Here is a 144179-nt window from a genome sequence, read left to right as displayed (position 1 = left end):
TGTGCAGCATTTAAGGCTGACCAGAAAACAAGACAGAAGTTTTGCCAAAACATATAGATTTCTAGACTTGGTTTTGTTCCACACTTGGCCAAAACCAGAGTTTAAAAAAGCAGCGGAATGGGAATGTGAAAATAGATTTTCCGGGTCCCTGCGCCACAAGCACCAGCCTGCAAAGTCAGTCTCCTAAAATATTGTGTGGGAACTGGTTTGTCTCATATTAAGAACTGACTGATCATTAAATGAGCTTGGAAACAGAGATGTAACCATAATCTCGTAGCAGTTAAAACACTCACCTGCTTTAGTTGCCTGATGGGAAAAAGATTTAATTTGTGATTCCTCTACCTCCTAGATGAGCACTCTTATAGGAGTATCTGACAGAGTCTTTTCCCCCCACAGTAAAATTATTTTTATAGAAGAATTGCAGACTAGTTTTAGTTTAACTACTGGTAAAAATTATTTTTTTCAGTGATTGCAGCAAGGAATTGACACAATGTCAGGCAGCAAAGAATTCATTTTCACTGTGATATGTGGAAGTATTACCATGTATTTCCTATAAAGTAGGAATACATTAAATCCTTCCTCTTTTCCCCCCACCTCCAACCTGCAAGCTTGGCTTGTGAAAAACTTTCAAGGGATTTCATTGAAAGTTACTTAATCAGGTATCGCTAATTCTATTATATAATTACCTTTTCAACAGAATTTCAAAGTGCATGGAAAGCTACAGCACTGGTACAAACTTACAGGATTATGTCCAAACTAAGCTCCTGAAAAAAATCTCTGTTTAGTGAGCCTAGCAGGGAAAGCTATGTTTACACAAAATGTTGTGAAACACAAGTGGCAAAAGGTGTCTTCCAGACTGAAATTGCAGCTTCTTGAAAATCAGTGGGACTCTGCTGAATGACAAGGTTTATACTGTTGGTCTTTCTGCAAACAAAGCCTTTGAGAGAATCTGCTGCTGTGACTACAAAGTAGATTAAATGATTCTTAAAACTCTTGAATTCTAAAGATATTATTTGGCACAAATAGAGTTTTATTTATTTCTGGCAGTATCAAATTTTCAATGTTATCTTCTTCTAAGAAATACTGTCTTGACTTATCTCATGCTGAAAATCTGTTTTTTATTAATCAGAAATTTCTTGTTTTGAGACACTCCAGAAGTGACAGAACTGATGTGATAACACAATCCCACAAAACCTAGCTATGCGAGTATTGGAAAGAATTATTTTAAAAATTTAAAAGAAAATATATTACCAATTAATACTAAGAGGGAGAAATCTAGCAAATTGGCTGTATAATCATTACTGACCTATCATTTGCTTCTTTTTATTTCTAACATTTGTAGGAATGTGGAGCAACTATTTGCTGCTAAGTTCTTTCATTTTCTCAAAATCTAAAAATATATGAAAAGCTATTTTTGCCCACCAATTCCTGATTTGTGAATTATGAAAAAGCTGGAAAAGGAGCATTTTCCCTAGAGCTCACTGGATTAAGCCCTTCTCAGTATAAATATTCTTTGGCTTTTTGCCATTTACTGGCTTTATCAATCATTTGCCCTTATAGAGCATTTTGCAAACACTATTAAAGTTATGTCTTGCCTCATTTCTGTGTGAAAGGTAAACATCATGCCATATTCATTAGAAATTGTGGATGGATTTATGTAGGCAATAAAGAGTGTACAGCTAACCAGTAAGTTTTCGTATCCATATTTGTCTGTGTTTTTTACCTCATTTTATACTTTCACTGAGAACAGGATTGCCTTACCACTTGGAAGATATGCTTATGCATACAGCTCAAAGCCCTTCTGAATTCACTAGAATATAGTTACAGCATGATGACGCTAGATTTCTGTTGGTTTAACTTCAAGTTAAAATTTGGTAGACAATGTTCCTCATCTTTTGTCTTGGTAATAGTTAGCACTTGTACAGTAACTTTCCCAGCTATCCTAATCACCAGTGTGTGACACTACCACAGGAACAAATGAATGGGGGCATTAAGACAAGGCAAAAACCTGGATTAGAATTTATAGCTTCCTTCCTTTTATTGGCATCTCTTGGACAATGTCACAACTGCCCAGTGTTAATTTATTTTAAATATACATTAGCATGTGTATGATGCTTAGAGAGAGTGAGAGACAGCATGCTACAGATACATAAACAAATCTATGTGTGTATATAATGGAATATATGCAGTATATTCAGCTTTATACTTCTTCTTGTGTATACTAAACGCTTTCTACTGAGAAAGTAAATTCTGAAATCTTACAAAAACAAGATTTATTTATCCATATATATTCTTAGCAAATTATATGAATTACCGAAGAACCTTCCCACCCTGCCCCAAGTTAATTTATAGGTGATATTAAAAGTAGTATCAGAGAAACATCCCAGCTGAAGGGATGCTAAGGTGGTAAGGAGGGAAATGGGAGCACATAATTAAGCTGTCTACATACTATATGCCCTGACCCTGCCCAGTGCACTGGAGCAGCCTTTTCCCTCCCATGTGCAGACTGCCAGCCCCTGTGCTTGCTCCCAGCAGCCCCACCATTCCTAGGCTGCATGAGGGTTTCTTCCACTGAAAAAGGAGAGGGAAATATGGTCTAAGTATCAGGGGAGACAAGGCAGTCACCTCGACATGCAGGGTACAAACAAGCTTTGTTGAAGGCCAGCCTCCCCAGATGTTCTCTTTGCTACATCTTTCTCCTGTTTGGGAAGGCTGAAGAGGCTCCGTGGAGGGCAGTCATCTTTTAGCTTCTTAGTTTGCTGTGGATTTCTCTCATTTTGTAAGCATGTTTGCTGGATCCTCTTTATTGTCAAGAGCTTTAAAGAATAAGTAAGGGAGTAAAAGAAGATGAAACATCTTATGCTAGCACCAAAATATTTTTGATACTATTCTGACTTAATTTGACCTGCTAAATTGAATACTGGTGCTGGATAGATTGGAAGTCCTGTTTTGTGCTTCTGGCCTCTGATTTATAAGAAATAATGGTAAGCTTCTCAGTCAAATTCACAATAGGAATGGCATTAAGTTAAGGATCAAGACATCTTTTCTCTAACCTACTAGCAGTTTGTCTTGAACTAACTGGCAATTACTACCCAAGATTTGAAAAACATTTCTTATGATTTTTTTTTCCCCCTTGGCATTTAAAATTTGTTTTCTATCTTTTTCCCCAGCAAGCTTTTAGTAATATATACTTTTATTACTGATATTATTATATATACAAGAGAAGGCTATCGGCTTACTACTATCTTAAGACAGGATTAAAAGACAGGGCTAACTGGACCTAACATTATTTAAGATAATTTCTCTGTTTCAGCTGTAGTGCATAATTTATAGACAATTAATATGTAACAGACATTAATTTCACCAAGCATGACACATCTCTTTTCATGAGGAAAAACAAGATATTTTATTTTTGATTGAGTTGAGCATTAGTTTTATTTTTCAGTTCTGCCAGCACATCCCAAAGCTCTTATTCATAAAGTTCTTGTAGAGAGCATCCGGACTTTGCTCCAGCATCTGATTTTCTTGCATATTTCTTGCAATATAATAAACTCTACTCTTCTCAGACAGTAAGTTCTCTTCCTCACTCCCAGTTGCAAAAAAGATATTTATGATTCAGGCTATTGTTGTTCATATACTACACATATAGTGTTGGAATTCTTATTTTTTTCTTAGCTAGCCACCCACTACACAGTGACTTCACAGAATAGACAATAAAAATCCTACAATGTATTTGTTTTCTGTAAGTTCCTTTCTCTTGTTCAAACAGTGGACCAATATACTTACATAGCACTAACGTATGATTTTTACATTCTTTTTAAAAGCAGTTTCAATGACCTTCTCCTTTGTTATTTTAAGATGTTTCAGGGGACATTTTCATCTGATTGGTAAGGAAATAGTGCCAGTAAGATTGTATCATCTGTCCACCCTGCAAGTGACTGGAGAGAGAAGATAGGCCTAAAGCAATGCCCCGCCAGAGGAAAAAGCAAGCTGAACTCACCCCTTAGCTACTGCAGGTGAAAGGAACTGCTTGGCATATGTGTCATGGTGATTGGCACCTACCAGTCCATACTTGCACAGCTCTGGTCACCTATCAAAGAGGTAGGTCTCATGAGACAAAGCTGGTAGTAAAAGCTGGAGGAAAGAGTTCATGAAAGAGAAGTAAAAGTCTTGTGGAGAGGAACAGAAAATATGGCTGAGGAGGCTGGAGGTAGGGAAGGCTGGAAGTATCGCTGTGGTAAGGACAGGTGGCATAAAAATTCAAACTTCATGAGTTCAGCTGCTTACCAGATCCAACTAGAGAAAGGTAATTATTCCATATGTCAGAATCTGTGATTAAGTATACTAATATCTTCATCAGTTGGTGTGAAAAAATTGATTTTTCTTCAGTTTGGTATATATATGAAAGATAAGTGAGGATGTACAATAAGATAGTAATTCCAAAAAGAAAGCACAGTTGCCAAGGTAGGAGTGCTTGCAGGTGACAGATGGACAATTTATCCATCAGGAATAAAATGAAATACACTTTTATCTTCAGTCATTTTTCAGATTCTCCTTGTGTACCTGCTCGATGCTACTTTCTTATATACTCCTGGTGGAACATTACATTCATTATTTTTCCTACCAATTTATTGCCATGGGTAGCATGCACTATTGCTTAGTCACCAATTAGTCACAGCACTCTGATGGGATTTGCAGCTGCTTAGTCCATGGTAAATTTGGCCTGCACCATCTGCACAGCTGGACTTGGATAAATTAGGCATAAACTTATTTTGTATAGGTATAATACAGCATATTTAATCTTGAGACTGGTTATGAATAGAAAATAATTATCCCCCAAATACTTTATTAAAGCTTAAAGGATAAATTTGCAAAGTGTGTGAGGAGTTCCATAAGCAAATCTTATTATTGTTAACAGGATTTGTATATTTATCTCCCCATACAGCACTAAAAACACTCAAGTACTACTACTAAATACACAATGGCATACAAAGTGTAAAAAAGAAAAATTTGAAGTTTGAAAAAGTATCTTCTCATTTGCTTTCAGCTTTGGATTTCTGGAGAATGGATCATTTGCAATATTTTACAAACTCAAATAATAGGCTATGGTATATATTTATTCTGTGTCCATTGATAACTTTTATCCTGCTGTGTAACTTTGGAACAGTTCTATTATGCAGCATAATTCCCATGATATCACTTAGGCCCTGATCTTGAAATCACATTTGCACAGATGGACTCCTGTATCCAGATAGAACCCACATATGTCTGAGAGGCTTCACACAATGAAGGCATTGGCTCATGGAAATCCAATTGCAAGATCAAGACCTTAATTCCCTTTAGTTTTGTCTCTTCCTAATGAGAGCTGTCAATTACTTATAGTAATTAGATGGGCAATGGATGTTAATGGGACGAGATTTTAAATATGCTACTTCAAAATTATATGAATAAATCATACAGATTTCTTTGCCTGTCTTTTACCATATGCCCTCCTTCAAATCCATATGATACATGCTATATCTGTTAAAAAAAAAAAAAAAAGAAAAGGCACGTACTATATAGGACTTTGAAGTGCTCTAAAGGTAATGCACCAACTTTTCAATAACTGTCATAAATAAGATCTTTTAGCTAACATTGCAATTGATGAATTTGAAAATAAAATAGTAGATTTGCTAATAGAAATGCTCCATTCTGTTTTCTTTTCTTTTTTTTTTAAGATACATATATTGCCAGTATTCATTTCTGTAACAAAACTTTCCATACTAAATTGCTCTTAATTTGTACCTCAATAGGAATGAGGTTATATTTTTTATTTTGGTTGTGGGGGTATGATTCACCCTTACATTCCTTAAGTTTAATATTGGTGTCATTTATTAACATCAGTGTGATTCTTGGAGAAACCTGATGGGGTATTCTTTACCTCCTTGTGAAACATTTCATACGGATACTCACGGTTAAAATGCAGACTGAAATCTATCTTCCTGAATTTAATACAACCATATACATCTTAGTATGCCAGAAACTGGCTTTCCTCTGCAGAGAAAACAAACTTAAGTTAAGTAGATATGTCTTTTTACTGCACAGTGTTCGGTACTTGGATCAGGTCAGTGTTGGACAATTACAGGTTTCAACAGTTTAAACAGAGTCTTTGCACAGAGCACCATTAAATAACTGCACAAATCTATTCATTTTCCAAACAGAGGCAATAATTGGTAACTGTTGGCATTACGTACAAACACTGTGTTCCTCCAAGAATAGCCCAGTGTGATTAGCTCTTAGTAGATTGGCTGTTCTTTCATGAACTCTCTTGAGTGGCTTTTCGTCTATATGCATTTACAGATAAAGCCACTGTAACTGAGCACAGCTGATGAGTCATCTCACTGAGTTCTGTACATCTGTTCCAAAACAGTTCATTGTTTTGTTGAAAAAAGAACAAACTTCTATTTTTAAGAGAGTCTGGGTTCACAACATTGTTATTAAGAAAAAGCTCTGGCAGACATCTTATAATCTTAGGCTGTGACATGAAGAACACTCCTGCTTCAGTCTAACAGTAATACTTAGTCTAAAAATGCCTTTTTGACATTGTTTTTCTATCTATTGACTTTTCTCTGTCTTACCTAAAAGCAGAATTCAAACTGTGTTTTCCTCCCTAAATCACATTTTAGTTCCAGGGATTAGGGATGACTCAAAAGTAATTGAAAGCAGAATGCAGTTGGAGAGCTCATCTAGTTCATATATAATAAGGACTCTTACCAATTCTGACCATTCTTGGTCTTTTGAAATGCAATATTCCAGCAGGCTGTTCAGTTCACACTTCTTCAAACAGTTGCGAGTACATACAGCTGAAAGGCCAGGAGTTTAATCTTTCACTTAAAAATAGACAACAATATATTTTTGCACTACTGGAGAGTGTAGAAAGATATTAAAAATGTATACTTGAACTAAATCATATACTATATCTTAAAATTATTAATTATAATGGATAGTTTTAGATCTGTGGCCACTGCTGTTTATCTGAGCCTGACTTGCAACTTGTTTAATATTGATTTAGCAATCATCAGAAGAGCTTTAATGCTTACAAATGAAATCATTTGTTTAAATATTTGTTTAATTCTTAAGCACTAATGTCAACTTGAAGATTGTTATCTCTGAAGTTGTAAAGGATCAAAATATGGGAACTGAGGATATGAAGCTCGTCTTCTGTAGCAAAACTGAAGTTTGATTTCTCCTACCTTTGATTTGGGAAATGCACTTAATTTCACAAAATTCCTCATACACTTCTGCAAAGATCAGACTCTCAAACACCTATCAGAACACTTTGGCAAGCAGTAGGGTTTTAATTTTCACAATGAATAAATTTTGAATTTACCGAGGCTTTTAGGATGGTGACTGGAGATCAGCTTGCTTTGTAAAATGAGGAAACTGAGCGTACAGACAGATGCATTGGAAAATAATGACATTCTTTGGAATAATAATTAAAGGCAACTACTGTAGCGGATGTTTTCTAAAAGATCAAATCAGGTGAAAGGGAAGTCCTTACAGTGGAATGGAGCAACCACTCTGAGGAATGGAATGGAATATCTCTTGAGGGACATTGTTAATTGTTTGCAGCATAGAATTACAGTCACAGTGAGGAGAAGACTTTTTTTTTTTCTTTCCTCTTGGAAGCTTGCAATAGAAAATAATATTTTATTCACAGGAATGTGACAGAAATCTGACAATTTTTCTGTATGAAGATGTACCTTGGATTGTTAATTGTGCCTTTGACCCACTGTAGTTCAATGCCAGTAACACAAGATGCCATGAGATTACCCAGGAACACAACCCTGCTGAATACCACCTATACTTTAACATCCAGGCCCCGTCTCAAGAAAGGATGTCATAAAACATCATAAACAGATCAAGTTACAAGTAAAAGATGGCCTTTTAAAATCACTGGCCATATAGGAAGCCTATTGAGAATCTCAGCATTCTTACGGTTGGGAAACAGCGAGATTAATTTTATTTGTGGTCAGAATGTCCTTGTGTTGACATCGTCCTTTAGCTTATATAGCTGTTCATCTTTCTTGATACAGTTGTATGCTGCAACCGTGTTCCTGCTCAGTATTCATTCTGTTAGGCTAACAACTGAAACTTTTATCTTTATCTTTATTATCTTGTTCACCTTTATCCCCTCCCCTCCCCTCCCCTCCCCTCCCCTCCCCTCCCCTCCCCTCCCCTCCCCTCCCCTCCCCTCTCCTCTCCTCTCCTCTCCTCTCCTCTCCTCTCCTCTCCTCTCCTCTCCTCTCCTCTCCTCTCCTCTCCTCTCCTCTCCTCTCTTCTCTTCTCTTCTCTTCTCTTCTCTTCTCTTCTCTTCTCTTCTCTTCTCTTCTCTTCTCTTCTCTTCTCTTCTCTTCTCTCTTCTCTTCTCTTCTCTTCTCTTCTCTTCTCTCTTCTCTTCTCTTCTCTTCTCTTCTCTTCTCTTCTCTTCTCTTCTCTTCTCTTCTCTTCTCTTCTCTTCTCTTCTCTTTCTCATGACACTTTTCTGATGTCTCTTCCAATCTTCATCTTTCTTCTGAGAATGGAGTACACTACTTCAGCTGGAGTCTCTGCAACACCTCTCAGACAAAATTCAGTGATTTCCTGAGATCCTTTGGAAGCTGGAGTTGGTGAATGCTGGGATCATGTTGTTGAGAGAGAGAATGGCTGGTTATTTGTCTCTGAAAGCATTGCTAGTTTTTGTTTTTACATTATAAAGTAATTATAGTAATTATATTACTTCAGCAATTTGGTACTGTTTTGAGACATAACACCCTGTCTGGTCTGACACTCCCACAGTTTTGCACAGCTGAGGAAATGAGGTTGAAGTTTGCTTAGTAAAAATGGGAAGTTACCAGCACTTCTGTGTTTGCTAAGGAGTCTTGAACTTTGGAATTTATTACCTTCCTTGATTTTCTTTCACCCATCAGAGCCTAGATTTATAGCCTTCTAAGCATGCTGCAAAGTTTGTATTTTTATCTATCCAGTCTTAGGGGAAAAGCTTGTTGACAGGTACAGAAACTATAAAGCCCAACTGGGAAAATATCCATTTATTATTTTATTCTGGTTTCACAGGAAGCTAGGCTTACATGGTTGTGCTGCTTGTGTGGCTACATGGAAGTACATACACACATCAAAGCTGTCTGTCTATGTGTCCCCTACACCTACAGAATAACTTGAATTAGTTTCCTGATTCCAACCAAATCTGGTGGAGGGTAATGTTCATACCAATTGCTAAGTTCCTGTAGGATTTTGTGAAAGTAGCTGGGAGGGTAAAAGATGATATCAATTCCCCTCCAACTGTGGGAAAAGCTGCACTGTGAATTCAACCTTTAATAGTCACCAACAACTCCATGCTCAGGAGAAATACTTTATAAGTGCTCAGCCAGGGGAAAGTTTCAGGAAAGGTTATATCCTCTTAGACTTTGAAATTCATTGGAAGCATAGTTTCCCTTCATCCTAGAGCTTGGGGAGTCGCTTTGTTTATAAACTGCATTAGAATTAAACAAAGCTGTATATATTGAATATTTGACTAAGTAGTCTGCTCTCACACAGGGTAGGGATATCTCTCTTGAGTTCTTCTGAACTCTCGCTGTTTGTTAGGCTGAGTAATCAATCACTGTGTGTCTAATACTTATAGAAAATCACAACTTCCCCATCTGGCTGCTTGCCTATGCACCTGATGATTTCTCTGGAGAAACTGCATAAGTTAAAGACAGAAAAGTAGAGAGTCTTGTAGAAGTAAAAGCAACACAAATGTACTTAAAAATACTTACAGTTCAGAAGAAAAAATGTATGGTCTCTACACCTGGGATTTAACTGGGGATTAATTTAAAGAGCCAGAAGAGAGCTGACAATAGTGTAAAGGAACAGTAAAAAAGAATCACTATTGTACAGTATGAACAGAGAAGTAAGAATGAATAAAACCATCTGTCAAACTCGTGAGTTTTTATGCCTCTGGAGAAGACTGTGGCTATGTGTCTTCCCCCACAGTATGGTCATTAGCAAACTTTTTACTTGTGAAACAATAAAAAAAAAAAAAAGACTGTATGGAGGCTGTAGTAAAGGGCAAGCCACAGAGTGAGGGATGTAACACTTTTAGATAGCTAGAGAGCATGCACATTGCTCTGTGTGCTAGACTTTTTTTTTTTTTTTTTTTTTTAAGTCTGAACTGTCATTACTGAGAACCTTCTCCTGTCAGAGAGTTTTTGTATCTCTGATCCTTCTCACACATTGTGTGCTTTTGTTAGAGAAAGGAAACAAAGTTCAGATAAATAAACAGCTCCTCCTATGATATTTTAGATGTGTTGATGTTAATTGGGCAGGGATTTTGTTTTTTGCTCACTGGTTGTAACTCTCAGTGTCTCCTGTGTATTTGTTTTTCTTATTTTTTATTATTACACTTTCCTTTTGACTGGAACTCAGGCACTGGGAATTTTGAAATACCATTTATGGCTGCATTGTGCAGAGGGAAGTGAGGACTGAGCTTCTAATGCTTCTAAGAGAAACCATTTCAATAAGGTTATAGAAGAATATATATTATTTATTTACAGGGTATATATGGATATATACATATATAGAATTATCCCTCTACATACATATTCTGAGGTATTTCTCTTTCTTGTACAGCCTCTATCATGAGAATATATTTTGTCCAGTTTTGTTTAGTTAACTTTTTCAGCTAAGATAGCCTGGAATTCAAAGAAGAAAAACATGAAACGAGAAACAGGATGGACACATACAAACTTGAACATTGTTTAGTAATTTAGAGTGAAATCATCTTTTATATATACATACATATATGTATGCATGTATGTATGTATATCTCCTAGGAATGCTTATTGGTCCCAAAAGGAGAATAGAACCAAATGTCATTAACAGAAGCTTGCTTGATTTATTTATGTTGTTGAAACAGGGGGATCTACTATGGTGCCAGTATAATACCTTCTGCAGGAATTGTTCTTCCGGCTGCAGGAGTGAAGCAGGGAGAGGAGCTTCCTGTTTTGTATGTTCTTGCCCTCATGTGGAAAAGAAAGCCACTCACCTCTATAAAGTGCTGCCCAGTCTAAAAGTAGTTGGGATGGGGAAGCAAAAGAGTGCTTCATTTTCTTCATTCTTGCATGGGTGAACCATTGCCTGTCCCATATTTATTTAATAGTCATACCTTTACATGATTAGCTTCTATTCTTCAGTTTTATCTCTAGTAATGTTATTTCACTTCATGAATTAAATCACCAGATGTCAGTTTAAGATGATAAAAAAATGGCTTTTAAAAAAATTGTTCTTTCTCCTCTCAGTTTTGAAGAATTTGTCTTCAAAACTGAGCCTTACCTGTCATATTCAGGATATCACTATTGTGTCCTTTGTCTGAGATTCTGACACCAAAGCATTTGTTACCTGCTTGAATATAAAGAGAAAACTCTTCTCCAGCCTCTAATCCAGCTATCTCTTTTTATGATGTTTTTGTCTGTGTTTTTGTGATCAGCTACAAGCAAACCTTTGTGCCTTCTCAAAGCCTATGCAGAACCCACTGGAACTCTGTACTGGACTCCACTGCAAGACAGAGACTTTATAACTTGACTATGCTTCTGTTGAGGATCCTTAGGCTATTTTAGCCCAATCAGTAACTATTAATATTTAGATTATGAAAACTCCAGATGTTGAAGTGTTGTCTGCTATGGAAAATAGCAGTGATTCTTATGGCTTTATTCTCAAAACTCAATGTTTATGAATGCTGCAGTGCATTTTAATTGGAAGAAATGCACACTATTGTTACTCTTTATTGGACACAGTCTAGGTGGATACAGAGTTTCACAAATATTCTTTCCAGTGAGGTGCTCTCATAGATCCTTGAGCTTTTGGAGAGATAAACCATGTTGAGATTTGTTCTGCTTCCAACTGGAGAAGCTCTGTTTGCACTCAGAGGTCACTTCAGAGAGGTCTGCACAAACAGCCTGTATCAATAGGCAGGCATTTATAGAAATTCCTTGTTTCCTTTACTGATCGAGACTGGAGTGGAGCAGAACAATCTGTCAATTCTGTTTGAACTTTGACCTTCAGTTCTTCAGGCTTCACTGAAAATACATTTTCTACTATGGGAACAAAATGAGTCATCTTAACATCTCCTGGGGTGTGGAAAGCATGGTTACAGTCTGAGGCTTGAACAACCTATTTTACTGCTTGTAGCCAGTGGATACTCTACTCTTTTATAAATCTGGACTTATAAACTATCAGTGTTTGGCTAATGGCTTGGCATTGTGGAGAAAATCACATCTGATTAGAAACTTGATATAGACTGCGATGGGAAGTTCAGTCATTCCTTCTAAAACAAATTACTGCACAAGACTCAAACTTCTTTTAACATTTAAAATATTGTGGGGAAAAACATTCTGACCCTGCGACTCCTTGTCAAATGTGACTTAAGAGTATCAATACTATTGAAATTCCACAGAATTTATTCTTATATAAGTCAATATTTTTAAGTGTCTAAATGACCTGGAAGACTATTGCTCATTTTAAAACCCTTAAACCCCTTAAATCCCCAAATCTGCTCTTGATTTAAAGATTTAAAACATGTAAAAAATGCACATCGACTTCAATTGTCATTTTTTTAATTTTCTTTGACTATCCACGTAGAGATGGGTATAACAAAAAGGGTTACAGTTCCTCAAATATCCTACTTCTGTCACAACTCAGGCTGCTATAATTTCCATATCTGATTGTTCATTCCCCAATAATTATTTCTTCTGCGGTCTCCTTTGCTCCCTATCCCATCTCAACTTCAGGCCCTGTCTCAGGGCCTTTTCTCAGTCCCATTTCCACATTAGCTCTGACCCATCTGCAGCTTTGCTACTCTTTTGGGTGTCTTCTTCACCCCATTAGATGCTTGCCATGCCATTGTATCAGCTCTTTTTATCCTCTCCTCCAACTTGAGATAAATCACTGCAGAAATTGCTTCCCAATCCTTTACCTGTTTCCTGGCTGGGATCCAACAGGGATTCTGGAGGAGGAACAGCATGGCCTGGTCTCGCGGGATCCTCCTGGTTCTTTCTGTGCTACAGTTGCTCGTTTCTCCAGGAGACAAGATTTAGCTCCCATCACACTCTTGTCAAATTGCCCCACAGCTCTAAAAAAAAATGAGGGCTGGCAGCACTGTAAGTGAAGTATTTAGGTGTTTTGGAAAATTTTGCAATAATTCTTCACAGTTGTAGTAAGGACTTATTTATGATGAATACTTCATTGTTCTTAAGCTTTGGAAAAGTTTCATGTTGAGTTGTCAGCGTTTTACTAACCTAATAATGCCTTGACCACATATGTACAATTTAATGAGACAACTCACATTGCATAGAAAGGAAAGGAATGATGGTAAGGGCAAGTGACATGTGGGGTCATCCTGCAACCCAAAAATAGGAGAGGGAATATTTCTTCCCAGCCATGTTTCCTCCCAAAGAAGAGTGTCCATACAAAGAATGCATACAGTGTGTTCCTTATCCAGCTTTAGCTACTGTGCTGTACGTTCGTGCCCTCCTTTAACAGCAGTGAGTTCCAGCTCTTCATTAAAACAAATAAGATCTTTAGAACTTTTTTAATATATACAAACCCAGCAATAGCATTAATGGTAATACTGAGATTTAAATAGCCAGCCGTACAACAATCAAACATAGATTAAACACACTTAGCTCTGCAGGAACATTTAGATCTTTAGATCAAAATGAGATACTTCACAATAAATCTGTTGTAGCTCTTATTTTGATCTCAGGAAGACCTTGGAATGAATAAGAAGCTTACTCTTATTTCTGGCTACTATAGAAATTTTGACTTTTTTATTGGTGATAATTGAAAGGGTGTTAGCAGGAATCTGAAAGTCATGGACCAACAGTCTTTTTTCTTTAATATCTTAAAGAAAACCATGCTGGTGTTCTAATTTGTTTGTTCTCTTTTTCTTTAAAGGAAATATTAACTACTGTATGATGTTCCTTAATGTTTAGCAAGTATGTGTTTTGATTCCATTTATTCAGGTTTTATAGTTTAACACATACATTTACACATATTGGTTTGAAAACAGCAGGAGGGAAATATTTTTTTATTTTACTCTTCTTAAGTTTTTACTTTTATTTTCCTCTCTTCCCACTGTGCTAAGATCCTCAGAAACATTAACATTTTTGATCCTGTAATATTAATGAATCACATCAGCATTGTGTGTAAGTCAGTATTCCTCTTCTTCCACCTCCACAGTATCCCGGCTCCCTCCCAACCCTATTAACTTAACTTGCACCCCCAGAGCTGCATTGCTTCTAGCAGTACTACTTAAATGTGCTACTGTTACTGAGGGGTTAAGCAGGTAGGATGATTGCACTAATAAAAATTGATAAGTAGTCAGGTTATCCTTCCTAATTTATTACCATGGCAACCGACAGCACATGTGGCTTGTTGCTGAAGAACAGAATGCTAATAATCAAATGTGTCTTACCCAAATGAATATATAACACAGCTTACTAATACAGTGTCTTGACATTGTATACATTACTGAACAGCAGCATGCATTAATTCTGCATCTACGTTACTTGACGCATATGCTCTGGAGAACAGGAAAAATGAAAAAGGACGTCTGATTCATCAAAGCTGTTCATTAAAGTAATGTATTTTAAATAGTATATACGGTGAAAGATTTAATTCTCCAACACTTACCTTGTTTATTTCAGTAGGTGGCTGGTATACTAGGAAAATGCAGTAATGCATAGTCATTGTGAAATGGCATAAAAATAACCGCCACAGCACAGGAGTTCAATTAAGCAATAATCTCCAGGAAAAAAATGGTCATTACTAGCAGTTAATGGCTGGTTTGTTAGTTAATGGCCCAAGGCAAAGCTGAGAGCAGTTAAGCCTTTAACAAACTGGTTGTGAATTATGGCAACAACAGTTTTGTTGGGGATTTTCCCCCTATTATATATTGCATCTAATAGCTTATGGTAGAAATAATGTATTTTTAAAGGCAGTAGTTGTAGCACATGACCTTACTGGAAACATCAGGTGTTTCAAGGAAACAAATTGATTCAAACAAAAAATCAAACAATTGATTTTCTACCAACAAGGATGAAACTATGTGCTGTTTAAATATATACACACAAATATATATACATAGTATATATATTATATATGTGTAATGTTATATATGTTTAGTATATTTTACACATAATAGCACTGTGTAAGTTATGTACTAGATGCTATATGAAATTTATCTATATATTAGAGAATATATGATATAAAATGATATATCATATATTATATAATGTAAATATTATACAGAATTTATATATATGTACATACACACACACACACACATATTTTCTTGTATTTTTCTTGTATATTTACTTGTAAAATATGGCTTGAGAGTTTCAATATCATTGAATGTCCACAGAGTATATATTTACATATATATACACAAATATGGATATATAATAATATACACACACAAAGTATATATATTCACATATATCTATATATATGAAAATATATATGTATATATGTATTTAAAAATAAGGCTTTTACCTAATGTTCTCTGTCCATGCTTCAGTGAATTAGAAATGAGGAGAAAGGACACTAGAAAATCTGTACCATTCATATTGTCTAGTTCATGCTGAAGAAATCAGCTCATCCCAATGTTTTACAAACTTAGAGCCTTTGCATCATCTGAAATGAGCAATAACATAATTAAAATTTTTAACCTGTGATCTTGTGCCATATTGTTTCTTTGGCACCATAATCTGAGAATTAACTGCCTTATCAATCATTCTTTCTATTAAAGGCTGCAGGACTGGCTGTAAGATCATAAAAAGCTAGAAGCAGAACAAGCTATGGACCCAAAACCATAAGATGAAGCTTGAAACAGTAATGCTGGGGGAATGCAATGTTATGTCTTGTTTAACTCAAAGCTTTGTTCCACAGAGGCGAATATTTTGCCTGAACAAAATTGCTTGGATGCAAGTGCAGCATACTTCACAGAAAGTAAAAGGATGATGGGGTTTTAATCAACTTCCTGGAGATTTAGAAGTATCTTGATAAACTGAAATGGTTGGTGAAAATTTCCATGATGTTATAGTAAAACAGCTTTACAATGAATCTGAAGTGAAGCAATTTCAGATAAGACAGGGAATCATAAAACTGTCACGAATATAAAGCAAACTGTATTTACAGTATGAGAGCTATATATTCATTCTGAAAATTTTCTGGAGTATAATTCAGTGTTAGACCACAAAGTACGCATTTACTTAGATGCAGGTATAGGTAGGTTGCTAGTTATAGGAATGGTGAATTTGGGCTAGGTTAACCTAGGTTCTGAGCTCTTTTCATAGCAGTAAAAGAATTTTAAGTTAGATATGGAAAAAGAGAAGTCCTTCTCCAAGAATTTGCTAAGAGTGGAATTTTATTATTTGATGCCCAAAGGGCAGGAATTAGTACATGCAGAACTTCAGAACTATTTTTCAATTCTGAAAATTATCCTCAAGCATTACCTATATATTTACATACAAATGTATGTTTATATATATGTGTGTGTGTATATGTATGCACATCCATAAATGCACAGCTTTACATACAAAATAAAAAGATGTTAATTTTTGAGTTCTAGATGTTAACAATCTCAAAAAATGCATGGGCAGCCTTCAATTTTGTATATGTATTGTTGTGGTTTTAAATATATACTTGCATTCTTTTTCTGTTCTTTTTCTTCAAGTCTTTCTAACACCATACACCAAAATAAAGAACCACTGCACTACATAGGCTCTTTGTAGCCTTCAGGCGTTTCAGAAAACTGACAGTATTGTGTCCCTCCTGTAATAAGCTGTTCAGCAGAGCTTTCAACTTGGGTTTTATGATGCATTTTCTCCTTTCTTACAAGGTGTTTGGGCCTTACTGGTGAGACCTCCTTTGCTGAATAGGCATTACAGGGATTGCAGAGGAAGTTGCAGTTGTATAGGATCTCTGGTGAGTCTGAAAACCAAAGTGAAAGAACTATGATACAGGGGAAAGAGAAGGAAAGATCCTTTCTTTAAGCTACTGAATGCCCTTATAACAACTTGTAACAAAGAATTAATTCAAATTTCCTAAGGGATGAACAGCACGTTAGATAAATCAAGCTTGACTTGATGTGTCATGGGGAAAAATGGCAGGACCATTGGGCTGAATCACAAAGCTGAGTAGGTGGATAGAGGATAGAGCCGTGGATAGAGGATAGAGCCTTGGAGAGACTTTGTCCAACATTTCCTGTAAGAATCCTTTGGACCAGTACATTACATTGGCCCCAAATGTCAGGCACTGTAATTAGATAATTATTTGAAAAAAATTTACAGAGGAAATTTTGCATACAAGACCAGAAGGCCTATCTTCTTTGACAGTTTCTGTACTGAAAACGCCCCTCACCAAAAAGTGGTATCGTTCTTTTTAAATCACTGATATTAGATCTCACCCACTGATAATATTTCCATCTTACTTTTTCTGTAAGAGTATTACTAGCTCTCATCTCTCTAAGTCATTAAAAAGGATAGAAAATATTTTGTCTTAGTGAAATAGTTGATGACACATGCAGATGGATCAGCAAAATATGACCTATTAGATCACTGTCTTCCCCAGCAGAGCATCTTAGGGAAGATCTCCTTGAATCTTCCCAGGGTTGTTGATGTGGGAAATTGATAAAGTAAATGCTACAGAATTAGATCTTACTCACTGTTTTCTGATAGTGGACTTCCAAATCATCAGAGCCAAAACCTGTGATTATAAAATGACTACTAGCTACCAAAGGGCTGGCTAACTTAACAGGATGCGGCAGACTGAGATGCTTAATTAGCTGTTAATAACCTCTGGTAAGCCTAAAATTATCTCTTATCTGGAAACCATTTCCTCTGAAACACTAAAGGAAACGTGGCTCTTTTTCAGACAATGGATGTTTGTCAAATGAAACTTAGATTATGTAGAATGATCTGAACCTTCTCTAAGTGAACTAAGCACCAGATTCTGCTGCTAGAACTTTGAGTCTTTTTTTTTTTTTTTTTCCTGCTTACAGTAATCCTAGTGGTCAAGGGCTTAATCCAAAGGGAACTAGACACTATGAGGACTGATGCCTAAAATACTCTGTGATCCTGAAATGGCTCTGCAGGTTTTGTACAATGCATGGGAAGAGTTCAGTATTTAGATGGGGGAATGCAGAAAGTCAATGGTGTGAGGTTGACAGTACTGAAGCTAGTCAGCAGGAAATGCTGAGAAAAATTTGGGGTATTGCAAGAAGTCCAATACGGGCCTGTAAATTGAAAAGACAGCCTCCATCTTCAGCTGAGTGTGTAAAACTGTTCCTGATATAAGGAAACTAAGCTGTAACAGTCATTTTTTTCATGTAAAACAGCATACAAGAAAATCTAACACAGTAGCTAGGAGTATTCTTATAAATTTTTAGAAGACCCAGGTGTAGTTTCTTCTTTGGAACTGGCTTCCTTCCCTACTGGATTAGTTATATTAATGCTCTCATTACACTGTCTTCTAGATATCAGAGCTCAGGAATCAAATCAGCTAGATCTTTCACAGTCCAAATAAGCGTGCTAACTATTGAATTATTACCTAAAGGCAGACAGTGGGTCTCATATTTGTCTTAGTTCTCCTCTGTGGAAGACTCAAAAACAACTGCCAGTTCTAGCTTTGCTGGAAAAAATGGAAGTGGAAGAAATCTAGGTAACAACATCCCCAGGAACATAGATTTCAAGGAACTTTATGGACTTGGACACCTAACCTATCAGGTAGAGAACTAAGCCCTTTTCTGTATACAGCCCCAGGGCCTTGCTGTCCAAACTTAAAATACAAGGGCAGTCCTTCACTCTATCTTGATATATATATAGTATTCTTTCTAGTTCTACTTTTCTATGTATAAAATGATAGAGGGAGTCTATGGCAATATTTAAACACTAATTAGATGGATTTTCAGTTTCAGAAGTATTTAGCAGTCACAAAAAAACAGCTGAAGTTAGTGTGAGCAATGAGTACATAGGATGTCTGAAAAATCACTCCCTTAGTGTTTGTAAAACATTTTCATGGCTAAAAATGTTGCCTAAATGTTTGGCATTATTAGTGCTATGTGTACATTATGTTGCCTCAGTTGATTCAGATCATGTCTAATCAGGATTTTTCAAATAATTCCCCTCTGTGTCTGGAGAGGAAATTAAATCAGCAAGTCTTCTGTACATCTGAAAGTGTTTTGTGTTAGAGTTTGAGAGAAGGTAGAATCAGACATGAGGAGAGGGTGGAGAGGGGGGAGTTTTATTTGTCAGGAGACAGCAGCCTTAGGCAGTGAACTGTTTGTTCAAACAACAGTGAGAAACAGGAGAAAAAAGTGAGAGCCATATGTACAGAAAGTATCAAAATAGGGGCAAGAGGCAGAAACAAAGTGAGGCAGAAACATGTTTCTGTAAATAGTAGGGCTAGATAAGGAAAAGGAAGTGGAGTAAACTGAATACTGGAATCTGAAAGAGGGAAAAGGGTCTTTAAACGAGGAATGGGATAGGACCTGAGTGGAAACTAAGAGAAACAATCAGAAATCATTACAGAGCCGCCTGCATGACCTTAATTTTGTCCTCTTGTGCATGCACATTGTGATACTGTCTTTTGTTATATAATGTCATGCTATTTTTTCCACGGGATCATTGCTATGTTCAGGGCGCAGGACGGGCTGTGTTCTGGGAAAGAGGCAGAGCTGTGTAACGAAAGAAACAGCTGTCCCTTGGAGCAGGGCTGAGTGGAGAGCCACCATTCTCAGGCAGTTCTTGAGCTGCTAAAATGGGTTTTAATTGAAATAAAACATCACCTTTTGAATGTAATCATGGAAATTGAATTGATGAGATTTTCAGACTGAATCCTGTGCATTCTGTCTCAGAATATACTTTTCTGGAATGTAAGAGTTATGGGGTAAAGACTTTGGTCTTCTTAATTGAAAACAATCATTTTCCTCCCAGACCACTCTGAATTTCACAGATCAGGGACTTGTATGTGTATTGTAACCTCAGCCATTGACCTAAATTATTGTTTTCTACTTTCAGAAGTTGCTCAACAAAATCAATATCTCTCTATTAAGTATGTGGGCCTCAAAAATATAGTATATTCTGTTGAAAAAATCATTTTATAAAGAAAAAATTGACCACCTGTATCTAGGATTTCTAACTCATTGGGGAAGTAGGAAGGGATGAATGAAGCAGGAACATGCCAGAAGAGAAATAATTTTGTCTCATAGTTCAGTGAGCTGTCCCCACTGAGAACTGGATTCTACCCTTGTCTTGGCCACAGAGTTCTTGTGAGATGCTAAGTTACTTAAACCAACATATTTTAGATCATTAACTATGGACATCCTCTATGTTCTGATATCTCACAATGGCTTTGTGAAGTGTCTGAATCACAGTGAACTGTCCCCTGAACTGAGAAAATCAAACTACTAGCAAAACAAAATGAACATCTAGATTTTGTATTACCTTTTGACATGTGTGTTTATGCATGTTTCCCTAGCTGCAGAGTGAAAATAATAGTACTTTCTGTGTTCTCCTAGAGTTGCTGAGAAGATAAATTCCATGAAGCAATCAGGTACTATCCTAATGAGTGCCAGAGGAAATTTCATGAGAAATTTAATCCTCTTATTATTCAGAGCTGAGTTTCAGTAGCTTACAGTGTTATTTTAATGCACAGTGTTATTTTAGTGCATTAAAATAACACTTAGCATTACACATCAGCAGAAGAGGACAGACACAAATACTGAATAGCTATCTTTTCAGTATATATAATGTGCCTACAGTATACAGGGCTATAGTCAATTATTTCTTAAATGTTTTAGTAAACTAGAGGGTAAGCACTGATTCCAGGTGTAATATGGAGGGGTAGGAAGAGAAAGGTGACACAACTTCTCCCTCATCATGTGGATATGCTCTTTATCAGGTGGTAGTAATAAGGGAAATAGCTCCTTTGTTCTGCTATGTTCCCTTAGGAAGGTGTAAAAACTTGTTAATTGTCTGAGTTCTTTAAGCACTTTAGAGACAACATTACTGAAAATGAATGGGTGAGGAAATGTGAGAGGAAAACTGGTTGGGTAGAGAGGGTTGGGAACTGGAGAGACAAAAGGCAGAAGGTGGAAAGGGGAAACAGACAAATCATTTAACATGAAAAATATATGAAAATATGCAGACTTAAAGAGCCACAGATTCTGAGTTGGGAACCCTCCATCCTGCTCTTTACTGATCCTTCAGTAACTGATATGTCAGCTGCACATCTCAGCTGCTCTACACAGACCACTGTCTGCATAGTACAAGAAGGACTTCTCAAGGTTCAGAGCTGATTTCAGTGACATCCATCCTTCCTGTATCTCTCACCTCTCTGTCTCAGTCTGCTATTAGGGCTCCCCGTCCAATTCTTTATCCCTCAAACTTTTTTTCTCTCAAATTATGCATAATCATCCTGCTTTTCTTGTCTTAATTTTCATGCTTTGTTGCCATAATCAGACCCTTATTTTCCTGAATTCCAGCAGAGATCTTCCCACTTCTTTTCCACTGCTCAGGAGCTGGTGGAACAGTATTGTGCAACAAACACAAGAGAGAGATGTTCTTGACCCTTCTCTTCAAGGAAATAGTAAAAAGGAGGCCAAAGTTGGCAAAAATAGGAGGGCCAAAAACTGCAAGGGAAGTCCTGCTTCGCTTCTAATGCCTGAATCACCAGGTACACAGTTTAGGTGAAATTGTCAAATAATTTATCTGCCAAAATTGAAACAACCTCTGTTGACTCTCTGTTAATTAAAATTTAAGTACATTGCTTGGTGGATTTGAGAAAAAAAGTAAAAATATGGACAGTATCACAACACTGATAAAAAGATCACTTCCTGCTAATTTTTACTTCCCTGCTCCAAAACCTAGATTTGTTAGAGCTTATCTGTGTGTATGTGTATGTGTGTTCGTGCGTATGAGTACATGTATAGTTTTAGAAAGTGGTCAAAATACTCAATCGTCTGAGAAAAATAAACTCATCCTTAGGAAGATATCTGCATGGAACTCTTCAGCTGCTATTGTTAAAACTTAGAAAAGTTATAAAGAATTGAAGAAAATGTCTTATAGTGGAAGTGTCAGGCAATTTTAACTATAGGTGGTGGTAACTATGCCACCTATAATTACAAAGTCACATAGCAAAGAGTCCAGGTAGCCTCACTGACGAACATCATAGAAGCATCTACAGTATATGGGAAGATAGAAGCAGACACGCATATAGCAGGAGAGTTAATAGTTAGTTTCTCCTAAAAATGAACTGAGAATATTACTCAAAAAATTTGAGATATTTTGACAATTTTTTATGATGCATATTTTTTAACTAGGAAAAAAATCACATTCACTTTTTAAGATGTAAAATGTTTAAGGCTAAGCTGTACTAATGTACATTAATTCCTTTTGTAGTGGGAATCATGCTCCAAAATCAAAACTGCAAGTTGGGACTGGGTAGAGGGTGGGACTTAGCAAGAGCAAGAGAACTAAAATAGCTAGGATAAGTCTTAAATTTGTAGTCAAGGATGTTAGATAAGGGGATATAAAAAAATAATGAATCCTGATGACCAACTGGAACCAGCTGGCACTTGCTGGGAAAGATTTGGCCTTGGGAGACTATTTAGATGAGAAATTGAAACTGGAATATGGGAGGGAGTCCTGGAGGAGCAGAAGGCCAGGGATGCAAAGTGTGAGGCAGATTTGCTAAGAGGAATATGGCAAGCTGTAAATGCTCCTTTAAAATAGTGTTAAAGTAGCAAAGTCACACTGTGAAGACTTAGAAACTACAAAGTAGATTTCTTGTGGAGCTAACTCCAAGGGAGCTTTGCTGAGTGCAGAAGGCCTGCAGGACTCTGAGTGGGAGCTCTAGGGAAATTATAGTTTTTGAGACTGGGTCATCTAATAGCCTGTTCTCCTTGTGGCTGGAGCAATGTGTCTATATGGCCATTTATTTCTTATCTTCTTCTGAGCAGACTCCAGTCCTTTGAAGGGGCCATGAGGCTATACCAGTCTCATACACAAGAGAAGGAAATCAGCAAAACCCCTACTTGCCCAACTTTAGAGGATGATGTGTATTAGTCTTTGTGCTTATATTATTGCCATGTCAATTCTCTTGCAGCTTATACTTGCAGCTGTGGCCTATCTCTGCAAGGAAAATCCCTGTTCAATTATCAGCCTCTGCTGAAATACTTCAGATGATCTCGGTAGAGAAGTGAGAGCACAGCTGGGTGAGAATTTCTTTAACAGATGCTGAAAAATGTTGAAGGAACTAGTGATGGTCTAAAAGTTTTGATATGTTCAGTGTTTATTCAGAAGTGTAGTACAGTGGTTGTATAGGGTGGAGGGTGGGTGTGTACGCCTGTACTGCCTTTTGAAGCTGTCTTCAATCCATATTTGCAGATTGCATAGATAGAGAATGGTGGATGAGAAGTGCCCCCAGAGTATGTGGGATGCTAAGAAGGCTAACACACTGGCTCAGGTGTGGTGTACAGAAATTCTCTGTAACACAACAAGTGAAAAGGAGGGGGTGGATGGTGGCATCCTATGCATACAGCACTTGTGCAGCTGCCTCTCCAAGGCATACATATAAAGAAAAATATATGTGTATATACATATATATATATACACACACATATATATGTGTATATATAGCCAGATTACAATAGCTGTAGCCTGGGCTGGAGAAACAAGATACCGTTTGTGTATAGTGCAATTAAATCATTGCTATATAGAAATTATCTTTAAAATATCTCAATTTCTTGAAGGCTAGAAAAGTGACTTAGCCATGTAATTCTGGAGAAAGCTGGCAACTGTATTTTAGACTGACCTATCCTTCCCCATTAGTTTACTTTGGATGTAGAGATAGTTGAGCTAAATAATTAGGAAGGATTTCCTAGAATTGCATAGTGAGTCTCATTAGCAAATCAATCTTTATGTCAAATTACTTTTTATAAATAAGTGATCTATCAAAACTAGAACCTATGAAGATAAGAACTGTTACATTTGACTGGAAAAAATGTGAATGGTCTTGCAACACAGCATAATGAAGCAAAACTAACTTCCAAAATGCAGTTAGCTTCAAAATTAAATGGAAGAGGGAAAATTCTTAGGAAAAGTAAGCCAAAGGAAAATTTTATTGAAGGGGAAGTGGACTGTTGTTTTTAACCCTTTAGCTTGCTGAATTATTAATTCTCTTATTGGTGGAGCTTCATAAATGAGAAGGAAATCTAGACTCGTCTGGCAGACTTGCTCACTATACTGTGTAAAACTTGGTGGGGTGGAGATAGGGAAGGAAAGGAAGGATGGAAGGGAGGAAAAGGGAGAGAGAGAGGAAGGAAGGAAGGAAGGAAAGAAGACAAAGAAAGAGAATGAAAAGGGGAAGGAAGGAAAGAAGAGAGAAAGAGAATTCTCAGAAGAAATACAGCCTTGTATAAAGGTGTGCTAAGCAGCTCTGTTGTTTGCTCTTTGATTTTTCTGAGGGGGAACTCATCTTCTGGAAGGCAAATAAATCTTCAAAAGGGAATTTTTCCTTTGGAATGCAAATTATATAGTGATACTTTCCACACCACTGAAGGAATATGGTAATAATACTGGGTACTGAAATAGCTATTTCCATTTACAGCTATCAAATACTCAAAAGATTTAACTTCATGACCCCATGTGAAACAGATTGGAGTTTAGTAGTAGGAATTTTACTCCTGGAGAAACAGAGTTACTGTTCAGCATACATGATCCTACAGTCACTGGTGAATGTGCTCAGCTTCTGCAAAAACTTTCTCTTTACCTGTTAGGAAACTGCTTGTAGATGTTAGCGCTTGCATATGTGGGATCAGTACCTACTTGAACTAAAGATGTGTGTGTACTGTCATGCATACACTTGTCCTGAAGAACAGATCTGGTAACCATCCACATTGCTATCAACCGCATGCACTTGAACGGGCTCCCAGGCATTGATATTCCCTACAGTCAGTAGCACTCTAGAGGGACAGAGCTTAAAATACTTTTAGCACATCTCTAGACTTCTGTTTTGGAGCCTTCCTCATCTACTCAAGCCGCTGAGATCTGCTTTCCCTGAGCACACACACACACATTCTAGCAATGTGGGTCCAAAGAACAGGGATCCCACATTTAATATGCTCAGATCTGAGCCTGAACTCTCTATTTATCAGTACAAACACAATCTGATAGTATTGGGACTAAGTCATGAATTTCCCCATCTCCTAACTCCCAGTACTCTGCCTTTGCAACAAGAATTTATCATCTTTCTTTCTGCTGAACTTTTGGAGGGACCATCCCTGTGGGGACAACTTTTCTCTGTGAGTTTTATTCATCTATATGCAGAGGTTTGAGTCACTATTTCCAATGATAAATTTCTTTTGTCTGAAGTGAAAAGATACAGGAGTATCTGCTGAGACATACATACCTGTTGTGTGAAGTGACTGCTATAGAACTGTTTTATATGTCACATTTGTGCCTGTAGTTTAAATTAGGCAGTGTGCCAATTTAGCCAATGCTTTTCATCATTTTTTTGTGCAATGTGAGAGGAATTCAGACTTTGTTAGAGAAGTTCGTTACTCAATAGAAGTGCCAATCTCCTGACACTTAAATCTTATTTACAACTAAAACTGAGCTATTGTATCTTTCTCAAACTAGAAGCCATTCTGACCTAAGAAAGAGCAATGTAACAATGTTGGCTGCAGATTTAGCTATTGAAGTAAACTGTTTTGTTAAACCTGAAAGTAGGAGAAGAGAAAACTTCATGCTTTATTGATTCATTGTTCATTCTATTTTCAACTTGGTGGTTTGATACCAACCCTCTATGTAGAGATTGATTATTTAGCAAGACAAGAAACAAAAAAGGTGCAGGGCAGTCACAGATGTGACTGCTCGAAGAAGTTAAAATATCCCCTGAGAAAGTCTAAAAAGCACTCTTTGAATAATTTCAATGGAAAGACCAAGAATATGATTGATTTGACATGTTTACAATGTGTGGATGAGAATTTATAAGAAAGGGAAGATCTAACGGCAAACAGAGATATAAACTGTAAGCAGAATACGTCTCAGTCTAAAAGAAACAGAAAAGTATACTAAATATTTTTAAATATGTTGTGTTATTTAAAAGGGTGCCAAAACCTGAAGATCATTATCAACCTTTAGCAATTTTTTCTCTCTTTTTTCAGCTGTCTAGTCTTTAACTGTATTGTCTGAATAGCAGCTAAGTTAATGAGTTTTTTTAGGGCTAACCTTCAGATTTTCACAATACTTCTAATATCACAGAGGTTAATCACAAAAGATTTCATTTTTTTGTCTAATTTTATTAAAAAATAGAGTAAGTCAACAAATAATGAATCTGTAGAATTCAATGCTGCAAGATGCCGCTGGGCTCAGTGGGATTCAAAGAGTGATTATCCATTTAAATAGATAATGAGAACTTCCATAGTTTCACTAGCTCATTAAAATGATTGTGTGGTCACACTTTCTTTTTTCTTAAAAAATGAAACATGACCCCTGAGCTTCAGAGCAGAGACCTGGTTTGCATTGTGAAGAGAATGTGTGGAAAATAAACCTTCTCTTAATTCCTCATATTTTTCTTTGAAACATTAGATTGCATACTGGATTTGATATATCAGCAGTGTGATATAACTGTGAAAATTCTTACATTGCTATGGTATTACTGTGCATTCTTTGTTTCCTCCTTGGTCTTGCTAGTACTGTTTCTAATAGACTTTCATAGTGACTTGTATTGAATACTAATGTCATCAATGAATCTGAAATCCTGTAACTCCAAATTCAATGCTCCAGTCTATACTCATTTTTATAGCTGAATCATTCACACTGATCTTTTATGAATTACATTATAGCACTTTATGAAAAATTCATGATGAAAAATATCAGGGCATATGTATACCATAGCATCAATGAAGAATCTGGTCCAGTACCCAATATGCAGATCCAGTGGTAAAATCCAAGATTCCCCAACGAATTTGGTCTGTTTTTCCCTTCTGTTTAGCTTTTATTGATGGAGATTTGTATGTGTGGGGTAAGACATCACGTGTGGATTCACATTACAGTACTCTGTAAAAGCTTATTTGGAGAAAAATAAGGAGGATGGCTGAACTCTTATGGGATATAGTAGTAACCAACAATAACTTTAGGAAGAAAGTTCTCTCGTCAGTGTAGAAGTGCAACAGTCATTTTTTAATTTCTATTGACAGTATTTTATTTGCAGGCTATATGATTTGTCTTTCCCTCCATGCAATTGGATGTACAATGAAATGACTGCTGTCATTCTTTTATTTGGTAGAACAAATATCCTCTACAGTAGTCCGAACTCAGTGTTGTAATTTTTCTCTTTGATAAAACATCTCCATTCTCCATCCTATTTCTTTATTTAATGTGTGCAGCAGTTTCCTTTACTTCTTCCCCAGTGAGAGCTTTTTCCCATGTGATTTTGTCATCACCAGAAGAGAAACTCCTCCCTACGTAATATCCTTAAAGCTATTATGAAATCACCCAGAAAAATCAACATTAACATGTTTTCCTTGATGACAGTTGTCACTATAAACACAGGTGAGCCTTCGAGGCTCAGTACAGCCTGTGAAGCTACGGCTATGCCAGGGAAAGGTGCTGTGAAGAGCTACGGGTAGAGGATGTTCCATTGCACCGTTCTCAAGCTGGGGTGCATCATTCTCACTTCTTTGCAGCTAGTCTATCATTTTCTTTCTGTTTTGCACTCATGAGATGTATACAAAAAGTAGCCTATTGAAGAGAGGGGCTGTGCATATAGTCCTTTCACCTTCTCTCCTCCTGCCCACTCAGGGAGTTAGCTGCTCCTATGGATTGGCTCACTGGCTTGCTCATGGTTACCTAGAACAGACAGGCTCCTTGTGGTCATATACTGATGAGGAAGGAATGTTTATGCAGCTAATGCTGAATTAAACAAGTTCCAGTCATTGAAAATCAGTATTTTTCTCAACCTGCCATTTGCAGGTGTTTAGCTGCAGACCACTGATGCACTAGCTGAGTGTGATGTATGAGATGTTGAGACACTGCTGGGAATTAATTGATGTTTTAATTAGAACAAAAAATTAGCAGACAGAGCAAAGTCCTAGAAACAAGTCTATCCATGTGGTATTTTCACTGTTGCAGTTTTCCGTTAGGCTGTTGGGCTCATGATGTCAATCTATGAGTACAATGTAAGAAAGTTCAGAGCAAGTGGCCATCAACTATGAAATAACTGGCAGCATTTTATGTAAGCATAGAATACTGGCATAACCTAATCTTTGGTTTATATAGCACGAGCCATTTTCAGGCATACTGAAAAACATTAACAATTACTTACAGTGAGGAAGTGGATGGTTCTATGAAGTACAAGCACCTATAAATTGACTTTGTAAATTCCCTTGCATCTAGTTTACATTTCCTGTAGAAGAGAAGAGGAAAACTATATATATTATGGTGCTGGTTAATTCTGAAAGCTAAGAGAAAACTATGGTGGAGAGCATAAGCCAAGCAAGGAGAAGGGGCTATAACAGAGCTAAGGATCATATCAAAAGCACTGTACCAATATATTGGTAATAACTATTTCAAGAAAGCGGCCAACTAACACACTATAAGTATGCAGAGCAGTATGAGTCCCAACAGCTATTCCAAGTTCAGCAAGGTAGTACACTTAAATATATACATATGTATGTGTATACGTATGTGTGTGTGTGTATATGTATATATATAGAGAGAGAGTAATAACTATACTATCTGGGGGAGATGTTCCCTGGAATGATAAGCAATTCATCCAGAGCAATGGCAGAATCAAAGAGCTGTAATTATCATGTTAGTAAAGATCACACTTCAGTGTCAGCACTGTTAGAGAAGATTTTAGAGAGGCAGAAAATGGGTAAGGGGTAAGAAAGTTGAAAATCTAAAAGATTATTTGGCATTGTGAAGAAATTCTCAGCACAGTGTCCAAAGATCTCTTTGCCTTCATACCTAAAAAGACAGTGTCTCCAAGCTGCTCTCTGTCATTTGATCGACAGATAATGCTTTTCCTTGGGGAATGTACCCTAGCTCCCTCAAATCCAAAAACAAGAAAGAGAACCTTAGGCTTCTTTATAAGAGGGGGAAAAGCAACTATTTCTCAGCAAAGAATGCCCTAAAGTACGTAAAGACTCCAAACTCCCTTAGCTCTATGAGTAAGTACACCCACACTCTGGAACAGGCCAACAGTTACCAACTCCTGTGGAGGAAGGTTGAACAACCAGGCATGGCAGCAAGACCCTTTGTAGGACAGGTACTTGGAGAAGAGACATTCTGCTGTCTTTTTGAATTGATTCAGAAAAGCATTAGGCACATAAGTCTAAAATTAGTTCCTCAAAAACCTACCTTTGGCTAGTCCTATCAGCACTGACGTTTCCCCAGAAAAGTTTCTAAATAAGACTAGATTTTTGTTGCTGAACATGTGCAGAAACAGTGCACTGAGTCAGTAGAAGAATCTCTTTTCCAGTGGCACAAATTGCTCTCACTCATAAATGATGTTATGGTCAGCTTCAAAGAATTTGGCTAAATAGTGATCCTTTCTATTTTTATCTTCAGACAATCCATGCATTCACTATACTTTGTGGTATTATTGAATAATGACCTGGTTTCACCATGACTTTATTCTGAGCTGCCATTGAGAGCAATTTATCTCTGTCACTTTGTAGGTATGTTAGAAGCTGTTCAGGGATCCCTCAGGGCTCATCCTTCCCTACCACATCTGGCAGAGGCAGCTGAATGTTGTCCCCAAACACATTTGCTCTTTTAGCATCCCAACAGTTCTCATGATAGTCTCAGACAAAAATCAGATCCCAGTACAGCAGTCCTAGAAATATTGGGCACAATAACAAACGCCCATCTAAACACAGAGATCCCATCCTGGGAGGGAGCTGTATTTTTTTTTTTTTTTATTGTCTGCAGTGGCTGACAATTCATAAACAGCAACTTAACCCTTGCAATACCCATTTTATTTCTGCTCAGTAATGGCTATTTTTTCATACTCAGTCAGAGTCTGAGTCTGATTGCTAATTTTTGAGGCTCCCAGATACCAAGATTATGTATACAACAATGTGAGTGTACTCAAGTACAGCAACCTCCGTCAATGACATACTTCCAATTTGGAACTGCTACCTATAGCTCAGCCAAAAGCATTGCTTAGGAAGAGTAGAGACTGTGACATCTCACTATGGACTTGTCTGTAATCCAATTCATCTAGCTTGTACATGATCTGTCCTGAACTGCAGGGCAGGACATTTTGAATAACCATTGTAACATCTGGGGGAACCTGGAACACATAAAAGATTTGAATTCATGCTGAACCGCTTGCATAGGAGCACTTGTAACAGGACCTAGGCAGTTCCTCCGATAAGCCATAGCCTAAAAACAGCTGAGAGGAACTGTACTATACCAACCAGTTATTGCGCTCTTTATGTGATTTCCCTGAGTCTGGGTAATTCATTTCCACGAGACTTTCCCTTTATATAATGCAGATGTCATCCACCATACAGGCTCTTTGACAAACATCTCCTTCCTGACCCAAAAGACTCCTGAGAATAGCTTGCACTTAAGCTCCTCCAGATTATTAGCTACAGCTGTCATACTGTGATCATCTTGAATCTGGGAAGTTAACAACTGGTTAAAAGGAAAGACTAATTCCTTTTTGAGATTGGTGTACAGTTTCCTTTAGAAGCATATTGTCTTCCTCATAACTCACTGCTGGGTACAAGATTTTTTTGTATTGCTAGTATCATAGTCAATGAAGTAGACATTACTTTACTTGAACTGTTTTCTGGTCTAAGCAATGCAGTCGGTCCACCATTAAATAGTCTCCTCAATACATGCCAATAACAGTATGAGAATGCTCTTTTTTGCTTCCTTCTAACCTGCCTTCACGTTTCAAAAGAACGTCCTCTCCCATAGCGACTATACAAGTATTGACATAACTACATTTCAAATACAGAGGTGAAAAGAACAATTTAAGAGTTATTTCTCTCATATATTTTGTATTTGAATCAATAACCACTTTTGACTTCTGATGAGAGAAAATTTTTCATTTCCGAACACAATATAGAGACATTTTAAATTTATTATTCTGTTCTTCATTCTCTTTTTCACCTGTCTCATTAAAAAAAAAAAAAAGGAAAGACACCATCAGCTCTTTTCCTTTCACCTTCTTTTTATTAGTCAACAAATTCATGTTATATCTATATCTATATATTTTCTTTAATCAAATCGGTCAGGAGATAAGGGGCAACATTTCAGTGACAATGGAAAATAGGATGTGATGTCACAAACTGGATTACAAAATACAGTTAGCAAAACAAGAAAACTCTAACAATTCTATCTACAACAACTGTTAGTATATTGTTTACAAAATAAATGTAGGAAAAACACGTTAAAAGTCTGCTACTCTAAATTTCCAATCTAGTAACCTAGTTTATTTGACCATGTCTGTCTGTAAAATGGATTTTCACAATGTGCTAAGTGACAGAAAACAACCTGGCAAAACCTGAGCCTGCCAGTTATATCTTATAAAACGATTAAATAAAAATAGCATTATGGGGTTCTATATTCATTTTCCTACTGATTTCCAGCTCAATTTTGTTCTGCTTGTCAGCTAAAGAAAAAAAAAAGTTGTTGTTTTTTTTTCCCCATAGTAGCCAGGCCTATAAGCACCCCTTGGATCTGGGAATTAAGCCATTTTTTTGGTTTTGTTTTTGGTTTAGGTATTGCATTCAACATTATTAGAAATGTAGGTGCTGCTGGCAAGATCAGGCTGTCAGGACACCTGTACAGCCCGTCATATTTTTATTATGCTCTTAGTAACGCCTCTACAAGTACATAAACCCCTGTGGTTTGCATGCATTTCATAAGGGTGTAATCTGAAGACTGTGGTCTTGTGCGAATGTAGCCAGTGATTTCATTCAGACATCTCTATTAAGGTGTGTAAAGCATATGATAAAATGAACCAACTCTGACCACTAGAATTCAGGGTCTGTTTGTAAAGGAAAAAGAAATGAAAATCTATTTACCTTGAAAAGATAACTTATCAGAGCTGAAATAATAATAAGAAAAACTCTTGTCTTTTTTTTTATCATCTGTACTTGTCAGGTAGAAATACAATTCATATGAGTGTGAAGAGATTATTTCTTAGAAGCAACATTTGCTGCATATAGTCTTTTTCATTCTATGTATAACTGGTGATTTTACTTTTTCATTTCTATATGTTAACTGAAAAGTTTTCTTAGAATCATATCTGAGATTATACGATACTTTAATATTGTCTACTTTTCTGATTAGCAATTCTCAATCTCAATAAATTTTGAAAAATTATACTCAGCTGAACCAACTACATTTGTTTGGGGCTCTGGTCAGATTTCTAAGCCATATTATAGGTTTGGTCTCTGGCTGGAAAATTGAAACATCAAAGGATCTGATCCTATGTTATGTGTGTATGTTATGTGAACATGCATAACTTTTTAATCTTCCATTGGATGGAACAAGATTTCTCCTGTGAATAACCTTAAATAATTCTTAAATGTTGACAGGATGGGAAATATTTAGTCAAACGCTAAAGTCGTGTAGACAAATTATTAGCTGATAATTTTGCTACATTGCATTGATATTACATTTAAAATAAAATGTGAAGATACACACAAGTGGTAAATACTTCAGTCACTCAAGGTGGTAATTCTCTCTTATTTGCCACTATAAACTAAAACTCCTCAAACTGCAAAATTTCTGCAAAACTTTTTTTGTAATTATTCAAATAATTCTGCTTAAGATCACTAAGTCAAGATAATCTCGTAACTGGCCACGCATCATATACATTTAAATATAAATATTTCTGAGTTTTGACTTGCTCAAATGCAGAAGATATTACCACATATCTCTGAGTATTTTCTGAATAAGAGACTCTTAATTCAAAAGATTGTTGACAGAACTGACATGAGTAGACCACATCAAGCACAGTATTTCGTTCCTTCTTTGGAATTGTACATATTGTTTTTCTTCCTTTGTGAATGTTTATTTGAAGGATGAATAGGTCACTCTTAGCAGGAGAGCTCATCACATGACTGCCAGATACAGAAGACAGATGAGTCCGTTCCATACAGACTACAAATTATGCATGTGGGATAAAACTATATTCATACATGCATTTGACCTAAACTTCAACTTTCAAAAATAGGTTTAACAGAAATTATTCTGAAATTCAGAAATTGTTTTGCAGAAAGGAAACTGTTTAAGCCACACAGCTGAAAAACAAAGTGCCTGCTAGTAGAAAAGAGCACATTGAGAATGAAATACTGTATGTCAGTCTGCATGAGCTCAAGCCTGTATTTAATATACACTTTGAAATGTGTTTATCTGATGCATGATTGATTGATACTGCTGCAATGTTCAGATCTCAGCCACTGTCCAGTCATTGCTTGTCACTGTAAAATATGACTTACTATCGAAAATTACACCATTTTTTTGTGATGAGTGCAGTACAAAAACTCTGTCTTCCCAATGCTACTCCTGCATATGGCCAAATAAATTATTGTTTTCTTTCTTTCTTTCTTTTTTCTTTCCTTTTTTTTTTGTTTGTTTGTTTCTTTCTTTTTTTTTTTACCTGCATGATCTAGGACTGCCTGCCTTTTTCAATGTGTACAAATGAACACAAGGTGGGAAAGTCACACAGCTCCTTACAGGAACTGCAGCAAAGTCTAAAAAAAGAAAGCTGCAGTGACCAAGAGCACAATGCTGAATACGACACTCATATTTGTATTCTCTCTTCACTGTCTTAAGAAATGGGAGCAGCTGGACATGTGACCCAAAATGTCTCTGTTCAGGGCTGCTGCTTCACTATAATAGAGGCATTATATTATTTGCAATATGCTCTCAGACTTCAGAGGCATAACAGACGAAGAATAGTATAGCAAATAAAGACTGTGAAAATAGGCGAGGCATGTTTGCAGCAGAGATGCAGGGTGATGGAGATTCTAATGTGCACATGCTAACCAATTAAAGTGGAGCCACATGTACTAGCAATCTCAGGAGAAAGGCTAGTGATTTTGTAAATAGCATCATGAAATAAAAATGTGTGCTTGAATGTTGGGGGGGGGAGTGTCTGGGGGAAGGGGGGAAAGTATCACTCAGCCTATGAGGGCAGCTAATTATACCCATTCTTATCCATTTAAACGTAATTTGGAATGGGAATGTGGGTCTCCTGAATGACCTACATTAGCAGCAGATTTCTATATTCCTCCTGGGCAGTGAGCATTTTAACAACTGCAGAAGTCCAGACAGTGCTGTGTCTTCATTAGGTCCAGAGCTTTGGTGGGACATGCTCCTAGCAGACTGGCAGTGACAATAACCGCACATAAGCATGCAAGGATCCTATTTTCTGATCAAATTGCTTAGCAAGATCAGCATCCTTCATCAGCATACCACACAATTGCTGCCAGCTTGCTGTGCCAGCTGCTAATGACCCCAGAATATTAGGGAGATGATGTGACCTTCTGGTCAGTGGCAATTAGGTGCAACTTTGAGATGCTAGAACATTCAGAAGAAAACATTTAGACTGGCATCATGAGATTTTTTTTTTTGAGTTGCTAATAAAGCTAATTCATTCCTTTAAAAGAATGAGTTTGATCTGATGTAGCAAGTGCAATCTTTGTTCAGTGCAGGATGAGAACAGAAGCTGCTAATTTTAGCTGTAGCTTTGGGGAATTAATAATCTCTGACCCTTTTTGCAAGCAGTAGTGGGGCTAGCTACCATTCCAGAAAGCAACTTTTAAATCAGAGAAACACTCTCAATGGGATCTTTGGAAGGAGGAGGGTGGGTGAGAAAAGGCAAATGAGAAGTGAAATGGGTTTAAAAGGATTCATTTTTGAATTGATGGCGGTGCAAGAGCAAGAAATCCTTCCTGAAGCCCAAACCTCTAATCTCCTTCTCCCCCTGTTTCTGAACAAATGAAAAGCTTGAGGATTATGGTTGTCCAGAAGATCATATAAGACTTCTCTTACAAATTGTGTTAGTTAAGCTGCTGTACAAAGCAGAGTTTGGATGCACTGACTATACCAACATCAGCAGCCTCTATAATGCATGCTGTTTTGGCTGTTTCATCCTTTTTCCTTCATTCACCAATATGTCCCTAGAGTGGTCTCATCTCTGGACATATCATTTGGTTGTAAGCAGTGATCATCTCTGCGCTGGCGACTGTGTATCCTGAGGATGTTCATCACCACCCCAGTTACATTGGTGAATGCATCACTTAATAGAAAAACTTAACCTACTAGTAAGGTTTCTCTTCTCCCTTTATTTCATACTTTTTCTCAACTGAATAACTTAGACTCTATTTTGTGTTCTAATTTTAAGCACATATGGGAATGACAGCTTTTTAATGAAAATCTCAGTGCCTGAATACCTGACACTTTCATACAACATCCCATAGAGAAGAAACAGACCTTAACATATGTAAAAGCTGTGTAATCCAAAGAGTAAGTGTGAAGACATTTTAAGTGACACATCTCTCTTTTCCACTGCCATAAACAAGCTGGGTGTAATTTTAAAGTAAAACACTTCTACTTCCTGCTTGTTCTTTACCTCTCTTACTAGTGAGACTACAGTACAAGATCAGTGATTGCAAAGAAGACTTCTTTTTCCAATAATCTGTTTATGACACCAGTTATTTCAAGAATTTTCAGGAAAAGATTAAGAATGAAGCAAACTTATTTTTTTGCACTGTGAGGAGTAAGGGTATAATTTAGCTTATGGGCTAGGAGCTTATGCCCTTCAGGTTAATATTTCTATAGTTTTTAATCTATCAAAAGCTACCAGATGTAACCTAATAACACTGAGTTCCACAGACCATGAGGTACGTAACAAATATCTTTAACTTTTCAATTCTGTACCTTTTTATTCCTTGGAAAATTCTCTTTGATTCAGTGTTATGAGACAATACCAGCAGCTCCTCTTTTATATTCTCTTTAACTTTTTCTTTCCTATATCTCTGTCCGACCCTTTTTTTGACTTCATCTAGCATTTTCAGTTTCTGTTCATGTACAAACCTTTCTACATTTTCAGCTCTCTTTGCTGTCTGGCTCTAAACATTAATTATTTTTGCTAGCCTGTGTTTGTCTAACTGTTTGGTTTTGCAGTTGCTCTTGAAACAGTAGGAAAAACATTTCCTTAAATTTCTGTTTGTAAGAAGAATTGAAATATCTGCTAAACTTGAATGTCTGGCTAAATGTGTTTAGTAGCAGAGACATTTGAAGTGATTCATCTACAGGACTGACTGGTGTACAGGTTCATAGGTCATTTCTACCAAACAGTCCATAATTACCTCCAGGTAACTGCAGAACCCTTTAGCGTGGAAATATGATTACCTTAACAATGATAAAAAAGTTTTATTTGGAAAAAATTACTATGACACCCTAATAACACAGAACACAATAAGCCAATAGGAGAACAAGCCTCATAGTGCCCTTTTTTCCTAATTTTACGTTACAGTAGTGTTCTGAGGCACAATGAGGAGTAGAGGATGCCTGTGTCTGAATCAGTAATGATTTTTACGTTTGTGCTGAAGGCACAGTGCACATAGCATGGAACAATGTGATTTGGGGCTGCTTAAGTGGCTGAAACGATCTTTGTGTAATAAGTTTAGTTTCAAGGGCATTCACTTGCATATAGCCTCCTATGAATGGTCCACAGTCTCTGGGAAGGTTTCTCTACCTCATCTTCCTGTGAAAATCTGGTGTGAAAATCAGTTTAATAAGGCTATTTAAAGAAATCTTATACTGATAATATGGAGATAATTTTCCTTAAGTTTCTTATGACACATGCTAGATCCTTTACTAGATCTACATTTACTAATAGATTTCCAGAGTATTTGGAGTCTTCCCTCTCTTTTAACCACAAAGCTGTCTCCTCTATGTTTGTCATCACTGGACATTGTCTGTAACACTTCTACCAGGCTAACCTGGCAGACAAATATACATTGGTAGAGACTCATTCAACAACACAAAACACTTGGAATAAGCCTCTACTCTAATTTTATGTCTAGGCTCACATTAAAGTAGGAACAAAGCTTAAACTATTTAGCAAGAAAATGTATCTGTGGTAAACAAGTCACTCAAACTGTTTAAGCTGACTGCTGTTTGCTCAATAGTCTGGTTTATTTTTTTAGGCTCATGACAGCTAGTGAGCCAAAAATCAAACAAATAAATAAAATATTACTCCCTAAACAAATAGTAAACTCCCATAAATTGCTGCTGGCTGACTTGTTCACTATCTAAAGAAATATTAGTTATGAGATCAATGAACTAGATAATACTTGCAGTGCAGCCCTAATTTTTAAAGCTTTGTATCAAGTTTTTCAATTTTCCAGGCTTCAGGACATCTAGAAATACCACCGTTTTATTTTGTACCTCCTGTGGTGAATTTGCATTGAAATGCAGCATCATGGTGTGATGATGTGCATCAGAATGTGACCACATGATGCAAAAATGCAAGGTCATCACTTGATGAGACGCTATGGGGCATGCATACAAATATTATGATATAGCAATGCAGAGCTACAGTGCTTTTTCCTCTCCTCCATAAGATAAATCCAAAAGGTATCACTCATGTTTCATGCTGAGCAGGTTGCCTGGAGGATGATGTGATGACTGTAACAGAGAATGGAGTTAAGAAATGAACAGAGGCCCCAGCACAGGTGGCTGATGGGTGTACAAATGTGTGTCGAAATGGCTCGCAAGAGTGCTGGATGAAGAAGAACATATTCAAAAGAGATGAGGTACCATTTTCGAAAATGATGAAATAACTATGCCCCCTTTCCAGCAGGTGCTTAATCTGAGAATGTCTAGCCTGCAGTTGCTGCTGCCAGCAGGCTGTACTTATGCTGCTGAAGTGCAAAGTAGATACTTGTGTGTATTGTCTACCTAGAGCCTTAGGGCCTATTGCTAGCCTGAGAGTATCAACCAAGCTCATTTAAAGCTAGTTCAGATACAGCGGTATTAACAAAATATTACTACTACTTTGTAGACAAACCTGGGTGCATAGACTTGTCACTAATTTCAGCCATTTGGGCAAACAGGACTACAGTTAGGTGGTAAAATGCATTGGTAAAATGTTCTCTAAGCTCAATATTCCTAATGATGTTGTGTGAAGTGACATGCAGCACTCTTCAAATTAAATAAAATAGATCTGATGGAAATGTTTTGTATAAATCTTACTATCTTCTCTCAAAGTTAAGAAAATAAAAGTTTGTGAAATATAAATGTTTATACATTTTCTGAATGCTATTAAAATAAAAAGGGAATTGCCTTTCCAATATATAATCAAATGTATATTTGCAAAATTGCAAACGTGAGTTCTCAGATAAGCTTACTTTCTAATTTTTAATGCTAGTCAATTTGGAGAATATTTTATTTCTCTCAAAGAAATCTGTCTATTCAGTTGAGTTTTTCCAAGGTCACCAGTTTTAATTAACATACAGTTTTCATAGTTGGTTGATATAACTGTGACTCATTAAAGCCTAAAAATGGGTAATATCATTCTTGATAGCACATGCCGTTTCATATACTGCAGGAATGTCTCTTTCCCTTCCTCCTGCTGGAAAAAATAGGTAGTAAGATCATAGTGGGGAAAATGGATACCTGTGGGTATTTTTTTTTCCTCTGTCACCTTTGCCAAGCTGCTGTATATGACTGTTTTTTTTTTTTCCATTTGAAATTAACATTCTTAACTAGCTCCATATTCCAGTCAAGCTCATGGCATATCAGATACCACCTAAGTTCATAGGGAAAATCACAGCTTTTACCCCCTAAAAGTTCATTGTTGGTTAAACATGATATCTATCCACATTCAGTAGACTATATCATTTAAACAGATAAATCAACTGGAACAAATTTATACTTGGTTCCATTTTTCCTGTATCATCTGCGGCCATAAGGAATTAGGCTGCTCAGACCAGCTGTCTAACTGTCTTATCTTTTGTCTTGTCCTTTATTTGTTTCTTCTTTTTTCCCCTTTCCAGTGTTTTCTAGAGGAAATGACATATTAAATGGGTTACAATAAGTACTGTAGAGAATAAATAATTTTTTTTTTCTGATTCAGAATCGTGCGTCATATGTGCTGAAGTATAGGAAAGGCATTTTCAATTTTCAGTCATAATGTTGGTCAAGAGTGCCTGCTGATTCATTTTAAGCAGAGTGAGTCAGAGGAGCTAAAATGGGTTTTTACTCTGAATCATCCTCTATAGGAGACTACCTCACTCCTCTGACTATAGACAGAGCCTAAAGAGATTATCTACACTAGGCTAAATTACACTTTGTCAGTAGCTGCTTCCTAACTGTCCTGTCTTGAAGCTCATTCTATTTTGAACCCAGAGAGTTGATAAATGAGAATGTGTAAACTGACTGTTGTCATTTTTTGAATATTCTTCAAAAGGTAGAATTTATACATGCCTTGAAGTATCCTCCTCCCATATTTTTGGTAAGGTAAGACATCTACTTTTCCAGTGGAAGCATGAACACTACTGTCTTGAAGCAGTGGTATGGATAGGAAAAAAACAAGTATACATATATCAGATTCAAAAATGTTGTAAAATCCACTGAGAATTTTTCAAAGTATGCAATTAAATCTGTAACTTTTCATGTTTATTTTTCAAAAAAAAAAAAAAAAAAAAAAAAGATAAAACTAGATAGCAAGCTAGATTTTTAAAGTGGAGTTAAATAAAAAGAGCTATCCCCAAAATATGAATGCAAAATTCCTAACAAAGCAGATAAACATTCCCTCTGACTCAGGTAATAATGGCTCTGATATTCACAGAAGTTATCTTTGGTTATTTTTGTTGATTGTGTAGTCTGGATGCTGATAAATGGCAGAAACTGATAGCACTGCAGGTGTACTACAGGTATTCATTAAAACACAGAACAAACATTTCATGATGACTGTCTGTATAGCTCCCCTACAACTGCACCATTTTTTACACTCCATCTAGAAGAGTATGTATATATATGTATATTTATATTTTTGTCTTAAGTTGAATTTTCATATGGTTAGCAAAAGCTAAAATTAAACTATTTTACCACTCCAAGCCAAGAATGTATTTTTACTTTACTGGGAAAAAACATAACATGCCTCACCTTTTCCAAATAATGCATTTCTTTATTTTCCTAGGCCAGATTGGAGCTTTAAAATTGTTGGAACACCCCTTTTAAAAAATTTTCCTTAATGCTTTTAAGGTAAGCAGTACCTTTTCATTCTAGTTTGGGGAAGCCCAATGGGTTCTTTTGTCCAATTCTCAGAAATAGTAACAAAAGAACAGGACAGGTTTATAGAAAGAACTAACCACTAGCCCTGGCACTATGGAGCATACTTTGAGTTGTATGTACTGACTGTGCCACGCTTCAGCCTCCTTTCTTCCAAATGCCATTGTAGCTGCATCCAGCCTTGATAGCTTCTATATAATACTATGGGTTTGATGTGTGGCACAGTTCTTACAACTTCTTTCAGTTGCTTTGATCTCATGGCCTTTCTATCCCCAGAGAGTTCAAATGTAAGTGAAAATACAGGGCAAACATTTTTTTTTCAGATGACTGATATAGAATATATATTCACAACTATATTCCTGCCTTTCCAAAATTATATTGTGTGTAACAAAGATAGCAAACAAATAACATCTTTCACTGCAGAACACATGAGGGAGGGCTTAGAAAGGCTAATCTGTGTCTGTTCCATTTGATATTAGTAGTTAGAGGATTTTGATTCGTGCCATTGACAACAACTGTTCATTTTAATCTGGCTAATGCACTCAAACTTCACAGTGATGATGTGTTATAAATGCAACAGAAAAAACATTAATGATTGCATTATTCATGTTGCAAAGTCAGCATTTAAAAGTTAGGAACTACTAGAATCAAAGGTGCCTGCACATCCTTAAAGTGGTCCTTGTCTGGAAGGATTTAGTATAACCCAATGCAATTTGGAAGAAGATGAGACTTGCATGCTCACAGCATTGTTGCCCCACAGCAGAACTGATCTCAATGGAACTCCACCTGGAAAGCATCTCCGAGGTGTTATATTCCTATAAATTTCATGAAGACAGGCTGTTTGACGAAATGAGGAAAAGACTGAAGTGCAACTTGGATTAAGCGCTTGAGATCCAGACTCATAAAAAAAAAGAGTTTTCACCCATCTCGTAATTGTTTCTACAGGAATCACTTCCTCATTACCTGCGCTAGATCTCTTCTGGAGATGCAAGCAGGTTCTCATTTTGATTTCTTCCATCCCTTGCTTTCATCCAGCGTGGGTAAGCTTTTTCTCAGAGGGCCTGAATCCTTGAATCATGCGCCAGCTTTGGTTCTACGAGGCCTTTTGGATTTGCTTTTCCTGATCTATGATTTCTCCCATTTTTCCTGGTTTGGGTTCTTCCAGGAGAAGTACTTCTAACTGGAAGGAAAAAAGTCTCTGTGCACTCTCCTGCCAGCTAGCCCTCTGCAGCTGTGAGCTGCAGTTACAGCCAATGACTGGTTGCACATCAGTAGCTCATTGCTACAGGAGGCCTGGCTGGTTGCTCTGTGAGTGTAAGGCTATACAATCTTAACAACACCAGCAGCTTGATAATATTAAGGGAGGATAACTTCCTCAGAGGTTTATAGCTGTTAAAATTGAAGAAGCCTTCACTAAGCATGTGTAAAACTGCAATTTACCGAGAAGTTAGGAACTGACCAGGTCTGCATGGGTTTTAAGGGAATGGCAGAAAGCTCTTAAAAGACCTTGAGTCAAAATCACCCTTTTAAACATCCTCTACATTATCAGGGCATCTAAACCTGAACAAAAGACAATTACTAGAATGTTTAATGAGGAGAAAAACAATGCATTCCCCATCATAATTTTCAAACAAAATGATTCAGCTGGTTCTTGAGCATACCTCCAATAAGTTAGCCTGGATAGATATCTAAAGAGTGATTTAAGTACATATAGATAAGCAAAATTAGAAGAAACAAAGCTGTGGCACTGAAAGTGTTGGGCAGCTTTTGTAATATGCAGGGCCAATTGCACTGCTTGTATAAATGACAATATATCATCTACAGTATCCAATTATTATAGGTGATACCTTCCACAAATCATTTTAAAGGTGCTTGCTACAGTACAGATGCATGAATTTTGTATCGCGGTGTAGCTACCGAAGACAGATGTCATTACTTCTGTTTTACAGCAATGTGAGTAGTAAAAGAGGTAGTAAGGTTTCTGGAGTGCAGTAATCTAAAAATAGTCAGTATGAATATTCTACATTTACTCTACTATCTTTTATTTATAAATGTATGTTTTATATTTATTGAACTGAGCAAGTGTAGGTGAAGGTAATGATCTTGCCTCAAGTGTCTTAAAATTAGGTAAAGTAGAAATACAGAAAGGAAAAATTAGTGTGGAAGAACATAAGAAATACAAGCATTTACCATATGTTTTGTATCTCTTACTTATTGCTTTGTTCTTAGCTCTTAAAAATCTGTCTGATTTGCTTACTCTAAGAAAATAATTAGTGTTAATAAGCTTTTGAAATGGGTAATTCTTCTGATGAGACTCAGGTTTGTGGAGAGCAGATCACAATGCCTCCAAGTTAAGAAATTCAAAGAAAGACTCTTGGCTCTCGTTAAACAAAGCATTGTCATCAATGTTTCTTACTGTGAAAATGATATAGAATATAAATATATGAGGAAATTGGGGACCATGGTGACTTTTTTTTTCCTCTACTGTAAAGCCATAAAAATGATAGTGTCAAGAAATGTAGCCAATGTAAACAGAAAATTTAATTGCATTTAATTGTAACTGTTCAGTGGTGGAACACTTAAACCCAGAAGAGGACCTATAATTGTTTCAGTTGCATTGACTGACTTTAATTAACATCGAGTTATACTGTAAATGTATAAACCTATCAATGAAAATGACTGGGCTTTTTTAAGGTAAATGCACTGCACACAACTACAGTAGTGGAACAGAAGAGCTTTAATGCTGTGAAAATTCATGAAAAAATAAAACCTTGCCTTTTTAGGTTAATTCAAGCAGTTAGAATATAAGCTTTACAAGCACTTTTTATTTACTTTCCCATAGCAGCGATGAATGACTTTTTAAAGGATGTATGCTGCTGAGTTTAGTCTTTATAAGCAATGACTTTTAATTTGGAAATGCATGCCAAATACTTGTGCTTTCTTATCTGTCTGAATTTAGAGTGAAATTTGAAATCCACTAAGTCAACTGAAAAAAAATCACAGTGAGTTTAATAGATAAGGACTTGGGCCCCTATAGTGCAGTTGTTCCTAGAGTCTCTGATTCTGCAACTGACTCCATGTGAGAGTCAATTGAAATCAATGAGGCTTCAAGAGGGCAGTGCAATCTGTCTATGCAAAGTCATTTGCAGGACTCGTTCCTTTATAACTAAGCACTATGTTTGCATCAAAAATGCATTGAACTGCTCTATGAAGAACACAGGAGGGGCCTCTACTCTCAGCATAGTACTTCTTCTCTCCTGGCATGTTTCTTTTCTTTTCTTTTTCTTTTTTTTTTTTTTTTTTTTTTTTTTTTTTGTGTTATTTGTCTATATACATGCCCTGTTTTTGTTTTCAACAGTAAGTGAGTTACTGCCCTCATTTTTTATTGATACTTTGAAGATATTGTGCCTGTTATTCTAGGCCTTTTTAAAGGAAAGTGATGATGAAAAGTAGATCAGTAAATATATTATTACCACACAAGAAATATGAATATAATAAATACCTCTGCCAAAAATTATTCTAAACATTAATTGTTTAAAAGGTAAGTTCTCAGCATTTTGGATAGTAGGTTGTAGTAGCTTCAGGTGATAGAAATGAAAGAGAACTTTGTTGTATTTTCAAGATGTTCTCTCTTCCAGGTAAGAGGAGAAGAAATTAGCAAATCAGACTTTGTTTCTTTATCTGTACAGTGGAGAAATGTATGCTTATCTAAAACTTTAAAAGAGGCTATGAGGACTATTGAGGTTTATTTATACAGTAACATTGGACAAACTCTCTTTGGTGAGTTGTTTCTAGAGCAGTCTGGCTTCAAACCTCAAGAGTCAGATTTTTTTTTATATATTTCCTCTTTCTGATTTGTCTAACAAAGGTGAGACACTTCCCCAAGACGACAAAAAACAAGGTTCAAGTTCTTCCATGGCCTGAAGAAGTTTAAAAAAGAACTGACACTAGTTGTTTGTAAGACAATATTGTGAAGAAGGAGAAGAGAAAGAGAAATCCCTCTGACTTAAGTTTACTGTACTGAACAGATGTTCATAAATAATGAACATTATTAAGGTTGTTTTGAGCCCTGCTCTTAATCCAACAATGAGCTACAAAAGGCTTTCAGAAGAAGTGGTCAGGAGCTGAAGAAATTAGGTGGAGGTGTACAGACTGTATGAAAAAACCACTTTTGCTAAGACTCAATCTACTAATTTTTGACTGCCTTATTAGCCCCTTGGTAACATTGAATAGTTAAGCATTATCTCCCCCCACTCCAGGTTCCATGAAGGTGTGCATTAGGCTAGGCATAAGTAGGGTATAAAGAGAAAGAAGGCTGGAAGAAAGCTGTAGTTATGATGGGTATGTTTAAGTTTGAATAGGCTTCCAAAAGTTTTCTTGATTATCTAAAGAGCAGCTTAGGTAGTATTATTAATAAACTCCATTTACCATTTTAGTCCTTTGGATGCATTTGGTGTCAAATGCATTTATTTTGGCAATGTTTTGACTGCAACTAAAATGTATTTTAATTAGTATGAGGAAATATCAGTAAAAACCTTTGAAGCAGCAAATAATAAAGCATTGATTCTTTCTCGAGCTTCATAATATAGCCATTAATAATGACTTCTGATTGCCAGCCACAAGCAGAATGCAGCTTCCCACCTGACAGGCACAGACATACCGTACTGGCTGTACAACAGTGGACTGGGGAGAAAACATTCTTTTCGGTGAGATCTGAAACTCTGGAGTTGGGATAATGTGCAAAAGAAGCATTTCACAAATCTTGTCACAGAATCTGTGAGGAAGCTATAGAGGAGGAATGAGATGGCAACAGCTGACACTAATAACAGAGAAAGTTCAGCTTCACTTGTTGGATGTGAACTGGTGGGACCCATTGACTTTCTAAACATTGTTTTGCAGATGTTCAAAAAGCCTGCATTTATGGTTTGAATCTGGCTTATCCTAAAATATATGTTGAACGATATTTGCATGTTAAATTGAATGTCTGGGTACTGAATCTTCCAGTTTGTGTGCAGCTTTAGGTACCCATCTGTGTTTGTATAACTGTGCAGTTGTGAGCAGATGAAGGTCTGCAGTATTTTTTAAACAGCCCATAGGTCTTTATTAGATATCATATGACCATGTTTTGAAATGGTTGCTCATAAATGGGAAAACTAAATCATCAGCTTAGTAATTATGAATCTACCATAATATGAGGTAAATTGTGTTCAATTTTAAGATTTTTATATCTAGTGGTTATAAAAATTTCAGTGAGGAATATTAGAGATCTAGGGATTTTTTTGGTAACATTATTACAAACTCCTTCAAAATTTCCAGATATTTTCTGGATAATCTAGAATTTTTCTTTTTGTTACTGGTGAATAACAGACCCCATTTGGCTATCCAGTACAAGCTTTTGAAACCAGACTGTGGGATTTCTATGATAGAAGACCTGTACATTGTGGCTGGGGTACTTGGTTGGGGATGGTGTCTCTGTGCCCTGGCATTTAGATTTGTTGTGTGCTTAGTTGACAAGTCCGTCAATATTATGCATTTATCACGAGATCTCTGTGAATTCCAACCAAGTGAGGATAAAACCCCCTGAAAATATTTATCTGAGGATCCAAAATAGACTACATAATTTTAGGTTTATATAAAACCCTAAAATAAAAAAAAGTTCAAAAAAGAACTTCATATGTAAAGAAATAAAACCACATCTCCTTTACCAAGGGACATCATATTACAATTAACTGATGTTATAATAAAAGGTAATCAAGCCCTGGGAGGAGAGAAAGTTTTTTGGAGATTGTCTTTTCAAATGTCTTGAATGTTGTAAGAAGCATTTCATCTTGCTTGATATGCCTAGCTTTGATTAGTCTTGATGGGAACTGAGTGGTGATGTTTACCCCTTGTGATGTTTGACTGTGGTATTTCTCCATCCTTTTCAGACCCATATCTATGCATAGGTACATAATTTTCACACTTTTGCTCTCTGAATTTGCACTGTGGATGGACCTGTCTGTGTTTAACACACAGTCTTCAGTCACATGCTGTAGATTTTTCTTGTCACTGGAGTCAGTCTGGAGTGTTATCTTTTTCAATCTTCCTTCTGGCCAGAAAGGTTAATCAATTCTGTCTACTGCTCTCTTAAATTTGTTCATTTTTAAAATCAGATTTGTATGGCAGGGGACAGGACTACCTGCAGCATGGCTCAGCGTAGGGATGGGTGCCCTGGCCTGAGCTTGAATGCACCTGCTGGGCCATGGGCAGAGGGTGCCTGGGTGGGAGTCCAGCTGGGGCTGGCCAGGGCAAGGACACCTATGGGTATACTCAAACTTTTGCAGCAGTCATAGCTGTTTTCTTTTCTGAGATATCTTATCTTCTAACGGGGAACAGAAAAGACAACCTTTCTGCCAGACTCTCCTGCTTTCTGGTCATTGGATTTCTGTGACAGGGACTGCTTGGAGGGGGAGCTCCCTAACTAATTCTACTTTCTCCTTAAATTTAGTCTCTGCAGTTCACCGTCCATCACTAGGTTATCATTCTCTTTCCTTCTGCTTGATTATCACTTGCTATACAACCTTCAGATGAACTCTCCAAACTACAACAGCAGCTAGACAAAGCACTAAACAATACCATTATTCAATTCTTTCTGTGGAGCAAAGACTGATTCCTTCTTTATTTAAGACAACTCTTTCACAATCTCTTGCTTCAATGCTGTATTCTATCCCTCAGGTTGCTTGTATGTTAATAAAGAAACTTCCTTATGAAGAATTTTGGCAATTGTCAGTTCCTTTCCTAGTGTCTTTCATGAAGAGTCAGCATTAACAAATAGAGCAAAAAGTAGAGACATCTAATAATTGTCCATGCTTCTCATTCAAATTCTGCTCCAGTCACTAGCGTGGCAATGGTCTTTTTTGAGTTGAGAAGAATTTGCTTTGGATATTTCAGTGGGTATCTGCAGTTTTCTTTGTGCGTAGCTGTCAGCTGTCCTTTGGTAGGCCGAAGATATAAGTCCTATAAGGCTAGGAGATAACCTGATCACATCAACATTGTAAAAGCAACAGAGAAAGAAATTTCTACTATTACTAGCTCAGTGAGGCACCTTGCATACCTGCAATATAGCCTCTGATGTGACATAGCTGCTTTTAGATGGAAGCGTGTTTTTTCAAAATTCACATGGGTGAAATTACAGGAAATTGTCTGTCATATTTCACAGTCCAATTGAACTAGCATGAATGGATTTTTTTAATGCTCTGGATAACCTAGCCTGGCTAGGTTAGAGCAGAGGAGAACAACACTTTGTCTACTTTCAAACAGTTGAGGAATGTCTGCTGGGATACAAAGTGCAGGAATAGTAGGGCACTGGGTATGCTCAGATACAGGATCTGAATACTTGTGGATTCATTTCTGAATCGACATTGATTTTGGCTTTGAGAACAGCCACTGGATGGTGTGAAAGACAGTACTGCCTTATTCACTGAGATCCAAGACATTATTCCTTTCATGCCTTCCTGAATAGGGGAAACAAGTGGAAGAGAAATAGTCAAGAGCACCAGGAGGTGTATCCATGGGCATATCAATGTCCTGGTATCTTCACAGAAGAGCAACCAAAAACCAACAATGAACAACCCACTTCCAGCGTCATCTAATGACTCAACAGTGAATTGTCAGTACATAAATCCTATTTCTTTTCCCAAATAGCATCTAACCTGCAGCATGAAGAGTCCAAGTCAGTTTGCCTTTTGATACTTCCATTCCAAAAGATTGCTTTACTTAACGGAGAACTCTGGACTTGTTGCTTTACTAAGTTTTTCATCATGTGACATCCAACAGTAAATAACAGAAGAATCTAGATGTGATATCAGTGCATCTGTTCCACAAACATACTCTTTCTTTGTTATCTCTTACTGACTTCTTCTCCCCTTATTGGAAACACTATTTTATTTTTTCTTGGTGTTTCTTGTGTTGATTTATTCCTAATAAAACCTGTTTTATTTTAAGGACTGTTAAAAGGATATCTCAGCTTGCTACCTGGTAGAGAACAAAACCTTTCCTTATTTACAGACTCTATAATCAGATTTGTTTCGTTGTATAAGCACATCCTTTCCTTAAAGACATTACTAGCCTGTGCTGTTTCCCCTTTATTTATCATTGATTGACTTGGTTATTTAGTGACAAATATCATATGATGATACTGAGGTTTATGAAGCTGAAAAGGAGTAGTCAATTTTTTTACTGCCTTAGGAAAATGCTTTATTTTAATTTCACTCTCTACACAGCGTTCTTGGTAAACTTTTTAAAAAAGAGAAAAAGAAAACAGCAGGAAATCATTAGTGGTACTGACAGGTCAGTGCAGTGAGAGACTCAAGACTTCCCGTGTGCTTAAAGACAAAAGGTAAGATAATTGCATGTTTTTTCATGGTATTACTGTCTAAGTAGAAAGTATGTATATAAATATGGTAATTTATTGCTGAATGTTGCTGCAAGTGTTCTCAGAAATTGTAGCAGTGGGCATATTTAGATACTGGTTTTAAGGATACGTACATATGTTTTCCAGAAATTGGCAACTGACCCACTATCCTGCTACTAAGTCAATATGGCCCTCTATACGTTTTTATTTCAGCTCAATTTTCAGATTGCTAAAGTATCTGCCAACAAGACACCTCTCTCCAGCAGGTGGAAAAATATTCTCTGAATAAAGTGACATTGTGCTGTGCCTCGCATGACATCCTTTGACTATGAGAAGAAGCTGTAATATTGTCACTAAACATGTTCCCACAATTCGGCAGCTGATTTACCAATTTTCACTTAATTTTCTGGAACTGTGGCTGTACTGAAAACTATATTTGAATTACAAAGAGCTGCCAAACATCTTAAGACATACAATGGTGGTGTTTGGGTGCCGAGATTAGTTTTTCGTTTTGGAATGAACATTTTTGAGAAATTGTAATGTTTGCGAATGAAAAATATGCCTTTTGTTGCTTCCTTGTATGCAGTCTAAGAGAGTACTTTTTTAAAAAGGTAAGTTTTACTAGAGACTTTGGATTAGGCCTTTCACTTGTGAATGTAATGTACATTTGCAGATGATAAACATTTTATTTGACCTATCATTTGGCTGCAGATTGTCCTATGCAAAACCACTGCAGAACAAATCTGCTATTGGAAGCAGTGATGTTGTAGCATTTCTTCTAAACAGAAGCATGTTTAATGGTCAATAAAATGAGCTCTTGGCAGACATTCAATTTGATGATTAAAGAATTCCTGCCTTTACAATAATAATGTTAGAGTAAAAAATAGCATTAGGAAACCGGCTGCGCTGATTGGTTTGCAGTGAGTCATAGCTGTGCAGTTATGGCTCTGTAATTGCCCAAGCATGACATCATAAAGCAAACTGGCCCAATGCAAACTGAAAAATTATTTTAAAAATATGACGGTTGGCTATTTTCGCAAAGGTCGGTAACCTGTGAGTATCCTGCGTGCTGCGTGTCTGTTACGTGGTTAGACCTATGTATCGACAGGGTGAGGTTTCCACCGTAAGACTTTGTCAGTCCTTTTTGCCAAAATAGCCTTTGCTAAGGTTAAATATATATATATATACACACATATATATATATATATGTAAATATATGTATGTATATATATATATATATAAAAATATATGTGTGTGTGTGTGTGTGTATGTATATGTACACACACACACACACACATATATACATATATATCAATGGATGGGAGACCTGTGTGATCTGTTTTGAGGGCAGAACGTTTTCTGCAGACCTAGCTTTTCATCAAAGGCCATGAAAGTCTAAAGTATGTGGCTGGCTATAGCTGACTGCTTTTGCCATTGCTCTGTATGCTGATAGCTCAGAGCACTGACAGAGCTAATGTCTGGGGGTATCTTCCAATATACTTCTGAATTCCTATGCGAGGCTTCTAATTGCCAAACCAAGATGCTCAGAATTTCTACCCTCCTGACTGATGCATGCTGCACCATCCTTCTCATGTTTACTTGTTTTCTGAATATGCCCTGTGACATTATAAATAAGCAAAGAGTTACTTTGCTCAAAACTGAGCAAAGAACTATATCAGAATAAAGGAAAATACCATTATCTCTTAACTCCTCTTTCCATCTTCACTGCAGAACTTTTGCTTGACCTTCTTCAGTCTGCTGCCTGCCTGTCTTCTTGTTTTAAGAAAATTTTATGGATAGGTTCACACTCTTGATCTAATGTATTTCATGTGGATATAGATACCCGCATCAGAGCACTCTTTCTTCATTCTTGTTTTTTTAGCATATTCTGAGTGGTTTCATCTTCTTTTCTGTAGTCAGTCCCTGAAGTTTTTGTTATGTGTATCTTATAGTCATTTTATGTAGTCTGCACTAGCCAATGACAAATTGAAGGAATATGAATAACCAAATAAAGGCAACAAACACAAATAGCTAAGATTTACCCATCCTCTCTCTCTACTGCCATTGTTCAAGGAAAAATGTCAGTACTTCCTTTTTTTTTTTTTTTTTTTTTTTTTTTTTTTTTTTTTTTACCATGGAATGAACTAAAAGTCAAAGGGAAACAACTTTCAAATCCAAGGCATAGTCTTGAGATTTTGAGCAGAATAAAAGGTTTTCAGTTTAGTCTAAGCATGGAAGTGAACCTGCTGAAGCTTTTCATAAAAAAAGTGAGAGACAGACCATGGTCAAAATCTTGATACTCTGAGGATAAGATATACTGATAACACGAATGAATTTCTTAACTGCCCGACTATGGAGTCTGCATCTCTTTTTGATCTGTTAATCCAATTCTATAATAAGCTGCTCACAAGCTGGGGCAGAGTTTGTGCTATTCACATGTTCTCTAGTTTTGTCTCTATCTACAAAAAACCTTTCCAACAAAATGTTCATCAAAACCTGATACACTTCGGTAGAATGGCTCAGCTTTGACAAACTGATTTCTGATAGGAGAAGAATGCAACTTGGAAAAATCTCTGCCATCCATAATCAGCAACTTTTTCAATGCCTGTCTCTAGCATCCAAAATGACCCCTTTCTTGTTCAATCAAACTGTACTGGTTTATTTATCCTTCTTGGATCCAAAAGAGTCTGAGATAAAAGGTTGCTGTGGACTTTCTGTAACAAAAAGATAGGACAGTAAAAGAAATCAGTTGTTTTTGCTCCATTTCTTTCTTTCTTTTTTTTTTTTTTTTTTATTTTTGGAAAAAAAAAAAAAAAAAAAAAAAAAAAAGAGGCACTCCATAAAACAGGATAAAGCCTTACTCCCTGCCTGGAATTGAGAAAAGCAAATGTGAAGCCTTGAGACCAGCAAACACATATCCTTTCATATGGTGCCTCTGTCTCAGACAGTGAGAGGAAGCAATGGCAGAAGGAAGGCACTATATCACACTGCTGAGGTGGACTTCATAAGGCTAGTGAGGTATGGAGCCCTCAATTTCTCACTTACAGTCCTAATTAGTAGACTGGCCTTCTGACTTTTGTCTTTTTTTCTCTAAAAGTTGTAACTCTGATATTAAATTCCTTACGAAAGATTTCATGGGTTTGCCTGAAGGCCTGTAGTTAAATCTCACTTATCTACAGATAAAGAGATCTCAATATATGTTTATACTATTTAGATTACCATGCATTTTCTAGTAGGATCAGCATATCACCACAGAGCACGCTGTGCTTTGTCAGTACATTTTTCCTTCCTCATTTTTATGGTTAGTGAGGTGTCTGCTCTGGAGCATGAAAGTTCATCCCTGATCCACCTGGATGATATTTTTATCACAGCCCTCTAAGTAACCTATCCCTTTTTTATGCTCTAGCCTTGGTTCATTAACTTTTCACCTGGGGAATGTAGTAAACAGAAAAAAATCAATTCTGACTCAATCCAGCTCTCTAAACTTTCTGGAGTTCTTGTTCAACACTGAAACCATGACCCTGGAGACTCCTCTTTCATAGAGAATATATATTAACTTTGTCAGTCAGTCTGATTAAATCTCCCTCTCTCTCTCTCTCTCTCTGTCTCTCCTTCTCATGTCTTCTAGGCTCTTTTTAGCCCCTTTTTATGCCAGTCATTACTGAAATGATATACAACAGAATCATACCAGTTTTACCCTTAGGAGATGGCTGCAGATATTACTTGATTGATGGCTGCTTTATTTTCCTTTTGAATTTGTTTTTACTCTCTTCACTTTCTCTTCTTTCCCTGAAACCTGTGTTATGCCCAAGTAGAAAAAAGGAGACAGTGAGTACGTCCCATTAAAAATTCCCATTGTGCTCCTTTGCAGCAGTAAGAACTACAATATCCCTTATTCTGAGGTAGAAACTACCTGAGGCAGTGAGCGCTATGATTTTAAAGTCTGAATAAGACAATATATAGGAGCTGCAAGACCAGAGGTAATTAAAGCTTCTTCCAGGTACAGTGCATCAGAATGGAATTTCTAAAACCTTCAAAGCAAAGGAATAACCTTTTTCTGCATTGCTTTGTATTCTATTCTACATAAAAGAGACAAAAGACAAAAAAAAAAAAAAAAGAAAAAGAAAAAGTCAACAAAATACTGGTGGCAAAGCTTCTTCAGCAAATAATTTAAATTTGTTAAAACTTGTAGGCAAGAAAGTATTGAAATATTAATCTCATGTACAGAATGAAATTATCTTCTAAATGACAGCAGCCCTGAGAAGAGGAATGACATTTTACATTTTGTTAGAAACCAGTTTTTATTCTAGTTCTAGTCCATTTGCTCCACATTGTTCCACATGACAGGCAAAATTTGAAGACAGTTATATGGATGTCAATATAGCATAGCCAGGTTAACTAGCCCTTTTAAAGTTGCACAATAACCGTCCTTCGCTGCTTCTAGTATGAGAACTGACTTGGAGGTTTGTATATGGCCATGTATTGTCCTGTTTAGACAAACTCCTAACATACAGATGTTTGAAAATGTCTATATTTATTACACAGCAAAGATTCTGGGAGGTTCATCCAAAACTGATCTAAACAACATTGTTTGCTGACATGGATATAGAAAATGGGCCAACTTTACAGACTATTTCTGAATTCTCTATGATAAGTCCAATTCATGGGTAAATAGAGACTAAACTGCAGCTTTAAAATTAGAAAATCCTTTGTAAAAATTGAAACAGTTAAGTTTCAGAATGTCTTTGGCTCTTGTAAGAGAAGTTCTGTGTTACAAATGTCCTTAATCTGAATGTAGCTCTTTGAGAGCGGGGGATGTCTTCTCCATAAACATTTATTTAACACACCCGTGACCTAACAATCCCCCGCTTCCTTCCAAATTAGTTTTTATTCTTAGGTTGTTAATTTCTTAAAATATCAAAATATGCCAACATGGAAAACATAAAATTGTAGGGCCAAAACTTCTGAGTTTGTCTGATAGAAGTGGACAGGTCTAGAAACACTGTGGGAGACCAGATGAATATTGCTGCATTCTCTTTGATCTGATGGAGATAACATTGGGAATGCACAAGAGGAGAGTTTTCCACCATCGGCAAACCTGCATTAGAGGGCAAGGGAATGGAAATTTTCCTAGGGAGATGGTACTTTTGCATCCTATAACTCATTCTATAAGTACAGACACAGAGTGATTGCTACAGAAGAAGAGGCCAATAGGTCTATTTGGTTGACCTTATCTCTACCAGGAGACAATGCCAGAAGCTTTGGAGGAAGTAATAAACCCTACATTATATACCTAATTGTACAATAATATACTACAGGGAGAAACTTCCCCCTGGCTCCAGCTGGTGATCAACTTATGTTCTGAATCCATGCATGTTAATACATTCTACATTTTGGTTCTTACAGACAATATCAAATTATTAGAAAGCAAACACACCCACTAATGTTAAATGCACCTCTGAAACACCATGCAGCCTGTCTTGGATTTTTTTTTTTATTACTATTATTTTTATTATATTATAACAGATGGCCATAGTGTAGAATTTTCACACCTTAAAAACTGTTTTAATAAAAATCTGATGCCAAAGGCAGCACTGGAACAAGCAAGTATAGCTTTGTATTTGCTTTTTCTGTATTTTAATCATGATTATGAGCCAGAGATAAGAAACATTGTTTATAATACTGTGAAGGAGGAAAGACAAAACCCTGTGAGGTACAGTTGATAATCCTGTATTTAGAATATAATACAAATTATTTATTCTCTTCTCACAGGATGGAAGTGTTAATATTAAGATGTGCTGTATATTAATAGAATTGATGTTTTCTAATGAAGGCATTACTGTAATGTATTATCAGTGCGGCTTATCTCGTGTTCTCAGTAAATAACTTAAGTCACCCTTGCATTTATTAGTCTCATGACCTAGCACTTCTTTCCACTGTAACTTTTCTTCAATCATTTCCTTAAGTGATCAAAATAGATGATGGTTCAAAGAATGATTCATTAAGAAACTGGAAGTTTAGAGATACTTTAAGACTACGGTTATCTCCTGGAAGTAACCGTAAGTGTAAATTTTATTGAAAACTTTAACTCTAAAATCCTCCTTTTTCTTCCCTTTTCCCCTCATTTCTCATATAGAACATCTACTCATAAGGAAAGTGGAATGTATTTATGCAAGACATTACAAGATGACAATACAGAATACGTTTTCCAGGGTTGTGTATTTATTAGCAGTTGCTTCCAAGAAGGATCTACAAAACCAAAAGGACTTGGAAGACAGACATAAAGAAGGAAAATTTGGAAAAAGAACCAATGAATCCGTCTATATGCTCAGAACTACAAAGATAGCAACAGCTGCAATGTGTTTGTTGGTGAGTTTACATTCTCCTTCTCTTTACGAAGACACCACTTCCTGGAGTCTTTCCATGTTATTTATTCAGTATGTTAAATAAAATCTGGTGCTAATGGACAGTCTGGTGACTCTCACATCAGAGAAGAGAGAATGGTTAATAGGGAAGTTTGACTGAGTCTCAGAATAGTGCAAGTGGATGTGTGATGAGACATTTGTTTCTAGGCCTAGATAAAGATTTCAGGGCTGAAAATGAACTGTAAGCCTGAGAAAATGGAGGCAAAGTTTTCATTTTACCTTTATAAGAAGTCAGTGAAGAAATAAAACAGATAATTTTTGCAAAAACACTGCAACAATTGAGAAACCTATTTTGATTAATTTGACTTAGAACAGGAAGTTCATTAACAACTTGATTTTAAGGTAAGACAAAGAAGGGGGAACAGTTGTTTGTGCTATTGAACTGAGTAATTTGCCATTAGCCTATAACTTAGAATATGGCAAAATACACCTTTTCATCTGCAGACATCTAACCAGAGGGATATTTAATCAGAGAAATATATTTAATCACAAGAAAATGCTTGTAGTTAGCAAAAGTAGGTATTCTGTTCAGGCTAGAGGACAAACGTCCCCCACAAGAGTGCAGAATGAAATTTGTTAACAATGGGATATGTGAAATAGAAAATGGCATCAACTCCTGTGCTAATGCTGTTGCTGTCTTACAGTGGCAGCACATGAAGTTTTCACATCTTCATTGAAGAATAAATCTTCATGAACTGAACGGATAGATTGAATACGGTTGTGCCTCATAAGAGGCTGACAGTTATCATATTTACAACTGTGCATCAGTTTCATGCATATAGATGAAATATTTTATTTCACCTGGTCTGGGGAGAAGGCAACCCTAGCAATAGTAATGACCCTTTTAGACCAGAGAAATATTTACAAAATTCTGACCATTTACAGTAAGAGTTTAAGACTAGATATTGTGGGCAAACATTGACTAACAGGAGATTTAAAAAGCAAGAAATTTTCTTCAGAGTTTATAGTACAACAATCAAGAGAACAATATGAACCATTAGCAGTAGTGCATGATAATACGTATTGTTAGCTGGAGAGTGGGAGGAGAACAAGCACTGCAGGCCCCACACTATTCTGTAACCAAAGGAGAATTTATGACAGGGAAATAGTCTAATGTTCACTTAGCACTCTGACCCATTTGTTGTGATAAGGCTTATGCAAAAGAACTAGTAAATCCACACAAAATCCTGCTGTGAAATCAGCACACCTTAGAAGGGATAAAAAAAATCTTTCAGCTGATATGAAAATATGTGTAATCGCCTGGATACAGGATTCAGACAACTAGTGATTGAAAAGACTAGCACCGAAACAGCGAGGCTACAAGGAAAGTGTCCTTTTTTAACAACGTATGACTACCTGACTTAGTAGAGTGGAAACTTTTATTTTTTCTGTAGTAGTATCTGACTAAAGGTTAAGGGAGAATCAATCCAGGACCAAGAAGATCAAGATGCCAGTTTGTGACAGTTTTTAAGTAAGTGGTTGGGACTACAACATTAGATGGAACACAAACTAAAACTGTGAGGAATGAAAGTCCCTTGTATCAGATGCTTACTGACTAATGCTGATCTCTGAGAAAGAGTCTTTAAAGATATACCAAAATCTTTAAATATTTGGGAAGTTTGTTAATGTCTAATGACAGCCATCTATCATGCCAAATTCAGATCTGCCAAAAGTCTGTAAATGGAGCTGGTCAGGGATTTTTCAACAAATAGTTTTTTATTAGAAAATGCCAATTCATTGCAGTCAAAGCTTTCCTTGGAAACATGGGCTATAACCAGGTCTGCCCTACCTGCCTCACTTGCATACTATGGGATGAGGCTCATGTTGGTGAGGCAGCTACAACTACCTGTCATGTTATCATGTGGGTCTCCCAGCTACCTGTCTCTGAGGGAGCAGCTAGCCCTCGCTGATCCCTGACAGTTAGTTCTAACAGGGGCCAAAGCAGGAACCTCAGCTTAAAAGCAGTTCCCAAAGGAAGGACAGACCTTGCTGAGACTTCCTCTAGATTTCTTCCCACCAGCCATCCCCATGGTCTCCTGCTGCACCTTCTCTGAGTCGGCCCTGAGCCCAGACAACCAAACCTCAGGGGGGCTGGAAGAAAAGATGTGCGCAGAGCTATGGCACATGTTCAGCTGGGCACAGAGAAGGCACAATCTTAAGTGGAGCATAGGCTTGAATCTAGATTTTCTTTAAGAACTCTCCTAATCACTAGAATTTTGGTAATTATGATATTATAGTTTATCCTTTTGATCTACAATTTTATGAAGGTCTACAATCAGACACCATACTAGAATAAAATGCCCCTTATAGGGCATCTGACTCTTTAATGAATACTGTCTTCTACTCAGCCATAACTGAACCCTGAGAGAGTTAATGCACAAGACATACTAGCAAACTGATGATCAAATCAGAATCTGTCATTTGAAAGAATGAAGAATATGGAATACCTTCAGGCAATAGAGGAACTATCATCAGGCTGCGATGCTTCAGAAAGAAACCCAAGAACTGTAAAGCTGTAAATCCAGCAGATCATTTGGTATATAGACCTAACAGAAAAGAAAGCTGTACAAGCTTAGCTAGAAGCCACTTTTTGATTTTCCACAAAACTTCAAAATACATTGACACTCTGGGGATGAGATACAAAAATGAGAAAAAAAAAAACTTTTCTGGAAAGACACTGCAGAAAGCAGATACACTTAGTGGAGCACACCTTTTAGAGCACAACACTGATGTTTCCCAAGGATTGGGAAAAGAGTTCATCAGCATGACACAATTCCTTCACATTTCTGAAAAGAGGTTCAGTGCAATCCCGTAATAGAAGAAGCAGGGCTCAGTGTATGCAAGAAGAGGTTGGTGTTGTAAGGTTGGTCAGGTTGCAAGAAACAAGTGCTGCAAAAGTCAGTACTTTCCATTACTGGAGGGTATGGACTCTGTCTGCAATTGGAAGGTATGCAAAAATCATGGTCAGAAAGCAAGTCAAGTCTGTTCACTTTTAATAACAGAATGGTCACAATCACTTGTTACTGTTATTTCTGGGAAGACAATCTGACAAAGAATGTGGTCAGGAAATTGAAGGCATGCTCTATTCAGACAATGAGCCGCAGTATACTTCAGGAGAATTCAGGCAAATGACTGCCAAATAATAAGAGCGTAGGCCCAGCAGTGAAGAAACAAGGAGACTGATGGAAAAAGTGAAATAAGCAGGGAAGCAAGGATAGTGTCACCTGACAGTGTTTAACCATTGCAACCTTAATTCCCATGCTCCTGAGCATGGAAATTCAGAGCAAAGGTTGAGGAGTTGGAGGACGAAATTCTACTTTTCATACTTTTTGCTGCTCTTCTGCAAATGAATAATAGGCAGTAGAAGCAGCTGAGGGAACGCAGCAGTAAAAAGACTGCCTACTGCAACAAAAGAGCTAACTATCCAGGATTAGGATTTACAAGTTAGCAGGTCTAAGCACAATCAAAAACAACTGTAAAAGCATTTTCAAAAGGCAAGACTTCACACTGTTTGATCACTGACCATAGTAGATATCTTCAGGCCACTGTAGCTCAGAAGGTTTTGGACAATCATATGGAAGCTATACATATCCAGCATGTCCACATAAAATGGCAAACAGCCTATGACTTAGAGGACACACACACACACATTGTCTCAGCTACCACTGTCTTTACTCACATAACAGAGTCCAAAACCATGTGATCAACAGTTTTTCACACAAGGCTGCAAGGCCACAAAAATGAAAGAAAGTCCCTTAACAATGACATAAACCAAAATGGGGATTCTGGCTTGACTACCATCATGTTTGAAGGATATGAATCCCAGAAGACATCAAGAGAGTTACAACAGATATCACAGCCCAGATTTGAATGTTGCTTTACCTACTTCTGTACTGTTTAATTCACAAAGGAGCTACAATTTCATGACTAGAAGTGCCTGAAAGCAAGAAGAACTAAAAATCTCAATGCTGAGGTTACTTTAAAACTCAGGCCTTAGTTCTTATGTCAGCTATGTATTTAAATCTCTAAAACTCCTTCAATTTGAGACTATCCTCCTAAAGTAACCACAGGGCCCACCAAAGTTGAAAACTGCTCATGAAAAAGATGCAACAGCAACAAAAATACCTAAAGTGAAAAGGCACAGTTGGAGAGTGGCCAGGACATCCGCACAGGGCTGGCAGGTGTGACACAAAACTGAAAGATGACCTGCAACTCCCTAGAGCCACAGCTGGAGGCTGAGCTGTGATATCTAAGGGAATCCTGTACCCGTACATTTAAGCGGCTGAATTGTTCTCCAAATTCCATTGTCTGTGTTGACCACATTGCTGTTCACTGTAGTGAGACTTCAGGTATCTAAATGCACCTCTTTAATCTTCAGCTAAACCCCTTTAACCTTCTTCTGTTGATGACATCTTTTGACCTGCAGAGAGTCTCAGTAGCTTGTTGGACTGTGCCACCCTTTGGAGAGGGGAGGGTTTAGGAGGTTCTGTGCCATTGTAGAGTGTCTTGAAGTGCAAAACAAAAACCAAAAACCTGACAACACAAATGTGATCCTGATTACTGATAATCAAGGCAACCTATTACAAAGCAGTATTAACACGATGGCCCTAAACTGTTTTTTAAACTTCAGGTATGTCTCTGTAGTGAGAAGATGGATGTGTAAGTTGCCAGAAAATCTTTCAAAGCATGACTTTGATGCCATGTTTTCTCTTTTTACCTACTTTTGTCAGTGTTGCTAGAAATTTTTCATTGCAAAAATAGAGTAGAAAGCATACTTTTTGAAATCTCTAGAGTGAAACTTCTACTGTTTTTTTTTCTTCTGTTTTATTAATGGTCTTAAATGCAGCTAATAATTACTGTTAATTTGGAGAGATTAAGTCCTTTGGAGGAACAATGAATGCAGTGAATTTCACATTGTGGAAAAGCATATGATAATATAGGCAAGAGATGGTTGCTATTGTGTTTCTTATTTTCTTTAACAATCTTATGAACCTTTTACAACATTTCCAAGTTTACTGTTTTTACTGCTTTTGTTTCTTATACAATGCATTGACATTTATAGATTATTTTTTCTCAGTGCAAAAGGGAAGTTGTGATTGCTGCCCAAGTTGCCAAGTATTTGCTCATTAAATTGTTTTCCACTTTACAGATATGTAAGTAGCAAAGTAACAGATTTATTCATATACTTCTGACTAATTGACTAAATATAATAACAGAAATATTGCCAGAATTACTTCTCCCTGAAAATAGGAAACATTTGTAGTATTATTACCATTATCCAGTAACATGAAGGAAGAAGGTCCATATTCTGTTATTGTAGCAGTCACGGAAGAGATGAGTTAGTGAAAGAGCTATTTTCATTTCAGGGCTGTGCTAAGAAAATGTGGAGCTGTAAGCAGAATATTATGTGAGTATCCCTACTAGCTTCATATATAGAGCCCTGCCTTTACTTTCTGTCACCTAAGGGACCCATCAATCTATCTCAGAAAAACCTCAGCAGCTGGCATGTGTGTGCATGGCTGGGTAGCCCAGACTGTCAGCATGTCTTTGCAATGCAAAGGAAGGTCCATTTTGAGTTGATGCCAGAAAAAGTCCATCATCCTGAGTCTTCAAAAAAAGGTGTTGTCCTTCACTGTGCATAGCACAATTCATACATTCTCCACTAGAGCTTCTGGCAGAATATGGTACATTTTTCTAGTAGAGAACACTTTGAGCACACAAGCATCTCCAAAGTTTAATTTGGAGGTAAAAAAAATCAAAATTGTTCATCAAAAATCAAAATATTCACTTCAGAAATTCTGTCTCCTCTGTGTTTCCTCTCACTCTGGTATAAATTAAATGCCTCTTAACCCTACTCTCTTCAATGGACGAGATATCATGCCAACTTACTTGTCCTATGAATCATTGTGTTGATCCCTTCTTACAGAATCATGGCTATTGAAATAGAAAATATTCTATTTTTCTCTGTTGTTGAATGCACCATGCTTAGTTTATGGTTTCAATCAGTTCATGTTTTTTCTACTCTAGGCCTGTGTTTTTTCCACTTGCTATGATTGATAAAAAATGCTTCTTTTCCTAAATGAAAACTTAAATTGGTGACATCTGTAATTCTATAAAATAGAGTTCCAGTTTGAGCTGTGTGTGTGTATATATATATATGTATATATATATATATATATGTAAATATTTAGCTATACATAAAGCATTGACAGATTTTTAACAGTTGAATTTCCTTTGGTCTGAGGTTGTAGGAAAAATGACAACTTCCAAAAGAAAAAAAATGGTTTCATGCACCATTCTGGCTGATTTTGAGCAAGTTTTGTTTTGTGAGAGAGTACAGGTTGATCTGTGGCTGACTAGAAGAGAAAGGAGCTATGAGTTGGCTGTCTTGTGCATCATAAGACTTGATTTTTTTTTTTTTTTTTTTTTTTTTTAGTTCATGCAGGCCAATGCTCAAAGGAGAATTCATGTTAATATTGAAGTGGACACATGGAAAATGTGCCTTGTAGAACCCATCTTCTACTGCCAATGCTCTTTTTTCTTGAAAAAAGAAAAAGTGCATCAACTAATGTTGTCAGGCTTTCCATATCTCTAACACTAGCAGAAAAATGCTCACGTTAGTGGATGCATCACCCTTTTCCTTTCCATTGAAGGTGAAATTAATCCCATTCAAAAATGTTGTCTAGCCGCAGCAAGCTGTGACTGCTGCTGTTGCTGCTTTATTGACTGTTAAGACACCTTTGAGTATGGTTGAGAGAGTGGTGAAAAAATAGAAATGTTATTGTGTAATCAATTTAGTGTGTCGCACAGTGATAATAGAATTGTAACTTACAGCAGCATTTTGTTCTCACAAATCATAAATGTTTTTTAGAGGAACAAACAGCACACAGACATGTTCATGATTTGAAATACTACTTTTAAATTCCTTGATGCTTTATTTCAAGCATGCTTACTTCACTGTTAGCTCCAAGTAACTGCCAGATCTAACTATGTTGATTGCTTGTCCTCAGTATACGCTCCTTCCTGGGGCTAACATCTTTCCTGATACGCCCTGTCAACCTTTGGGTTAGATTGACTTGGGATATGGATCTCCTGTTGTCTTATCTCTACCTATCAGATAATTAATTAACCTTTCTGGTAAGCTTTGTATTCTTCTCAGTCTTTGATAGATCTTATAGTTTATCAGAATTGCAATTCATTAATATTGCAGACCCTTCGGTTAAGACTATGTCCTCAGGGCTCCAAGGGTTTTTTTCGCACAGTGTATGCAAGAAAAGAAATATGATCCTGTTTCTCAAATCAGCAAGTAGTGAATCAATGTTGCTGTCCTTTCTTGCATGCTTACTCCCTAATTTCCTTTTCTCTTTACTGCAGCTATTGATGCCTGTAACTTTGTTATGCTTGCCTATTTTTTCTCTTACTGTTCTATTTAGTTTGACTCTGCCACAGAAAATGTTCTTAGAACATTGGCTATTTTTATATAATTGTGTTAACTTTTATCAGTTTTTTGTATACTCTGTATAGGAGTTGAAAGCCTGAGCTGCTGTGATCTTTTGAAGTGATGCTTGTTGTAAGCTGGAATTTAGGTATGTGTACAGAGCAGGTTGAGGTAACAATTCAGATATATTTTCCAGTAGAGATTGATGACCCTGAAAGCATCAGCTTTGCCACTGCAGCTTGGTGATTTGAAGTCAGCATAGGAATGGTCTTGTGAGCCTCATCTACTATTTTTTTTCTCAGCTGAATTTCCATTTATGTACTGAAAGAAATAGATATAAATATTGAAAGTATTCTCTGAAAGGTCAGAGCAGGATGTCCATCAATTTAGAAAAACAAATAGCCCTTTGCTATACACTTGAAAGAAACCTAATTTATTAAAGATGTTAAAAAGTTGGCACTTTTCCTGTTTTCCATATTTGTAATTTACATTCACTTTTTCAGCTGCTAACAAGAAAAAGCTGTCATGCTACAAGAAAAACTCTTCTTCTGGAATTTTCTAGCTCACCTGAAACTAGAAATATCATCCAGTACTGCAAGTGTCATTTTACCTACACCGAAATCAGTGACTGAAGGAGTCCCATGGAGCTCAGAGTGGCTACCATTTCAACTGAAATGAAGTCAGGTGGCCCAAGTCCACTTCTGAATAGTGCCTAAGACCCAGTTATTCCAGCTGACATCCTACTTTCTCTTCGTACCTGTAACTCCTTCAAGTTCACTTTTCACTGCTGATGACAAGAATAAAAGTAGGCAGCCTTTGCTACAAGAATAGCAGCAGAAGCTTTGCTAGAAGCTTGAAAAATTTCTCTCATCTTCTCCATGGGTGTGTTTTTAGCAGATGTCAAACCCTTCATTTACACTATTTAGTTTAACAGCTGGGCAGAGTTTCCAAACCATCTACTGGCATGCAGTGATATCTGTAGATGGCTGAGAATTTCAATAACCATGAATATCTACGATTGCAGTCCACTTAATATTCTCTGTAATCCTTATGAGGAACGTAATGTTCCCAATTAAGTTTAGCATTTATATGTACTGTGCAATATGGGTGACCATTCACATCTAGAATTCTTTAGAAGTAATAAACCTGGATTGTACATTAAAATGTGATATGACTCCCAGCTGTATGCTGCCGATTTTTGGCACTTGGCACCACACATTTTTTCCACTGGTTCAGATGACAGGCAGAGCCTGTCTGAGGCAAAAATTAAACAATTTCCAACTGGTGGGCTTGATAGTGCAGGTGACATTAAATAATTAACAAGTTCTCTTTCAGAACCATGCCTCGTGCTTTAATTAATATTGCTTCTTAAAATAAGAAGTTGTTTACCATTGCTGCTTCTGCAAGCTGATTGCTGCTTGCAAAAAACATCTGAGACACGACTATGCCCAGGGGATTGCTTTCGCTTCATTGTTTATAATAACTACAAACAAAGAGCTGCAAAAGCTCATCTCGCCATGAGGCGTCCTGACAATCTGCCAGTTTAGTCACCAATAATAATGAGACTGGCACAAGCAATAAGCTCAGTGCTAATCTAATGAGGGCATATTTCAATCGCCCATTGATATTACGGCAGCTGCTAAGCACCCGATGTTTAGGACGCTCAGGCAAGAGGTATGCCTCCAACCCGTTGAAGGGCAATTACCCCCTCGATATGGCGTTATGGGTGTCCAGAAGCTGTTTCACTTTGTTTCCTTTCCCCCTCCCCTCTCGGAGAGTGCACTGAGAAGAACCCCACTCAGTCAGCAGCGTAAACCCGGTGGGGTCGTCCGTCCAGGGCGCGCAGGAGAAAAGCTTCGGCCGGCGCCCCAGCAAGCGCCCGCGCGGACGCGAGCGCGCGTGCGATTTTCAGCCCCGCGCTCGCAGCGCTCGCCTGACGTCACTTCCCTCGCTTAGTTCCTGCGGCGAATGCAATTACGAGCAGATGGGCAAATGACATGATTCCGCTGCTAATGAACTTCCCTACTGGGGAAGAGGACAGTGCATTACCCTTTTGTACTTCAGAAGCTTAATTATCATTGTTACTTTTTTCTCTCCCCCCTTCAGTACAATTATTACACATTTTTGAATTTTAAGTTCTTTTGGATATAATTAACTAATTCCATTCTGGTCGGGAAAGTTCTGAGAAAGCAACAAAACAAAGGGTGTTTTTTTTTCTTTTTCTAAATAGCAACAATAATTTTTAAATTTATAGCTCAGGAGAAAAAGAAATCTGTGCTATCCTGAATTTTCATTTTCTTTTTTTCTGAATTCTTATTTCCCTCATTTCCAGTGAGTTTTTTTTTTTTTTTTTATTATTGAATCAGTCTTTGCAGATTAAGAACTCATAATAGCATGGTTCATATATCGATTTAGCCATGTCTAGAAGAATGAGTAGGAAGCTACTGATTCAGAAAGAACTAAATAGCACTTCTGCTATGTTAAAGCATAAGTAAAATGAAACCTGAAAAAAAGCTTATGTCTAGGTTCTAATTTCTATATTTCACAGTACTAAACTGAAAAAGAAAGTGTTATATCGCCACTAAAATCTCAGTATCAACATATCATAAACGGATTGATGCTAAGTATCTAATTATAGGTCCGCTTTCCCTCACCTGCAGATACAGAGTGTTGAGGAGGAAGATGGGACATCTTACACTTCTGAAAAAAAAATTCAATAGTTCCATCATCCAAGTTTACATCTCTTCTTCATTTTGAAAAGGTGTGGCCATATTTTGGGTAAGTAATTTGCACAGACTGTGTTTACAGTCATGTGTGTGGCAATACTCAAATGCAAAATTGAAAAGAGAGTATTAACTTTTTAGATCCATCCAGGGACCTGTTGTTTCTCTACATTGCTACCTGGGAGCACTGCAAAATGTATAAATTGGATTTTTTAATTTCCCACTATTTATATGGCAGCACTGGTATATAAATCTCTCTGTCATCGTTCAATCTTTGACTATTATTGTGCAGCTAGTGACTCAGCCTAGCTTTAATCACCTAAATGAAGTGTCTAAGAAAGCAAGTTAATCTCTCAAGATTATTTCCTCTTTGTCAGAGCAAGGAGGAGAATGTGTCTTCTGCAGAGTACTTCAGAGCACTTCAATTAGATGTCTTAAAGGTAAACACTATCAGGAATGACTTCTGATACTGCAAGGGTGTAAGAAAGGAATAAAGAGGTCTGTTATGCCGTAATGGAGACTCCGATTGACTTTTTAGGAGTGAGAAGCAATTAAGAGTTAATGTCCTAATACATTGTATAAATGCAGTGAATTTTAAAAGTCTTAGGAAAAAAAAGGAGGGGGAGAGGGAAGGAAAAAAACCTCTAGGCTGTAACTGCTAACGTTGAACTCACTTTTGTGAAACTAGTAAGTTTTGGTGCTGTAACTTTCCAGGAGCACAAAGGGGCTTACGTATTCAAAGTACCACAAACTGTTAATGGTTTCCACTGAAACAGATGGCAACATTATGATCATTTTTGCAATTAATGCTGACTGCAGATTGTTCTTGAGGCTGCAGTCATAGTTCTCTATCTCCTGTGTTACCACAGTAGTATGCAGTAACAGAATTAATTTTATAAATTTCTGATAACCCTTTCTTCCCCAAGCTATTGAAAATGTCTAATATAATTGGGAGATGCTATGAATTGTCTCCTGCTACTTGCAAATCAAGGATCTTGCAAATTAAGAGATTCCTTCTCCTATGACCCTGAAATTCACAGTAAAGATGTGATCTCCTTTTTATGCTGAATGATAAAATTGATGATTAGAAATCTAAGCAAATCTTAGAGGTATTCTTTCTGGTACAGACTATATGGCTGCATATGTTTGGCAAAATTGCCCTTCTCTTTTATTGAATAAGGGAATGTTTTCTGTCTATTTATTTGGTTTCTCAGTACTCTTTTAATTCCTAGCTATTCTGAGCAGATATTTTCATCTTTTTGCTGAGTGCAATGCTCTCACATGCTGTGACATTGAAATTGTCTTTTTAGTATCCTTTTTCCACATGTCCAGCAAACTCTGTATGTACTAGAGACCTACAGCAGGGTAGACCATAATTCCTTTGAAAATAAATATAAAGTGGCTCAACCCTTTTCCTTCTTGGAAGTAGTATGGTGGAAGATGAAAAGTGTGTGGGTTATTTTGTAATGAATCTAGTTGGAAACAGGATCAATGTTCTAGTCCTCCAAAATAGCCATGAAATTTAGTGTGTCTTGGAAGGGAAATGTGAGGGGAGCAGGCAGGAATATGCTGCAGGCTGGTAATACAGCCTAACTTCTCCCATGAGAATAAACAACCTGCAGATAAAGCAGCTCAAAGGAGATTTTTCTGGAATAGCTGGAGAATGATCAGAAGTTGATGAGAACAAAATAAAGGTGTAAAGGGATTATGGTGGACCTCTGCTTTGGCCCAGGTTGGCTGTTTTAGTCAGCTGTGCTGCCTCATCTGCTCCCCACAGCCCCTCACGCTCTCAGATGCCCGCAGAAGGCAGCAGAGGAAACCGTGGTCCTTGCGCCAAAGGAGTTAGGCTTTGTGCTGCCCAAACCAGCAGGAGCCTTACAGAGTTTCACATGTCAGGTTAGCAGAGTCCAGATGCTTGTTTCTCCAAGGGTGTGACTGTACTGATTTCAGTGGAGATAGGAATCCTTTATAGAGTGATATCATAATAATAAACTGTTAATTTTCTTTTTTTTTTCATATGTAATTTTGTGTATTGGGAAAATGCTCTTTTTTCTTTTTTTTCCCCTCAGTATAAGGGTGCAGATTATTGAATTACTTTGCCTTTGTTTCTTGGGAACTGTTCTAATAAAATAGATAATTTATAACAATGTTACAAAATGATTTTACCATTCATGAGCCATAGCAGGAGGCAATCGTGGTGGATGTTTGTAAACAATGGACATTTTAATAACAGGAAAGTAGTTTTAAGAGGATTTTATTATTACTGCAAGAGAAAACTGAGATTTAATCTACAGTGGTGAGTATCTAATGCTGCAAATTTCAGGCTGAAAAAAGGTCACAGTTAAACTCTTTCCAACTGAGCATCACTGAAATGATAAAAGAAGTAATGCGATGAACTCTACCATGTACCGTGACAATATCTGTTGAAAGATTTTGGTCGATGTTTCAAAGTTAACAGTTTCTAGTCTTCAGAAAGATATACTCATTCGGGACTAAAAAAATGATACCTTATTTAGTTTTATTTTTGCTAAGTAAAAAATGTTAGCTAAAATAAAGTCAATAAAAACAATTCACAGCTAAAAATCTCATGTGGGTCATGAGGCCAATTGTGACAAACATAGAAAATGCCAGTCAAGCTTTATCTTAGTATCTGATTTCAAAACTCTAAGTGTAAATCAAACTTTAGATCATAGAGTTGTGATTTAAGTGAAACAAAGGGAGCATTGGCAAAGATAGATCAAAATACACAGATGAAACTTGGTTAGCCTACTACATTCATAAATATTTAAACTGCTATATGGATTATGGAAAGAAGTTTAGAGGATGCACAAGAAATCTCGCCAACATCTGCCTTTTCTGCTCTTAGGAAAGATAGGCTAAAAAGCTTTTGTTTAGTCTGGGTATGATCTGATCACTGATACTGTACATGGAAACCATATGTACTGTATAGAGTATATTTAGAATCATACATATACACAGTATACACTAATAGGGATTTCCATTTAAATAAAATCAACAAAATAAATCTTCAGTAGACATATGAGAAGGGCAAACAGAAATGAAAATGAGGGAAAAAGGGTCCCTAGAGATACATCATGTAATCTCTTGCATTGAGTTCATTCATCTGTGCAATGAGTGGACTTATATCTACCACATAAAAACTGTACTGCTCTTTTCATTAATATTTTTTAAAAAGCTGTGACATTCTTGCATTTAAGAGATATGCAAGTATCTGTTGTGTTATTTATCTGTCAGCTATTGACATTCGTAAGGTATAGTGCTTCAGTTTTTCCCTTCCTCCTTGAAATGATGTCTTATTTATGACAGAAAAATAGAGCTATATTTCAGGAGGTCATCTGGCTTACCTCCCCAGCTGAAGAAACAATCTGCTTTTTCCATGTAACCCAAGACAAAGGTTTATTCAGTTTGTCTTAGAGATCTTTAATGCTATAGATGCCACAGCCTCTTCAAACTGCTGTAGGGCTTATCTAGCCTTAAAAGTAGAATCTTTTTCTTAATATTTGAATATCCATTGCTGCAGGAGATTATCTTCTTCCCCCCTTCTCAGCCTTCTTGTAGGCTATCCAGTCCTGATTTATTCCATCTTGTCTTGTGCACCATCTTTTGGGGCCCTCTAATCGTTCTGACTGCTGTCCATTGGAGTCTCTGCAGTTGCTCAGCACTTTTTTTGAAGTGAAATTTCCAAAACTGTAAGTGGAATTTTAGTAGAGGCTTTACCATGCAAAATAAAGCAGTAAGAAGTCTTGCTGGCTGTCTGCTTGTTTGTGTGTCTGATTGCTTCGGATGACATTATTGTCTCATATTCAGCTCCTGATTTATTCTAAGGTCTGGAGTCTTTTACAGAAGTTCTACCTACCAGCTGTTACGCAGCCAATATTCACAGCTGACTATTACTAAGTGTAGTATCCTGCATTTTAACCTTGATATTTCTTATTAAGAAAAAAGCTATAAGGCAGGAAATTTAAGTTCTGAGAAAAGGTCAGATGTCCCTTTCCTTATGTAATAATAAGTGTTTCTTTCAGTTAGCACATACTGCTTGCTTTCATTATTTTGGCCAGTGGAACCATTATTTCGTACATTTATTAAATACAAAAGGAGTTGTCTAAATACAAATATTTCATCGTAAGGTCAGCGTTCAAAAATTGATGCGCTTGAAACTACTCAAAGAAGATATCTGTTTGTAGATATCAGAACATTTGTGTGAACTTGTATCTATATCCTAATTTAATATGTTCTTAAGTGTTATTCTTTATAAACTGTTTTCCAATGACTTGTCAGATCAGCTGGACTCAGTTTTGCACACATCCAGTGTGAAGTGTTAGTCTTTTCTTAAGACTGAAATAACTAACTGCAGTGTTCCAAAATTAGAGAAATGAGCTGACTGTAGGGAAGAGAAATTCATCACGCAGCCATTAAAATATATTGTATTACCTATTCTATTTATTATTAATGAGTATTAGGAGACTGAGTGCTAGAAAATCATAATATCATATGTTAACAGAACATTTTTAACCATTTGGCCTCATCTTTGGTTAGCTGGCAAAATATACAGACATATAATACTGATTAGCTATTTTTGCATGGAAAATACATCCTTTAAGCCTACTATGTGAAACATTGATGTAACCAGAACAGTCAATCAAATATGAAATGGAGCTGTACAAAGAAGGAATTAATTCAGACAGTAATAGACAAGAGGAAAGGCTTGCATCCTGAAGTACGGAGATTACTAGCCATAGCAACATAAACAAACACTTTTTGATGCATTTATTTCCAGTTATATTAGATTATTAACCAAACAGTGAAACAGATGAGGATATAGATTATATTGTATTTGGCCTATTTTCAGAACAACTTTTTTTTTGTTGTTGATTCTTCTTCTAAATGACTTTATTTCTTAAAAAAAAATAGCTCCACAGTCCAGTCATCATGCTCATGTACACGATTAACAGATTCCTTGCTGCTGTGTTCCTGTCCTGTTATAGTGAGTTTGAATAAACTTGGTGGAAAAAGAATCCTTCTGCTTTTGCATTTGGTGCTACAGATAGCCTGAAAGAACTTCTGTTTGGTCTGCATTCTTTCATTTTTTAAAACAGCTATCTCTTGCAGAAACTCTCTTCTTAAATTTCACACTGTCCTGGAGAAATGTATCAGCAATCAAGCTTTTGTGTGCTTGTCAAATGCATTAATGTGCTTTGCCAGTTGACAAAATGAGATATAATTTTGTGAAAACTGTTCACCAGTAAATGGAGAGAAAACATGTAGATTAACTGAAGGAACTTTATTTTTTCAGGGAGAGATGATACTTTCTAGAGAAACCAAGAAAAATAACTGTTTTCTTTGGCTAGTCTACAGAGGAATAAGTTTATCTCTAAATTAGAAAACATTCTGAAAATGTAATATCTGTTCAAGTACACTGGAAATGAATGTCTCAGAAAAGGCACTCAGCAACAATAAACATTCAAAATCACAAAGAAAACTTCTCACCTTTTCTTTGTAATATACATAAATTGCACAGTTTAAAAAAAAAAAAAAAAAAAAGAGCTAACCATGGGACATATTCCAATGATCTTTTTTTTAACTGACCATAGTCTTATTTCTGTGATCTTACACCTCTGAACCCACAGGAACTTAATTATCAGCTGCAGCTGGAGTGAGATCAATTCAATTTAGGACTCTGATTTTAAGTAAAAAGAAAACTCTGGAGTATTTTATGCAAAATCATAACTTATTCATCTGCACTTTTTGTAATATCACATCTCCTATGTTTTTCATGTTAAAGAAGTTGTAAGTGTCTTGGGATATATGCTAGTAAGTAATTTTTATCCTATCATCTCAGTTAGGCAAAACACTAACTAGATGCATGATCTAGTGTCCATGGTAGTTCCATTCCACAGATTTGCTCATTCAGGGTCTTTATTAGTTTCTTACCCTAAAAGCTCCACTTTTCACCTCAGTGGTTAGATATTATCCCATTGCATGTAGCCAACCTTTATAACCACCACAATATGTAGTTTTTCTTCTTTTCCAACTAATTCAGTTGCTGAACTTTTGTTTCTCTGCTGACACTGTGGAGTTATTCACAGATTTTGAAATCAGAACACTGATTTCACTTAGCCTCCTAACAATGTTAGGACTATAATGGTTTAACTTAGCTGGAAAATGAAGGATTACTTGTCCCTGTTTTGATTTCCACAGCAAACTCTCTTCCATTATGTATGTTTTAATGGTAGCGCAGTCAGAAAGGATGAGATTGCATGGCTTATAATGTACTTATAACAAATGGCACTGAGAGAATTAATGTACTTGGTCTCATATGTCCTGTGTATTTGTTTTTCTGCATGGTCAAATTTGTTACTTTTAATGTTTACATGTAAGCTGTCTATATATATATTTGTAGATGTAGAAGTAGATGTTTTAGCCTGCTTTTCATTAGGCAATTCAGTCATTTCTTTTTAATCTCTCTGTGTAGTTTATATTCATTGCCAGTAGTTAGCACACCAAAGTGCACTAGAGACAAAGTGCAATTTTTTGCTCTTGCAAGGCATTTCATTATTTTTAGTACTAAGAAATATACTAAGTAAAATGACAAAGTTCTGGAGCTACAATACAGTGTATCATGTCTTCACTGTAGACCACTAGAGCATCTTACTGATGCTCTAGTACTCTTACTGAAGAGGCCATGTAAAAAACAAGAAGTTCCTTCTGAGCTCCGAAGCAAGTTTGTGGTACTACTTTGAATAAGGCACCTAAATTTGACCAGTGTACCTGTTTCTAGGCTAAGTACTTTCCTTCTTATAGAATTTTCCTTCTTATAGACCTTGTTCCTGGTTTCTGCTTCATCTAGTATATGAGTCATCCCTTTTCTTAGGTCACTGACACAATGTATCGTGGCTGCTGTACAGTTCTTTCTTGTATTAGGCTGAAGAGAAATCCTTCAATGAGGTTGCTACTGCAAGAGGCAGTCCCTTCCTGTATTGTTAACATTGTAACGTGAATGCCATTCATGAACTCTGCTTTTTATCTTCATTTGTATAATCAGTGATTAGTTTACTGCAACTTAATTCTCAGCAAAATGTTTAAAGTTTGCACACTTCCTTTACAGTCAAGCTACGCTTTCACAGTCTTTTATTCCATGTAAAAACATCTTCAGGAGAAGGGAACGTTTATAGGCATCTTCCTCAATAGCGAAGGGGGAATAAAAAGAGGTGGTGATATTTTTATTCTGTAAGTATTAAATCTCCATTTGACCAGTACATTTTATAACTATCTACACTATTAGATAGTGTATCTAATTTAATAGTGTGATAAGTGGGCAAAGATACCCAGTAGTGTGCTGTTTCATATCAATGGATTTGGAAGTCTTCCTGTGGACTGATGAGGGCCTAGTTGTATCCCAAAGGTGACACTATATCCAAAAGGAGAGAGGAGAAGTAAGCTGACTGCATCACTAGGCAGAAGGCCGTGTCATTCAGCTGATGAAGCAGCAGTGACAGCTCTGTTTGCTGCTTTTGTACACAAAGGTGAGGTACCAGGAGGGCTGCTGATGACAGAAATAGGATGAAGGGAGATTTTTCTTCCATGTAAGACTAGTTGCAGAGGCTATTTTTGACATCCAGAGAGAGATAGACTTAGCGGAGTTCAGTACAGCCAACATCAGTGCAGACGAAAAAATATTCAAGGGTGGACACTGAATGATTTGAGAAGAGGAAAATCTAAGAATTAAGCAGTTCATTTAAAAAAACAATAAACTAAAAAAAAAAAACAGCTCATGTGTTGGATCAGTATGATATTTCACTTCTACACTTTCCGCCCACACACTAATCTTCACAATGCGTGGAATAAACAGACTATAGCCCTGGTAGAGGCTTCTGGGACCTTCTGGCAGCAGGACAGCTTTCAACATGATTTAAGTTGAGAGGGGTTAATTTACTTGTAGCTTGCCTCCATTTCCCCATTAAGCAGATGACACCAACAAGTACTGCATATTAGACTAACTTGTCTATCTCTTTCCCTGTGTGTTGCTAAATGACAGTTATACGTTAAGATCTTTGTAAATGATAGTGCTTTCAAGTCTCACTGAATTAAAGGGACTTCACGGTGTTCCACACATGATAGTCCTGAGATGTCATAGTAAAATGAAAAATTCTGAAGGTAATATTTTATGGTATGTGTTATAGCTGTTCACACTTCACTATACATAAACAGGGAGTAACTTTCGGTTGTACTGTCCTATAAAAAATGAGGAAATACATAACTGATTTGCCACAGTGAATATAGCACAAAGGTGACAAAATGATTCAGACCAGGATCTATATGCAGCATTCAGTGCTAGAGGTTGATACAATTTTGTTGTTATCAATACAACTAAAGACAATGGAGGATCTTAATTTAGACTGCAAGTACATCTGGTTAACAATTTTATTGGGGACTCTGAAGTAATAGAAAAAAGGTACATCTGCAGAAGCAAATGTGTAAAGAACAGGGAAACAAAAATCCCTACAGTTCTCTTTTTTGCCCATTTCTTCTTTGAGTTCATTTTCATGAATAAAAATGCCATTGCTGTAGTTCTCAGTTTTTTCAACACCTACTTACTGGTTTTAGCAGATCATTTTTATAATATCTACTTAACAAACAGTATGAATAGCTGAAACCAACCAAATTTTAAAAGTCTGACCAATAGGAAATGGGAATAACCATACTGGGTCTACTCAAGTATCCTGTCTGTCTCTGACTCAGCCAATAGCTGATGTGTATGGAAAAGAATAGGATATCCAGCACTTGTAGAGTGATCCTTCTCTTCTTGTGCTCTGCAAACATTTGGCAATCAGTAGTTCCCTGGCTTTTAGAGATAGATGTTTTGAATCCTAAATTACTGTATTTAACAGTCACCTGTCAATTTTACCTTACTTCCTGCCAATAAGATTCATCATTAGCAGAAGACTTTCATGCTTTGAGATACTACTTTCTGAGACCGAGGAAAAAGTAGCTAACCAATTCACCTGGTAGCAATGATCTGAAAACAAAAATCTTCCTTTATTGTAGGATAGACTTCATCCAGACTATGGAAAACGGCAGATGTAGTAACTGATTTGAAGTAGCCAAGGAAGGGATGGCTGTTTTACTCTTGCCCTTCCAAAGATGCATCAGCTTAGTTTGTGCTGGAAGTTTAACCTACCCCAGCTCAACCTCTAACTAACAACATTAATGTGTTACTCTGCAATGAATTTTAATGAAGATGAAACCTGTAAAATTCAGATGCAGCTATCTGAAGGTTGTTCAAATTAAAGATTCTAGTTCTGGACCCCTGTCTAGTCATGCTACCTGTTAACGAAACTTGGAAGTTAGCAAAAGTTAAGAAGTCTTTTGTATTTCTATTCTTCTCCATTTAAGCACTTTCAGCACTGCACAGCTGTAAAGTAAGAGCATTTCAGCCTGCAGAGCAATGAAAGGAGAAAATCCATTCTGTATAATAAATGACCAGCCCCTGCTAGACATTTAGTATGTCTTCACTTATGAAGCAATATTGGATAGCATGTGTGTCATAACAGAAGGATCATCCATCTTGTATCCTCCTGCATATATTGTAGTGAAATATTTAGGTGTGTACTTACATATCTACATTCATATAAAGAGAGATGAAAAGCTTGACTCACAAGGGACTTCTCAAGAGGGGACCTCACAAGGGACTTGCTATTATGTAGCAAGACTGTACAGTCCCTAAACCTCACTGAGTGACTTTATGCTTTTAATCTTGGAGATCTCCAGTGAAGGTGATCACACAACCTTACTCTTCAGCTTATTCCATAAAGCTTAGACTATTCTTATATATATTCTGTTTTTATTTAATACATTTATTCCTTGCGATAGCTTCCCAGTGAACCTAGCATTTCTCTGTAAGTAAAGACCAAGAAAGAATAATTGTTCCCTATCCCTTTTGATACATCCCCGGCATATTTAGCCAGATATCATGTACCCCTTTAATTTTTTTTTCTATTTTTCTAGATGGTTTCTTGTAGGACTTCCTTTGTACACACGTAATCAGTTTTTGTTCTTCTCTGAAATCCCTAATTCTTTTGTCATTTTTCAAATGTTACACCTAAAACTGAATGTAGGATTCCAATGGATGCTTAATAAGCACAAAGTAGAATAGAGTAATTGACTAACTTGTTTTAGATTTATTGCTCTTAACAGTCTGATACACCACAGTATTTGCTTTCTATCCACTCTTGCCTGATAGGAAAATGCTGCTTGTCTGACTCTCAAGCAATTCATCATCCACCATGAATTACTGTCCAGATGCACTATGATCTACCTGTTTGCTCCTATTGCCTCCTATATTTGAACATGTGATTATTCTTTCACCCCTGAACTTGACTTACATTTTGTCACTATTGAGGATGATTTTTTAGTTAATTCTACTTCTCAAAGCTAGTAATATGTCTCTGTATGTATCCTCCAAAGAGTTTATTGTCTTCTCCCAGCTTCAGTTCAGCTGTGAATTGCTTTAGTGTGTTTTCTGCCACATCTCATAAAGGGACTAATGAAAGTATTCAATAGTACTAGACCTAGAATGGACCCCATGAACAAATTTGCTTGACATTCGTGTCAATATGACACCAGTTGGGTTAATAATTACTTTCAGTGTTTGACTTGCTTTGGTCAATTGAGTAACATTTCTTTCCTTCGGACTTCCTGTTGACTTCGGCTGAAGTACTTCTAGAATAAAGCAAGTTCAGTGTTAGTAACTTGTTAAATTTTTTGTTGTTGTTAATCCACTGAATAAAATAAAATGTTAGAGCCTTAGCTTGGCTACTCTATCAAAACATCCCTAATGTTCCTATCAGATAGACTTCTGAGTCATACTAATTTCTAAACAGAATGAAAAGTTCAGGGAACTCTGTGGCTTGCTGAAGCAAGGTATGAGAGTGAATTTCTGATTCTTTTGTGTATGCATATCAGAGAGAAAGTGTGGCTGGGAGGAAGTGGACAAATTTGGAGGAATGTGATAAAAAAGTACATCTTGGCAAGTTTTCAACCTTCTGTGTGTTCAAAGATGTCAGGTGTTTTGCTAGGGAATTTCCATGTGGCCTGAAGGTAAAAATTGGATTGATTTCACTTGTACTTTATGCTCATTTTCTTTATAAAAGATTACTTAAAAACTATAATCCTTACGAAGAGCGATAAATCTTGAAATATCCTGTGTTGTGCTAAGTTTTTTTCCTTGTAGATATTCATCTCTCTGACATACTTTTTTTTTTTTTTTCTTTTGCAGTAATGTTAGGAGGTGAGTGGGTTTTCCCTTTGGCCAGCCAATAAAGTAAGTCATATTCTGTTAGCGTTAATAAATGTTTTAAACCAAAAAAAAAAAAAAAAAAATCCTAAAATGAAGAAAATATGTCAGAAGCACTTTTGGAATGCATTTAGTGTTCAGTTGCTTCTTCAGTCTTCATGCTGTGATAATCTAAAATCTTATGCATGTGATAAAGGCATCAAAATCAACCTTTGGTATGTCCAGCCTGCAGTTCTGCAACTGCATGGCAGTTCTATCTGATAAAGTTTTATGGAAATCAGGGAAAACCATAGGCATGGAAAAGAATCTAGAGATAGGAGTATATATATACATTATGCCAACTGATGAAAGACATGAAGAGGATTCTAAAAACTTCTGTTACAGATTATAACTGTGTATAAATTCTTTTGAAGCAGAAAGTTTTCCTAATGCTTAACTTAATATTTGCAACATATCTGCAAACAGCAAAATTCTAACTGCTATACTTCCAGTGGCTGTAGAATATAATTAACCAGTGGCCAAGGGTCACTTTTGTTTGCTTCTGTAAACATAGATTCATGTTCATAATTTTAAACTTCTATTCTAAAAGTTGTTCTTAGAGTCTTTGGTAAAATTATTGTGAGAGAGTGATTAGATTTTGAATTTATGCTTTCATTCCTTTGAGATCATAATTCAGTGACTCAGAAGAAAAGTAAAAAGAAGTATGATGACATTCTTTCTGGTTAGAATGCATACTTAAACATTTATACTTTCTTTCTGCTAGTCTGAATCTGATAGTACATTGTGCTGACCTTTCGTACAAGTTTTATGCAGCAACCAAATTGTAAAATTTTCTTATAAAATAGATGGACCATACACTAGTCTCTGTCTGGGGATGAGACTGAGCAAAAAAAAAAAAAAAAAAAAAGGACGTTATTTTATTTAATTTTATTTTAGGTAGTTTTCAAGGTGTAGTATTTTATGCAACAGTAGGTTTATACATACATTCTCTGGAGTAAATGTGGAGCTTAAAAAAGCATTTGCTGCATCCTAAATTTTACACTATCTTTTTTCTTATGGATAGCATACTAAGTGCATTGGTCAGAAGTGAAATGGTAAATTGTTTTATGTCTCTGTATTGCGGATGCTGTCAAACAGACTGCATTCCTTAGATGCTTTGCATACAGCATCTCATCCTGTCTCACTGACCTGAAGTTATTGAAGATTTGCTGAAAGAAGTGATAAGGAGAGGGTACTTACATTGAAATTTAATTGCAAATTTCATATTATTGTCTAGCAGGAGAAAAGATTCAAGAAATTACACCAGAGAAAGATGGGCACTTTACTGTCACTGAGGTTGGTTTTCATTTCTCTAAGCCTCAATGGAAATAATACTACTGCTTCTGTGATACCAGCTGCAAGCTCTGGCACTCTTCCTTATGCAGCACCTGATATTGCGAGATCATTGTCTTTTAGTGGTGTTTTTAAAATGCTACTGTAATTTAAGTAGCCTTGGTGTCCTATGCTGCTGCTATTACTATTTGCTGTTTTTAAAAGAAAAAAAAAGCTTTACTTCCTGTCCATTCCTATGGTAAATATCTATATCACCGTATTTGCTAATGCCTTTGTTTTTTGTATTATAAGCTTTTAGTCTACAAAAACTGATACAGATATTCAACTCCTCCAAGTTTACCTGAACTTCCAGACTGCAATTCTTCTTACATCTATTGAATTCTCACAGTTTATTAAAGATATCATTCTGGATGGCTTATGCTGAGGAGAATTGTATTATTAGTTATATGAGATTATATACACCCTTAAAGGGGGGTGTCAAGAGGATGGGGCCAAACTATTTTCAGCGGTGCCTAGCAACAGGATCAGAGGCAACAGGCACAAACAGAACCACAGGAAGTTCCACCTGAATGTGAGGGGGAATTTCTTCACTGTGAGAGTGACAGAGCACTGGACCAGGTTGCCCAGAGAGGTTGTGGAGTCTCCTTCTCTGGAGATCTTCAAAACTTGCTTAGATGCAACCCTGTCTAACTTGCTGTAGGTGACCCTGCTGAGCAGGGAGGTTGGACTAGATGATCTCCAGAAGTCCCCTCCAACCTTAACCATTCTGTGATTCTGTGATATGTTGGCATGACCATCACTAATAAATGATAAAAGAATTTCTCCTGGGTTAGTTTTCCAAGAGAAATCCAAACAAGTCTTTAGGGAGATTTAAGTACCAGTGCTCACTATAATGAATGAGAAAACAAGCGTTGACTTCATCAGTCTCTATTCAGGCCATTATTATTTCCTGATCATGAAGATCAGTGAGTACCACCAAGTTAACTTAAACAACAAAACAACCTCAGGACACAATTCACCAAAGTGTGAGTAGCTTTTCAAACTTTTGAAAGTAGAATTTTTGCTTCTAATACTACAAAGAATTTTCTGAAAGTATCTTTGCAAGTTCTTAAACTGTTGAACATACATATTGTTAATTGTATATTACATGCACTCAAAAAGGAGAATGTGAGTAGCTTATCATGTGGATGCCACCTAGAAGTCTAATACAGAGCCAAGATTTGGACTTAAATATCCTTTAACACAAATTTACTTCCACTTCCCTTACCATTTATTAAAATACGTATATGTATATAAAATGTGATTTGTGTTTGGTAGCATTCACAGTGCATTTGTCCTTCTAGTAAATAGCCAGAAGAACTCTAATACCAAAACCCATATGCGCTGGTGTTTACTTAGGCTTGAATTTGATTATATCATTTTTTTAATGTAGCTTAAAATGATCTGCAGTCTAGTTCCTAAGGCTTGTTGAAGCTTGCAGCACTGTCTTCAAAGAGAGAAATATCATTAAAAAGGAGACAAGTACAGAAGCTTCTGAAAGTTTTCTCTGAATAGAAAAGGAGTATATTTTTTCCAAATGTCATTTCTTGCTGTGAAGATCAACTTTTCTCTTAGCAACAGTTTCAAATTCTTTACTACTTTATCTATAATTGATGTAAAACATTGCCAAACAATCACTTTTTCTGTGTCTTCTAGGTATCTCCAGGCATAGTTTGCTGTGACCAACAGGCCTTGTCCAGTCCTAAAAAAACACTTCTTAAAATTATGAGGGTCAAATTAGAGTAACATTGATTTATCAAATATATAACTTTTTTCTACATAAATGAAAGCTTTCCAAGTCCTTTTCTTCCCAAATTTTCCAGTAAGCTGCCATGTTATTTTGGTGACATGATAGCTATATTCAGTGTTGAACATCACTGTTGTCAAATGTACTGATAATTCGTCTGATGTCAGTGACAGAGAGATTGTGTCTTGTCGGTAAGGAAAGCAGACGCCTTGGGCATGCTGAAACTGAGAAATTAGATTCCCCTAGGAGAGCAATCATGTGAGAACTCTGAGCAGTTACCTCCCTAGTAGGAATCGAACTGACTTGTAAAAAATGAGAACTGACACCTTTGCTTAAAACTAGGTCCAGGCATGCAGAATAGTTTGCAGAAGTGTGTGTGTGTTTGTGTGTGTGTTTTTATAATTATGTTCATCTGATTATGTTCTTCTGCTTTCCTCTAGGCAGGTTTAGCATGGACATGTATTTAAGAGCTCCTCACTATGCAGCTCTGGATGTGGCTGGATTAAAGGTATAGAGGACCTTAAGTTCACTCTTCTGTTTCTGTACTAAGAAATTTGATTAAATATGCAAGCATCCACAGCTTTACTAATCCACCAAGCTTTCTGAGATTCCTTTTTGCTTATCTTCCAAAATATACTTAATGTTTCAGTAATTGGTTAAAGATGGTGGGTATTCTGTTTCTGATCCATCAAACCTTGGGAGCCTGCATGTAGCTTTTAACTGGCCCTGGGGATGACTGGATTATGGAGCTGAGCAAGTACTGAGGTGCTTTACTGGAGCTTCTGCTGCCATGTCCAGCAGCAGGAGGCTGCAGGGATTATCGGTCTGCTTGTGCAAGAGAAAATGGGCAACTAGAAGCTTAATTTGTTTGGGCTTTTTTGGTAAATTAAATGAAAATCATTTTGAAATTCTATGCTATGGGGATTACTTTAGTACCTTTTAGGGGTGGGGAAATGCATAGATTCTGTTCCAAAGTCTTAAGAGAGAAACCAGGTTTCTGCATCTGAGTCTGTCAATCAGTTCCAGTGTGTCTGCTTCAGGAATTAATGCAACTTCTAACTCTTCTCCATCCAGAATCTTACAAGGCAGACAGAAGTATCCCACAACTACAGCAACTTTAGCATTGTCCCATAAAGTATTTGGTACTGATGACTTCAAAAATTATTACAGTGAGTATCACAAACCACTTGCATGAACCAGGAGAGTTCAATGTCATTATATTTGACCACAGATCTATTTGAATAGAATTAATTTATTTTAAGATTATTGGTATCTCTTATTTTCATGCTACGGCATGACAGAACATGGGTCTGCAGTACAAAAGATGAAAACACATAGACTTATTTATTGACTCAAATCCGTGACCTTATAAACAGGAGTAAGCCTTATAGATTGCAACCAAAGGATCTAAAGTGTATGTAATTATTTTAGTAAAAAACATTACTGACTGCAGGCAGCATATTTCCTTATTTGTGTCAACATTTTAAGTACTTTCAGAAAAGTGAGGGGTCTTTGGAGGTAAAATCTGATATAAGAGATGCAAATACATGCCATATATTCTGTGATGTTCCAGGCATAGGGAGAGAGAGGGAAAAATATGGAAGAAATGAGAAAGGAAAGAAATGAAGCTTATTGTGAATGCAGAGGGTAATCTATATCTACATTGTCTTTTGTACATAAGCCATTGGAAGACTATTCAAAGCAAGAGAAAAATGTAAGAAAGAATTTGTTTTCCCGTAGAAATAATATCCTGCAAAGATTGCATTAGGAAGAGTAAAACACTGGCTAGAAATAAACCTGTTTTGGTGATGAATATTAATTTATTGTTATTATTCTATAATGTTTCCATTTTATCTTATTTCTTAGGTTCTGTTTCTCAGATTTTTAAAATGAACATCAGAATAGTTTTACGTGGCTTGGCATGTTTCTGAGTACCCTCATAGTACTCCATCCAAAGAACATCTGTGTATCAGCTGTAAAGCAGGACTGTATGTTCCTGTGAAAAAAATCTGGCTTGAGTTGTCTATAAGAAATGACTGAAGTAAACTATGGAAAACATCTCTTAGAATTTTTTGGATGAACAACCATCATTCAACAGTATGAAGGGTGGTTTTAGTTTCAGACATGAATAAAAATGATGATGAGTGAATCTCAAACACTGAGCTTGGAAAATGGAGGAATTAAAAGATTAGTGCTGTATGATTCTCTTTTTCCATCCTGGCAAGCCTGGGATTCCTTCACTTGTTATTGGGTACAGGCTATGAGAGAAAGTGTACAGTGTGCAATAAGGGCTAACAAACATGGAAAATAATTAGAATTATGCCCATATCTGTATTTCATAGAAAGAGAAGGGATTATTTTCTTTATTTTCAAGGGAAACAGGATTTAGTTCTTTGTCTAAAAGGGCAATGTTTTCAAATGTAGCCTGGGAAATTATAGCTGGGAACATGAATGCTGACTGGCTCTTATCTAAGGGAGTAGAAATTCAGTTTAGAAAAACTTAAAAAAAGCTGAGCTTTTAATCTTCATGAATCTAGTTCAGTTTCCATAAAATCACTGGAAAAATTCTTCCATTGCTTGTATGGAGTTTAGCCTCATATCTTAACAGCTTAACTTCTTCACATTCTTTCCTTTCATTGCTTTACTTTTTTCACAGCAGTTGCTTTCCTTATACTTCTTGCATTCTTTTACAACTTAAACAGTAGCTAATAAGAATATTATCCAGCCAAACAGCTTACCTGAGCAAGAGTATTATTTAGGATGTTTATTCTTTCCTTTATGTTTTGAAACTATAAAAAATATTTAAAGATTGATAGAAAGAATCAAATAAAAAGATTTGATTCAAGGACCTGGGAGATATAAAAAATGGAACTACTACAACTGGATTCTGAATGTGACTCTTGTTATTTTATCATTTGCGGTTTTTTTTATTATTATTATTATAGAATCACAGAGTAGTTGTGGTTGAAAGGGACCTCTGGAGATCATCCAGTCTAACCCCTCTGCTTAGGGAGGGTCACCTGAAGCATGTTAGAAAGGGTTGCATCCAGGTGAGTTTTGAATATCTCCGGAGAAGGAGACTCCTCTCTGGGCAACTTGTTCCAGTGCTCTGTTATGCTCACAGTAAAGAAGTTTTCCTCATATTCAGATGGAATGATACAAATTTTTTTTTAGAATTATTTTAAATCATAATCAAATAAAATGAACCAATACTTCAGGATTATTTTAATTTTAACATCAGAAAGGTGATGATTCTAAGTATAGTTTTGCATTCAGCAGTGTTTTTGTGAAAGCTGAGGAAATACATTATGGTACACTAATTATTTTCAGGGAAGCTTGTCATTTTCTTCCTAAATTCTCCCTGAAATCCATATGGATGAGTGACACCTGACAAATAATGCATGATGTAATGGCAGGTATAACTTAGGGTATGGTTCATGACAGGGTATGGCTTACCTTGGGATAACCATTTACCTCACTGTAGGACATTCATACAAGTTTTGGAGTTTCCACATCCTGATACAGATATGGCTCAGCTGCTGTGTTTAACTAAAGTTACTGGAAAAGTAAGTTTACAGTAAGTTATGAAGATGAAATTGATACCAGTTTCACCTTTTCTTATTATGTCAGGCTATAGACTTCTGGGTTAAGCGACTACACAGTACCTGAAGCAAAAACAGAAATATTTGAAACAAATGTGGAACAAGCAGCTGCAACAAAAAACACAACCATACATGACTCAAGAATCTTAATTTTCCTCATTACTAAGTGCATTCTCTTAAAAAATGTTTTTTTTTTTTTCCTTGGAAGAATGATTAAGGGAAGACAGAAAGGGATTTTTGAAATACATTGAGTGAAGGAAAACTACAAAGAGCTAAAATTATAAGAAACTGCTATCTGTACAATGCAGTGACACAGTATTTTAAGGACTGACTTCAATTTGTCTCAGCTTTTCAAGGAGATGAGAACACACATGTTCCTATCCATGATGCATTCGTTCTGTCAGATCCCACAAACCTCCAGAGCTCTGGAGCCTCTGAAACTCTTTGCTAACCTTTTATTACATTTGTTTTGTTTTGTTTTTAAAAAGTTGAGCTCTATGTCCTCTAGGTGAGAGTGTTGGGGCAAAATGTTACCCTTTTACAGATAAATCCAAATGAAGGCAAGACTTGCTCCTTGTTTGCGTGTTATCATTTCAAACAATTCATGATTAATTATCTTGTTTCTCTTATCTGAGAGAACTAAGATTCAGAAAAAATAGATGTAAGCATAGAATTAAATCAGTTTCTGGAAAGTCTACATTCAACCATAAAAACTTGAGGTCAACAGCAGGACAGATGGGTTGAAAACAAGTATGTGTGCTCACCCAAGTTCTCCCTTTGGGGTGGGTTTCCCTTTGAACTTTGTCTCCAAACAGGTAAGGGAGATGGAAATAAGGAGTCACTGTCAGTTTCATCAGGATCTCATAGGATTTCTGATGTGTTTGTACAGTGGAGCATTAATGAAGCCAATAATCACTTCCCGATTTTTCATGTAAAAAGTGGATTAACATTATCTGAAAAAAAAGTTTCCATGAGACAATTGGCTAAAGTTCTCAAACACTGCATTATATAAATTTGTTTCTAGGATAGAGCAATTTCCAACTGGGCTGCTGCAGGAAATTAACCCCTAAATTAATCATTAACTCTGTTCCTGTGATCAGAGGCCCCAGTTTTCCCTCTGGATCTGTGCTAATTCAAACTGACTGCAGCATAAATCAATTTTCATCAGCCATTTTATTACTGAATTGTCCCAGTCTAACTTGTGACAGTCAACATCTTCCAAGTGCAGCTTCAGCTATGCAGGAGAAGGCGAAATGGATTTTGTCATCTTTCGAGGAATCTCAGCCTGGCTGGCAAAGAGATAGAGGAGACTTGACCGAACCTACTCTACTACCCCTTTCCTTTTGCAGTTCAGCTTTTCCCTAACATCTAACTAATCCTTCAAGAAAATTCCCTCTCTCTATTGGTCCTTGTAAGCTAGTTTCCAGGAACTTTTTATGTTAAGAAGTAGAGTATCAATTGCACCTGGAGAAGGCAGACATGCTTTGCCTCTCTGTTAGCTACCTTATGTGGGCATCTAATGTTTAGAGCTAATATCATTGGGAAAATCCCTTAGGAAACCAGAGCAACAGGCTATCTCAGTCAGGAAGTAACTCGTCACCTTGGTTGTTATTCACCCATAATTGCCTGACTCCTGAGACAGTCTGACAGCCTGTAATGACCTGTTCCAGGAAGGACATTATTATCTGGCACCATTAATATTAGCCCTGGGTATGGCAGATGCCAGCTAGAAGGATACAGATCCAGATATGCACAGAAAGGCAGAGAGTTAAAGAGAAATTTAATTTTTATACTTTATGAGGTAGAAAAGTAGATTCTCTTGGAAATCCCTTTTAGAGAGCCTTGATCCTTCTCCTTTCTCTTATTTTTAAGAAAGGGAGAAAAATATTGCCTAAAATCAACATGCTAAATTAGACATAGTAATAGTGAAAATGGTCCAGTCACACTTCTCTCCAAAGCTGCAGCTGAAATATTTGTGTTTCATGAAAATTTTAAAGGGTCTTTTTTGTACTGAAGATATGTGCCATTGCTTAGTAATGAATGCAATCAATAATGCATGTATTGACACAACATATAAAAGTGAACTTACCTGCAGTTAAATTTGGAATGGATGTTTACAGCTGAAGAGCTATCCTTTCAAATGCTTCCTAGGCCTTCGTGATAAATTAGGGCATATGAATTTCTTATTCTGTTTAATTCTGAGAACACAGTGTTTTGTGAGTTGTGTTACAGAGTCTTTTCAGCTTTATTTTTAAGTACAGGTAATCTTGTATGTGGGAGCCTGTTAGCCATATACAGTCTCAAATGGTTTCACCATTGGCTCAGATAACAGCAATAATAAACTTTGCCAAATCACTAAAGGTTTAAGTGTGACAGAAAAAAAGCAGGAAAATATTGATTTGCCTTAGGTATTTTGTTTAAACTCCCACAGTAGGCAACACTTATAGCATTTGAGGATTTCAAATGTTGTCGTTCAAAATACACAGTATTTTGACTTTATCAGAAGAAAGAAAGGATTCTTTTGTGGGTTTGTGATAGAGAGGAGGGGAGACAGAGAAGGAAAAGAGAAGGGAAGGGAGGAGAAGGGAAGGGAAAGGAAGGGAAAAGAAGGAAAGAAAAGGGAAGAGAACTGTTACTAAGGGGAGAGTGAGGGGAAAGGAGAGGAAAGTAGAGGAGAGGAGAGCTCTGTATGCTGTTACTTTTTTTCAAATCATCTTTGCAAGGAAATTTTATTATGACCACAGTTTCTGCTTAATAGCTGTTCACTGCTCTGTCTCATTAGTCACTATTATTTCTCTATTATTTAATATTGAGATCTCCTTTCCTGTCTTTTCTTTTCCTTTCTTTCTTTTTTCTTTTCTTTTTTTCTTTTTTTTTTTTTTTTTTTTTTTTTGACTGAGCAAAGTAGAACTGGGAGCTTTTCTTTTTTTCTTATTACAGAAAACGATAAATCTTTCTCATAAAAACTGTTTTCATTTGAGGGTTGCTTCTGTAATCATTGCTCTCAAAAACAACTAATCCATAAAACTTTTTGACATAATATTTCCTAGAATACTTCATCTCTTAGTACTGAACAAAGCTTTTAAACTTGCTTTTATTTGTTGATTGTATCAGTGTTCTTGAATTAAATTTAATAATAACTTCTGAATTTTAAAGAGAATATGGATTATATTCCTTGAAATTCAACATATATTTATGGATATTTTAGATTTCTGTTTAAGAAACATTTAAAGGTTATTCTGAAAAAAACTAAAATTTCAGTTTGCAAGTCCAGATTACTTTTAGGAAAGAGGGTGGAAGAATTAAATAATTCCAGAATCACGGTCTTGTTGGAGTTATTAACCTCTCAGTATTATATGCTAAAGTCATGTATTGCCTTTCTTGCTGAAGTCTACCTCTTAATTGTATAAGTTACTTTTCACAGTGCTAGATGCACTGCTTGTTTTTAAAGGCTAAAGCATGGCTTTTGCTTTTGCTCATTCAATAAAACAGTAAAATAGAGCACAGTAAATATATACCAGAAACTTACTTTCTTTGGTTCTACATAGAAACATGTAGTAAATAACATCTTTACTACATGTGGTAGCTAATCATACTAAAACAAATCTCAAATCGGGCCATATTTCACTGACATGGAATCAAAATTCAAGTATCTACAATGGTCATTTTCAGGACACTACCTTTTTTATAATTGCTGTTGCCCTTTCAGGCAATAATTTCAGACCATAATTGCTGGTCTCTCTCTCTCTCTCTTTTTTTTTTTTTTTTTTTTTTTTTTTGCTTTTTGTGAAGTAAAATGCAAATATAAAAAAAAGCCCACAGTGCAAAGGTCAGAACAAGGAGGACTGGAGAGAATAGATCTTGAATTCAAATATGAAGGATCATGACAACATCAAGAGATGCAAAAATGCTATTGATGAATAGGCATGCTGAACCAAATTCCAGTGTCAGTGGCAGGAACTTAAACATCAGAATCCTTTCCCTGTGATAAATGTTTTCCTTTCAGGAGAGGCATGCACCTCACCATTTTGTTATTATTGTGTCATGGTCAAAATCTAATACAAAATTTAACAGGCAACTATCTTTTTTTAATACAATTGATTGGTTATTCTGGCTGTCTATGAATTAAACTTGCAAATATTTGAGAGCAAATATTCTGGTTACAGTGCCAGTGGTCCCATTGAAATTGACTCCTATAAAAAATTCAGTGGAGTGAAGAAGACTTAATAAGGAAGCTACAGAAGTCTAAAATTCCTAGGACTATTCACAAGAGTAAATATTCTATTTAGTAGTAAACATAGGAAGCAGAAAAATAATGATGTTGTTTCTGTATCTCTCAAAATACTTTAAACAAGCACTTTAACTTCCCCATGGAAATAAAATGTTATAGCCTCAATACTGAGAAGTTTCTTAAAGACACGCCACATTAGACACAGCAAAATAAATTTATTTCTTCTAAGAACATGTATGGGTTTTTCTCTTTAAAAGAAGTGACTTCTTTATATAGAAAACATGTTTCACTTTAGACTCTACTAGCAGTTTTGAACCAGCCTCCAGGCACTTTAGACTTTGACAGTGCCACAAAGGATTGTCTAATTTAACAAACATGTTAGCCATAATTCACCACTGTTTCTGATAATAAGGTGGAATTCTCTATTTACTCTGGTTTCAGGCCTACCTAAGTTAGAAGGCATTTTGGTAAAAAATACCCAGCTGCTGTCTATATTGTCGTTTCTTTGTCCTGTGAATCACAGGAATGAGTAGTGGCTGCCTGCTGCACAGTGGGCTTCTGGATGCATGGCACCCCCAACTGCTTCGACCCACATGTTACAAATGAACTAGAAGTATAGTAAAAGCAATGAGGGAAAATCTGTGTTCTCAGGTTGTTTCCAAACTACTGGCTAAACTATAACAGGAGCTAACCCTATCTTTACTGACTGTTGCAAATAGATGGGATGGGGACTGTTGTCTATTTAAAGATAACCATGTGTGTATTTGCATGTCATTGTTGCAGGACCATGAAGATCACACTTGCATATTTTACCTTCTTCCTACAATGGAATAGAAGCACATACAAAGTCAGTTAGTGGAATTAAGATGCTGGTGGCTTGTTAGGACACAGTGGCTCAATCATTTGTGGTCCATTGTCCCAAGCTATAGACCTGAGAGACATGGATTGCAAACAGAAATTAAAAGATTGCTGCGAGACAGTGGCAAGAGAATGATCACATTAGGGCTTTTCCTGACTCCTGTTTCTATTTTGCCAGATCTGTTTTTCTCTGCTGTTTTTATATTTGTTTTACTGTGTATTTCTAGAATATTTAAAATTAGAAATAGTAGGTGTTTTCCTGGAGATATGAGACATATGGGGAGGGAGAGAGAGGGACAGAGGTGGAGAGAGAGAGAGAGAGGGAGAAAGCCAACCATAGCAGTCATGGGAAGGATCTCTAGTAAATTACAGATTTAATATTAACATATAATGCAGAATAGTAAAGTTTGTGTACTGAAATACACAGGAAAAATAAGTATGTACAGGCAAAAATAATCTACGGAAATGCTGCTGACACAGCAAAAGGGAAAAGGCAATGGGGATTAGGTGGGGAATTACGATAATAAGATCCTGTAGTAGCTAATTGAGATGACACAGGAATAATAACTGAGAAGAAGCCAAGACAGAAGCACCACAGTGCCACAGTAGTTTATTAACATATGGGAGAGAATTTGTCTGAGCTATTAACTTCCAGTTGTAGTAAATTCCAAGGGTAGTGAATCCTCAATTAATTTTTCCATAAAGACTTAGAGGGGCTTCAGGGCTTGTCCAGATCATTAGGATTGCTTTACAGGCACATAACAAAAAGATTATGAAGAAGACAATTTTCCAAGTAATCCAAGACCTATTCTGTGCTAGTTCAGGCAAGAGCTGAATATTAATAGCTCCTAAATACTAAAAGAATTGATTTTTCCTCCTTCTAGCTCAGAAAAAAGGTCCAAAATCATAAATGTTTTAAAAATATGCTTTTTTGATCTGATCATAAAAAAACAGATTGTTCAACTACGAGCACTTAAACTGTCTGCAATAATAATACATGTTCAAATGGGGGCAAAGGGTATTTTCTCTCTCCATGTACAATTGTGTTTTTGCACATGCTATTTGAATGCTTGGGTATCTAGATATATATGTAATCAGTCATGTAAGTAATCACCACTGGCTGCTTCTGGTCTGCATATACAGCTGTTTGTGTGCTATATTAAAAAGTTACAAAATCATTATAAATTTGAATAGCCCTGGGACACCTATTGTGCATCAGCTAGTGATACAAACACACAGCTCAGACTTGTAAGAATATTCTGTGTTATTACCTTAGATTATATCCGGAAGAAAGACTTCAGAAGAATTTGTCTGAGGTGACCTTTTAAAAAGCAGTGACCTTTGTCACTTAAGGAGACTATTCACAATTTTCCAATACCTTCTCTGCTATTTAAAGCAAAAGCATGCCTTTCAAATAGTTCTAGGGTACACTGCTAGTGCTCCAGGCTCAGCAGTTTCAATACTTTTCTTGTCCATGGAAGTTCCCTTTTGAGTTATAAATAGAAGCCATATCATCTTGAGCACTATCTTGATGTCATTTACATGTTTTACAAGACTATGTATTGTAAATGTACTCTCCCTTCCTCAACCCTCCCTCATTATTCTCAGACAAGACCTGCTGAACTCTGTTCAGTATTTTCTAGAGATGGGAATGGATCTGAACATAGGTGCCAGGATAATAAAAGCTCATACATTTTTTTAACACAGGCAAACATATTTCTTTCATTGCAGGCAATCTTCCCAGATGCTAACTGCTCAAGGTATTTGTGCAAAACCCTGGGGTCTGCAGGGTAAAGTCAATACCTAACTGCTGGGCTGGAACAACTCTAGAGATTTTGGAGAATCTGTCTCAAGCCCACTCCTGGAGTAGAGCTCCCTCCTATTTCAAGCAGCAAAACTGAGCAGTAATGCACTTAATGGATATTTTAGCAGAAACCACTCTTAATGAGTGACTTTTCTGCTTGTCTTGGATTTTTGGTATAATAGAGTAAGTGAACATAAGGCTGCATCTTCTGTCTAATGATAGCAAGGATTAAAGCAGGCTCTACAGAGCTGCTGTTCCCCTTGCTGTGACTGTATATTAGACATTGGGATAGGCAGGGGCTCCAACTCTACTCTTTTCTCCCTCCCATTGGTGCTCCTAGAGAGGTACTCCTGGAGTGCAGGAAGAGGGAACGAGAAAATGAGGAAAGCTTTTGATTTCCAATGATTATGTACCTCTGTACTGTTTGCTCATAGCAAAGTTATGACTGTAATCTAACTTTGGAGGATCTTCCCATATCTCCATCAGAATGTGTTATTACGAGTTAAAGCTGGAGAAGAAAAGGTAAGGAATTCAGCAAATGATGACCATATGATAAGTTAGAGCTTCCCAAGAAAACAGATTCTCAGTTTAGAACCTTTCTTCTGGAAAGTTACAAGTTGATATAAAATGATCGGCTCCTTGCCATTGTAAAATGAAGCATCAAGTTCTAGTTGTAACTGTTGTCACTTTCTGTAACATAATTATTTATAAGCACCTCTTCAGAGGAATGATAATTACTACATACAAACATTACTTTTGACTATTAAAGAAAAACATAAAAATGATGAGAGGAATATATCAATAATCACGTAAGTTGCTGATTGTTTGTCTACCAGTATTTACCAAATTCTTAGTAGCTAGAATCTCTTTATCTCCTCTCTCATGGCATTATTTCACTGTAAACTCTGAAGTTGGGCAAGGTTCAGTGAGCTATTGGAGCAAATTAAATGTTTTTCCACGATATTATTTTTAAGCTCATGGAAAGCAAGTTGAATTTATGTATATTAATTTTTGTTCTGAGATTCGAGGTTTGTGTGGAGACTTAGCAAAGTGTCAGAATGAGCTGCTGTTGTTTTTCTCCTTCCTTGTTCTACAATCAAAATCAAAAACATGCTACTTTTGAAGCTGAGCAGGCTATGTTTTCTTATGGTAAAGTGTCTCTTACATGACAAAATCTCAGCAAACTGCATAATGCATTTGCTACATTTTAATAAATTTGCACTGATTTTAACAATATTAAAACTATATTCACATAGTTTTAATTGTAGTATACCTAAACAAAGTATAATCTTTCTTTTTCTTTTCCAGTGTACTTGCAGAAAAGGCAATTTTGAACTTCAAATTGAGTTATATAACCTAATATAAGCATGTAGAGAATGAATCAATTAAAGCATCTTTTTCATTTTATGCACAAATTTAATCTGCTAATATTTGCTTTTATGCTCTGTGTCAAGTCGAAGAATCATAGTTATCTTTTTCATGATAGCTGTGAAACATGCACATTATCACGTTAATTTCTAACATAGTTCAATTAAGTTTTTAGGTCCTGTTGTCCTTATTTGTATCCATAGGACTAATTTTTTATACTTAATCTCGCACACAAGCATACAGAATCTGTGGAGAAAGCCATATGAGGCAATGAGTCTATGTAGGTGTGGATTTCTCAGTCAAGACACTGCTCTAAAAACATGCCCCACTTACAGTCTCCAGGTTCTCCAAATAATAGAGCTAGAAGCCTCTCTAACTTTTAAAGCAGGACCCATTTTGGCTGAGGTAACTTAACCAAAATCTCTCAGTAAAAGGACCAATATTTTGTGTGGGAAATGGAAACAAATGCCTTTGGCTTGTTGTTGGCAAAATGAGTTCATGTAACTGTATTTACCTGATATTCCCTATTCAAAGAAGATACTGAATTGTCAGTTATCTTTGCCTTGTTCTGAGGCTTTTAAATAATAGAGGTTTCAAACTCATGGAAACAGTATTAATAAATCCAAATCAAAGTCAGGCACTTAAATGTTTATTGTACTCTAAGTTTTATGGGTGGTCCCTTAGCGGAAGATATTTTGAGGACACATATCAACATATATTGTGTTTGCCTGTCTTTGTTTATATATATGTGTATACATTCACATGTAAACATACACACATACATCTGTAGTAATCAGTGAGATGACCCACAAGCCAGTATAAACAATACAGCACTTTGTTAGGCATGGACTACTACAACTTTTACAGTTCCATTTTGACCACACAGTTGAAGAATACAGAGAGACTCCAAATGATCTTTAGAAATGTTATTTATTACAACCACAAGACAAGTTTATATATGACATTACAATGCACTGTGGGTTGTTAAATAGTTGGTGGGCATTTTCAAGAAAAAAAAAAGATTAACGAGCAGCAAATACTGAATAAATGGAGCTGTACTTAGATTCCAAATATAAGTTTACACTTAGGATATACTGTAATAGTCTAAACTTGTCATGCAGCCATAAAAGTGCTAAAAGCTTTCAAAAATAAACATATCCAGATGACGGAAGCCACTTTATCCCAAGGGTAATGGATCTTTGTATTAAATACAGTAACACATCCATAATAAAACATATGGAATATGATATTTCCAGAACCATTTACTGCACACTGTGTAAAGGTGTGTGAGGAAGCTGTAAATACCTCAGTCCTGATAGATGAACTTTTATAGAATCAGGGTCTCAGTTATTACTTTTACTGTATGCCTGTTTTGTAAGTGTAAACACCCTGGGGATGGATGGTATTCACATCTGAACTAATTGTAAGCTTGCCAAAAACTGTTCTTTGGGAATTCAATTTTAATTGCTTTTTTGAACGCTTGTCTAAGGAGTTGTTCTCACCTTGTTCCTTGTGTATTGTTGCCATTTACTATTAATGAGAGTCCCATACCTAGAGTGAAGGGAATCTATCCGTTGGCTCAGCTTAGGTAAGTTCTGCTCTTGCTGAAAGCATCATTTTTTGGATACAAATTCTGAGGTCATTTCTGGGTAACTCCTCACTCCTTGCCCAAGCAAAGCCCCACTTAGAATGCTCTGGTGATTGTAATTGTTCACTCTTCATGTTGCTATGACTATGTCATCTTTATATTTAAACTGCTGTATTTCTGTGGAAAGTGGCTATGTAAAAATAGCACTGTCTAGCTCAGCTCTGCTCCCTCTAGGTATTTGGAGCTGCTAACCAACATAAGGTATTTTTAGTTTTACTTCTTTTAGCCCTGCAAAATCAACACAGGTCTAAGAAAATGTATTTATTCTGTAGATTCACTAAAACATTTCAAATATTTTTAACTAAAGGCATTTCCATCAAAACTAAAAACAAAGAAAGTCCTCTTTGATCAAGAATGGAATAGAGAGCTACTCTGAACTATTGTGTATTAATATACTGTACCAGTGCAAAAATTGCATTTAGCGTCCCTTCCCTCCCTGCTGTGTGATTACTTAAATCTTGACAGATCAGACAATTTTTATTACAAAAATTCTCCTGCTTCCACATTCTTTGGAGGTCACATCCTTGCTGCTGTTGTCTGCAAATCAAAGGATCCGCAAAAAAGATTGTGCTGAATCCCCCAGGTATGCCTGCCTGATGGGAGCTTTCTCAGTCTTTGGGGCAGGCTCTATTTGGAATGTCTTCTTTGAGCATCTGGACATTTTCCATTTGGAATATCTCTTTTGTAGTAAAAGCTGTACTTTAGGATACTAGCCTGTGTCATCAGTTAAGGTAAATCGAGAACACTGTCTTGACTTTGCTGACTAAGAATCTGACCCAGAGACACTACACTTTTCTACAATTGTCAGCATGCTATGCACTCAAATAATATATTAAATAATATCTGGATGTCACTGGAGAGAAGAAACCTGTTAAGTGAAATAAGTTGCAATGATCCGACTTGCTCAAATTCAAAGGAAACTTTAGAAGTATCTGACGTTTAAAGTTAAGCTTTAAGGTGCAGAACCCACATTTCTTCAGATCATCTTAATTCTCGCTAACCTTGGCAATACTGCAGGGGGTATATTTGCCTGTGGATGAGCTACTTTTGAATAAACACTTTAGTGCATTGAGCACATGATTTTTAATCGCAGACTTACTGCTATATCTGTCATTTCTGTTTTTGCGAACTAGTCTTTGAAAATAGTTATTGTGGAAAATAATATACATAACAGTCAGGACACTTTTTTCTGTCTTTGCTTTGTGAGTAAACAAAGTACGTTTCAGTTTTTCCTAATTTGCTGTAGCTCTCTGATGTCTTTGGCTATGGAGGCTACAGCAATGTGGGGGCATCAAATGCAGTGGAGGATGGTGAGCAAGCTTGACTGGCAATTTCTGGTACATGTAACAGAGATTCCTTTTACTCTGCAATCATTTTGAAAAAGATAGTTATTTGGGAAAAGAATGAAAAAATATCTTCCTCTTCATAGGCCTTGATGAGGTTCTTTTTTTCTCTCTGCTGTGGTGGGTGGATGATTCATAGAACTAGCTCTCAAAGCGTATGCTGAGAACTGTGCTGCACTGGAATCCTTAAAAGTGCTAGCATGTTTCTAAGCAAGTGCAGGATCTGTGCCAAGAAAATCCACTGCAAAGGCAGTGATTAGAAATATATTTACAGATTAGAATGAATTTTTAATGAACATCTTAGCACTTCTGTCAGACACTATAAGGGATCCTCTCTGGAAATTTTTACTATTCAGTAACACTGACTATTCTGAGTTTTAAAGAGGAAATGCACAAAATCATATGTCTGGCATCTTCTTTCATCCTAATATTACTGAAAATAACTCAAGTTTTGGCAATCATGGCTGATGATACAGTAGAGTGGAAAAAATGATATACTGTATGATAAAGAAGGATCCAGAGGAGCTAAAAGAAACAGAATCAAGCTTTGGGGAAAGTCAAAGAGTGCAAAAAATGTGAGAGAGATAAATTTATAAACCTGACAGGCCATCAGCATAACAGTATGGAAAGGAAGAGTGAAAAATAACACTTGGAAGATCTGGCCACAACAGCCATAATAAAATGCACAAATGGGCATTCTTCCCATACAGTCTTTTTCTTTCCAACACTGTAACTCTGTATGTCAAGGCCATGTAGTTATGGTAGTTTACAGAAACAAAGAAAGCCTAGTTAAACTAAAGTCTGCTCAAGTATACGAAATGCCTCCCTCAATCGGAGAATTGCACTATGTAGCAATTTCATCCGAGTGAGTGAGTCAAAAGGGAAAAAATGAAGTGAGAAGGAAATGAAGCTAAGTAATTGGAGGAAAAAGAGATATCATGAATTGGAAATGAGTTTTGCTTTGAGGTGCTGACTCAGATGCATAGCTTTCCATAAAAGCTACAGTAAGAATAAAAATAGAGCAGAATTTTAGTTATGAATAATAATAAAAAAGACTTTTATTTGCTTTATGTGCTTCAAAAATACTCAGTTCTTCTGCTTATGAATAAAAAAATAGAAAATCTGTGCTATCCTTCTTTCAGATTTTGAGCTTTAGTCTCAAAACTAAAACCTGCATATAGAAAATGAAATACGAAATATCACACTTGCTTTATTTCCCTCTTTATTTATAGTAATTCAGATGGATGGCAAAAGAAATACAATTTAAGCAGAAAAGAGGACATCACTTATGGTTCTCTTTATACAGATGATCAAATGGATGAATACCAGACCCTTTCTCAGGCTTCATTTAATAAATTTGTCAAAATAGAGCAGTGCACATCATTGCTAAAGGAAATAGTATATTTTAAACTTAAGGAGTCGGGCATTGGTACTTGCTACCTTTTGCAATTGTCTTCAGAATGTCAGAATTTCTTGCACTGTTTTTACAGTCTGGAATAGGTTTTCAATATTTTATTTCTTTCTATGTTTCTAGTTTCTAACTCTTCTTTTCTAAAAGTGAGCTATTCTTTTTTTTCCACTGTCTGATATTGTCTCTCTGGCCCTATCAATATTAATTTTCAAACTTGTTTCTCATATTTCTCATCCACTAAATATCTTACTTTATCTCTTTGCCATTTTTACCATCCTAATCACAAGTCCTGTTGCACAAAGGATGCTGAGGTAGTTTCACAGGCACATTTATTTTAAATTTATTGCCTGGGCTCAGAACTGATGACATACAAGACTGTAACTGTAGAAGTTATAAAGGAGAGAGAGAGAGAGAGAGAGAGAGAGAGAGAGGATGGAGAGAGTTGGAGGGAGTGAGAAGGGGAGAGAGAAAGGGAAAGAGAGGGCAAAAAAATAGAGATAAGTAAGGAAAGAGAAAAGTTTGTCATAGGATCCTCATGTAGAGCAGAGATGAACATCTCCATCGGAGTGCCCTTTCCTGTGCAGCAGATGTTGATGACTAAGACATTGAGGGACCTAAGGCACTGCGCAGGAGTCCTCTGTCATTCTTCCCCAAATATTCAGATCATTCCATATCAGGGAATTTTGTCTTCCTCATAACTCCTCCATCAAAGAGTTGATTGCCCCAGAAGACAAGTCTCCTGTGGTTCTAAGGATGGCTTGACTTCAGGAGGTTGTAAAGCTGTATAGAAGTCCTCTATTGAAGACCACCAGGAATTCTGGCAAAGTAGAATATCTTCCAGGTATTGTTGACTTTATTCACTTTCTGATGTTTTTAAGATGAATGTTTCTAACAAGCTTTTTTCCATGAACTCCCACAGCATATTTTCTTTATCATAGATCTTACCATCTGAGTTCAAATGATTCAACATAGATCCATTTTGCTGGGTGCACAGACAATTTCCTTGAATTGTGTAGGAACATTAGTCAATATGCCAAAAAGTACAAACATCAGGAGTTTTCTTTAAGTTGTGTTCCTCAAACACTACTTCAGACCTTCTCCTCAGATGGTTTTGGAATAATCTCTTCCTCTGAAGTAGAATCAGCGTTGGATGTAGACATGAGAGCTTTTTCTTCCTGACATTTCTCTAAAATACTGTGTTAAGGGACACACACAGACGAACCTAATTGGAGCGTTAATTGATTAGAGAGAGGAACGTTTCAGTGCTCTCAGGTTCTAATGTTGTGTGGTGCTAGTTGTCTCATTGCTTGTTGTCCTCTTTTTTGGTATGTATATTTCATAATAGACATCCAGTAGAGCTGGGTGTTATATTGTCATTTTTAAATCATTTATATACTGGGAAACACAGCTCAGAGATAAATTTACAGAATTGTTATTGTCCCAAACAAGAGTGACAGAGGATTCTGAAATGTGAAGATGGCTTATAAACATTTGCAATAAAATCCAGATAGTCATAGTTACTTTTGCCCACAACTAAAATGCTGGGATATTGCAAAATTACAGTTCTAATTTTGGCTGTTTCATAACAGGGATTTGAATTAATGCATCCAGTCAGAAGAACACCTGAAAAAGCAGGCCACATAGTCGTTTTTATGCTTTCTTCTTTCCTGATCAATATTTAAAAAGTCTGTGAAAAATATCTAATAGAAAAGAATGAGGAAGATCTACCAAAATGCTTGGTACTGCTTTGGTAACCTCTATATGCTGTAAATGATCAGATCTCTACACCAAGAATTTTGCATACTGACCCAGTGCATTTCATACCTCACATAACTTCTCCGAGCCCTGGTTTATTAGATAAAAAAGGTAAAATCAGGATACTTTTTGCTGATCTAAAATTTGGCTTCTCTGTCTTTATTTCAAGTACACCAAAATAAAATATGCTGTTTCATATCGAACAAAATATTTTCCATGAACCCTAAATGACTGGATTTTCTTTTCTACAGAAAGGAAGAAGAACTGTATCAGCCAGGATGAAAAATGTCCCAAAATGAAATATTTATATTTCAATCTAGCCTTCAGATAGAGGCATGCATCTTTCGAATGGCTGTAGGTCTGATTTGAAGAGCTGCTGAATATCTCCTCTCTAATTGACTTTAACTCAGGTGCACCAGTAAAGGTTGAGATACTCTGCAGCTCTGAGAATCACCTCTGGAACATTAAAAAGCTGGAGGCACAAATGTCAGCAAGTTTAAATAAACAAAGAGAGAGTTATGCTAATTTACACTACAAAGAGCTCAGTATAGTGTTTGCTGCCAGGCTCAGGAGGTGTTGTAAGGTTTTGTTGCCTTTTATTTTTATTTTCTACAGTAAAGGAACAAGGCTAAAAATATCCAAGTCACCCTGTGACTGATATTCATATATTAACAATTAAAAAAACAAATGCTCTGTGACTTTCATCATTTAAAAGTAATTACTTAATATTCAAAACTCCAAAGGTACCTGAGAAAGGTATCTTTACAGAAAAATGTATCGTAACTGTCACAGAGGAATTCAAATTTTAAAACCGATATACCTGTAGGATAAGTTCTACTTTCAGTTTTACCTAATTCAAAATTTGAATCTACTACTCTGAATCTATACTTGTACAGAAATAGAAATAAATGACTGTGTTTGAGTATGTCAATGCAAGTTACTGTCAATTTATATATTTGAATAGAGAGAGAAAAATATCTACCCAGTGTAATCTACTGGACCTCCTAAAATCACAGCAGTGAATATAAATGACATTGAAGAATATGACACAAATTAGCAATGAAATGTGGAGAAATTCTTGTAATGGGAAAATTAATAGTACTGACAGAGGAGGTGTTGCAAGAGGATGAGGGACCAGACATGAGTTCAGGAAATGATTTTACAATTCTTGCTGTGACAAGCGTGTCATTTGTCTCTTTCGCAGGCACATATACCTCACTATTAAGAGATATATCCAGCCCTGTGTGATGCTTAGGTCACCCATTATATACAGAGGAAGAGATACCTGCATACATTTTAATTCAAAGAAGGAAGTGAAAGGTACAGAGGATGTTAGCTAGAATCTAATCCTGAAATCACTAATCTACCTGTTTAACTAATGGAGAGTTGCTCATCTGTGGAGGGCCCTAGGAAGTGCATGTACTACTGAAAAAGATGTTGCGATTCAAGAACACAGGAGAATTGATGCTAATGAAGATGACAGCGTGAGTGTCTGGTTGCTGCATAAAAGAAGACTACAACTGCTTAAATGTCCCAGGTTAAAGCCTTGTCTTATAAACTGTGTTGGACAAATATGAGACAGACTCTGCATGCAATGTGATGTTAGCATCTCCAGAAAAAATGTCTGAATAATTGAATCTAAAAGATCAGAAGAGAGCTACTTTAAAGCATTCATGACTTTGTGGACAACTTTGAAATGCAATCTGTTAGGACACAAAGTTGCATAAATACTTCTAATCAAATAGAGTCTGTATATCTCTTCCTTGATTTTTCTTAATTAACAAAAGAAAATTAAATGAAGATTTTAATAAGCCCCAGACTCTCTCAGCTCTTTCCTTTACCCTAAAGAGACAATCAAGGGTAGATGGGGAAAGTCAAGACCTCTTAGTTCCTTTGCTTTCCCAGCATTAGTTTTCTGATAGTATCTTATTTAAATTCCAAATGTCTGAGTATGGGTATTTTTCTGGTGCTCTGTGTTATAAGTTGCATTTTTCATGTCCTGCTTCTCTTCCTATTATGATTTTTACTTTTTTCTTTGCTTTTACCTTTTTATGTACCTGGGTGCTTATACAGATTCCTGGAGACAAAAGCTATTTCTGCAGTTTGCCAAAGAGACACTGGTTAAGTCTGTCAGAGAAATTTCTTTCTAGCAGCCTAACACCGGGTATTACCATTCCCCAGGCTTACTTTGCAACAGTTAAGAAAACACAGCCTGAATTCTGAGATTATCAAATGACTTTTTTTTTTTTTTTTTTTTTTTTTTTTTTTTTTTTTTTTGTAAGGGAAAGAGTTGGCACTAGGGATTATGCCTGAATATGGCCCCCTGTATTTGCTGCTCCTTTAGAAGAAAATATTCAGATCTCCCTAGAAGTGCTCATAACCAGGCAAAGTTAATGATGAAAATAATAGTTATTTTGGCAAAATAAAAGGTGATGTTGTTGATTACAAACTGGAAAAGTATGTTTTTTTAAAAAAAGCTAAATATAAAGAACACAATTTTGATTAATGTTTCCACTGGGGACATTCTTTAGCTCCTAGAGAGTCAATTTCCCATCTTTTTCAATTATTAGTTAGCCTTAGAGAGTTATTGAAGAGTTATCTCTGTTTCTTATCTAAAATTAATTTGTCCTTTCTAGTTCTTATCTCTTAGCTTATTTGAGGATTAATTACACTATTGCCCACACATATACAATTGAAGAATCATTAGAACCTTCTAAAAATACATTTATCTTTATTCTATCCCCCTCTCTCTCATTTTAGGATTTAGACCAAGTATGACTGTGATAATTCCTCCTTTCTCCCCTCACATTGAGTAGCTGGATTACTAATTTCAAATTCTTTCTTCATGTCTGCCTTTTTTCTTTTTTTTTTTTTTTTTTTTTCCTGAAAAAGGAAATGATGGAATGAAGGAAACCTCTGGAATTTACATTTCTGTTACTGTTCTTGATTACCACACTTTTTCTAGTTTTGAGTTTTCTTACAGTTGTCATATTCTCAAGACTCTAGAAAAGTATATAAATCCTCTAATCTTTAGGAGTATTCATTATACAGACCTCTTTAATTGACTTCATAATTCTGAATTTCCGTACACTTGTCAAGGCTAACCCTAAACTGTGGAACTTGTAAATGCCTTTTAGAAATTGGACGTGACTTCAAAATAACTTTCAGATCTGGGTTTACATCCTTGATAATATGCCTTGACTGCATGTGAGAATGAAGCTTAGTTCTGCACCAATCTTTTTTTCTTCCATACTGTACACATTAGTTAACTCTGCAACCTAGGGACGTAGTATTTAGGGAAGATCCCTGGCTGAATAATTGGTGATTATGGAGAGCATTTAAGCATAACCAGAGAATCTATGCTTGATTTACTGACAGCAAAGATGATAGCTTTAACACTTTATGTGCTTTTTCTAGAATATTCATCTATATTTTAATTTGTAATTTTGGGGATCCACGCAAAAGGGTGATCCTCGTCCAGGATTTCCCATTCCCATTCCCACTTATCTTCCTCCTCCTCTTTTAGGCTCTCTAAAATAACTTTCTATCTGACAATAAGATCACTCATCTGATTTGTAGGACATGAGTGTTCAGTGTCTGCTGCAAAACAGGCATAGCACTGTTATTGAGTGTGTTGCTATTGCAGTATTGTTTATTTTGGATTTGTGGCTGTTGCTGCACTGAAAGCTTCAAAAGGTCAGCTTTATTCCAGTAAGAAATAGGAAAAAATTTGAAATCACAATCTGGAAAAACATTTTCTTGCTCATTTCTATTTTTACATTACTTTTCTTACTCTCTTTAGGCTTTGGGAGCAACTAATCTGAGGTCAAAGGCTCAAATAACCCATTGACACAACCATTGCCAGCTGCTTCCAGATGTGAAGGTCAAACTACATAAGTGAAGATTGAAATAAAGCTTTAGACCCTAACCAAGCAAATAACAGAACACAAAAAGTCCCATTCAAAAAACTAGATTACGCATTGTTCACCTTGACCTTCTCTTCCTTAGATATGAGGTGGTTAATCACTATAATTCAAGGAACTCACCTCAAAGAGTGGAAAAGCCCAAAGTTTTTCATGAACACTGATAGAAGAAATTATACTTCAACAGCTTAATCATGCAGTACAAACAGTAAATGATAAACAATGCAAAACAGCTATGCCACGGTAAATTATGTTCTGTATATATATATGGATATAGAATGAAATTAAAAACATATCAGAAGTGAAATGTAAATATGTAATATCAGAAGTAAAAATTATTTCAAAGAAATACCAGCAGGGAAATTTCTATTAGGTTGGGAATACTAACTATTTTACTGAAATTCAGTAACCAAGTCTTTAGAAGGATTCATCATCTGTAAATGGGAACCTGTACCTTGTCTTACTCAAAGTAAGGTTTATAACAACTTGATTATGTTTGTAAGATTTTATCAGAGTCTGAATAAGTGAAAAATTATGTCAGCTATTTGGGCCTTACCTTTTCTTCTAATCTTTTGCCTTTAGAAGGCCATGATTGGGGCTATATTTCTGCTTAGACTAAGTAAAGCAAATATATCTAAGCTACTTGTCAGTTATTCATAATGCTAAACTGCCACTCATATTCTTTGCTTGTTTTATCGCTAATGTTTTTTTTCTATTTCTTATATTATCCTACACTAAGTACTTTACCTAGACATAATGAAAGAAACAGAGTTAAACTAAAAGTATTCAGAATGTGCATAAAGTTAAGCAGATTTTCCTGTCTTTCAAAGCCTCTAGGATAGTAGAGGCCAGATCATTACCATCCATTTTATCAATTACTGAACAGGAAAATCAGCCAATTGTATAAAGGTGTAGCTGGACTGCTGAGGCATAAATGTACTGCAGAACTAGCTCTCCCATCATTTCTGAGGAGGAAACCGGTCATATAAATTGGAGAGGGGGAAGGGAAAGGAAGGTGGAAACTGATGGTAGAAATCAGATAGAATTTAAAAGGAACCTGCCAAAGTTCCACAGAAAGTATTATTTATTCTGCAGGAAAAGGCCAGGGTTTTCAATGACCTTTTTGCCTCTTTACTAGTAAGGAATCCCAGGCTCCTGAGACCAATGGGAAAGTCTGGAACAAGGAAGATTTACCCTCAGCAGAGGAGGTTAGGGGCATTTAAACACCTGGGACCTCTGCCCTGGGACCTGGCAGAGCATCCCCACAAGAGCTGAAGGCACTGGTGATTTCATTGCGAAGCCACTCTTAATTATCTTTGAAAGGTCATGGTGATCAGGAGAAGCTCCTAAGGACTGGAAGAAAGCAAATGTCACTCATTTTCAAGAAGGCAAGAAGGAGGATCTATAGAGCCCTGTCAGCCTTATCTCAATCCCTGGGAAGGTGATGAAGGAAACCCTATTGGAAACTATGAGAAGGACAAGAATGTGATTGGGAGTAGTCAGCATGGATGTACAGTGGGAAAATCATGCTTGAGAAACCTAATAGTCTCCTACAATGAAAAGCCTGGCTGAAAGGAGAGTAGTTGATATTGTTTATCTTGACTTTAGCAAGGCTTTTGAGACTGTAGCATCTACAACATCTTCATTGACAAGCTGGTGAAGTATGAGGTAGACTGAAACCTGGCTGAGCTGCCAGGCTGAAAGGGTTATTTTGATCAGCAAGATAAAACCCAGCTGGAGGCCAGTCATTAGTGGTAAACCTGAGGGGCTGCCACTGGAGTCAATGCTGTTTAACAGCTTCATTAATGTCCTAGATGCTGAGACCCTCAGCAAGTTTTTAGGTGATATAAAATCTGGAGGAATATTTGATAAACTGCATGATTGTGCTGCCATTCAGAGGGGCCTCAACAGGCTGGAGAAATGGGCTGACAGGAATCTCATGAAGTTCAACAAATGGAAATGCAAAGTCCTACACCTGGGGAGAAATAACCCCTTGCACCTGGACAAGCTGGGGGGTCACAGACTAGAAAGCAGCTTTGCAGAGAAGGACCTGGTGTCCTAGTGAAAACCAAGCTGAACATGAGCCAGCAATATGCCCTTGGGGCAAAAAAGACCAATGGTATCCTAACAGTTAAGAGCACTGCCAGCAAATCAAGGGAGGCGATCCTTCCCCTCTGCTCAGCCGTGGTGAGGGCCACGTCTGGAGTAGTGTGTCCATGTCTGGGCTTCCCAGTGCAAGAGAAACATGGACCTACTAGAGTGGATCTAGCGAAGGACCACTAAGATAACTGAAGGACTAAAGCGTCTCTCATAAAAGGAAAGGCTGAGACATCTGGGACTTTTTAGCCTGGAGAAGAGAAGACTCAGGGACAATTTTATCAATAGGTATATATACCTGATGGGGAAAGAAGACGGATCCAGACTCTTCTCAGTTGCACACAGTGATAGGACAATAGCAAGGACAATGGGCATAAAACTAATTATATGATATGGGCATAAAACTAATTATATGATATTCTGTTTAAACATAAGAAATATATTTTTTTATTATTATTTTAATGTGGGGGAGGAGACATTGGAGCAGGTTGCCTAGAGAGGTTGTTGGGTCTCCATCCTTGTCCATTCAAAACCTAAATGAACATGGCTCTGAGCAACCTGCTGTAGGTAACCACGCTTTCTGCAAAGGCTTTGGACTAGATGGACTCCAGAGCTTCCTCCAGCTTCAGTTACTGTGATTCTGTGAGATAACACTGTCTAAAGGTGCCAGTTATAAGCTGGACCCTGTATCTAGGTGTCTATACACAAACATATATGAGACTAATCTCAGCCAGAAAAACAGTTATAACAGATATAACCTAAACCTTATACAATTTGGATTTTTAAAAAGGGCTTTGCTTAGAAAGTTTTTACGATACAGTAGAAGCACATCTTAAATTCTGGGAAGGGATTAGCAAAATTATGTTGAAAGTTCAGAGAAACAGTGGAACAGATAGTGTCATTTGATATTGTTTCTGCTTTCTAGCTTGGTATTGTACACTGTCTAGAAACTGTTCAGAACATTTTAGGACATCTTCATCTTCTGTCTCCTTTTAGCCAACAGTTTAAGCTTTCAAAGCTGTTGAAGCCAGGTTTTCTTCATTTTCTGGAGTGTCCTTCCTCATTTCCCAGGTCTTATTTATCTCTACCAAAGTTTCACATTATAAACAGCTATTAGTGCTCATTTTTTTGCTCTTGTAAGCATGTATTTTCTTTTTATATATATATAAATCATACAATCTATATTATTTCCCCTTCTCTTCACACAAACAGAGCAAAGACTTGCACCATTTTTTATGTTTGAAATCTAAGAGTAATTTAATCCAAGAGCATTCATATGAACAGCTGGCTAACTTTCACGCTACATGTAAATCAATTAATAAAGTAACAAATCCCAGAAGAAGGGGACAGAAATCTACAACAGTTCAAATTGTAGATCTGAAATAAATCTCTTACTGTTCAGAAAATTATGTTTATTGTCTTATTTTTAGAAAATTTGTTACAAGAACTTAAAAAGGAGATGTATTCTTTCACATTGTGGCGTATTCAGGAACTCCATTTTTATCCTGTAACTGTATTCATCTGGGAACATGTGGTGAACCAGCAGGACAAGGTTCATTTCAGAAACTTGGCAAAGTACGACGTTATCCTACCAATGACAAAGAAAAAAGAATTAAAGAGGCATGCTTCCATTTTTCTGTTTGCTTGTATATTTGTTCTTTGTATATGTAAAAGATGTAAATTTAACGTATGTTGGCCAGAAAAAAATAAAACTAAATACAAAAATAATGCATTTTAATGAACAAAGCTTATTTCACATAGCGGAAATAGACACGTAGAATGGACTTTCTGCTTGTTGGGTACTTTAATAGGACATTCAAGATTACATGTACTGCAACTTGGAGCGATACTGAAGAAAATGGTGGAGTTATAACCCATCCTTTCACCTTAGCACCGAAAATGATAAAATTTCTCTGAGTTAATGCCAGCATAATTTGAACATTGATTAAAATCCAGACAAGTCAAAGAATTGAAACTAATCAGTCAGTCATTCCTATTAAGTAAAAATTTTTCTGGCTATCCAGAGAGGATGGCAGCTAAAACAATTAGCTACTTTTGCAATCGAAAGGTTCAAGACACTGGAAAATGCTAACCATTCTATTTATTAAGTTTAAGCAAGCCATGTTTGCCAGCTGTTCTTCTCTTAGGGTTCAAAAAGTAGTACGAAGAATTATGAATGAAAAATCGTGATAATCCAGTCATATAGTTCACCATTCGAACATATACCTGTGAGTGTAAATTACATGATTGTCTTCTTTTGTCTGCCCAGCCATCGGACTGATTAACCCTTTCGAACATGACACTGTGCATAAGCACCACAAATTTTTTGACTGTGTTCTTTTAACTAGCCTTTTAAAAAGCAGCACATAATTCTTTGACTGTTACTGTGGCCAGTAAATAGCAGTAGCAGGAATGAGAAATTGAACATCTTCAGTGTGTTTCGATTTTTTGAAATATGTTTAGTTCTGTTTACAGAAACGCGATTTTTTTAAGGTTTGAAACAGAATAGAAATTAATATCTTTATCAATGTCACTATGTTTCTGCAAAGAAATACTATGTAGGCATAGAGAAATGAAGCAAAAAGCTTCTTCCATTTAGTTTAGCTTGTAGAAGGATCAGCCATAATTTCTTTAAGAACAAAAATTCAAGCATTACCTGGTCATCCACCCAAAACAAAGGAGAAGAGTAGAACTCGGAGAGTAGTAAGAACTTACTAATTCAAATTGAAATAATTATGAAAAAGAAGCTTAATGGTTATACATGCTGTGTTTTATGCAGTAAAGTAGATTAATAAATATCGCTCACTGTGTAAGCTGTGCCTGTGAACTTATAACACAGTGCTAAAAAATTTGAGTTACAAAATTACAGAATCATATTCATTGTTTCTATCAGAATTCACAGAAGCATTCTGCACTATGTTAAGCCTTGGAAATTCTTTTTAGCATGAATTTAGTTTTGCTAATGTGACAGATTTGATCTAATAGAATATCTAGAGAGAAAAACAGGAAATTTAGTTTCAATAGAAGGGTTAGAAGTATTTTCCAGAATTATACCTGCGGATAATTATCTCTTTTCATTGTTTTAGGGTTTTGTATTTGCATTTCCTTATCAATTCTCTCCTGGGTTGCTGAAGTAAAATGAGAAAGGAAAGTATTCTCTGACTATACGGGGAAAGTGCATTTAAATACACAAAGTAAATACATTGGTTCCAAATTGAACTAAAAAAACCCCTACAATGTCAGAAAATACCATTTTAAAAAGTGAATCATTTTGGTGATTTCAGAGAAAATAAAATTATTTGTAAAAATTAATGGCTGTAGTAAGATACTTTTCATTTACTCCAGACTGAGAGAAGAAAAAAAAAACCCACAAAAATTTCCAAAACCAAAACACATCACCATTACCAAAAGAAAATCTGAAAGTAAATCAAAGGAAAACCTTCTGGATTCCTATGGCCTCTGTGTGTGCTTTGATTACATACTACCTTCCACTCTATAAGACTTGCAATCCCAGTTTCACAGCTCTGATGTAAGTATGGGCTCCAGCCTCATCACACTTGCTCTTTAGCAGGTAGGCTTAACATTGACCTCATCAGTATTGATATCAATACATCACACCAAATGGTCACACATCCCATGCATTTGGGTGTTTTCCTGACTTAACACTGCTGATCTCGCAATCAAGATTTTAAGATTTGTAATTTTTAAATCCCAAACTGAGTGTTGTCATAGATTCATCTCCTTTGTGGCATAGACAGAGCTGTATAACATGTACACGGACTCAGGCATGCATAAGCAGCCGTGGGCTTTTTAAACAAAATCCAAGATACTGACAGAAATGCAATTGAATTTCCATGACTCACACTGCAGTTTACTGATAGCATCATTTTTAAAAGCCTAGTTCGCGGAGGTCTCATTTAATCACCTTACATTTTTATATATTTCAGTAGATGCCTTTGCTTTTCTTGTCTGATTCCTGAGGAGGGACACTTAGTTTTGACTCACTCCTTTTAAGTTCATACATTTCACTGAAATCGATTATGAACCTAGATGATTCCCAGCTTTCTGCCTCATCCTGCTTCCCTAGCAGCCAATGAGAAGATATGATGCTTTTAGACAAGTCAGGTGAACTATGGATGTATTTGTTTAATTGCCTTAAATTAAGCTGTGAAAGATCAGACCTTATTGACTGCGTTACAGGAGAGGCAGCTGGCCCTTTGGAAATGAGCCCTGGTGAATGACTAACTATATACTTACACAGTGTATCATACAACTCAATGATTAGTCAGAAGAAGAAACCCGATATACTTCTGCAAAACATTTTGGGTTCAAAAAGAATAATATTTTGGCAAGAATCTCCTTAAGGTATTCCATTCCATTATAATTACATATTTGCAGCGGTATTACCTATGCTCATGCCTAAGGACTTTATAAGTAGTAGTGCATATTCAGTGACAGAAGGATTCATCTCACTTTGAATGTTAAAAAATAAATATGCTAGGTCCAAGCTATTCCCCCCTTACAGCCAATGGAGAGGCATTTACAGATGGCATTGCATCCCATCAGTCTTAAATATCAATTTTAGCATGAGATCAGTGGACTTTTGGAAATGAAAGTTTCTCCCTAAGAAAGGAAGAATTTGATTAAGAAGAAATCTATGGGTAACCAGCTTAGATGCAGAAAACTAACTTTCAGAGGTCTATAAGAAATGAAATGCATCTGACAATAGCTGTTTGTATTTTAAGAGCTCATAACCTGAGGCGGAGTTTAAAAGCATTGAGAAGTAAGATCTGAGCTCCTGATACCTTATTCTCACAAGTTCGTAGCTTCTATTCATCATTGTAATTTGTGAATACCTTCTAGCAGTGGCAAAAATGAATGACATCGGTCATGTTGTGGTTGATTATTCCCAAATTATGGATTTTTATTCTTGAATGTTCTCAACTTCTGTGTGTATGTCATGCATCTCAGGACTAATAATATTTGTCCTTGAGTAGATTTTCTGTATCATTAAAATTTCATATGTTAATGCGGACGGCCCCCTATTTTTTTGCATTAAGAAAGCATGTTGCATGTAGACTTAAAATAATGGGATATAACTAATATTCTAAGAGTCTGCTTATGATGAGCACTGTGGTACTCGAAGTACAGGTTAGATTAGATTATTCAGGATTTTACCAAAGGGTTGTATACAAAAGTAAGAAAAGCTAGTGAAAAAATACCAGCAGGTTTTTTTAAGCTTTTGTTATTCTTTTTATTTCAATTTATTTTTCATCAAACCACAATGAAAAATTCAAAAGAATACTCTAAATTTATATTCTCTGTTTCTGTACTTGCCACTTCAAAGAGATATTTTACAAAATAATGGTTTGATTCATTTATTAAAACTAACTCTGCCACCTACACTTCACCGTACTGCAGGATCTAGTAAATAATGTACCACTGAGGTGGATTTTGTTTGTATGTATTTTTAAGTGGCTGTCACATTTCTGAAAACCTAAATCATTCACAGTTCACCTTAGTGAGGAGAGACAAGGAAATGTGCAGCTGAAATGCCTCTACACACAGTGCTGATGAGAGGAGCTGCTGCTGCAGAGTAGAAACAGCAGCTTGGGGTGGAGATCAAGTCTGAGGTTTGCATGATGGTGTGAATTTAGATGCCGTGATTAGAAAGTGAAATTCTCATTTTGATGAGACAAGAAAAGCACTATTTAGTAGAAAGTCTTCTGGCTCAATTAGTTGTTTTTTTTTTCCTTTTTTTTTGGACAGTATTTGTTTACTGAATAAATTTATTGAATCAGATTTACTGTCTCTTGAGTCCTTTCCAGCCAGTGCTTAGTTTGTTTGTCATTTTGAATATACACACCCCAGATGCATGTAACTATCTGCTTTAAAATGGCAACACCAAAACCCTCCTAGATTTTCTGATTTTTTGTTTCTAGACTAATGTCGGAATTTGGAAATAAAAAAAAAAAGAAAGAAAAATCAGTGTTTTCTTCCACCAAATCAAAAAGATACTCTTAAAAGAAAGGAGGGGAAAACACAAAACAACTTCTCTCTAAACAACAGTGGAACATAGGCCTTACATCAGCAATTTCAATATGAGCAAAAATGAAGTAGCTTGTCAATAAATATAAGCAATAAACTAATGGGAGTGATAATGAATTGATAGAGTATTTAATTAATATGGAATTTGTGTTAGCAGATAGAGGCATATCTAGCTGAGTGCTGAAGATCAGTAAACCAATTAATCGAATTTAATAAATGTCTGGGAGTCCCATAAAATTTCAGGAAGCTGGTATGGTAGTTGGCAATCTGGTTGAGTAGGGCATATTAATAAACAAATACAACATCTTTCTGTTTCAAGTTTGAAGATAAGAAGAAATTCACATGAATACTGGCAGTGGCTCCTGCTGGTTCTTTTGACACTACAGCATTTAGAGTTAAGCCAACCTCCCTGCTGCTTTGCAATGCAAACTGAATGGGAAAATTAAGGGTAAATTACCACCAGCACGCATGATATTGTAGGCAGTCTCAAAATCTGCTCCTGGATGCAAGATCAAAGCATTTTACTTTCAGCAGATGTAACAGGAGGCCATTATGAACACTTGTCTAATGAACCGTGTCCAGCTCCATGAACCATATCCAATCGTGCAGGTTTTGAAAATACTGTGCAGAAGAGTCTTCTGCAAAGTTATGTCCATGATGGGATTTTTCTCCCTGTAATATTCCTTTTTACTCCTTGAATCTTCACCAGCCCACAGATGTGGTGATACAGGGTAACATAGGCACTGCTACTGTTGTGGAGATCTTTATCCGAAACACTGTGCTTCTGCTTCCAGTCCCTCCCTAGGGAAAGGTCCCTCGAGTTTATCAAAACCACAGTGGATGTATGGGAGCCACTGGCTCTTCTCTGAGGTCCCCTTGGGCTGAGCATTTTTGTTATAATATGTGGAATTATCTCTTTAAACTAGTGCGTTTCTACTGTACGCATTTGTTAAAACTTACCTTCTATACAAAGCAGATAAAATACATTTTGCAACATGCAGCTCTGCTTTCATAGAAAGCCTTTACATAGATAACACATACAGGAGTCTATGGGGAGGATTACGCTGCGCTCTGAGGCTGTATGAGACATTTTTGTTTTTTCATCCCAGCAGGGGAGACTGTTAATCAGTTTTTCTTCACTAAGAAATATGATCAAAGTTCAGAGTTAATTTCTCCAAACAGTTGAACGGGCGAGGCTTGTTGTTCTGAAAAGGGCCCACATTTGCTCTTCTTGTACCGATTTCAGGTTCACTGCACACTGACAGGCCCAAATCTGCATGAGAATGTTGCCTTGGCGGCTTGCCGCAGCCCATCACTGCGGCACAGCCGTGGCATCAGCCCGGCTCTGCAACCAGGGTATTGTTTGGTGTCGGAAAATCCCTCCTTCCCGCTGAGGAGTGGCTCCATGGCAGCCCATGAATATTATTCCAACAGCCATGCTCAGTCTGCAAATGTCATTCTGCGTCACTGCATGCCCCTAAAGCCTGCAGTCCCCAGGATGTGCATCTGTCTGCCCGTGGCAACTGCTTGGGGCTGGTGTGATACTTGGCAAGTTCAGCTGACTCCAACTGGCCTCATACCCGAACTGTTTCCTATCAAGTGTTGAGTCAAGTATGAGGGAAACGGCAAATGGGAGTCTAATAAAGTTTCACACTTCTCTGCTGGGATGCCATAGATTAGAGAGATTTTCAAAAGACACTGATTGCTGCATATGGAGCTGTATAATGCATCCTCTTTTCCTCTGTGATGATAAAACTTTGTCTTTAGTCAAGTAAATGTTCATTTCTAGCAATGAAGTTGGAGGCTTTATAACTGCAGTCTGTTGAACTATTGGCAGAGATGAATGTGAAGAAAGACATAGATAACTTTCACGAATTGGCTGTTCTCAAGATAAAACTGTGATATTTTATAAATTTGTCATGTGACAGATTTGATATGAAAAAAATTGAGGGTATTATTTCACTATTTTATTACGGTTCTCAGGTTAATTACACTCTAAGCTTCTGAACTGTGGCTCAGACTTATCCTTTATCTTGTCCTGCAAATGAGGGCTGTGTTTCTGTGAGGTTACCCTCTCTTTTAAACAGGCAAGCACATGGACCATGTGCCTGCTAGATCGTCCGCAAAAAAGGCCCTTATGAGTTGTGACATTCATAACATCATTTATGTTTTGTTTGTTTTTCAGCAGAGATGTCTAGAAATTGAGATGCTATGGTAAGTTAACCAAAATGAACATATTTTTGGAATTTTTTTTTTAAGATCTGACTTCTTTCAGAATTACTTTTTTAGATCATATAGAAATCTGCAATGCTAAAATACATCATGTATATGTACATTTTCCTGTGTTTGTACACCGTTTAGTATGTTCCTCTTCATGGCATATGTGCAAATATGTAACATGCACTCTGTTATGGTCCAGATACATATGCACGCAAAAGTACAGTTGTCTGTGTTGTGATTGTTGTGATTTTCCCCATGAGTTAAAGGATTACAAAAAAAAAGAAAAAAAAAAGAAAGAAAAAAGAAAGCTGAACAGAGAGAATAATGATTCATTTTACTTTATTTTAAAATTCTCTTATTTCATTTTTTAAAGGATGACAAGTACTCGGATATCAAATATCCTCAAATAAAACTACGTGGGGAACTTCCTATCAGTCATGAATGACTTGCAGAAATAATAGGCTTTCATTTTGAAAAGTAATAAAATGCATCACTTCACTGCAAGGTGAAGATTGAACAGGACATAAAGGTGATATTGACATCAAGCACTTTGTCCTCGCCAACCTTTCAGCAGAAAAAACTGTATGACCCCTTTGTACTAGGTGCTTTCTCTTCTATATTTGCATTCAGCAATTGGATCAGAGAATTGACTTTTTGCTAATCCCCAAAGCACATCTCTAAAAAAAATGAAATGCCTAATAGTTTCCATGGGAAAGATGTTTTAAAATAATGTACAAAGTGATGAATATTTAGAAAATCATTGCTTTATAATGTCCTGGGTGCCATCCAGTTATTTTTAGTGCTAACATCTTAAATTAAACAACTCTCTATTAAATTTCTGATAAGCCTGTGCCAGAACCTTTAATTTGGATATCCTTCACATTCAGAACTCTGGGAGGTCAAGTTTTAATTTCCATATCCAAATGTGGCTTGACACTTTGGGGATATGTCTGTGCATAACTTGAGTTCTGTTTGGTACTGGAGATGCTTCATGAGTCTGTGTGTTAAGACTGCAAAGTGCTTTTTATCTGTGGGACAGATATCCCTCTCTATCATCTTTTTATCTCCTTTTTTGGAATGTTCTCCCTGTTGCAGTTTTAAAGGAGGATGACGCAGAATGACATCAGAGGGCTGTTTAGTCTTGATGATACACTTTTCAGGTGGAAGCCCATTGGACAAAGTGTTGACTTTGTTCAGGACAAAGCAGTTTGTCAAGTCACAGCTCCAGGGAATTGGTAACCAAGCAACTGATCAACTGCTGGAAAACTCTGGTCTCCTAATGATGCTCATTTGGGAACCTTCTGACAGGGAATTCTCTAAGGGTTAGTGAGTCTAGAAGGAAGAATTTAGCATCAGAAATCTTAAAATAATCTGGCAGGAGCAAGAAGGGGGGGGAATTGAAGGAGTTTGTTGTTGTTGTTTGAGAGAGAGAGAGAGAGACTCCATTTTTCAATAGAAGTCCATGTGTAAGATCATAGATCCTTGGAAGAGGCTGACCTATGCCCTCTAGTTATAATTCATAAAGGGTTGGAAGAAACTGAGATATTGAGTGCATTTCTTATTTTTCTTTGCTCTCCGTCAGCTTGATTCAGACACCTTAGCACAGACACCCACCATCTGAGACATCCTCAGTTTTCTGGGACATTTGCTTGGGGCTGACATAAACACCAAAGGACCCAAACGGCATACCCCTGCTCCCCCCTTTTTTTAGAACAGCAGCTGGAGGTCTCAGAAGATATGCAAGGATGTTTCAGATGGCACTAAACACTTATATTTATGCAAAAGAATCCCGCCCTATATGCCTTGGCCTAGCTGAAGTAAAATGTGATCAGCTTTAGCTGTGCAAACCTGGTGAACATGTTTCTACTACTATACTAACTCTATTGTATCTCTTTGAGGAGATTAGATATATAACAACATTCCTTAAAAAGAATGGATCCCAAAAGAAACTCATGTTTAAATTCCTGTACAGATGCAGGGCACCAGACCAGGGTACCTGGGTCTTGATGTTCTATGTCTGCAAAAGAGCAGAGAAGCTAGGCAGTGTGCCCAGGATGCCCTTAATGAAACTCTGACCTCTGAAGAATAGATATCGAGCACTGCCCTAATTCACTCTAACCAAAATGTTCATTTGAATCTAATGCAGGTATTACTATATGCTACACCATTGCATACTGCAACGTTATATATTTATTTTTTTGCCATGAATGTCTAAACTGCAATTTATTCTCTTTTTTTTTCATTTTATATTTATTAGATGTATTTATTTTTCTTCAAAGTGAAACTCATTCTGTTCATTGCTTGACAGCAAGCAGAGAATGAAATTATCACATAAGATTTTGGACATACGGTATAAAATGATCGCAAAATTGTACATTATTTCTTACTATGATGAGGTATATCTCAGGAGCAGAATGTAAAATAAAAGAAATTGAAAGAATGGGATATAAGAGAGGGGAAAGGGTTGACCTATGCATTTTAAAAAATATATTCTCAAAAATAGTTGTAAAAGGATATAAAATAATGGAATAATTTCAGAGAAGAGAACGAAGAAAATTGTGATTGCTGAAAATTCAAAAATAATAATGTTCACCCAAAATTTATATTTTTGTTTTCCAACAATATTAATCATCTAACAGGGAAAAGAACTCTCTGGACAAACTCTGCCTTGCTTGTGTTGTTAGACCATCACCGTTATTACTGCTTTACTATTACGAGCATTTTAGGTTCATAAATCGAAAAGAGATTTCAATATCTTATGAAAAACTATGAAAGTTAGAGAGAAAAATTTTGGAAATACAGTAAAGAATCAATGATAGAGGACTCTTTATGACTACAAGAATATTTAATTTCTAAGTCTTAAATAGTATTGAAAGATCAGGAGAGTTACCAGTATAATTCATTGAATAATCAGAAAACATGATGTAAAATGCATCAGAAAGATGTATTTTAGTGAACACTAGAGGTGTGTCTGCTTGTAAAAGTTGTTCTTCAAAAAAAAGACCCTAGTTTATACAGAGAGTGAATAAAGGTTTGTTAAACTGAAGAATTTTTGTCATATCTGAAAAATCTTATGAGACTGCTTTTATATTTCTAAATATAGACTCATATTGCTAAATTTATCAATGATTATTGTATTGCATTGCTAGTGTCAGAAGCTGGTATAGCTGATCATTTAATATATAATAAAATACATAGTAATTTAAACTTACATTTATAAATATAAAGACCTGAAAATGCCATTAGAGAGATGTCTCACTTTTTGTACAATATAAGTTGGAAAACTTAACGAAAGAAATTCTGATTCATATCTATAAACTTTGAATAGAATATTTTAACAATTTATGTAGTCCTGATTTAAAGTGATAGTAACTCTATCACATATTTTGATAGGTTATGCCAGAAATTAATTATCCTCCAGCTGGAAAGTATTTTAGTTTGATTGCATATAGGTATGAAAATTTGATATAATTGTACCTTTTATATCATGTGAAAGAACTCCCTCTTTTTATAGAACCTCTTTCTAATCTCAGAGCCTGATAAACTTCTTCAAGGGACAGATAGACTAGATTGATTTTTGAATTTTTCTCTTTAAAGTCATATTTTACTTTTTTGTCAAATTTTCGTTTTATTGAATTTTGAATGATATTTGTTCTGAAATTGTTCATATCTTAATTTTATTCTAATTTCTCTACTTTTGTTTTGAAATGAATCTTCAAATTGCTCAACCTATCAGAAGTGTCTAAATGTTGTTAATAATAGTCTCACTAATTTCAGTTACAGAAATAATGCTACACAAGTATTATTGAAGGTCACATTTGCTTTGTAGCAAAAGCATCGATTTGAAAGCCGCTTGGTTATAGGTAATAGCTACCCTCTTCCAAATAAGGATTTTATTTCCTACGTTTAGCTATACGACATTGGCTGCACAAGAGCCTATTGTTCACCAAGCCTAAGGAATTCAGTTTGGTCTATCAAACTGATCCAAATTAATCACTACATATCACTCTTCTTCTGTCATACATGTTGAGCAACAGAATAGCCTATTATTCATCACTGGAGAATAACGTGCAATTTGACAAGAGAAGAATGGCTGAAAAGTCACTTCAGGAATGATATTTCCAAAACCTTCCTACTGGTCTCACAGAACATAAATGTATTTAGTAGATGACCAGACAATCAGGTAATCAGAAAGTGTAGATTAAATAAAGACGGATTGTATTTCTTCTTAAATGAGTACAATACAAGGAGGTCATAAGAGATTGTTCTCTTTTCTCCTGGAGGAACATAGCTATCATGTAGGAAGGAAAGAACACACTGAGCCTTGGCTCCATTGCATTATGTATTAATAAATGTCTTTGGAAAAAACAGAATAGTCAGCAGTGAACAAAGGCTGCTCAGCTCTGTACGACTGAGTTGCTCCAGGATATGTTTTTCTGTCTCTTCTCAGTCTCAGACAGCTCTAGCTGGTACAGTGTAACCTTGCTAATTTATTGACTTTTCTCTTTAGAACTGACTAAACTGTAAAATACAGTTAAAAAAGCCTAATCTGTACTGTGGCATTCTGCTTTGTTATTGATGAAATTATATATGTGTAAAAATAGGAGAGTATATTATTCTAGCTGATTCAAAGTAGGAAAAAAAGAAGAGAAGGAAAAGAAAAATATATAAAAATTTTTTGGAAAGTTTAGTTAGCAGAGATATCCAAGCTGTTTGACGACCTCAGTGACCTCAGCCTGGAAGTCCTTCATGGACCTTTTGTGTCTTGAAAAGACTTCAAATTGTATGTGAAAGATCAGTGCTCCTGGAAAATAAAGGCTGAAAAGCGGTCTTCCAGGAGGAAAGTAGTTTTAAAGGATTCCTTTATCTGTGGTTTTTAAAGACAGATGGAATCTCTTTCTGCACATAAATTCCAAGTAGACAAGCTAATTCACCTTGCTGCTGATGGTACTAATGTGAAGCAGTTGTCTATGAAAACAGAAGAGGTCACCTGCAGGAGACAAATTTAGGTGCCTGAATAATAACAAAGCCGTATCTGAATGCCAAATTGCTGTAGAGTGCTTCAGTTTTGTAGCACTGATGTATTAATACCATCAGTGTAGGCTCAATGGCTCGTCCAATACCAGCCCAGTAGCCTGAAACAGAAAAGGCAGAACACTTAGCAACAATGGTTGTCCTGGAAAGGCACATTAATTCTCTCAGCAAGGCAGCCCAATGCATCCGTGGATTTTCAACTGTGACACAAGAGAAATGACCAAGTGTCTGTTGTACAGCTGTTTCACTCTCTCATTGCAAGTAGCATAACTCAAATTTATTTGGATGTCTAGTAATGCTGCCCTGTGGGATTTTTAATGATTTCTTTTCCAATAGTTCCCCAGCTGTGGCAGGGGCTAACTGAATCATGCACAAGTCCAGGGTATGTTTGAAATAGCTTTTCCTCCTACTTTTAAAAGATATTAAAATTCTCCATGCATACAGACTTCAACAACTGATTCCTGTTCTGTTACATTTTGGTTACAGAAGATGCCTTCACTTTCTAAGACTTGCCACTTTTGGATTACATGCTGCTTACATCTTCAGTGGCACCCTGCTTTCTCATTGTCCTCTTTGTTTATCTTACCATTATATTTGCTTGTTTTGCTGAAGAACTACCCTGCATGGCTGTTGTATATTGTAGCTCTTCCTTATTTTATTGCTAACCCCAGCACTACACAGAAAGGACTACTGCACAATGAATAATTAATCTGACAAATTTAGCCTTTTCAGATAGATTTCCTTTAATGCCTTTGCTATACAATAGTATTTTTGGAATGTGACAGAATTTTACACTGTATTAACCATGCACTTATATGACTATTTGCTATTTATAATCAGTATGTGTTGGTTACTTGTGAGAGCCTAGCTAAGTTGCATGTTATTGTTTCTGTTTGCATTTGGCTGTGCGCACAGAAACTGACAGCCAAGTGCTTGTGTGTGCATGTGTAGAGCCAAATTTCTGTGTTGGCATAGTTCCACAGTTGCACCACCAGAGAATTAGGCCCTTCAAATTCAGTTTCTGTGACTCTTTGTATGGAGTTTAACATTTACTCTCCATTAACATTTATGCCAGATCAGCATGAGTGGAACGAGAGATAAGCAGAGCCAAACACATTTGTCTAAAAACTTAGTTAAGTAGTCGTAGACAATTGCTTGAAATAATAAGCCATCTTATCATTTGTCATCAGTGATCATTATTATTAATATTAGAATTGTTCCTCTTTCTTGTGTCCAGGATTTATTATGTAGTGAGGCCTCTTAACGTTATTGAAACGCTAACGTGTAGAGTGGTGTTTAAAATCAGTACTGTTCCCTTTAAAGCTGACATTCTCTTATAGATAATGACTGACTGTGGATATGTACTTGAGTTCAACAATAACTTTTAAAGCTTTCAGAGAGCTCTAGAGCTGTAACTGATTTTCTTTTAATAATGACACACACCATTTTACATTGTTTTTTTCATATTCAGCACTCCTTTCAAACACTAATTACTCTATAAAAAACAATCTTGCCAGATGGATCAGTCATTATCCCTACCTTTGAGGTAAGTATAGAAAGAAATCATCAGACTAAGCTCTTCATTTTGGTTGTCTCAGTTTGGAGTTCATTTCATAACACCTGGATATCTTTATGACTACTCATTTGTTCATCCCAAAATGGAAGCTCTCCCTGTATGAAAACTCTGAGGCTCTAAAGAGATGGCTGTGAGTCAGTTGGAAAAGATGATTTTGCATGTCCCTCAATGATCAGGAAAACAGAACAAAATTTAGATGTTTATGGGCTCAGCTTTATACTTACTATGCCTGTCCCATAATGTGATCTATCCAGTTTTAATGAAATTTTTGTTCTGTTGAGTATACAATTAAATTACATAAAATGTACATATATCAGAGAAATTACAGGCATTGTACAGTAGTTCCAAATTTATTCTTGACATGGCAGGCAGTTACTGTTACTGTTTTTCTATTACATAGTCCCATTTAAAGCAGACACCTTTTTCTTGTAACTTATTTTCCTGGCTATATATATTCAAATACTTCATCAATGGCAAGGAAATTATGTGCTAACAGTTGTTAATGGAGAAAAAAAAAAAAAAGAAAAAAAAAAAAAAGATGCTCCAAGATTTTTGGAAGTGACTTTTGGTTTCAGATGTGTAGTTTGAGGAGCTTGGTTGTCACTGTATGAGTGCTTAAGATTTCCTGAAAATCTTATGAATCTTATGTAGCTGAATTCCCAAATCAGAACCTGCCTCTCTTCCCCATAACTGTTAGTCACTTTAGAAAATTGTGATATTGAGCTACACATCTAATCTGACCTACCTTTGTATATATCTAGGATGTATAGATGCCATCCTAATCACTTTGGTCTGAATGACTGCTCTGACAGTCACAGTAAGAAGATCTCTCTGACCTGCCAATATAAGGGCTGGTAAATACATAATTAATAGGATGTAACTGTGTCAGCTTTTATGTTGCTTGTATTACCTGCTATCTAATAATGTTCTTGAGGCAAGATACGCACATTTGTCAATGCGTCCTCTTATTTCTGTAGGAAAGTTCCACTTTGGTTCTCAGGATAAGGATAGAGGGTCTGACACAGGTGAGATATCTCTGAGGTATCCTGAGGAGTTTCTAACGGCAGCACTTTTAGGGCAAATATTAGTGTGACTTACAAGAATTTGTTGAATAGAGATGTGAAGACATTTCAGAAAATTCTGATATAAGAAGTCAGTGTCTATTGTAGATATATGGTGTCTACATTTTTTATAGAAAAAAATTGTTGTTTTCAGTTTGCTCTAACCAAATTGTTAGTTAAAAAAAATCCACGTTCCTATTTATTGTTTAATATCAGCATATACATAATATATCAGCAAGTTTTTCACTGTGGCTCTGCAGATGCTTCAGAGAGTGTACATATTTTCCCACAGAACGTACATTTACGTTAGCCTCAAAATACAGGAATCTGTAATTGGCTAACATCTTACACAAGCACCTCACGAGAAAAGTGCAGAGACATCTGATTTGCAGCAATGACGGAACTGGACTCAGGAGAGTCACGTTAGTGTGGTGAGGTTTACTCATTAAGCTCAGTGCCACAAGGGCAGGATTTCTGGACCAGATAAGTATCTCTTCATGAGATGATGAACCTCATGAACAGAGGTTCTGGCCCATGTGTACTGTGCCTGATGTTGGGCAGAAACAGCAGAGGGGAACAGCACTTGCAGGGGAAGGTCAGCATGACAGTCAGCATGATGCTGACATGCCCAAGTGCGGTGATGTCTCTGTTAGTCTGCAGTTAGTGGCACCCCATCTTTGCATCCTACCACAGGCTTTCAGAAGATTTTTGCCTGAATTTCTGGCAGTAAAATGAAGATCAAAACAAGTAATAGTAAGACAGCCAAAAACTAAACACTAAATATAAAGAGTTTGGAAAAATTGCCCTCTTTAGCACGGAAAGAGGATATAAAATGGCTGTATCTTGGAAGTCACAGGAATTAGCTATCTTGTCACCACAGGAAGATAAGAGTTAAGAGAGTCAGAGAGCGTCCGTGCTCTTTTCATAGCTTCAAATCCAGAAATCAGTGGACTCTGACTCTGACTCTGCTGGTGCAAGCATATCATTACTGTATATCTAGCTTTCCTCCATTTCCACACGTCTTCCCAGTGCTTAAATATGAATTGGACCATGCTCAAAGACATGCAACAGAGAAAAAGTAATATTTTCAGCTATAATTACTTCACTTGTGAAGCCTGGCAATCTTTTGCTAATGCTCACAAATGACCCAGTTATCTCTCTGACTCAGCTTGTGGACACATCCAGAACCTATCTGGACTTTCTTTAAAACAATGTCTCCCTCCTATAGTTCCCATCACACTCTGATTAGTAGTTGTGGTATTTAACCTATTTTATAGGAAAACTTGTTCTATAAATAATTGTAAAATTCCCCAAACTAAATACGGTCTTGTGCATAAAGTGTTTTGTTTTGTAAATGATGTTTGAAAAATATTCATGTTCCCATTTCAGCTCAGATTTTTCTTGTTACCCTGTTTTATATATATATGTATATATACACACTAATATATATCTTTTTATATTTATATATAAAAATCATACAAAAATATATATAATATATATATATATTTATATAAAATATATATATTTAAATATATGTTTTACATATTATATAAATATATGTATATATAATTATGTAAATATATGTATATATAAATATATGTAAATGTAAATATATTTATATATTAAGAGATGTCTTTGGTCAGTTTTCCATTCCATTCCCAGAGTTTAGTTTCCATAGCAAAAAAGGGTTCCCTGTTCCTAAAACTAGTGTTTCACAGGTGACCAGGAAAGTCTTTGGGGATATTCTGTATGTTTGGAGATCAGATTTCATTTGCTCTAACTCCAGTGTGAATAGGTATTTTTATTGAGACAGGAACACCTAGACCAAAAATTTGACCGAAATTGCCCCCAGGGTGCACACTAATACTGCCTGAACAGGTAAACCACAAGCACTGTGACAAATCAGGATGCTCTAACATCTTGTGGTTGGATTCTGTTGTGTCTAATGAAGTGTAGTCTCCATCTGAAACCTTTTTCATGATTTTCATAACATCTCTTTCCTTGTGGAATTTTTGCTTGACTATGCTTATGATTGCTACTTTCTCCTCTGTTAGTGCATTAATCGGATATTTCCCTTCCTGGGTAGCCTAGGAACAAAATAGCTGCAAGAGCCTTTCTCTCTCTCCCTCTCCCTCTCTCTTTTTTTTTTTTTTTTTTTTTTTAAGCCCGCTGGTTGGAGACTTTCACATACACAAACACATGGATATTATGCTCATGTAAGTCTCGTATGCTTAGGAGATCAGGCTACAAAGTACCCATCCCTAAGAATTTAACACAGACAAGATCTTCATTTGCTTGGCCAATTAGGTACATTAAGGAACTCTCTACTGAAACTAAGTCTTCTAAACATGAATATAAGGGAAAATCACCAGTGCTTTTTACTATGCAAGCAGCAATACACTGTCTCAGGCTTTAACTCTCAATGCTAACAGATTACAGAAAATCTATATGTGCATCTCTGCTTTATAAGGCTTTCTTTATATTGACAAAATACATGGATGTTAGGTCAAATAATGCCAGTAATCACGTAATGCTATGGTTCAGCAGTCTGATATTCTAGTCTGTTGAGGATATGAGAGGCTGCTAAGGTTTTATAGGATAACATTAGTTTCACGAAGTTGTTTAAACATTGCTACTTTATGGAAATTATGTGTTTATTGTTATAAAAATTTGAAATTCTAATTGAATCAGTTTAAAGACTCACAGAAAAGATGACTGAGGGTGCTTACTGAACAGGTCATATTATTTATAGAAGAAACTTGGAACATTCCACACATAGCCAGAAACCTTTGGTCAGCCTTGGAACTACAGAAACGGCAACTGTAGACTGGCACCAGTTTTACTATGCTATTTAGCGGAAGATGGTTAGCAACACTGCTTAGTAAAACAATAGCAATGCAAATGTTCAGTTATTTACTACCTGGTACTACACAGCTCTAAAAGATGTTATTTACTGAGATTAAGTTATTCATGTTCATTGTTTTAGACGTGTTATGCTAGAGCTGGTCTGTGAATTCTATGGTATAAATTCAGGTAGGAAATTATAGCTATTTCTTTATTTAAAGTATCCTCTGAAGACCTGCAAAAATAATTCAACATTTTTAAAAATATTAGACTAGCAAGAAAATAGGAATTTTATCCGGTGGAAAAGATGTACTGTTACTCAGAGAAGTGATTAGATTCTTGGTCTCCCATTTTGTTTCCCACATAATAGCGTAACACTGGTTTGAAGCCAATAATTTCAATGTCTTTTTGGAGTTTGGTCATACAAATGGTACACCTCTGAAAGCATATACCCTGGGAGTCAAAGAATGCTGAAAGGCTTCAGACTTCAGGAGTCTTACCAATAATTTGTCATATAAAATGTAGAGCAAACTGCAACAGGCCCTGCAAGGACCATTCATGCATCCTGCAAGACTTCTCAAAAACGAGGAGCTGAGGTGATACAAGGCAAGGCAAGGTGGAGAAAAGAAGAGATTGGCACCAGGTCACCTCATCAAGTGTTTTGTACTGCTTGCCATTTTTTCTGCTTATATGAAGGCGCAGTTTATTCTGCAGCCTATTTCTCCCCTTTATTTTAAATACTTTGGTTTCCATGGAAACAGTGTATTCTATTGGCAGTTGTCAACTGTGAGACAAGAGTGCTCCTGTATTTTGTAAAAAGTGGTAGCACAAGTCCTCTATGACCATATGAAAAAAGTAGTTTCCTCCTTGATGTTTCTATATAGAAAGCTTTCTATATAGAAATCTATTCTTTACCATACTCAGAAATTGTTTACTGACTTTTTGTATTCAACATTGTTAGATATTTTATTAAAATATCTAGAATCATAGAATCAGTAGGGTTGGAAGGGACCTCTGGAGATCATCTAGTTCAACCTCCCCACTCAGCAGGGTCACCTAGAGCATGGTAGACAGATCTCTAGAGAAGGAGACTCCACAGCCTCTCTGGGAAACCTGTTCCAGTGCTCTGTCACTCGCACAGGTAAGAAATTCCCCCTCACGGTCAGGAGGAACTTCCTGTGCTTCAGTTTCTGCCCATTGTCTCTTGTCCTGTCGCATGGGACAACGGAAAAGAGTTTGTCCCTGTCCCCTTGACACCCTCCCTTCAGGTACTTATACACATTGATAAGATCCCCCCTCAGGCTTCTCTTCCCCAGGCTGAAGAGGCCCAGCTCTCGCAGCCGTTCCTCAAAGGGCAGGTGCTCCAGCCCTCTGGTCATCTTTGTAGCCCTACGCTGGACTCTCTCCAGTAGCTCCATGTCTCTCTTGTCCTGGGGAGCTCAGAACCGGACATAGTACTCGAGATGAGGCCTCACTAGGGCTGAGGAGAGGGGCAGGATCACCTCCCTCGACCTGCTGGCAACACTCTTCCCAATGCACCCCAGGAGACCATTGGCCTTCCTGGCCACATGGGCACATTGCTGGCTCATGGTCAACTTGTCATCCACCAGCACTCCCAGGTCCTTCTCTGCAGAGCTGCTTTTCAGAAGGTCAGCCCCCAGCTTGTACTGGTGCCTAGGATTACTCTTCCCTAGGTGCAGGACCTTGCACTTGCCCTTGTTGAACCTCAAGAGGTTCCTGTCAGCCCAACTCTCCAGCCTGTCCAGGTCTCTCTGAATGGCAGCACGGCCCTCAGGTGTGTCAGCCACTCCTCTCAGCTTGGTATCATCAGCAAACTTGCTGAGGAGGCACTCTGTCCCCTCATCCAGGTCATTGATGAAGGAGATGAACAGGATGGGACCCAATCCTGAGCCCTGGGGGACTCCACTAGCCACAGGCCTCCAACTAGACTGCACGCCACTGATGACGACCCTCTGAGCTCTGCCTTTCAGCTGGTTCTCAATCCACCAAGATATTTTTTTATGTTAGATAATCTTGAGAATCTTTACTCAGGATTATCTAACACAAAAAATCTTCAACTCATATTTGCAGTACTTACACCTGCCAGCATTTGATGATCTAAAAATTCATATCCATGATTCATCAAACCCATTGATCTACATGTGTCAGTCATAGTTTTTATGCAGTATATAGTTGCTCTGCAGAATTGTAACTGACATTTCTCAAGGATTTTAGGATTTCTGGCTCGGGCTGCTGGATGTTTGTAAAAGCTGGAGAAGAGTACTAAAAGCAGTAGGATGGTAAATCACTGCCAAATTGATAGCCATGTCTATTCCAGTGCACCCAAAATAATATATCAATTACTCATCTTGCTCTAAATGTAAATGATTTAAACAAAAAAAAGTTAATTATTTATCTATATTACTTCTATCTGTAAAGAAAGACGGAAAAACAGTCCCAAATGGAAATAGCCCCTTTTACAGCCTTCAGAGTATTTATTTCAATTTTTCTAGTAGTCATCTCCGAAACATTTAACATATCTTTTAGAACTCTTAAAAAAGGCAAAAGGGAAAAAAAAAGGAAAAAAGGAAAAAGAAAAAAGAAAAAAGAAAAAAAAAGAAGTCATAAAGTCTAAAAGTGCAGATCCTATTTTATTTCCATTTTTGAACTTTCCTTCTTCATTTCCAAATTGAGATCATACAACTCTTGTCTATTTTTTGGACAAATACTGCCAATATATGTATTGTCATTGTCATTGTCCAACTGAAAGTTAGCTTTAGCAGTCTTGCCTCTCACTGCCACATGCACATCATGACCTTTATATAAAAAACAAAAAGAGTGCTTTGAGAAACTAACACATCCTAGTGTATTTTTATTAACCTTTAGAAAATAAAAATAAAAGTGAGAATTTCAGCTAATAACCTCCTTAAAAATCTATCCCTTGGTTGAGTCAGAAGTTTTACAATGTAATTATAAGTAGAGAGTCATAATCAAGTGATTGAGTTTTAATATCTCTCACAGGGATTGATTTATGGTCCTGTGCTGTAACTTCTATATTGAAAACCTAGAAATAAGGTATTGAATATTTACAGATACAGGTCCAGCTAATACAAGGATGGGAGGAACAGTCACTAGTTGTAATCTAGATAAATTTGTTAGTCAGCTAAACAATATGTAGTTTCTTAACTATACAAGGTCATATATGTAACAACAAATGATCAAGTCCATATTATAAGAAGGAGAATTTTACTCTTGGAAAAACTAACTGGAAAAGTGATTAAATTGATCATGATTTCTCCCTCCTGTACTATGAGAAAAAGGGCTAACATAATTCTTATGTATATAAAGATGAGAGCAGAAGAGGGAAGCTATCCTTTCTGGTGATAGTGTAGCAAATACTTTTGGAATCCTGTACCTCTGTCTTATTTAGAGATGTGAAATATATTGAAAAATTGGACAAGATTTAGAAAAACACTATGAAATGTCTCTAAATGAAAAACCAGAAGGCCTTAAACTTTTTAGCTCATTAAGAGAAAAATGCTAAAGTCTAACTCGATCATAGTTTATAGATATCTATGAGGAAAAACAACAGTATAACAAGATCAAGTGAGCTGGAAACGAAAGCCAGATGTGTTCAGCTACAAGAAACAAGGCAAATATTTTCTGCAGGAAGAATAATTAATCACTTGAGCAACTTATCAAAGCCTGAGACAGATTATGCCCACCACTGAAAATGTTTAAATGAAGTCTGAAATGTATTTTATATTATTTTTAAAATATAGGCTGTAGTAATTTCAATTCAGAAGAGAAATTAATTCAAGAAATTCCTTTGGGAGGAATCAAACAAGAAGTTACAATAAATAGTCATAGCAGCTCCTTTTTTAGCCTTCAGATCAATGAGTCTTAATTATCTTCAAACCCATTGCCTTTTGCTGCTGCCCGTTTCATTCCCCATATTTTCAGTGAATGAGTATGTGTATATGTATGAGTGTGAGTGTGGCTTTTGGAGTTGGGATTCCTCAGTGATTTCTTACATATTGGCCTTCTGTTTGGAGAACTGTGTTTTTAACTCTTGGATTCTGAAGAGTGTCCTGGAGAAGGTGATAAAGGTTGTCTGGAAGAGAAGGGAATCCAGCACAATCAATAGCCAAATAGAAAGTTTTTTCTGAGAAGCTCTGACAGAAGTGTGATATCATGTGCATAGTACCAGTGGGGCTAAGGAAGTTAGAGTAAATCAATACAGATTTCTGTAATCTGGCTCTGATAAAGTATTTATATCTGTCAAAACAAGTGCATCCAAAATCGTGTCAGTCAGTGCAGTTGGAACCCCTGAGCTGAGAGCAGTCTTTGCAATACATTTTGCATTTTCTTTTTGGACATTGACATAAGCACATAAATGTACCGACCTCTCTGTGTCTGGCCACTTCATTTTTATACTGCAGCTAACAGTTATATCAGGTCTTCTTGGTGGTTATCTAGAAGGCCTGTATGTAAGGAATTTGTCCATTTGGGGAAATCAACCTTTTTCTGACAGTGGTTGTTTGATCTTTAGGAAGTTCTGTTTTAGTGATCTAGATATTTCCTTCCTTTTTCCCTTACTAAAATGTAAACTTATGTTCAGAAATCTTAAATATTTATAAATCTATTAAATTCTTAAATGCTCTGTAGTATGCCTTCAGAAACTTTTATTGAAGTAACCCACAAGGTCATGATTTCATGGCACACACTGCAAGTGATCTTAGGGGTTACTGTTACTGCCATGTTTCTGTATTACCTCAAATGATAATCTTACTATCTCAATTCTAACCCCTCTCTTCCAGCTGCTTTTTTCATATTAAAGTTTCTAAATAACAAAATCAAAACTGCATGCTGTGTAACTAGTCAGAAATAAGCCTGAAGGCTGAGAAGAGAACTCAAATACTCCTTTAAGCGAATCTTAAAGGAGTTCCCATGTTTCAAGCTAATGCTTTTATCTCTCCAAAAGATGTTGTCCACTAACAGTTTTCAAAAGTAGGTTTTCCAAAATCAGTCCTATAACTCTTTGGTCAGAAATTGCCTTTAGGTTCTTGACAGATGAGCTGAATTCAAGATACATACGTTTCTGATTTCCTGTAGGCAAATTATGTGTCATGGTTGTCAGAAAACTTGTGTATTTACAGGAACCATTTTTACAGTATAAAATGGAATGCTACCTTTAGATCAGCAGAGTCAAGAGAACTGGCATTTTGAGGGGTGAATTTGTGTTATAAGTTTTATAAAATAATACACCTAAAGAAATGCAGGTGTTCTGTACGACAGTTTAAGAAATTTGAACATGAAGAATATCATGAGGTCCTTTCCCAGGATTTTAAAAATTTTAAGTTATATTTATTCTGTAAAACAGCTATCTGATAGTCTTTATTCATTCCTGTAGAAATACTCTCAAAATTATTCTCAAAATACTTTATGTGGCAATGCTTTGACACAAAAAAACTTATTAGAATCTTTATAGGCATTAGTATGTATGATATTCTGGGGGGAAAAAAAAGTCTTCCTTATTGGTTAATATAACCAATATGTAATTCCTTTGAAATTAGTGAAATTGAGGACAGAAAACTGAGGACACATAATGCTGGATCTTTTGTCAGTATCTTATACATGAAGATACCAATAATGACATATTGGTTATTTAACATTCAAGCTAATGTGAGTATAGTACGTTCAGGTAAACCTCTCAATTTTTACTAAAACCAATTTTAGGCTTGATCTAACATTCTATGATATGAAAGGTATGACTAAATAAAGGCTTCTCTAACAACTATTTAAGTGCTATATGCTTTTTCTCATTTACTTTCCATGCCTGGGATGTGCTGGACTCTTCTATCAGAACTCCACTTGATGCAGGCAAGAATTTACTGAAACAAGCTGCAAATGCATATCCGCACTCAGAATCATTTACTAAAACTGGCATCTGCCAGAGGGTAGACTATCCAAAGTGAAAAGGATCTTCTAGAGAATCCTGCATTAAAAATTTTTTTCAGCAAATGAAATTTGCAGTGCTGATGAGTCTCTTCCGTGGGAAGAGCAAGACTGGAAGCTACTTCTGCAATGGCAACTGTTTATAGAACACATCAGCCACTCGACTCTCCTGTCAGTGTAGGGCTGTTCATGACACTCTTCTTTCTCAGACTTCTTTTCTCGAACCTGGCTCTAAGAGCATTTCCAAAGGAAACTGTTGCACAAATGCAAGTTTTTGTTGTTTTGCTTCGTTCTTTTAACTTCTTGAGTGCAGTTCAAGTGCCCCAAGGGCCTCTTCTTCCTAGTTTCAAATATCAGTAAGCAGCTTTGCTCTTTCCATGTATATTTTTAGCCTAGTTAAAGATGTTCTGTTTTGTAGAGCTCAGGCCATAAAATATATATGAACTGTGCTTAGCCTTAAACACAATGATTGCAGAGTTTAAGAGCATAAAGTCAAGCACAAGCATGCATGTTTTCAGTACTGAAAGCTAATTAGTTCTCTTAAATTCATCAATTCTGCTTCCTACCTGAAGCTGTTCCCTGTTCTGTAAATAACATTCTGGAAATGTGAAATCTTTAGTTGTCCTCCTTTGATACACATTATGCAAAGACAGAAAAGTACCACCAATTATCTACCTAATAACAAGATGTCTTTGAATTAGCTTTTGCTTTGTACTAATCTGGTACTATTAACTTTGCTGTCTGCTATAATCCATATATGCCCTAGCATGTCAAGAACAAGAAAGACAACCTATCAGATAATGCTACAGCCTTAAGTTGCTTGCTGAGAGCTCTAGAAAAGTTATTTTAATGGCTACTGGAGAGATAGATTTGTCTTTGACAGTTATGCACAAGGAACTAGTCTTGAAACACTAGCTGAAAATAAATTGAAGACTTTATTCTCTATCTGGAATAGATTAGAACAGATTATATTTGTCTCTTTATGTTAAAATCAAATTCAATAATGTCTTTTCTCAGAGAAAAATATATGTTAGAATTTACAGAATTATCCTTTCAAATGGTTACTAGTGATAAGATTTCAGTGGAAAAAACCTTAAGACTCATTCAGCTTTCAATTCCTTAGATATAAAGGTCAAACTGTGTTACATAAATATCTATAGTTTCTGAGCCTTAGACTTTGATTTCCCATCTTAAGATATATGTAAGGTCTTTGAAGGATCATTCTTTCATCTTGATTTTCATACAGCCTGAGTTGAAAATAATAGGCAACAAAAACCTATGTAATAAAATCTGCTCCTACCCACAGAAATTTTGCGGCAAACAGAAATAAATATATTTATTTATGTATAAAGTGTTCTTACTTCAATCTGAAACAACTGAAAAGACTGAAGGAACACTTATTTCACTGCAATCTTCCATTCTATTCTCAAGGCAAGAGGAATCAGGGTTTCTTAGAGCAGAAACATGTAAAATGATGCATTTCCTTAAATGATCCCATAAGAAAAAATGTAGCTTTCGTGAATATTTTCTGCAATACAAAAATCATTAAAGCTCAACTTCAAAAAATTCATAAAAAATATTCTGATGAATCATGCAGCTGTATTTGCCATGTCTTAGCATTCTCCGTTGTAAAATTCTGCTTTATAGCGTACAGTCCTGCCCTGTTTCACTCACACAGAGTTTAGGCCTCTATTCCGCAAGGATTAATGGATGTGTACACTCTTTGTACACTCTAAGGAGATCATTGATGTCAGTGGAGCTCGTTGCAGCATAGAAAGTTAAGATAGACGTTAGTTTTCTCAGGATCAGCTTCTAAGCTTGTTATAGAAGGGCACACAATTAGGTTAGACTGCACTCGTAGTATGGTTAGTGAAGCCCTGTTGCCTAAACCATTGTGGTGTGTCTGTAAAGAGTAGTAGAATTTGACACAATGGATAAAATACTTCAAGGGAAGAGTGCACCAAGGCTTATTGTGTTATTATGTAGAAAAAAAGCAGGTCAGGCAATTAAATCATCTCCTTTTTGGTGAAAGTCATTATTATTTTGAGTGATGCTGTGCCAGAGACAAGTCTTACTGGTTTGTATTGTATGTTTGAAAATGATCTGACTCATTTCAGCCAAGAACATTCTGTTTATTTTCTTAGTTCTAACATTATCTGATACTGTAAAACTGACCTTTAAGTGGTCCCCAGTGCACTCAACTCTTTGTTCTAGGAATACCAGGAATCTTGAATATTGTCAGCTGAAATAGGTTTTTTGTATGCTTTATTTTTAGCAACACCTAAAGTTCAGCCTTCTCTGAATGAGAGCATCGAGATTACAGGAAGATCAAAAACTAAGCCAAAGAAGGCTTCAGGAACAAATCAAAATTTGAAATCTAGCCCTGTCTATAAATTAAGCTGCCATTCAAGCTGCACTTATTTATACTGTGGTTTCTAGAAGTGATTATTATGGAAAGAATAATACATTTAATTTTCTTGTGAGTTACTTTGTAGTACATCTTATCTCTGTGAAGTCTGAATAATCAGAGATCAGTCTTTTTCCTTAAACAAGGCAGTTGGAATCTCCTATGGGCTTTAGGAGAGAAAAGTCTTACCCAAAATGCACTATTCAAAGAAAAACTAAATTTGTGTCTATTAACAAGAAAATAAATTTTTGTTGTTTGCATACTTCAGAAATATTTTTAGTACTCTATTGGAAATATTGGATAGTGACTCTTTAAACCTTAATTGCCTTGAGAAAAATTGACCATAGTTTTTGAAGATAGTGGGGGCCTATATTGGAGGGAGGAGCTTGATTCTTAAGTAATAATAATACCTATTGTTATTATTATTATTAAAAATATGAACCTTTGAATCAAGCCAAAGATAAATAATATTTAGATGCCCATCATTTAATATTTGTGCACTTTAGGGTATGTTTATATGACTTTGTGCCTGAAGAGCACTGTTGAAAAGAATGATCTAGCCCTTTACTTCCTATGCCTTAGTTTACAACATGGAGTGGCTCAATGCCTGAAAAATGGATTTCTTATAAATGAAACTAGACTGTAAGACATATTGCAGGAGTATTCCTGCTGCAGTCCAACCATTAGCAGGCAGTCAGTCCCTGGGGCAAGACTATAAGCAGTACTGTGTAACAACTCATCATCTCCATTCAAAATCCCTAAGTCTATAAGTGTGGGAATCAGGTCTTTGGCACTTTCACATGTTAGATCTGTTTCTGTTGCACTGTGTTTTCTGACATATCCTTAGTATACTTGCATCATCTTCATATCAGGGTATTGAGTCTGAGATACTGGTTCAGATACTAATGCTATTGGGTGCGTGTCAAGCCTCAGAAACTGTATGTGGAGGACCTTCCACTGTTTAAGCTAAAGGGCAGAGCCAGAAGAGGACTCAAATGTTTAACATGGGACATAGGCAGTGGTTGAGATTTCAAGAAGTTGGGCTGGATGGGAAAGGAGCCGCAAGATGGTTTCCCTGGAGATGTCTAATGTCCACAAAATTCTCTTTCTTCCTTGTAAGAAAGACATCAAGAGCAGGCTGCCTCTTTGGGTGCAGATCATGCTGTCTCTGGGTTCTGCCTGGATGCAAAGCCCAAATAGATCGTGTCACCTCTACTTAAGTCTCTTGATTGCTCTTGAGAATTCTGGCAGCAGGTTTCTCCGAATCACTCATTCTGTTTGTGGACTTTCAGAAGAAGTATTTTAGTACTACGGTACTACAGTAGACTTCCATGTTCCATGGACTTCTATAGTCTTTTAGTCTTTAAGACCAGAAAAAAAAAAAAAAAAAAAAAAAAAGGGGGGGGGGGAGAAAAGGGAGAGAGAGAGAGAGAAGAGAGGGAAGAGAAAATTGGTTCTGCTTTCATGTTTATCAGAACAAGTGTCTTTGCATATTAAGTTCTACAGTGTCTAAAGCAAGAATAGTGTGAGCTAAAAGGTGGTTCTGGGTGATGTAATGCTTAAAGAATTCCTCATTCAAAATTAAAGTTTCAAAACCAAGTTCTCAAAAGGTAGAAATACATTTGCTAGAGTTCATTCCTCTGCAAATTTAAACTGGGTGTCTTGTTTAAAATAGTCACTGTTGGTCAGTGTTGGCCAGTGGCAAAGAGATTCCAAGTTGCTGTGGACCTGGCTTGGTCTCTGGCCTTAGCAGTTGTTTTGAGCAAATGCTTACTTTTATCAATTAGTCAGGTTCCCAGACAAAAATGGAGATTAAAAACACCAGTATAGCTTGTTAAATGTTTGAGATCAACTGATTAAATATTCTATAGAGGAATTATGTGGTACTATATACTTTATGTCTTCATAGCACTCCTGAGAATTTAGGTATTTTTCTTATTTTCTAAAACAGAGCTGATTCAACTAATTCATCTCTTTCATTTCAGACAAATCAGTTCAGACAAATCTGGATGCCTGTTTCTTTTAACTGACTCTAAAAAGTATGGATAACAAATTCAGAAATGTCTACGCTGCCTATCTGTGGGTAGACCATCTATCCTTAGACAGCGTCTACGCTGTTTTTTCAAACTAGGGCAAGAAAGAGTAAAAACTGCACAGGTAGAATACACCTGGGAAAAGATAGTGGTAGTATTTACCTGTCACCACTGAGCAAATCTTAAGGAGATAAAGAATCCAGCTTTTCAGGCCTTTTTCATTACTCACAAAACCATCCTTTCCCTGTCTTGAGTTCCTCTGCCTTTGGTTACAAATGAACATCATTGTGGCAGAATTGTCTGCTTTAGTTTTGTTTTATAGAAGTGATTATTCTTTGCTTAAAAAAGATTGAGAAACATTTGAGAGGGAAGCTACTGATAGAACAGGCAACATGATGCTGGCCCATTACATGTGCTTCTGTTGTTATGTCCAACACTCAGAGTATAGGTGAAATTTTCAAGAAGATTCAAACCTTCACCTAGCAACTCCCCTAAAGTAGCTATTAGCAGTGAGATATGTTGGGGTGATGAGACCATGTCTGAGGGGTTGCTATTGTGCAGCAAATCTATAATTTAAATACCCTCTTAACTGAATAGGTTCTTTTACAGATAATAAAACTGTTTTATATTAACTGAATCTAACCTTTCAGCTCAATACAATTCAACATCAACTTCTTCCTCTTGTATTTCATGAGTTGTTATATTTTTCTTTTAACAGTACAGAAAGTACTAAATAATACTTACAATGTCTTTACACTTACAATTTGAAAAGAATTGATTTCTACATTTATCTTTTATTTTAAAATTATACACTAACTGCCTAGTTTTAAGATTTGTGTAAATTAGACTTTTGTGTTACGGATGGTGGAATAAGATGAAGAACCATACTTAAGAGTCAATTGATCTTTAATTCTGTGCACATCCATCAGTTAGATAACTGAGTTTTCATGTAACTAGAATGTAAAATGCAATGGAAAATATTGCAAAAATTGTTGATTTCTAAAAAAAAATTTTAAAACCTAAGTATTAGTAGAGACTTCCTTGAACTTTATTATTGATTCTTTTGTCTTTGTTGGTATGTTGCTCATCTCAAACCATTATCAGATATTTAAAGAATAGTTTATTAAGCTCTAAAGAGCATTTACTTCAAGTAAAGAGGCTAATAACATTGTTAAGATGGTAGAAGGTGTCAGAATTTAATGAATGAGAAAGTGCAATGAATATTTAAAGTTCATTAGACAGAAGCAAACAGATTTTTAGAACAATTTAAGTATTTCCAATACAAAAACCGTATAGCAGATATTCCTGTTGTCAAAGTTGGAATCATTTCAGTACATAGTTTTAGAAGTATACATACTTTCTCTGGGGTATAAATACTCATGCAGATTTTCTGTATAGCAAAGTTCTTCTGGTCAACACTTGGCAAAATTCTATATATCTCTAATCATTTTTTTTTCTTATAACATTACTTATGTAAACATTTTCTTCTGGTTTTATTAGTGAAGAAATTATAACATATTCCTATCACTCTTTAGGTGGATATCTATAATCTTAAAATTGGTCCCTTCTCTAATTGCATAAAAAATACAACATAGAATTTATTCAGTAAAAACTAAAGTAACTACTCATAGTTTTCACTTGAGACCTCCCTTTTCAATCTCCATTTTCTACCAAGGTTCCCACTGAATACTCTTGATGTATTGTTGGAGACATTTAGGCGTGCTCCCATGCAAGTTCTAAGAGGGTACCAATGCCTTTCTTCCTTTAAATCCAGAAGAAAGGGATATTCTTAAAAACACAAGAAACCTGGATGTTAGAAACAGCTGGCAGAATACTTAATGTGTAGCAATAGCAGAGACTCCCAAGCCCCTCACAAACTGTTGTGGAAGCTGCAGCTGTTTTAAGAAACAGCCACAGTAGGATGAGTTGGTATAACAGCTTAATAGTGATGGTGTGTGGCTGGAGCACTTGCCGAATTTAGAGGGAGAAACCCAAACCTGGCTTCTCCGACGAGTATCCTCACCACCAGACTTGTCCTGATGCCTTCCAGCTCTCTCAAGGCAGATCCTGAGAGGGTCAGCTGAAGCTGAAAAAAAAAGTGGGCTAGAAAGAGGCTGACGGTGGCTTTATGTTTGGGACACTGAAGTAGGAGATTGGTCTCCTGCACACCAATCCTGTAGGACTGTCCCACTGTTTCATCACTACCTATCTCCAACATAGACTTCATCAATAGCTGAGGCATCAGATTTTAGCTCTTGTAAGGTCACTTAGGCCTTGGAGACTTGTTATTCAGCTTCAGTCAGATTTTCCCCTATAAGATGCTGGAGATCCCAGAGTTAAAAGCAGCTTTTCCGTATTTATCTGTATTCTTGGTTTATTTAGTTTCATTCAGCACTACAGCACAAATGAAAAAAAAATTATAGGTGAATTTCTGTGGATTTCAATCTTTATCAAAGCAAAACACATAAGAGAAAATAGATAGATAAAGATGTTTGATATTGAGACACAGTGTGAACAATGATTATTTTTTAATATGTAACCTGATAATATTGCAAAAGTATACAAAATCTTGCAGTTGGTGCACATGTGAGAATTATGACAGCAAGGTCAGGTTTTGTCATTTGATTTTACATCCATAAAATGGAGTATTTTGTATAAAATTAATTTTTAAGCCAATATTGCTTAGTATTTATGAAGTCTTTAAAGAGATGTGGATGGAAATAATGTCATTTTTTGTTATTGTCAAACTTGGTTTAAAATATGAATATTAAAAGCTTTACTAAATGCTGATTTATCCTGACCCCACCAGTGTCCATGACAAATCTCTAATTAACTTCCAAAGGTCAGTATTTCACCTACTCTCTACTCAGTGATTGCTGTTTTTTCGACATTAATCTCATAATGGTATATCATTATTTATATTATTTTAATGCCTATTGTGGTAACTTTTCTGATTTTGTATACACTTACATAAATACATGATGTGATCTGTTAATTAATCAGTATCATACTGTCATTTTTGTATGAAGTTTAAATCCACTGCATCAGTGAAATGTATAATTAGTTTAAATGTTATCTAATTTATTTTCCATGTTATCTAAGTTAAACATACTTTTAAAATAAGAAATCTTACTTTGCAGCAAGGTGAAATTGTATTTATTCTATAATCAGAGTTCTCATATGTGAAAAGCATAACTAAACTACATTGATTTAATTTTGTCAAAGTACAGTACAAGCACTCTGAATTCAGAGTGGTTTCAAGCTCACTGAGTTAAAAGGAAAACCCATCTAGTTCACTAAGCTTGAAGTTTTGCTACTGATATGGCTGAAAATAATTGGTCCATTATATAGAGTGAACCTCATTTTTATTTCTCTCCATATTTATTTTTTGTGTTCTTTCCTTCAGCGAATGCCATTTCCAGTGCTGACAGGAAATCATCTTTATTGATCATTGTTTCAAGAGTAATAATTCTTCCTATTAAATCTTTACAAATGTAAGTGGTTCTTGTTCTTTTGGGCATTTGTGTGTATATCGGCATAGGTGGAACAATAACTGACCATTAGTCTTAAGAAGTAGAAAAGGGAAAAAGGAAAAAATCCTCAATTCACGTCATTTAGTTCTTAAACTATCACTTCTAGTTTTCAAATCAATTTCCTATAAATAGGTTTCATTGAAACAGAAAACCTCCTTGCAGCCAGCATTCCTTTCTTTCACTATTAATTGCCATTCATTTGAAATCCCATAGGCTAAAAGGTTGTGAAAATTGATTTGTGTCTTTGAAATACAGTAGGCTTAATCCTATCCTGATAAGAATGACATAGTGCTTTTCTCCACTACTTGATGGAAGAAAGATCAGCTCTAAGAAATGATGTCACCAAATATCTGTAGTTGTCATTCTGGATTCCTTAGTTATGCAGCATTCCTAATCTTTTCAAAAAGCTGAATGGTATGCCTCCAACATCTGCGTACCTAGAAACACAGTGTAAAGATTAACTAGTAACTGTTGAATAATTGCACTTACTTACTGATATTCTGTTGATTAAAAAAATCCTGCAGAGCTCTAGGAAATAATTGCTCAGATTTTCTATCTTTTTTTTTTCATTAGATGTCTTCCATCTTTAAACTCTCTTATTTTATGGTGCAATTTCTAGATAAGTCTTTCACGTCTAAAAAACCATGTTTGTTTCGTCATTATTAAACTGTACAAGGTCTTCAAGAGTACCGCCTAACATAAGCAATACTGTAGAAGTAAACAGAGAGCAAGACAGATGTTTTGTGTATGATTTTTAATTAAGAAAATATTTGAGCAGTTTAATGACCTCCTCAATGTCAAAAAGAAAAATTTTGCTTGAGGTTTAATTAACTTCCTAGGGCTACATTACAGCCACTCATTTTACATTGTTAGGTGCTTGCTAAGAGTAAAAACTATTTCACGTTTACGTTTATATAAGATATAATATTTATATATTACGTTTTTTTTTAAAAAGTCATGTTTAGGCTTATATCCTATACTTATTAAAAATAAAAAGTTAATTCTCATTTACATTTTTTTACTCAACTGATACCTAAACTATCATACAAATGACAGAAAATACATTAGAGTTCGGGTTACATGATGATTTTCAGTCTCTTTTTATTCACCAATCTGAAGAAGTCTGAAACTTCTTTTTTAAAAAATGTAAATGCATAAGCTTTGTGCTTACCTTAAAGTGTATAGATGTTCACTTAGATGCAAAATCAAAAATTTACCATTCTAGTATTCTCTTTCAGTTACATGCTTATCTGTTATTTCTCATACAGAATTTTCTAAAAATAATTTTGTAAAACTATGTGCTATATTCTGCCTATGTCAGAAAATTTGTATTAATTAAATAATGATTTTTCTATGGGTAAGTAATAGCAATCTGTCTGCATATAATAGTAGACAAAATATATTCTTTCAGAGAGACAATACGATTGGTAAAATTATTTGAATATATATATTTATGAATAGTTAAATATCTGTTTTATAGTAATCCACACAGAATTTATTTATTCTTGAGTGATGAATGGATAACCGACCAAATTTAATAAAAGAACTAGCACAATTTGGTACTACGTTTTCACAGGTACTTTGATTTCTTTTTAGGACCATATTTCTTTAAACACAGTCAGTTATCCATTGTTCATTCTACGTTAAATAATACGCATTTAGAAACACAAATCAAATATAATGCATTGGTCTGCTAAAATTTTAATAATATACTTTAACACAAGAACTTTGTAAATTTTTTTCCACTTAAAATCTTCCTGTTATTTGGACAGCAGCTGCTGGTTTGTACATATCTTCAGGTGGTGGTGAGTCACAGGAATTGCAAGATCTAAGGTGGGATTTAGATCCAGACTGAGATATATATACAGAAGGTAAGTGACCATCTATACTGTTGTGTATTCATCTACAGGTAGGCATCTAATTCTGTGTAAGTGTCTACCTCTCTTTGCAGTCAATCAAGACTAATCGGCTTAGAGTATAGGCAGCCCACCCTAAATTAAGCAATTAGTCAGGACACTTTCTTCTCATCTAGACATCTACGCTGAACTGTCCTGATCTCGGTCTCAGTCTTATTCTTTGGGCTTGCTTTAGGTGCCTGAACATAGGTGTTCAGTGACATTTTTTATGCCCTTGGTTATCCCATGAAGCCACGGGATAACCAAGAAGACAGGAGTAGATGAACCAATGCCTAATTCTTCTCCCAGCACTGACCTACTCAGTGGTTTGAATAAGTCCTTTAACCTTGGCATCTGACATTTGTTATACCAGAATCTAGTCAGGAAAAACCTTATATAAATTTCCTAAATTTTGATATGAAAACTTCAAGGAAATGCCATGTGATATATGTTTTTAACAACCTAGCCTTGGCTAAAGGATTGGATTATAAGTCCACACAATAACAAAATATTGCCATGAGCGAAACACCAGTAATATGTAGATCATGCATAGATTTTTTTTAATAAAACATCCAAGCACTGGGGTAAAACATCCAAGTTGGTAGTAAAACAGCTTGGAAATAAGACAGTTGACTTTTGAGTTTAATTGAGAAAAATTGGGAGTGTTGTCTTATACATGCAGACTCTGTGTTGGGGAAAATAAGACTTAGTCAAGGGATCCTCTAGGTTTTCTTAAAAAAAAATCTCTTCTATGATATTTAATGTTTATGAAAAAGGTTAATCCAAATACCAAACATCACTTGGATTTCTCCCATTATAGAACGTAAGCATTTGCCTTTTACTCAGCCTTGGAGTCAGAATCTTTGCTACCTGTGAGATAGATCAGTGTTTCATGACACTATTTGGCTTGAATACAGGGATTGCTGTTAAACTGAAAAGTTCCTGGCATTTGCTAGTTATGTTTATGATGGCATTGATGCTTGCTAATGAAAAAAAAAAAGGATATAAGGTCAATTTATTTCGTACAGACCAGAAAACAGTTACTAAGGGTAGCTACTTTTGATCATGTACTCCAGATTTTATAGCTACAGCCTAGCAGTCAATGATTCTGTACTCATGGCTCATAAAAATCTATCATCCTTAACATAGCTAGAGAGGTCAGGTGAACTGTACTTCAGAATGTTTCTCACGTATATCTTCAAGAATGCTAATCACTCAACACTGATTAAAATCAGAGAAGCTGCCCACTTTGGAAAAATAATATATCCTGAGAAGCTTTAAATATGCATGCAAAATAGTTACATAAAGATGAACCATTGTTAACTGGAGGTGAGACAGAATCATTGTCTGTGCACTTTTGAGTTCTTAGGGTGCCTGTCTTGTACAGATCTTACATGAATGTGTTTATAAAACATTCTGGTTGTATGACAGCACTCAAAAATTAGAAAAGGCCAAAGAAAAAGGTTCGAATTATGCTTGCACATAGGTATTGTCAAAGTCCTTTATTACATGATCATACATTAGGTTTTGGTAAAGATTTGTCTACATACAAAAGACAAATCTTTTTTCTACTTACTTTTTTTAGGGAAGTGATTAAAAGTCTGTAGTCCTACTATGGAATGATATTCTGTAAATGCTCTTCACTCTGCATATTTGATAGGCTGCTCTCCAGAACTACTTTTTAGCCTAGAGTGACACAGTGTATTTCAATACTGTTCACTGTCAGCCCTCCCCAGCCCCCCATTTCAGCCCAGTCCAGGGCCATCAGCCCCTGCTTCAGGGTGCTGCAGCAATGCTGGGCTCCAGCTTTGCCTCCTGAATGGACTCCTGGGACCTATACTGTAGCTTGTGTTTGACCCTGTCTCCTGTGGCTCCTGATTGGGCTCCCTGGGTGGACCCTGGGCCTGGGTCATTGCTTGCTGTATTATTTAAAACTTTTCTAGAGAGACTTTTTGTAAGAAATACACATATTATCACATTGTGGATGACATTTTGTAGTAGAGCTATTCTGGAGTCAGACTTACTTGTCCTCCAAGCTTATTTACTAATCAGTAAATAAGATTTTCAGTAGGAAAATCACATTTGACATGCAAAACACTTTTTATCCAAAAGTACAAAATATGTAGGTTTTATTAGAAGAGAAAAATATTTTTAAGAGAAAAATAATGGAGAGAAAATATTTTGCCTTACTTTTTTTTTTCTAAGATATTTAATTTTATTAAGAAAAAAGTGCAAACAAGTCCTTCCCATCCTCCATGTAACTGTGGCCTCTTTGCCTTATATACCTTCTAGTGAAATATTTCCTGTGTTCAGATTTTCTCTAGGAAGGTTTATGCATTACTTTTGAGCAGACTAAGAGATCTAGCCCTACATATTTTATGAAGGGCTCAGAAAAGCCTTTCTCAAATGCTTCGGCATTCATTTTAGGATTGTATTTCAGTGGTTATTCCTTTATTCCTAGATGTAAGGGGGTTGGAAATCATTACTGGTTCATATCCTCCACTATAAACAATGATAATCAAATCAGGGTAGAAGAATACTACCACATACAATTTTCTAAAAAGGGGATATAGCAGCCAGGAATTGTCCAAATGCCTTCTAGTGTAAATTTGTGTGTTGCACCTTAGCAGCCTGTTTTATAAAGACCTCCTAAAAAGTAATCTGGATGTTAGTAAATAACACTAACATTCTCATGACTTCAATGCACGTATACTTTAAGACATGAGCCTACCTAACATTTTTTTTTCCAACTAATATGGATTAGAAAATCACAGACTTGCTGAATATATGGACATTAGGTTTCATTTTGCTTAACAGTCTGATACCAGTTTTGACAAGAAGATATGTGAATTCAAGTATATGATGATTTACAAAGCCAACCCCTGATTGCCCAGTCATAGCATGGCCTTAGCACAAAGAAAGAGATGCCTTTCTCACAACTGCCTCCTTTTCTTGTATGTTCAGTGTCTCTACACTCAGCTATTTAAATGTAGTGGACAAAGTTTCTTCTCACTGCGCCCTGTAGTACAAGATTCACCTCTGTCACCTGTGGACTAAACTCAAGAGCCAGAAAAACACAATTTGAAAGTGGAATTAGAGTCTTGGATTTCTTCCTCTTAGAGATAAATGTTACCCAGTATGGGTTTTATTTCCTTTCAAAAGTCAAGCTGAAATTCAGCTGCTGCAACTGTATTCATCCCTTTGCCATCTCAGCAAGTTTGTCCTGTGTAAATATTGTGATCTTAATAAATAAATACTGAAGCACAGCTGGTGTTGGCAAGATATCACTGCTAGGTTTCTGCAGCCCTGCTATCACCAGAGTGTTGCTAATTATTCTCAGAACTGGGAAATATAGGGGAAAGGAATGCAGAGGAAAGTCAACAGAGGTTGAAACAAAGATGAAAGAGTATTTGCCTCCATCCACAGCAAGGACATCTGAGTGCCATAAACGCAGGCATTTCACCTAACTTGGGTATGAGTTGTTTCCTTATCAAAACAAGATTTAACAAAGATGCTAGGATAAAACTGTAACTATATATTAGCTGATTAAAATTCACACTATATCTTTGGGAGGACAAGTAGTGAAAGTTGCAATATTAAAAAAAAATAAGGAAAAATAATGAAAACAAAATAAGTCTGTAAAGGCTTTAAATCAGGAAATCAGCTGGGAGATATAGCCTTCTTTTTTCCCCCCTGTACTTTGCTGGGGGTATTCTAATCATCTTCCTTTGGACATAAAAGTGGTAAATTTTGGTTAGCTGCCATGACGAGGGAGCAGATGCTCTTCAAACGTATATAGTCATGCAACAGACAAAAAAATTAAAATTATTTAAAATAATTAAAATGTTAAAATTATTGAGTATATTAAGTGGACGTTGTCTTAAACTTTCTGAGAATCACTTCTAGAAAGGGTAAATTAAAACTAAATATCTGATGGCTTGAACACAGCTTTCATATTAAAGTAACTTAAGCTCCAACTTCAGTGGAGAGGAAAAACCACACATTTTCCACTTCTATCTTTCCTTTACTTATCTTTCAAAATCAACTTCCAATCAAATAAGAAGTCAGTCTAGGAGTTTTCATGATTTAAATTAACTTATTTGGCCATTCAGAATCTACCAACTTGATGTTTAGAGCATAAATTATAGAAAATATTCACAGAAATTTTAGGAATTATTGGGAATATTAAGTAAGGAAATGAAGAGTCCCCATCAGGTTCCAGTAAAAGTAACAAAACAGTAAAACTCTAGGGGTGAAATTTTGCTAGGAATTGAAGGGACAAATGTTTATTGATGATTTAGGAAAAACTTGGATCATTATCAGTTGGCTAATAGGGTGGTAATAGGAGAAGGTAATGCAGTAAAGATAGAAGTAGCTCTGAACTTTGACTGCAGGGGAAGGAAAAAGCTGAGGGAGGAGTGTGGAGGAAGCATGAAAACATAAGAGCATGTACATTAGTCATCAAAGCCTCCCTCACTTAACTTTGAGATAGTTCTGTTGCATCTAACACATATCCTAATTTGAGTAGTTCAGCAAAACTAACTAAATCTTGTGAGTTTCTTCTACAGATGTATGGAGCTTGGTCCGTTATAAAATTGATTTTTTTTTTTTTTTTTTTTTGGAAGAGAACTTGATTTAGTGTATATATCATATAGAATACTATTGTAAGACTATTGTAAGACTATTGTACAGAAGCATGACTTCAGGTACTGTATAATTCTCTTGCTAGCAGGCACAGAGCTCCTGGTCTGAATACTCCTGTGACTGTAATAAGTAAAAAGTTTTGACTAACTACATCTGCACCGCTGAGACAAGGAGGATTCCCTCAGGCTCTTAATGTGTTTGGAATAGTTAATTAGTGAATGCTATTCAGAAGTGAATCCCAAATCAGTATTATTTCCTGTTTTCCCACTATCCTTTTTTAAATGGTATCTGAAGTGATAGGGCTGCAGTCTCAGCTTTCATTTAGCAATTGAACATTTTTATTTACTAGTAAGCTGTCGCCTCAAGTGAGAACACAAACTGGCAAGGGATTTCCCAAGCCAACATTATGTGCATAGCAGAAAACAATAAAAATAGTTTAAAATAGGCTCAATGAGGGAAGGCTTCTTTATGATACCAAAAGACCTATTAGTCAGAGGAGAAGGTTCTCATGAGACAAGGAGAAAGCTGAGGCATTTAAACATTTTTTTTTCCCTTAACTTCAGATGTGGATGAAAGTTAAAAAAAACCCTTTCACTTACAGTATGTTTAGTAGGGCTTTCTGAACACACGTGCATAGTGTTCTGAATTTTGCTGTATTCTGAGTAGGATTTCAAAGGATATTTTAAATGTTTCTTGTTCTCTTTAAATAGATTTTTGTGTCACTGTGATACTACATTATCTATTTGTTTTTGTGCTATATTGCTTTGCATTTGCAGCTACAGACCATAGCTGGTTCTAAGCCAGGGTCTCAGCTGTGGCGGCAGTGAGTTATGCCTTTGTAAATCAAGATTCTCAGAATGGCCATCAAGCCATCTCTTCTAGAGCTGCTTAGTTATTCCTTATAATGTATCAGGGGAAATAAGTCAGTAAAGGGATTACAGGCTAGCTGGAGAGCAAAGGAGGAGCTGATCTTTAACACACAACGAGCTAGGCTGGCCTAATGATTACAACAGAAAACGAGAGACACTTTGAAATGTAAGTCTGGTTTGGCTATTGTGATGGGGAGAAAGTCAATTAACACATACAATTCCATTGTATGTTACTTTTCTCCAGTAAGGAGC

Source organism: Rhea pennata, chromosome 3, assembly GCF_028389875.1.
Source record: "Rhea pennata isolate bPtePen1 chromosome 3, bPtePen1.pri, whole genome shotgun sequence".
Taxonomy (NCBI): domain Eukaryota; kingdom Metazoa; phylum Chordata; class Aves; order Rheiformes; family Rheidae; genus Rhea; species Rhea pennata.
The sequence above is the reverse complement of the archived record's forward strand: the minus strand, read 5'-3'. Positions refer to the sequence as shown.